Below are 144,179 nucleotides of genomic sequence, written 5' to 3'. Positions count from 1 at the left end.
CCACCTCGGCCCCGAGATTAACCATTTGACGACTGTTTTGAAGAGGAATGGTTATTCTGCCGGTGAAATTAAATCAGTATTGTCCAAGAAAGTAAGACACGATGCGGGCCATATACAAGAAGAGGACCAACACATAGCGCGGCTTCCTTTTTGCAGTGCTACAACAAGCAAGATAGGCAGAGTCCTAAAAAGGCAAGGAATAAAACCAGTTTTCCGACCACCTAGGAAAATTAAGGAAATGTTGAGACCAGTCAAAGATAGTCTCGGCTTAAGAGTGCCGGGAATCTATACTATTCCTTGCGAATGCGGCAAGAATTACGTGGGCCAGTCTCTAAGAACCATTGCCGACCGCTGCATCGAGCACCAGCGCTACCTGAAATACAGGTATTTGGAAAAATCTGCGGTGGCTGAACATAGCCTGCTTAACAAGCATAAGATTTTATTTGAAGAAACCAGAGTAATAGCGCATGCATCGAATTACTGGGACTCTGTGATCCGGGAAGCAGTCGAAATTAGACTTAACGATAGTAACTTTAACAGAGACAATGGCTATGCACTTAGCAATACTTGGAAGAGTGCACTGGATAAAGAAAAATCACAGAGAAAAACTTCCCGCACTTTACCTCCTGATTCAAGGGATGGCGGTGCAAGCAACACGGGATAGAAACTACATCTATGGAAGTAGAGGGCACAACTTCACTACAGGCCATATCGCTGTTGCTATGACATATTCCAGCCAGTCAGAAGCCATCCTTTGCATATAAAAGTGGGAGCCTCACTAGCTCACGACAGTCAGTTTTAGCCCTGACGACGACCATGGAGGTAGTGGTCGAAAGCTTGGAGTTTTATCCTGAATTGACGCGGCATGTACACAGAGAGATTTTTATTCAATGTAAGATGGTTTTCTGAAAGTTTCTTATTACTACATTTACAAAAGTAGTAGCTTGTCAGGCATGAGGTTGTAATTAAAAATAAATTGTAATGTTCCTGACCTTCCCTGTGCCTTATATGATGACTTCCTATAGCTCAGTTGATGAATAAGTAGATAGCTGTAAGAAATCAAGTAATGTAACACTGTCTGTATTTATATTGCAGTCAATGTAGGTTTATTTCCAGGCATCAACTCACAATCTCCAGTTCATTACTCATATGGACTCAAAGAGTCGAGCCTAATTACGAATAACAGTTTATAACAATTACTGTAACACTATTTTGAAAATTTGGCAACATTTGAGATTAAATGCTTAGTGATCACTATTGTTGGTCAAATGCAACATAAGTTTCAATAACAATTGACTGGCTTTACTATCACTTAACAGTGACTCACCTTGGAACTGTCCATGTATCTAAAGACTCACCAAGAAAACTTACTACAAACTTTTAATATAAAAAAACAAGTTACACATTAATACCAACATAAAGACAGATTGTAAACAATACCTACACACATTTGGTAATGAATTTATTTTATTCACTGCTGGCTGTATATTCTTTATTTGGTTTAAACATTGGGTTATTTTATGACTGGATTCTTAAGCACCCAAATTTCCCCCAAGCATTCTAATAAACACTGCCACAATTATTGTGGCAATCAAAATTTTATATCTGAGATATTTCACTTCATATCCGTAGTTGGATCCCAGATAAAATAACTGGCTAACTAATTCAGTACAGTGAAAGGGCTGTGCTTTTTGTCACAGGGCCACCTCCACTCTTGGACCTATGAGATGCTACCTTCCCAAATTGCAGATTGGTCCCTCTGCCAAGTGTTTGGGAGGTGTGAACAATCACCTAAGACAGGTGTGCCCCCTTGTGAAGGCTGTCCCCAGTTGGATGCTGGGGGATTTTTATGCAATGAGCCACTCATCTTCACAATCAACGTCTACGAAACGTAAACAGAATGAGGCTAACGATTCAAAAACACTTCCAGCTGCACCACGCTTCCTCGTGTTTCACATACTGAAGACGATCAGTCCTTCCCAATGGTAAATCTGCTCATTATTCAGAAAGGTGTTCATGCAGATGCCGGCCCTGTGAGTTCCTGCTCTCGTTTGTGGAATGGCATTTTGCTTTTGGAGACTACTTGTGATTCTCAAACACAACAACTGCTTGCCGCTTTTCTTCTCCATGGCTACCCTGTTCATGTCAAGGTCCATAGAACTCTGATCTCTCTTTGTGGTGTTATTTACACTAGGCTGCGTGAAGGTCTGATCGAGGCCGAAATCCAATCATACCTCTATGATCAGGGTGTCATTGCCATCCCATCGGGTGATGAAAAAGGCAGATTCCTCCTTAGTGCCCACATGCACTCTGTTTCTCACCTTTGATAGGGTGGTGCTTCCGTCCAAGATCAAATAAGGCTATGAAATTATCACAGTCTGACCATTCATTCCGACCCCGATGCCTTGCTACCAATGTCATCGTTTTAACCACACTTGAATGTCATGTCGACACGCAGTCAAATGTGTAACTTGTGGTAGGGATGCACACGAGGGCGATTGTCTGCCTCCTCCTACACACTGTACCAACTGCAATGGTTGCAAAGCTGCCTTGTCTCGAGATTGTCCCATGTATCTCAATGAGCAAGTTGTCCAGGAGATCTGGGCCAAAGAAAAAGTTTCCTACCTGGTTGCTTGCAAGTTATTGGCTAGTCGCAAACCCTATGTTCTACTGCTGGGTACTTAAAAGTATTGTTCTTGATACATCTCGCTCCTTGAAAGACATGGCTATGCAGATATGCGACCTCTAATTCAGCTCTGAGGTTGTGTAATTGCCCAGTGTCAAGATAGAATTACCGTCCCCTCACCCAGCTGTGCAACAATCATCAAACTCTCCCTCAAGGGGCGAAGTCACCATCTACAAAACTGGTAGACTGGAAAGGACAGAAGTACTCCCATGAGGAGTGCCTATGGCCCTCCAGCCAACCAACATCTGAGTCTTCCTCTGCTAACCGGAAAGGCTCGAAGAAGTCCAACAAAAGCAAATAATCTCCTCCGTTGCTGAATCAAAGATCCTCTTTGATGGCCATGTGATACCTTCACCCGGTTGGCCTCCATGTTGCCGTTGATAGGGTGGTGCTTCCATCCAAGATCAAAGCAGGCTATGAAATTATCACAGTCTGACCGTTCATTCCGACCCCGATGCCTTGCTACCAGTGTCATCGTTTTAACCACACTCGAATGTCATGTCGACATGCAGTCAAATGTGTAACTTGTGGTAGGGATGCACACGAGGGCGATTGTCTGCCTCCTCCTACACACTGTACCAACTGCAATGGTTGCAAAGCTGCCTTGTCTCGAGATTGTCCCATGTATCTCAATGAGCAAGTTGTCCAGGAGATCTGGGCCAAAGAAAAAGTTTCCTACCTGGTTGCTTGCAAGTTATTGGCTAGTCACAAACCCTATGTTCTACTGTTGGGTACTTAAAGTATTGTTCTTGATACATCTCGCTCCTTGAAAGACATGGCTATGCAGATATGCGACCTCTAATTCAGCTCTGAGGTTGTGTAATTACCCAGTGTCAAGATAGAATTACCGTCCCCTCACCCAGCTGTGCAACAATCATCAAACTCTCCCTCAAGGGGCGAAGTCACCATCTACAAAACTGGTAGACTGGAAAGGACAGAAGGAGTACTCCCATGAGGAGTGCCTATGGCCCTCCAGCCAACCAACATCTGAGTCTTCCTCTGCTAACCGGAAAGGCTCGAAGAAGTCCAACAAAAGCAAATAATCTCCTCCGTTGCTGAATCAAAGATCCTCTTTGATGGCCATGTGATACCTTCGCCCGGTTGGCCTCCATGTTGCCGTTGATAGGGTGGTGCTTCCGTCCTAGATCAAAGCAGGCTATGAAATTATCACAGTCTGACCGTTCATTCTGACCCCGATGCCTTGCTACCAGTGTCACCGTTTTTCTGCATTCGACTCCGCAGACCAACAGCACAAGAAAGCCGATGCTTCTGTGGACCTCATGGAATAGGATCCTCCTGCCTCTGTGCCCTGTAGTAACGAGGCTTTGCAGGCTGGCACTCGGCCGCTGCCCAGGTGGCACCACTCATCATGACTCTCCTCCAATGGAACGTTTGCGGCCTTCAATCCAACAAAGAGGATTTACGGCTGCTTTCAGAATCACAGTGTCCCCTTGTACTTTGCCTTCAGGAAACAAATCTGCGTTCTAATGACCGCTTTGAGTTTTCACATTTCTTCCTGGTCCGTTTTGGCCTTCCCCCTGAGATCGTCATTCCATCTCATGGGGTAGTCATGCTGCGCTTATGGGATGACATTCATAGTCAACCCATTTCCCTGACTACCTGTCTTTAAGCTGTTGCTGTTCACCTTTTATTCCTCACCTGACATTTTCCCTTTGTACCATTTTTATCCGTCTGCCATTTCACGTCACCAGGACATACTTCCTCCAGCTTATTGGACAGCTACCTCACCCATTTCTGCTGCTTGATGACTTTAATGTGCATCATCCCCTTTGGAGTTCTCCCAGAACCTGCCAGAGAGGTGCCCTCTTGGCTGACCTTCTTAATTAACTTAACCTCTTCTGCCTTAACACAGGAGCACCTACATTCCTTTCCAACTCCTCTCACACCTATTCCCATTAGGACCTTCCTTCTGCACTGCTGAGTTTGGCTATTGTCTTGAGTGGTCCGTTCTTTCCGACACATACTTGAGCAGCCATTTCCCGAGTGCTACCCGTTTGCTGACTCCTAGCCCACCTGCATGCACACCGGAATGGCAGCTTACTAAGGCTGACTGGTGGCTTCACTCCTCTCTGGCGACCTTCGAAGAACAGGATTTCCCCAGTTGTGATGCCCAGTCGGAATATCTTATGAACGTCATCCTTACAGCTGCAGTATGTTCCATTCCTTGCATTTCCTCTTTACCATGCTGTCTTAGTCCGTTGGTGGAGTGAGGAATGCTGCGACAATTCGTGTGCACAGATGTGCTCTCCGCATTTTTAACCATCATCTGATGATGGCAAACTGCATTCTTTGCTAACAGATGCGTGCACAGTGTCATTGCATTCTTCAAGATAGCAAAAAAGCTAGCTGGATTTCTTTCAGTAGTTCTTTTAACAATTTCACCCCCTCCTCTGTCTTCTGGGCTGACTTCCAATGGCTCTCTGGAACCAAGATCCATTCCCCAGTTTTCGGCCTGACAGTAGCAGATGATGTCATTGTGGACCCTATTGCTATCTCCAACATCTTGGTCAGCCATTTTGTGGAAATTTCTAGCTCTTCCTACTATCACTCTGCCTTCCTCCATCGGAAATGAGTGCACGAGGCTCGGACAATACCCTTCCGTTCTCGGAATCATGAATGCTACAATGTCACCTTTACTATAAGGAAGCCAGCTCGTGCTCTCAGTTCATCCCAATCCTGTGCCCCCAGAGCAAGATGCTGCTCACATTCAGATGTTGCAGCATCTTTTTCTTGAGGGCAAGCACTTTCTGCTTAATACGCACAACCACTCTTGGCAGAGGGCACTTTTCCCAGATGTTGGTGTGAAGCAACTGTCATATCCATACCTAAGCCTGACAAGGACAAACACCTTCCTTATAGCTATTGCCGCAATTCCCTCACCAGCTGTTTCTGCATGGTGATGGAATGTACGATTCATGCCCGGCTGGTATGATGGCTAGATTCTCGCAGTTTACTAACCACTGCACTGTATGAATTTAGAGTGCCCGCTGTTCCTCGGGCGCAAATCAAAACACCCTCATCCGTTCAAAACTAGACTATGGGTGCTTTGTTTGTGCACCTGCACGTGCGTACCTCTTACACTGTCTCAACGTTATCCATCATTGTGGCATCCGTTTGGCCACTGCAGCTTTTTACTCTAGCCCAGGTGAGAGTCCATATGCCAAAGATGCTGAACTACCACTGTCCTACCGCTGTGACTTTCTCCTCAGCAAGTATGCATGCTATTTGTCTGCCATGTGTGGCCACCCATCCTATGCCTCCTCCTTCGATGACTCCTTTGACCACCAGTATGGGGCACGTCCCTCTTCTCTGTTAGCTCCTGGAGTCCACTTTCGGTTTTTACTCCAACAGTTTAACTGCACATTATCTGCAACTTTCCCAGTGGGTGTGAACCCTTCACTACCATGGCTTCATGTGGCCCGTGTTCACCTTGGCCTTCATTCACTTCGTAAGGACACTACTCCAGCCTCACTCTATCCCCTTCAATTTCATGACCTCCGAATGGAACTTTGCGATAGTACTTTTATCTACACTGATGGCTCTCGGATTGACCATGTGTCGGGTGTACATTCATCATTGGCACTGATGTTTTTCAGTATCGGCTTCCAGCACACTGCTCAATATTTACAGCAGAACTCTTCACCCTGTAATAGGCCACGGAGTACATCTGGCAACACAGGCTTTTTAATTGTGTTCTCTGCTCAGACTCTTTCAGTGCCCTTCAAAGTATCTGTATGCTGTAAACCGCCCATCCCTTAGAGTAATGGGCCCAGGAAAACTGTCACTTGCTCACTCTTCATGGAGCCACTGTGCTGTGATGTTTATGTGGGTTCTTGATCATGTCGGTCTGCCAGGAAACAAAGCTGCTGACAAGGCTCCAGTCCTCGTACCCAAGCCCACTTGTTTCTATATTCTCTCTGATGATCTCTGTGTTATCGTCTATCAGGAGGTGCTGTCACTTTGGCATCATCATTGGCGCTCCCTTCATTGGAATAAGCTCCAGATTATTAAGCCTCTCCCAGCGACTTGGAAGACCACCTCTTGGCCGTCCTGCCGGCAGGTGGTCATTTTAACTAGGTTGTGTATTGAGCACTGCCTTTTTAGCCATCACCATTTGTAAAATGGTGCTGCCCATCACTGTGTGCACATTCGCCCAAGTTTTAACTGTCCACCATTTCTTGACAGAATGCCCATTTTTTAACCGTTTACATTCCCGCTTGGGTTTGCTGTCTGAGTTAGCGAATGACGTGCAGGCTGTCGGCCGCCTTTTACCGTTTAACCATTGTTTTTGAGCTGTAAAACAAAACACAGCACTTGATCTCTTAACAGAATTTCAATAGATTATTCATCCAGCAGGTGTACTTGATCCCCTCTTCAAGCCATTCAACATTGCACCTTATATGGACTATATGGATATCCTCTTTTTCAGTCATGTGGTGATTACAGAACACTAAAAGAACAGATAATTTTGTGCATCATCTTTCTAGATGTAATGTTTTTTTCACTGCTGGACTTTCTCAAGGCCTACAAGCAGCTCCCACTGGCCACATAGGCTATAGCAGTACACAAAATGACTACTAGAACTCTGAATTTCTCAACATGTTGCACAGAGTTTCCAAAAATTTGCTGATGAGGTGTTAAGTATTCTATCTTACCAACACTGAAAATGTGCTGTCGGCACCATCTTCGCCAGAAAGACACAAATGTCATCTTTGAGAAGTTTTCCAAAGCTTTGTAGTGTTGTGATCTGGCGTATTCAGAATAGATGAAAGAAAATGGTGTAGGAGAGAGCCTACTCATGTCAGGGTGCACAGTGAAACAGTGGTAGCATTGCAAACTGTTTATTCCAGCAGCAGTGTACAGTGCAACGGGCATCCTCTAGGACCCTCAGCATGCATGCCATTGCAGCTGGTTGTGGAATATGCTGATGTCCTAATGGAGCCCAAGTGGCTTCTAATGTGACACCATGTGGGCTGCAAACTGGTGAAGAAATGGGCATGGCTCACTAAGGACCTCCAGAGATTTGTGAGCTACACACCCACATGCTTACTTGTAGTCACCCCATGTCATGAGCTTTAGTGTAATAGCCAATGTTCAATGCCAAGCAGTGATGGCCCTGGTCACCCACTGGTGTTTGACAAGGTGGCCGATGATGTCTAGATGACAAGGAGGCCATGAAGGCGAGCCTCCCCCAAGTGGACTGTAGATAGCCATAGAGCTCTCCATTGGCCGAGGTCCCTCAGAGGCCAAGGCTGGCCGCTCACCAGCATTTCACATCAGGAAGTTTCCAAGTACAGAGCTGCTACGTCACGGATGTGGTGCACCTTGGGCTGGCATTTAACAACCTGATCAGTGGGCAGTCAGCTGGCAGATCTCCATCACCGAAGTGTTAGTCGTGGTTTCTCTGAAACTCAGCAGACCATCACACTATCCAGTTTAGAATGCAAACAGGATGGCAGTACACTGAATGGTCTGAGCTTCTAGGCTCGGTTATTTATACACTTACTGCTACACTTCTGAAGTAATCTTACTGGTGGGAAAAATGGATCTGTTCCACATTGCTCATCCCATCAGCTTTTCCTAGCTTGCTCCAGGGCTCCACTTTGAGCACAGATGGCTAGGCACTGTCATATTTGCAATGCATGAGTTTCCAGCAGAATTCAGATGCCTCGAGTTACTCTTGGTCACACTGTGTTGCGGCATTATCTATTCTACGCGCTTCGCCTGTGGCCAGTGTAATGAACCCATCCGGCCAGAGTGTTTGAAGTAATGTCAACATTACTGCCCAATGGCCTCCCTGATTAGTTCGTTGGGCCAGGGTAGCCTCTATTGCCTAGAAGCAGCTGGAATAAAGATTTAAAAAATTTTACAACTGGCACGCTGAAGTTTTTTGGGGCGCAGTAAACCTTCCCCCTTTTGAAAGGTTCATCCTGAATCTTCCAGGACGAATCAACTGTTACAATTACTCTTAACCATAATACATTGTACTGTGTTGATGGTAACACACCCACCTTTGACAATGAGCTGTCCCACATGGGTTCCTCCCTTACTATGAGCTTACTCTTAAAAGTGTGGTTTCCAGAACTGTATTACAATGCAATCCTTTAACTAGTGCTTATATTACTTAAAACCCAGTGGTTTTGCTTCCATTAATCCCCCCTCAGCCTCCCGGCATATGACCGCTAACCACTCGACTGGCAACTGATGCATCAGTGGATCTGTAGACTGTGCATGTCTGCGGTTTTTTTAATTGAGATTTTCCTCTATATAAACGTTTTTTTCCAATGTAACAAATACCCAGAAATTATTACTTCTGTTACGTAAGATCTTAATTTCTCTCTTTAGGGTGTCCTTAACAACATAATCATTTGAGCTTCTTTATCGTCTGACATCGACAATACCTTGTGTGTCCTCATATGTATACATTTCTCAATTACCCTCATTTCAACAGATATGGGTGAATGGCATAACACTGAAATTTTACACAAACCCTTGCTATATGTAAGTGAGCCGCTATATATACACTTCCTCCATCTGTTCTTACTCTTATCCTAGCCATATGGAAAAAACCTCTAAATTACTTTCCGTCAGTTCTGCTATATGTCTTAATTCTGCTAGGAGCTGGTTCTCTGTGAGGCCTATTCCTATTATGAATTACTGTGGTGGAATCAACACCAGATTGAGCCATCTGTTTACTGCACGATACACTACTTCCTGCAATAACGTCAACTCATTCCTTGTGTCACCAAGCCAATCTGCCAATGCACACAATAATCTTGTGTGGCTAATTTGTTATCTAGTATCTTCTCTAGATCGCTATTCATACCTTCTGCATATCGTTGGTATATTGCGTTAGCTCCACCATTAATTCTAGTACCAACCTCCTATTATTCAGTACTCCCTGCTGCAAACTAAGACAGTCGTGTTGGCTGCTATTCAACGAAACTTTCCTCAGAGGTTGCCATTTGCTGGAACAGACCAAGTGTATGATTTAATTTCTGAGCATTCTCCTCATCTGTTGTCCCGAACACAATTTTTAGTAATTTTCCTCACACACTCAACCAACCTCTTTTCCTCTGAATTACAGTCTGTGGTACAATATCCACCACTGGTGACAACTGTACCCTTAACTTACCATACATAAACTGTAACCCATGGTACTCCCCTTGCATTTCCCTTTGCCTCTTCACATAATTCCGAAAAAAAAAAATAAAAATAAAAAACAACTTCCAATCTCCAAATTTCATTTCTAATTTCCAAATCTCTGCTGATTTTAACGTCCACCGAAAGCTCAAACTGCTCAGAGAACCACACACGTTACTCCAGCGGCTGAACGACAGTTAAGTGTTCTCTTGATGAAGCCTGGCCAAACCAAGACCATCACCACCACCCAGGATCTCCCTACAAACATGAACTTGCCACCTGAGGAAAGAAACTGTCCATTGTCCTCTTCCTCCTTGAGTACCAAGTAACTATCAACAAGTAGAAAACAAACACCATCAAAAAAACCTGACAATAAACTTACAATAATAAAAGCAGAATACACATGGCAATGATATACCCATAACAATACAACATAAAATCCATCTGAATACAACACAATATAAAACATGTCCATAAACAGCAAATATCAAGAGTAAATCTAACACCTCACAAAGCACTGCAAAGAATTTAACAATATAATTAGTTATGTGACCTTAAAGCATATCATGTATGCCTTGCACTAACTCTTGCACCTTTGTGTATTGGATCAGTTGCCATTAACTGTGGTACCATATCCATCTAACTGACATGAATGATAGATTTTCTGATGGGAAATTGTACTTTTACATTAACTGGTGAGGTCATCTTCATGAACTGAAACTGATATGGTTGTTTGTTCGAGAACTACTTCGTCTTTCCTTTCGGAGTACAGTGATTAGTGACCAGTACGCACTGCTTTATATGATATTGTGGTAGTTTGCCCAAGGGCCTCTTTAGCTGTTCCTGGCTTTCCTGAGCCTTCGTGTTCGCTTTTTGCACTTATTTCATATTCCCATATTGTTCTCGCAAACTTCTTTACCAATTCACAATCCAGACCCAACTTGGGTCTTAAAACATCAAAGGGGACACCATCTTTCTCCCATACACCACCTCAAATGGTGACATGCCTATTCCTGTATGAGCTTTTTAGATGAATGGGCAAACCGCATATAGAAGATATGTCTATCAGTCATCGCATCTAGCATTCACACAGAAGCTTGGCATTTTCAAAACAGTCTTATGGATATGCTTCGTTCTTCTGTTGGTCTGAAGATGGAACAGGCTCATTCATAACTTCCAAATATGTAACACGCAGCACAGCATTTTGTGCATGGAATGAAGTTTGACCCTGATCTGTAACTAATATATCAGATATTCCAAACTTCATTATCTGACTTAACTGATGCCTGTCACAGTATTGGCCTGTTGGTCTGGAACTGCTACAAACTGTGAAAAATGGTCAGTGATAATAAACACATACCTATTCCTCAAAGATGTTTCGTTGAATGGTCCGAGGATGTCAAGTCCATGCATGAGAAATGGCTGTGGTAATTTCTGCAAAGGGATTTTCTGATGTGAAATATCTGCTCTCTGTGTGCATGGTAAACACTCCTTGACATACTGCTCCATGTCTATTTCTACACCAAAACCATTCCGCAGTACGTCTATCTGTTGTTCGTTGGCACCACGACCTAACATGACATGGTCATGAGCTTGGCATAACACTTCCTTTTGAAAAGCTGCTGGGACCACAACACATGGTCCTCATCTTGTGGCTCTGCACAACAAACGTCATGTAATCAACAGGGCTACTTTTCGACTCAATGCTGGGGTGTAACAGTGCCATTCTAATACTGTTCTGAGCCCAGAAGACTGGTTACCTTCCAAACAATCTGTCATCCTGATGCTACCAATGGTACTTTTTACCTTAACTTAATTCTTGAATGGTTGCCTTCCAAGAATCCTCTTGATGCAGTGGACCTGCTATGCAGTGTCACCAACTTCTCCATCTGCAGAGAGCTGGAAGAGAGTTTTGTAATATTCAAGCTACGAAATGACATAACTGTTTTATAAAGAACTCTTGCGTATTTTGCAACAATAACAACATTAGGTGAACAGATTTATTATTACTCACAATACCTCAGAACTGACTCTCAGAATAGAAAGGCATTTCTCTTCATCTTCTTTCAACTGTTTCTGAGCACTGCCATTGTAGGGTTGGGGTTGGGTTGTTTTGCGGGAAGAGACCAGACAGCGAGGTCATCGATCTCATCGGTTTAGGGAAGGACGGGGAAGTAAGTCGGCCATGCCCTTTCAAAGGAACCATCCTGGCATTTGCCTGGAGTGATTTAGACATTGTAGGCAGCACCTCATTCTCTGCCTTCCTAAACAACAACCAGCCATGACGCCAAAGCATAAGTGACCCCTTCACAACTGTAGACACATCCAATCGCTGTCACACCTTGTTGACATTCTGTACTCGCCCAACTCCCTCTGACTCTACATTCATCAAACCAGTATATGCACAGTGGAAAGTTCTCTCCATGATAATTACATAAACAATGGCAACAAAGAGGTGAGAACATCATGTTACACCACAATGTGTTTGCATTAATGTTTTTCCTATCTGGCTTAGGTATGATATCATCACATTCAGTGAGCTTGACAGTCCAGTGTGTTAAGTGACTAGGTGGGCCTTTCTGCATCACCTCGGTTCTGCGAGTTCCCGGACCTGTACAGGAAATTGAAACAGAGATCAACATAAACTTCATTTCTGTCCTTTTTATTCCTCATGAAAACCACATGTTGCATGTTGTACCACCATACAGCAAGACCTTCAGAGGTGGTGGTCCAGATATTCATCGTGGCATACTATCCACAACTTCATCAAGGCACTGTTGGTCCAGATTGTCCCACTACTCAATGGCGATTAGGCGTAGATCAAGTGGTTTGGTGGGTCACATCGTCCATAAGCAGCCGTTTTCCGTCTATGCCAGGCATGTTCGATAGGGTTCATGTCTAGAGAACATGCTGGCCACTCTAGTCAAGTGATGTCATTATCCTGAAGGAAGTCATTCACAAGGTGTGCACGATGGGGGCGCGAATTGTCGTCAATAAGGCGAATGCCTTGCCCATATGCTGCCAATATGGTTGCACTATTGGTCAGAGGATGGCATTCACATACCTTACAGTCATACAGTGCCTTCCATGACCACCAGTGGCATTTGTCGGCCCCACATAATGCCACCCCAAAATATAAGGGAACCTCCACCTTGCTGCATTCACTGGACAGTGCGTTCTGCACAACCAGGTTGCCTCCAAACACGTCTCCGATGACTGTCTAGTTGAAGGTATATGCGACACTCATCGGTGAAGAGAACGTGATGCAAATCCTGAGCAGTTCATTTGGCATGTTGTTGGCCCAACTGTACCGCGCTGCATGGTGTCATGGTTGCAAAGATGGACCTTGCCATAGATGTCGGGAGTGAAGTTGCACATCATGGAGCCTACTGCACACAGTTTGAGTCGTAACATGACATCCTAAGGCTGCACAAAAAGCATTATTCAACATGGTGGCATTTCCGTCAGGGTTCCTCCGAGCCTTTGTCCATACGTAGTGGTCATCCACTGCAGTAGTAGCCCTTGGGCAGCCTGAGAAAGGCGTGTCATCAACAGTTCCTGTCTCTCTGTATCTCCCCCATGTCTGAACAACATCGCTTTGGTTCACTCAGAGACGTCTGGACACTTCCCTTGTTGAGAGCCCTTCCTGGCACAAAGTAACAATGCAGATGCGATCAAATCGCGGTATTGACCGTCTAGGCATGATTGAACTACAGACAACACAAGCCGTGTACCTCCTTCCTGGTGGAATGACCGGAAATAATCAGCTGTCGGACCCTCTCCGTCTAATAGACGCTGCTCATGCATGGTTTTTTACGTCTTTGGGCAGGTTCAGTGGCACCTCTGAACAGTCAAAGGGACTGTGTCTGTGATACAATATCCACAGTCAACGTCTTATCTTCAGGAGTTCTGCGAACCGGGGTGCTGCACAACTTTTTTGATATGTGTATGTAATACCATACGTGACTGCTAACACCTCCTTTGCTGTTGTTGAGTAGTTAAGCTCCTTATTTAATTATCTTGAAGCATACAATATTAGATGCTCCTGTCCATTAACTGCATAACCCAAAATACATCTGACTGCTTCATTAGAAGCATTTCATTAGAGGATGACCTATCTATCAGAATTGGGGAAAACCAATACCAGATCCAAAATCAATGCCTCCATCAATTTTTCAAATGCTAGTTGACATTCCTGTGTTCACTGAAACTTCACACTTTTTTCCAAATGTTTAACTATTTTTGCGCAATCCTTGACAAATTTATGGTAGTAGTAACACAATGAATGACTGTATCTGTTGTTTGTGGTGTTGGAAAATTTTGAACTGCTTCTGAAAGACAAGGACTGGTCTGCACACCATGTTCACTAATTATGTGTCCCGGATAGTTAACTCTAGTTTGGACAAAATGGCACTTGTTCCTGCTCAGCACCAAACATACTGACTGTGATTTACTAAAAATATCCTCCCATTGTCTGGTAAGTCCTTTGAAAAACTGTCATTTAAATAAACCAAAAAGGTTTTTGGCTTTAACCCCCCTAAAACTCAATCAAATAACAGCTGAAAAGTAGTTGTATATTTTTTAAACTGCTTATACTGAGAATGTCCACATGATACTGTAAATGCTGTCTTTGGTCCATCCACATGTGCTACATCTGACTGAAGATTCACTGTTGTAAAGCAATGAGACTGACCCAAATTATCCAATGTTTCCATAATGTTAGGGATTTATTCAGATACCTATAATCACAGCAAAACTTATATTTCCTCATTACATCTAATGATTTCCGAGGCACAATAACTATATTTGTGCTCCAGGAGCTGTCACTAGGTTCTATGATCCCATCTCTTAGCTGCTATCCAATGAACTCCTCCATTAAGGGCTGTAAATGTCTCGCTATGTGATCTGGTTTCCTATAAATCGGTGTGCTACCCACCTATCTGTACAAAACATGTCACTAAACTTCAGCAATATTTCCACCACAGCTGTGTGATCACTGCCTGTCAAGTGACCCACTTTCTCACATAATGCTGCTGCACTGACTGTTTGTTTATGGTGAATATAGAGATTGGATCTTCTTCCTCCAATACTTCCAGAGTGGCTATCACCATACCCTTTGACAGTCTAACTTCACCTCTGCCAACTGGAACCATACAATCTCCATTATATTACTTCTGCACACGAAACAATGTGAATCATCCAACTCTTCATTGCTTGAGTGGCTCAACCACATACAAAGACCCACAAGGCAAATCTGTACCCATTGAACCACGCAACTTCTCCCATACCTTCCGGTATTTTATCCTGTTGATAAGTCAATAACAAACTCATCTGTAGTTCAACTGGCATCAGCTTCGTGACGTGTGAACATTACAATACTGCTTCAGTTGCAACTGTATCCCCCAACTAAAACGAAGTTTCACTGAGATCAATCAAGTGCTGCCAAAGATCAATCCTAGCACTAAGTTTGTTGAGAAAATCTAGCCTGAGAATCGCTGAATATCCTTCACCCATATGTGGCAAAACTTCCATATGTCCAGTAAACTTAGTTTCACAAATAGTGAAATGAAGTGCCATTGTACCCAATGACCTAACACTGTATGTGTTTGATCTGCATTACTCATCCTGTCTGCCTTTCCTGGCTTGCTGCAGGATCCCACATCAGGCACAGGTTGCTACGTGCTGTCATATTTGCAACATGTGGGTTTTCAGCAGTATGCAACTGTTCAGAGTTATAAGATGTTACTTCAAACCTGATCACATTGTGTGTCAGCGTTAGCTGTTCTATGCACTTTGATCATGGTCAGTGTTGCAAACCTGTCCAGCCACAGAGTGTTGTAATGTTAGCAATAGTGGCCAGTGGCCTACTTGATTAGTGCATCGGGTAAGCTGGTCTCTTTTGCCTGGCGGTGGTCAGAATAAAACTTTAACCCTTTATAGGGCATGGTACAATAATGTACCACCTTTCTTAAAAAAATTATGTTTCCCAAACGTCTGCAGTACAACAGTGTACCGCTTATTCAGTGCCTTCTACACACAATATAGTATCGATTTGACAACATTAAGTGCTCTTGGAAACGATATTATAGGTAGCGCAATGATAATGTCTTTGATCAGCTGTTACTTCCGCTGCTCCTTTTTAACTGTTGTGAATTTTCCGGCAAAAACAAGAAGAGTGATTGCAGTTCAGCATCTGTAAGTACAATATAATAATGTGACAGTAAAATAAGTTGGCTTATGACCTTAATTTTCGACTATTTGATAGTTTTTCAAGAAAAATAAGTTTGTATCACAATGAGGTATATGAAAGTGGGGGTTTTTACTTGCATTTTTCACCAATTCCACTTTTTGTTTGAATGAAATTTCACATTTGCCGAGAGCTATAGTGTCTTGGCTTTGTACTTTGATAATGTGTTTCCCGAAAGATAATACTGAATTAGTTTTAATAACACTACGAAAATTTCGCACCATGAAGAATGTGTCCACTAGAATTTTTACTTTATTTTTATTTCATCTTTTCAATTATCTTTCAAACCATTTATTTCAGGTTATACAGTTTGATAGACAATTACAACAAAGAGTTTGACGCTTGATAATATTTGGTATTATCAACAATAGAGCATAGTAACAAGTAGCTTTACAATCCTTTCAGATAATGAAGGGACTTTTGGATAAAGAAGTGGAAGATCTCAATTCTTTTACCGACTATCAAGTTTACAACTCAAAAGAGGGAGGTGACGATGACGCCGAAGATTTACTGCCAGTGGCAATGCATGAATCACCATGCAAGACCTGCACATAAGCATCTCCATCCACAGCAGCTGGGCATTCACAGCAACACGGAACATCTGCATGTCTATCGCACTTCACAGAAATTGTAAATGAAAGTGATGACGATATCTCGCCAGACCATTCAGTTACTGATCCCAATTATTTTTCACGAGATGAGTTAGTAAGAAATTTGAGGTTTTCAGAATAATTTTCCCAGTTCTGATTCAGACTCTGATTAAAATACTAACTGTTCTCTTGGTCCAAGCATATGTCTTTACCCACTAAATTTAGTACTATACAATTTCACGAACCCTATGGTCCAAAAATAAACATAGATAATAAAACACCAGGTGAAGTATCATTGTCTCTCTCTCTCTCTTTTTTTTTTTTTTTTTTTTTTTGGCATTCTTGTAATAATGGGCTTTCATAAGTTACCAAGCATGATGCTCTATTGGTCAAATGATTCCAATTTTCATGTGGAAAGAGTTGCCAGTGTGACACCAGTGAAACATTTTTTGAAACTTATTCGATATATTCATCTAAACGATAATTCGAAAGCTCTAGCTTGTAACACACCATAATATGATAAATTGTTCAAAATAAGGCCCCTAATAAGCTGTTTACATAAATCATTCCCAGGTTCATTCTATCCATCTAGACACATTTCTATAGATGAAAGCATGATCAGGATCAAAGGAAGAAGTACCCTAAATCAATACATGCATATGAAACCTATAAAGAGGGGCTTCAAAGTGTGGGTTGCTGCATGTACAGTTTCAGGTTATATGATGGGATTTTCAGTATATAATGGTAAATTGTACTCTGGGGAAATTACTGTTGGCTTAGGTGAAAGAGTAGTTCTTGATCTAGCAGAGCCATTTCAAAATTTGGGATATTGTATATACTTCGATAATTTTTTTACATCTATTCCTCTTCTAAAACACCTATTGGCGAAGAGCCTTTTCTCCTGTGGGACAATTAGGTAGAGTAGAAAATATTTTCAAAAATCACTGCTGAATGAAGACCATTTACTCAAACAATCCGAAAGTGATTTTACCCAGTCAGGTAATATATCAGTATGCACAATCCCTCTGACGAGACAACTGTGCAGCGTACCAATCATCATGGTGTGAAACGAAGTTTTGTGTCCCGTCGTGTCATAATATGTATATGGGTCGTATTGATAAATTCAACCAATATATGGCCGTATACAGTGTGGGCTGGAAGTCACGAAGGTGGTTGATGAGAATATTTTATAACCTGTTTGATGCTACTATTGTTAACAGCTACATTATTTATCGGAAGAATGTAGACTGCAGGATAAGAAATTGTGGATGACTCAACTAGAATTTTGTTCACAGTTGCCAAATGAGCTATTTGCAGATTTTACGTCCAGAAATGTGGGTATTCACCAGGAAATTCATCCGTCTCCCAAAGAAACTTCCTACTGGCAGGGAGACTTGTGAATGCTGTTCGTTTTGCTAATATTGGCATCCATTTGCTTGAAGTTGGTAGCAGACGACGGTGTGCTTAGTAAAAATTCTAAAACTTAATACACTGTGCTGCAATACTTGCAAAGTAGCACGCTGTAAAGGGTATTTTGCACCTTCTCATAAAACAGTGCAAAAATAATTCAAGTTTATTGTTATAGTTTCGGCAAATTATTGTTTGTAAGAACATGCACATATATGAATAAAACTATGTTTTTTGAAACCTGTTTTGTAGCTTACTCCTACTGGAACATATATGTACCAATGCCCATTTACAGATTGTAGTCGTCGTCATAGGGCAATGATACACACATGTACCACGATATTAGTCAATCTAAAAATATGGAAAAAAAAATACCTTTTTGGTTAGTGGGGACCAAAAATACCTGTTAGAAGTTTAAATAGAGAAAAAATACATTTTCATTTATTGCCCTATAAACGGTTAAAAAATTGTACAGTTTGAGTATTAAACTTTTTGGATGCAGCAATTGACTACTGAATCTTGTCAAATGCGTTGTCAGTGCTACAAAAGTTTGATAAGTGATTTACATGTCAGTTTTCTTCTGATCACTGCATTGTATTACAACAGTGTTAATTAATTTAATGCTCCCTGCTACAAATAAATACTGCATTTGAAGACTACCAACTCTATAACTCACATTCACGAATCCGTATTACTTCCATGTCAAAATTTATACAAAAGCAGCTGATCAGACCGAGTTGCACATGACCATGAGTTGTCAGGAGCGGCAGACAATGAAACATTCACACTCTTCACATCTAACTTCACAGTGGCCCGCTACTTACCCCTCTGCTCCTGAGTTGAGCGGCCAACTTAGATCACGGTTGTGCTAACCAACATCAATTAAAATTAAGTACGTCTTAAAGTATTACTGACTCAGTAAGTTTTCGTTGTTTTTGTTACTGAGCAGAACTACTACACTCTTACAAAGCACTTAACGTTAGCTGCCATTTCTGGATTCAGGTGTTGGTTGCTAGATGCATATTATTTTAAAATTTGGTTGAGAACCGCCGGCCACATGAATACTTCATTTGGGCTGCATGCAGCCCTCAGGCCAGTTTGATAACCACTGTATAACATAATCTGCTGTTTGGCTATATCTTTTATTTGTGTGCAAGTATCACGAGATGGATAGATGCAGCGTATCTGCACGCTGGGATGACTAACATCATACCACCTTCACAGTACCCGCTGGTGTGGCAGTTTATTGTGTTGTTGGTTCCTGACTTGGTGGCATGGTGCGCACTATAGAGGAAGAGTGGACATGACAATACACGGGGATAAGGCAAAAGTTGTTATATAGATACATTCAACTGACAGCTGAGAATTTTTTACTTAGTTTTGGCATAATGCACCAACTTCGTAATGCACAGTTACTATGAACTAGAGTGCAATATACGAGAAATTGTTAATGAGAAGTCTTGCACTTATTTTGAGTGTCTGATTTATACTCTTAACTTCCAGCAGCAACTGCAGCACTTTGAGAAAAAAAGTATGATCAAAAGAGGTTGGCGAGTGTTCTGATAAGATGAACAAATAACAGGAAGTGTTGGCTCCTGATCAGACTTTACTTCGCCACCTGGTATCACCATAAAGAACCAGTGGAACATCACAGGCGAAAAAATATTTCAGGTTTATGATTAAAGATCACAATATTTCATGTTTATGACCAAAGATCACATCTTAATCACATACACCAAATGTTGATCGCTGATGTTCGAAATTTCACAGCCCTTGAACAATAGCCCTCCAGTCGAGGTAGTGACATTTGGCACACTACTGGTAATGAAAAAATGGTTGCTGACACTGTCTAAACTCGGTACCACATCTCAATCAACAGATTTCAACAACACAAAACAATAACACAGGACTGAAGGACCTGCTGCGAGTAACATTAGAGAAGCCACAGGCCAGCAGCAGTCACACACATCCACATCATTGCAACACCATGAAATCGAGACCTTGCACGGGCTAAGCTAATCAGACATATGCACCATGCTGTACCAGATGTCGAAGAGAAGAGGGTGCATCTGTTACAACACAATATGGATGACACGTGTGATTGCCTTGGGCCCCAAGGAAAATTTCATGAACTTTATCATTATTGGTTTTTCTGCATGGAAGAAGAGTGATGTGGCATTTTCAGCCACTTCTATGCAGGGAACAGGCAACACTCAGGCAGGAATTTATGCAGAACAAATGGTTGTAAGAACACCAGCTTACATCTAGCCAGTGACCCAACCAGACAACTGTAGGCACTACTCTACATACAGTTATGCAAATAAAACACTGTGCTACCATATGCATGGAGTTGATTAAAAGAAAGTATTCCACATTTTGAAAGGTGACTTGTATGGACTGAAAAATAGCAAAAATGTCCAGTAAACATGGACTGCAAAATGTATACTTACGAGCTATGAGCACTATACTTAAGAGCTATGAGCACTTTTTTATCTTCATTACTATGAAACACTTCATCTCCGACAAGCTCTTTGCTAATACAAACAACCCACAGAATGCAGTAAACAAATGAGAACACATGCCTGTTATTATCCATGGATTCAGCAAACATCTGTTAGCACTGATCCAGTAAACTGTATTCATAGTTCAGGGTTAAGTGCAGCATATACACTCCCATTCTAATCGAATCAGTCTGTGTTGCAATAATTTTGTGAAATGTTTTACATTGTAGTTAAATCTTTGCACATACCAGCATAGTAAGAACCAATTCTGCATGGGAAATGGTAGACATGATGATCTGTTATGGTTGACAAATGGAAGCAAGCAGTGTGCCTTTGTCCTGTATACTGAAAAATATCCAGAAACCAATCTGACAATTATTCAGCCGTCTTCTCCAGTGACTAGCAGACTCTGAAGATCCAACAACAGTGGAGTGTGGCAAATATTGCACCATTTGTACTCCTGGTGTGGAAGAACAACTGTTGCAATGAATGGAAGAAGATCTTGGATCACCCAGCACCTATTAAGGTTAGCCATCCTCAAACCTGGGAGATCCTCTATGAATAGATGTTACACACATATCATACACAGTGTGTCCAAGCCTTACTACCATAAGATCACCCTGCCAGAACACAGTTCTGCCAATGACTTATGCAAAGATATAGTGCTTCACTTTTCACAAAAAAGATACTGTTCACAGATGAGGCTGATTTGATGCAAGATGGGTTTGTAAGTTTTTATAACCACCACATGTGGGATGATGCATGGGCAGGAACAGACTAGATAGGCCTTACATATTGCCAAACTGGTTGAGTGGTGCAAGGTATCATCCGTTCCTGTCAAATGGCTTGTGTATTCTGTTAGAGGTGGTATCATTTCAACGACAGCTGGAGTTGTAGATCAAGCATGATGGACCGCCAGCCCATTTTCTCCTAAAATTCTGAGAATACCTCAAGCAGACAAGTGATGGGTAATTGATTGGTCAGAGAGGGCCAGTATAGAGGCCAGCTTGTTCCACTGATCTTAATCCCTTAGATTTTCAGTTGTGGGGATGCTCGAAATCTGTGGTGTATGCAAGCCACATTAACGATGTACAAACACCATGGGAACATTTCATCAACACCTACCAACTCATTTGTGACCATCTGGAGTTTTCCAGAGTGTGCATGATTTCCTTAAGACAGGGCCAGTCATGGTGTGCCAAACTTCAAGCAAACAGCAAGTGTGGGCCAAGGCCCGGCCTGTCATTCGGCTTTGGTCGGCCCTTCTTGGAAGTACATGGAACAGTGCAAAATTTCATTCAGCACTGTGATGCAGAATTTTTTGGTTGGTACAACTTTCTGTGTTAGCAGAATTGTGGCATCATTGCTGATTAACCTTCGCTATTTGTTCACAGGTCCAGTAGCTGTTTGCACAAAAAGAGGCAGTCTAGTGATATCCTGAATGGATTGCTGACTTCGCATTTTAAGAGACTTGACTGCACACTGCCCATATTAAGACATTGCAAAGTAACTTCTTCCTGATTTTGCATTGTAGAAGGGATACATTTGAACAAAACAGTCCAGTTCTCTAAGCTCTCTAATGTTAAAGAAAACATGAGGTTTTAAGAATTCATTCTGGCCTTGAAAGAATTATGAGGATAGTTTTATAATGATTTTGGGAACCATTTTCAATCTTACATCTTTTTCTGAGCTGATTTCGAGACTGTTTGGCATTTCAGTTGAAAGTGTCCCTGTGAATGTGCAATTGTAACTGTTTGACCTGCAAGATACTTCCAGTTTGCTTGCGACTGTCCGTATGCCAACAGTTTGTACCAGACAGAAATTATACTGTCTTAAGTGCATCAAAAATAATTAAGTAACACTGAAAATTTGTTTTGTTTGTGACCTATGTTGTCGATTAATGTGAAATATAAAACCACTGCACTGCCATTTAAATATGGTGCATGCACAGTTTTCCCCTTGTGCTTAGACAGCGTAGCGTGGTGGTGGAAGAAATGAGAAGTGAGGCTGTGCACTTTGGTACTCACACCTGGGCATGACCTACGAGTCACAATCTTGGCCACCCCACCTTGAGACATTGAACAGAAGCATGCCCTATTATTAATGGACACCATAATGAATATCTCCTTTAGCAATGTCTCAACTGCATGTAGCATACAATAACAAGCTAATTAAATACCCGGTATACTTCCAGTCAAAGCATATTTGCACCCCATACATTCATTGTAGTTCTCATGGTGACAGCTTTTCTCATAGGAGTCAGTAGATTAAAAAACTAATTTAACAAGTAGCAGATCACAATCCCCTGTATCTGCAAAAAATATGAATTTCCAACCAATTAACTTCAGAAATTCAACTACACAGTTGCAACAGCTGTGTAAGTATTTTTTAAAATTTCTCTCCATGGCTCTCATAAAGGTACCAATATCAGTATCCTCACTAAAGATCCACATTAGCAGCTCTTTTTCCAGTGACTGTGATATCGTGATGTTCTGTAAGGTTCTAGAAGTCAGTTACACACCAGCTGATAGGGAATGCCAGGTACACTGTGTACACTTTCAAGATACTGGAGTGAGTCCATCAGTGGATTACAGTGAAGATTGGGGCTGAGCCCAGAAGTACAGACAAAAGTTAATTTCAAAGTATAATGAGCTTAAAAGTGATAAGTAGAAGTGTTTAAGTCATGTTCATGATTGATTGAGTATTCATGGGAAATAATTTTACGAAGCAGAAGTGTGTAGAATTGTTAGTTTTGGGCGGTTTGATGATGGCAGAATGATACGTCTATGGTTAAAGGCCATTAACAGCACATGGCAAATTTCTTAGGCAACAGTTGTTTATAGAAGTTGAATACAGGAAGTAATCTTAAAGACTTCCATATGAAATAGCTAAGTAATTGAAATATTCGTACTGTGAAAAGTTAAGGAAACTGACTTATATGGCTACGCAGGCTGAGTGAAGCTGGATTGAGAGAGAGAGGTAGATAAACTTGCCACAAAAATGAACTGTGGTAAAGTTGAGTAACTTTTTATCATGAAAATAGTTCCCTACATACAGGATACAACGTGCATTTTGGTTTATGCATGCAGTTCAATTATATCCACCTGCTTGTCTGATAGAAAGAATACCTTTCACTCAACAGATTACCATAAAACTTGAGCGAACACTTCAATTATTAATAACCATAGGTGGGAGAGGCGCTTCAAACTTTTCATGCTGTACCAAAGATGCACTACTCTAGTGCTTAAACAATCTTTCAATCACTAATGTTGGTTATCTCTCAACTTGTTACAGGCAAGCTATCTTTGCTTCAGCTTTTCTACTTACAGTGTATGTCTGCTGCACCTGTCATGGGTTTCATGCCAGTCAATGGTTTTTTCTGCTGGGATATGAACAGTAGTTTGTGATTCACAAACACATAAAAACCATAACTTGGTAACAATTGTTCAGTGGAATTTAATGTAACTTGGGTTAAAACTACACAAGGTCAAATAAAAAGTGTAGTAACTTATGAAACAAATCACACATAGGAGCACGAGTTGTACTCAGAAAATAACTAGAACTTTCAAATTTCATATGGTGAACTATTCCAATTTGCTAGAGATTTTTGTTCTGTTGATAACTATGTCTGAAAGGTACCTGTACAGTATCAACCATATTGGATATTAAGACTGCTGTCAAGCTGTCAAAAAGGTTACACAAGTGTTAGCAGCTCCGGCTATTATTTACTCTTTATAAAAATAGATCACAGAATTTGTGTTAAATTTTGATATAAGAAGAGAAAGGGTGTTATCGGTTTATAATCTGTAGCATGTCTTGGTTCCTTGGCTACAGTAACACTGCTCATACACTACTGCTTGGATAGCGCTGGTAGGATCGTGTGGTGATAGGATGCTCCAGAATCAGGTGAAATTAAATGGTTCTTCATGCAAAAGTGTAAAAAAACATGTAGTCAAAGGAATTCAGTGCATTAAGTGCACTTTTGGTTACACGAGAAGTGCGCAAACATGTGTCTGAAATTTATGAATGATGATATTCAGTGGACATCCTTCGACTGTGTAGGTGACGAAGATGCATGACTAACATCCGCACTAACAATAAGTTCTAAAGACAGAATTATTCGTGTTCCTCAAAGTGACATTGATGCTCTGACAGCAGAACTGACATTGCTAAAGCAGGAAAATATTGCATTGAAACGTGAAAAACATTATGTATGTGAAAAAACTCCAGTATTAGATGGACCTACATCGGCAAATATGCGGAGTGATACAACTGACAAATCATGAAAAAATACAGCCACCATTATGAAAGGAAAAGAAACTGAAGATACAGAAGAACCAAACAAATATAAGTGAACCAGCATAACACACAAAAAAGACAGAAAGAAGCATTATAAGGCAGAAAGTGAATTTTTTATTAGAGGTGACTCATTGTTGAAAAACAGTCATTCCGAACACCGAAATCAACGTTCGACCAGGAATCAGGACGCATCAATTGCATACACACCTAACCAACATCTTAAACAAAAGAGAAAATGCAGAAGATAAGCATAACAGAAATCCAAAAGGTGTTTTTATTCATGTGGGAACAAATTCGCTTTGAAACAACAGCAAGGAAGAAATTTTAAACCACACAAGGAACCTCATCTGAATGGCCAGAAGACTCTACTCAAATTCCAGAATAATCATAAGTGGCATTGTGTACAGGAGATTGTTGGGTGATAGCTATGTGCAGAGAATAAATGGCAATATTAAAATACAGTGCAATAAATTAGGAATCATTTTCACTGATTCCACCAAATTTCTGAGTGCAAAGTATCTTGCCAAAGATGGTCTACATCTGAATAACTTGGGCTCAAAAATATTCAGTAAGATGTTCACAGATCAGGGTGTATAAGCGAACAAGGAAAAAATAATCCCGGAATTCCCAGTTAAAAATGCACATTTCCCGTGCTAACACACATTTTCTGTGTTAAGTAAATGTCGTGTGACTAGGGCCTCCCACTGGCTAGACCATTTGCCGGGTGAAAGTCTTTTGATTTGACACCACTTCGGCAACTTGTGCGTCGATGGGGACGAAACAATGATGATTATGACAACGCAACACCCAGGCCCTGAGCACAGAAAATCTCTGACCCAGCCAGGAATTGAACCCGGGCCCTTAGAATTGACATTCTGTTGCACTGACCACTCAGCTACCGGGGGCGGACCTGTGTTAAGTGACAATGTACTTTCCCCTGGAATTATAAAACTTATCAATCCTATCAATGGTTAAGGTTGTATACTCCGGTGCAGAGCTTCCCGGCACTTTAGAAAACAATACTTCCCCCCCCCCCCCCCCTCCCGCAAAAAAAAAAAGCATTTTGGAAAGCTCTTTGGTGTGCAGCAACATGTACGCTGCATATTTTCGTATTACATTATGCCTCATATCTTCGAATTACCGAAGTATAAAGTCGAATCCCACCAAACTCTTCAGAAGCATTGAAATCGAGACTGCGATGCGTTTTCTAAGTCAATCACAGCTCATGTCATGTGATCCCACCAGCCAGACACAGGATGTAGTCAGCCGATAGCAACACCACTGGTAAGTAGCGGGAACACACAAACAGGAAAAATTAATGGTTTAAATTAATATACATACTGTAGCTACAAGAAAAGCTAAGCTTTCACATACAATTTTTTTGCGCATGTTACACTTTAAGATACATCACACAAACGTTCAAGTAAAATTTTAAATAATGACAGAAATGACTTGTCTTTTGGGCACAAAGTTCTTGTAAGTGGCTGGCCCTCAAAGTGTTATGTTTTAAATGAGAGTCAAACATTCTGTGATTCAAGGACTCGATCGCACATTCACACACTTAACATAATTCATCTTGCGTAGAAGGAAATTCACTGTGAAAGTAATGCTTTTCAAACCATCATTCGCAGTATTTTCCAGCGACCTGTTAGAAACAGTTTTCTCTCAGGCAGGAAACAGGCGTTACTGTGCGAGCACAACTACAATAATGCAGGAAGTCTGTATTTTTGTAGCAATATAACATTAAGAGATCTTACATTACATCAAAAAAGAAGCAGGACATTGAAGGATACTCCAAGAGCATCAGAATTTTGAACAATACACTAAAATGCATAATTTAGCTTAAAATGCAAATTTGTATGTGCAGGTTCATAGAGATTACTTTTAAGGAAGTCAGCATGTACCAACAATTTCCTTCTACTATCCCAATATTAATTTCTAGCTCACTGGTTGTCATACAAAAATGGCAAAAAATATAAATTTTATTATAAAATTAAGAGAAAACAAAAAATCAAACGAAGGTAAGTCTTTATGGTAAATTCGCGTAGTTACAGTAAATCACATTTACCTAAAATTTTAATACAAAATATGCAGAAAATATAAGAAAAATGAGTATGTTTGTTTTCTTAAGTTCCCTTTTTCAGAAAAAAAAATCAAGTTTGAAGAAAAAAGGTAAACAAAGATAGATAAAACAGCAAAAAAAATTTTTCATGTCTACTTAAAATTTTTCTTTTAATAAAGTTTCAAAAGAGTGCAAAACAAGTCCCCCCCCCACACAACATTTGTTTCTTTTGGACTCTTCTGACTGTATGTACATGGCACTATGCAGAGGCTAACTTCTGAATTATCAGAAGTGCTCCATTTATTCAGGTTGTTATTAAGTAATGAGCGAGTGTGTAGTTTGTTTTAGCCAAATGGAAGCCCCAACCTGATATTAGGCTTGTCATGGCGGTTTTCGGCATGCAAATTTTCTTGGTGTACCAGTATTGTATTGTCTAATGTGTGGTCCTTTATTGTGGCATAATGCCCTATGTGCCAGAAGATGAGAACATGCACTTGAAATTCAGCTAACAGTTAAAACTAGCCAAGAGTATGGAGTGAAACATTTCGTTAAAATAATTTGACTGTCTCTGCAGGAAAGATTAAAAGGGGTCAAATTTCTTTAGCAAACTGACAAAAATAACTTCGTTGTTCTCCAAGGCTATTAATGCTTGCCTGCCAGAAATGTGGAAATAGAATAAAATCAGAAAACTACAACTAATACCATATTTTAGCTTTCCATAACTATGTGAATGTATTTTTATTCACTTGATAGCTCCTGGCCACAAAAATCCATTTTATTTTTGTCTGATGTGAGAGCTCTAAACAAAGAAGAAATGGCAAATCACGAAACGTAAACGTGGGTCATGTGGTGAAGCTTGTGAGCACAAGAAATTTTTTCCTGGGTAGCATCTGTTCGCTTGTTCCTACTGCTGCTACAGCTAACAGTCCCACTTCAAGGAGCAAGAAGCAGGAGAAGGTATTACTCATACATGACTCAACTGTTCATGCGGATGAGCCCAACCTAATGTAAACAGTTGTTATGTCATGCTCATCAGAAGCAGTGTGTTGTTAGGAAGTGCTGTATAGTCTTCACCCTAAAGCCTTTGACACATTCTGCTGTTCGCAGATGCTTGTGTATGCAGTGTTTTTTTGTTGTAAATGGCACATTTCCATTGCAACTTACATTTATTTTTGATTTTTCTCTTGTTCATGTTCTACTCCTGCAGTATTATATTGCAGTAATGGAAAATTACAATAATTTAACTGAAAACCAAATTCTAAAAAATTCACGTGCTTTTCTTTGAATTTACCAGAGACAATGGGCAATCAGCAACCTGTATTGACCATGTTCTAACTAATTATGTATATGAAGATGTGCATAAATTTTGTCTAGATTTAGGTATTTCAGATCATTGTGCATTGTTCATTGAGCTGCCACACGCAGACAGGAACAAGTATGAGAACCCATATGAGCAGGAACTTTAGTGAAGAAAACTTGCTAACATTTAGTGAGAAGCTAAAAGAGAAAACATGGCCTTTTGATCATTGTAACTCAAGTGATGAAAACTTTGAGAAATTCCTAAATAGTTTTCTTGGTGTCTTTAATGAAACATTTCTACCTAGACTCTGCAGCAATAAAATAACAAATAAATTAAAGTGGATTACCAGTGCATTAAAATTTCCAGTGTGAGGTAAAGGCAGCTGCACATAGAACTAAAATATAATAAAGATATTTCATTATATATATTAGATTCTATAGAACCATATTTAAAAGTTTTCAAGACAGCAAAATAACTGGCAAATAACAGGCTAATTTTAAATCATAGAAATAAGACACAAAGGCTGTGTGGTCAGTAATTAAACCTGAGTTAGGTGTTAAAACATGTAACCAAGAAATTTCAAAAATTGACATTTAAGGAAATACTATTGTTAAGTCCAACTCAAATACCAGAATACTTTATTGAATCCTTTACAAATGTAGCAAAGTCTGATGTAGATGTAACAGATTATCACAACGAAGTAAATCCCTTTGGCTTTGGTAGAAACTCTGATAACTTCACAACATTCTTTAAAGCTTCTGTGGTGGATGTAGAAAATGCTATTCTAACACTATCTGCAGGTTGGGATGGAATACCCACCAAAGTTATTCATGTGGCACACAATAAAATTGCAAACCCACTAGCTCAAATTATAAATCAATGTTTTGAAGAGGGCTGTTTCCCAGAGGTACTGCAATATGCTGACTTCAAACCACTCTTCAAGAGGGGATCAAGAGAGATCATGGGAAATTATCATCCTATCTTGATTCTCCCAGTCACATCTAAAATATCTAAAAAACTTACCGTTATACAAATTCAAAACTTCATTGCAAAATACTATGTTATTCTAAACAATCAATTTGGTTTTCAGCAGGGAAAACACACCAAAGATGCAGTGAACAGTTTCATTGAGAAACTAAGTACATCATTAGAAAAGAGAAATAATATGGCAGGAACTTTCTGCGACCTCACAGAGGTGTTTGATTCTGTAAACCATGCATTGCTCATTTACAAACTTGAGAAGTATGGCATTAGCGGCCGGCAGTGCCCTACAATGACTTAAAACCTACTTATCAAACAGAACGCATAGCATCTTTTGTAATGGTGCATATTATTTTTCTGACAGGGAAAAAAATCTCTCATGGTGTTCCACAAGGCTCCATATTAGCCCCAGTCCTATTTCTCTTCTCTGTTAATGACTTACCATTAAATATCAGCTCCCCATCAGTTCTGTTCACAGATAATAATTCTGTATTAGTTGAAGATCAGGAATCGGAAAAAAATGCCAAATCTGTGATCAGCACCCTTAATACCTTAGCAACTTAGTTTCAGTTAAATGAGTTGAATCTGAACATATCTAAGACTCACATGATGCAGTTCAAAAACAAATAGCCAAAATGTGAGCAGATTGAGACTGTAGAACAACAAAAACAACAACAACAACAACAACAGACATGACTCATTTGAGGGAAACCATTTTATCCATTCACATCATACTAGAAACAAAGAAAATTTGATGCTCCCCACCCACTGCCGCAGACTGTATGCCCAGGGACCTAAATACATGGGAATGAAAATTTATAATAAATTAAAAGGGAACACGTTGATGCAGATGAATTTAGGTCAACTTAAAAGAAAGCTATATGAGGTACTGACACTGAAGGGTTACAACTCAGTAGATGAATCCATGCACAACAAACTGGAAATTTTGAGCGGGATACAATGTGTTACATATTCCAAGACATATCCTTACAGTGTTATTATTTATTGTAGTGCTATTATTTATTAATGTAAAAGTCACTATAACTGTATTATAAATTTTTGACATGTCTCCTGTATGCAAACCAAATGGATTGCAAATATACGTCATGAGATGAATAAAACAAAATTCACAATTCCGATAGGGACACAGTCGGTAGCATTTGTGGCGCTTCTCTGAACCTGGCTGGGGGCCAGCAAGTAACAGAAGCAGGAGTCTTGGGCTGACCAGCACTCAAGTTGAAGCCTTGGACTGACAAGCATGGAAGGTGAACACAGCAGTCGGGCCTTGGACTACAAGCAGTGGCGTACAGTGTACTTTATTCCAGTTGCAGCAAGGGACAACCATCTGTTGTCTTGTGGACAGCTTAGGCATTCCTGATGCTATAATCAGGGCTATCCATGCAGTCCAGTGGTTGCCTGTGTAGCAACCGGAGGCAGTCAGCTGGTGGAGAGAAATAACAAGAAGACTTTTCCAAGCTGGTACACCAGGAAGCTGCCAATGGGATCTCACTAATGGTCAGTGCAGAGCACGGCCACTATGTGGACATAAACAAACCAGTGGGTTGGTTGGTACCTTCTCCTGGGCAAGAGGAAGGTATTCCAGTTGAAAAGCAGCCAGGGACTCTCAGAACAGAAGAGGAGCACTACCTGAGTGCTTTAGTGGCCAACAGCAGTATTTTGGTTGGTCAAGTGGTGCGTCATAGTGTACACTGAAGAGTAGAGGTTGTGATTTGAGTGTATAAGATGATCAGTAAAATAACACATGGTAGGTCCTTGCATACAATATAGTGTGTTGTGGATGTTGTGCCTGGGCACACTGGGTGCGTGAATGTTTTCACTAAAAGTGAGAGCCATCTTGATTTTGTTATTTATATGCCATAAGTGTGCGAGAGTTTGCATGTGCCATTATACAGATCATCATATTATTATGCTATGAGCTTGAATGATTTTGTTGATGCCATCGTATCATAAGTCATCTTGTTATTTTACCTAGTAGAGTGATCTGTTTTGTATGTCATTTTGCACAGAAAATTGCATGATTGATAGTGACTAGTTTGTAATTGGAGTTGTCACAGATCTGTACTTAGTCGAGTACTAATGTAAGTAGCCCTAATAAAATCAGAAAGTTGTCTTCTAGTTGGTTAACCTCCAGTTAATTGCAGAAGTTAATTTATTGTCATTTTTCTGCCTGCATACAGACTGTATACTATTAATAGCTCAATTCTATGTTGGGGGTGAATTCTACTTAATTTTTTCATAATGTGGGGCCACAGTCATAATATATTTCTTTAAAGTCAGTACCGCTATTAGACTGTTTTATTTGCAGTGTTACATGATCATGATTTTGGCTTTGAAGTGCCATTATCAAGTGTTTTAATGTTACACAGTGCCTAATATGGCATACTGATGTATTTAAAATACACTATTAGACACATTGTCTAAGGCTCAATGTTTCTGACTCAAGATGGTATACTCAGTGATAAAACAAAGGAGTAGGCTTTTACTAGAAATACTGACCCTTAGACAGTGTGTCTAATAGGGTATTTTAAATACAACAGTATGCCATCTTACGCACTGTATAACATTAAAACACTTGATAATGGCACTTTAAACCCAAAATCATGATTGTGTAAATGTAACACTGCAAATAAAAAAAACAGTCTAATGGCACTACTGACTTTAAAGAAATTCTACTTGAATTTTGTATTCATTATGCTAAAGACATTTTACTTTGTTATTTGCTTGTTTAGCCCAGCCTCCAAGAACTGTATTGGGCTGTAAATTTCGTTATTTCTGTACCGTCAAGATGAATATTTTTTGTTAATAAATTCATTGTCAAATTGAGCCCACACCACCACAACCCCACTCCACACAAAGCCTAGGCCACTAGTGCAGCAAACTTTTAGAAAACGTTAAATACTACTTTTCATGAGTCTATTATGACAGAAACAAGGGTTTACTAATGGTGTAAGTGCTCCAAAGAAGTTGTGAAAATGTTGATGATAATCATTCTGGATGCCCCAGCACATTGTCAGTCAAAGAAATGATTATGAATAATCGCCAAATCCCAATTGGAGAAGTTGCTGATGACACTGGAATATCAATAGCTTCACACCATGACTTTTCTGGATGTTTTGGGCATGAAATGTGCAACATCAAAATTTATTGGTTGGCGACTCCATAGTGTCCTGTGCACTACGACCAGATAATGGGTATATTTGGAAGGAGAGACAGCATTGGTCGTATATTTTTGTTTATCATCGCAAAATCTATGAGTCTATGTGATCGCCATAAGCTTATTGACACCAGTGCTTACTAATTTAAGTTATATATTAAAGCACTGAAGATGGTCACTAAGTGACCGAAAATCGATTTTGCGATAATAAACAAAAATATACGACCAATGCTGTCTCTCCTTCAAAATATATCAAAATTTATTTTAGCCTTGTTAAATTTCGAAGAAAAACAGATGAAAGCACGTTGCTCAGGAGTCGCTAGATGACATCAATACCTATAGCAGAGCTACTGAAACATGTCACGTAGGTGATGAAATATGGGTTTATGGTTATGATGTCAAAATTAAGTCTCAGTCATCACAGAGGAAGCAAGACAGAAAAAAAGCTCAATTAGTGCAATCAAATGTGAAGGTTATTTTTTTTATTTTAGTGGCAATATGCACTATGAGGTATTGGTTGAAGGTGTAATGACAGGTAAGAAAACTACTTACAAGCTCATTGACTGCGCAAAGCATCTGAGGGATTTTTTCTTTTCTTTAAGGGAGGGAGGGAGGGAGGAAGGGTGGGGAGAGTGCTGAGATGGGGTTTCAATTTTTGGCAAAACAATTCATTGTTTTTGCACCTCAATAATGCACCTGCTCAAACTTTGTTGCTTTTCGTGAATTTTTTCCAACAACAATACCCCAATGATGTCCCAACCTCTGTACTTGCCATAAATGGTATCATGTTTCTTTATTATGTTGTCAAAAATAAATAAAACCTTACAGGACCATTGTTGTATAAGCATAGATGAGATTAAAAATGAATCTTTGAGAGAGCTAATAGGTATTCCAAAGATAGAGTTCCAAAAGTTTTATAGAGAATAGCTTCAAGGGGATAACATTTATCTATTATACACACAAATAAAATTCTCTCCCATTATTTTTTTAACATGCCTTGTACATATACAGTGCAGAGTTGGCAACTGATAAAGGCTTCTGCTCTCTGATAGCAGTCCTCTCCCTCTGCAGCACTATGACATCCTTATATATTCCACCACCTCATGGTATACAAATTGTTCTCTACTACACACAGTTGTTAGCTGAGTGATACGGTGACTTAGCCCATGGTACTTCCATGTTTTTCTAATGATCTGTAACTGTAAAACTGTATATGAATAACATTAAAAATAATAATTAGTAAAATTTCTAAAAAAGGTAGCACACACTTAAGCCACACAGTACCACACTACATCTGCAGTTCAGTACCACACGTCTTCTCACATTATTGGAAAAGATTATTTTGTTTGTTAATAGGTAACCAGTGTACTGTGTTAAATGCTGCTGCTATCAGGCTGGTTTTGAATTTTCTTGAACACAATTGTTCAAGTTTTGGAGTCTCAAGAAACACCTATGTCTGTAGCTAGATGCAGTGAAAAATAAATTTCCTGGTATTGCTAGAAATTTCACAGAGGGAGGGAGAATATGAGTGTGGTGAGATTGAGGAAAGCTACCCGACAAGTGGGGAGAGAACAGGCCTCTGCCCAGCCTTTTAAACAAAAAATGGATGTCAGTTTCATATGGCTAATGGAACAAATATAAAACAGGGTAATGTCACACAGTTTTGTGTGTGGTCATCCACAATTAAGAGAAGGAAAAACTATTTACTACCAAATCTCTGTATTTCAATATCAGGAGTTTAAATAAATTAACATCAAAAATCCATTTTGTACACTTCATACATATATGCAATTTACAAAATATCTCAAAATTACCAACATTTTACTTCCTAAGCCTCACAGCATAAAGTGCTTTAAGGGAAAATGTACTGCTGCTGCATCATGTACTGGAAGTATTCTACATACTGCAAATACTGCCTATATATCTGTTCTCTCCATTTCTTGTGCCAGTCTGCATTATCAAAAGGAATACCTTTACTAGTGTTGCCCAATCTCTTGTTGGCAACAGTATTGTTTTCAAGATAATAATGCCAATTAGTGTTATCAGGTTTTCTTATCCCTGAGTAAGTGTTGTGAGAGTTCACACCTTGGTTTTGGGTGATACTCTGTTTGTTTCTTGTAATATATTTAGAACATTTATCCCACTTCACTTCAGGAATTTCAGGACTACAGTACACATCTCCATTAGGATATCCTTTAGCTTGAGCCTCCCGATGCAATTTACTTAATTTTGGGTTCACACCACTAACTTTAACTTTTCTGCCAGAAGCACGACATGGAAATGGAAAATTATTTGCTTCATTACTCATTACATTTTGTCCATTCACGATCATCAATTTTGTAGCCATTTCATCTTCTCTGACTTCCTCCCTAAGAATTAATGTATCATTGCATGGAGTTTTAGGTATGTGACATGGATAAGACATTTCCTTATTGACTGTCTTTTTATTGTTTTGACTAGAGTAATTCTGACTTTTCCCCACTGAAATTGCTTTGTTTCTACAGATATCTTCCTGAAGGACAAATGTACCACTTTTATACAAATCATTAAGTAGCTCTTCAGTTTTAAGATTTCTACAATTTTCGAAGGCTTCACTGAATGTTACTTGTGCCTTTTGTTCAATCACTGACAATAATGCTTCAAGATCTTTAGTCATTTCTACCAGATTCGAAGAACAATTTGTTTTTAGTGATATTTCAACAACTTCACTGTTTCCCATCTGTACAAGTTCATTGTATGGCTCAAGTGTTGTTAACCAATCACTACTGTTTAGATCATGAAGCATGTTTTTAGCAATTCTGTCAATTTTATTATTTGTACTCTCTTCTTCAGAAATGTTTAGATTATTCGCATCCATGCAAACATGGGCATCAGAAATCCATTCATCCAGATTCTCGCATTTAGCCAGCATTACTGACTCCTCTTTGTTGCATCCTCCTGCATCTGCATTACACTGATTTTTGACAACAGTTCTGGCATTTCCAGTGAGGGAGTTGTGTACTGTAGCTCTTGTTTCCTTGTCATTTTCATCATTAACAACAATTCCTTGAATTTTTTCAAATTCATCCATCTTGTAAGCCCACAAGTCTAATACTAAATGATCCAAAGTAAACTTATAAACATATGCACTTTCCCCGCCATATGAACCTAACATCTTCTGGAAGTCCTCAAGCTCTTTACCATCAGCTATAATAGAAATCACAATTCCATGAGACCCATATCTACCTGCCCTACCAATTCTATGTAAATATGTGAGACTATCATATGGTAAATCTAAATTTATCACCAGATTAACATTTTCTAGGTCTATGCCACGTGCTGTCAGGTCTGTAGAGATCAAAATACGGTTCCGGAACTCGCGCAATGTAGCTATTGCCTCGAGGCGAGCCTCCTGTGATTTGCTGCTACTTATCCATGTGGCTGGCCAACCATGACCATTCAGCATATTGCAAATACTTTCAGCCCTGCAACAAGATATTTTTGAATTTTTGAAAATAATTATTTAGAATGGCAACAGCATGGTGTATATTTTATGTGCATATCATTTTCAGACAAAACATGCATCCATCTCGTGTTAACTATATACTAAAAAGAATTACATAAACAAAATATAGTTTCTGTAGTCTTCTGGATTCAAAAATAGGGAAAGCATTAGAAATAAAAGGTCACAGAAAAAAAATGGTCCAAAAGCCTATGAAAGAGTCAAAGAGTTCAATAAAATCATTTAAAATACACCTACACTTCGCCTTATGGCCTAGATGCATTCTGTGGAAGTCGGCCGTAAAGCGAAAAGCTTTATAACAACTCAACAATTTTGAAAAGAAACCACACAAATTTAACTGGATCTGTTTCATATTTTGCAAAGAAATATAGTCTTTACTTCACAAAGCATTTTACTATTTTTATTTCATAAAAATGCTTGCTTAAAAATGAAAATACAAAACAATGCAATAATAAACAAATAAACATAAACGTAAAAAATCGTAAGCACAAATTCATAAGTACCTACAATAAAAAAGTTTACAAATGTTTTAATCTAGTGACAAACATTAACATAAAGAATCACTACGCTAGTATGTTCCGTCACCCTCACTTCTCACTTTTTTTTGATTGAATCAATTTACAATACTGTTTCAACGTTGTCTGCTTCACTTTGCTTTCTGTCTCTTTTAGCAATGTTTTGTAACAGGCAATGGTTGAGTTTGCTCTCAGAGACACTTTAGCACTGCCTTCTTCACTGGGAGCATTTTGAAAAAAGATTTTCACTCCCAGTTGAAAATAAGAAAGTGCATTTCACAAGTTTTTTTGCAGTTACCTACTGGCACACAGCAGGTTCAGGTTCTGGCTCTGGCTCTTTATCACATGCTCATTCTAACTGAAATAGTTCCTAGTTTGAAAGAGATTCTCTGTCAGCATCTAGAATGCCAAATCCTTAAAATTAAAAGATAGTTTCCTTAGTTCAGTATGTCTTCTCAAATTTCTTAATGAGAATCACCTTCATGAGTTTTTATGCGTTCTTGCCAAATTTGTTTCCAAACCTGGTTCAATGTGGTCGATTTCAATTCCTACCTGATTTGCTAATGTTGGTTATGGCATCTCTGATGTTGTACATTGGCAAAATTGTTTTACTGAACTCCCGTATAAATAATAAGACTTAAAAGTGGCAATTACACCCTGATCCATCGGCTGGAACAGAGCTGTTGTATTTTTGGGAAGATATGCTATCTCCACATCATCAGGTAATTCGAATAAATTAACCACGTGTCCTGGAGCATTATCCAAAACAAGCAATGTGTTGTTGCTTAATTTGTTGTCCTTCAAACACTTTTTTGCTTTTGGGAAAAAAAGTCAGTTTTTAACCAGTCTTCAAACGGAATATAGGTCACTCAATCTTTCTTGTTTTATCTCCAAACTGTTTCTTGTTCAGCCCTTTATACTAAAAGTGGTTTCAGCTTAATGTCACCTGCAGCATTAGCAACAAAGGAGCAAAGTTGATAAGTCTTTTAGCACCTTATGCAGACTTTTTACACTTGGAAGTGAATGCCTTAAAGAACCTAAACTTCAAATACAGTTTAAAGAGTAAACCACTATTTGACTGAGTATTGCTTTGTGTATTTATCTTTTGTCTTACTTAGATTTTGGCTTTTATGCCACTCTAGAGCATTTTTATGTCATATCTATTAATGCAGTCCAAAGACTTCTAGATACTTTGACAGTTACATCTTAAAGACATGTTAGTCTTGTTTACCTGCTTTGGACTGCCTTAAGGATACAGGGTACTTATAAATGGTAAAAAAAAAAATCGAAATTTTTTAAATTATTTTATTAAATTCTATAGTCTTTCCTGATTACATTGATGTATACATTATAGGGTTTCAAATGAAAAATGACCCATATATACCAAATTTTAAAGTTACGGTCATGTATGCCACCACGCCTCCTTTATTTCTGTTACAGAAACCAGAATTATTTCGAAAAGAACTGTGAACTTTCTGTTTCCAGCAATTACACGTATCATACATTTTATATGTTGGCAACAGTGCAGGTTTCTAGTGTCTGTAAGTGATTATCTTTGCTAGTATTTACTTTTGTTTCACTGAAGCAGTTTGTTCACATGTTACTGAATGTTTGTTGCCCAAATGCTACATGTATTTGTGGAAGTACATATCCTTTAGTGTGCAATAAATATGAACTATGCTTGCATCAAGAAATTCAATAAAAGGGATCTCCGTGGTAACCAGTTCACAAACAAACCAAGCCACACTGTTGAAAGTAACCGCCGTGTCATCCTCGGTGGAGGATCCGGATAGGAGGGGCGTGGTGTCAGCACACCGCTCTCCCGGTTGTAAGATGGTATTCTTGACCGAAGGCGCTACTATTCGGTCAAGTAGCTCCTCAATTAGCATCACGAGGCTGAGTGCACCCTGAAAAATGGCAACAGCGCATTGCGGCCTGGATGGTCACCCATCCAAGTGCCAACCACGCCCGACAGTGCTTAACTTTGGTGATCTCAGGGGAATCGATGTATCCACTGCGGCAAGGCTGACACGCTTCCTGGTGATTCAAATTTTTGTGTTGACGATGACACTGTTTGTAGTGGATTAGTCGTTCTTGATGTGGGCATCTTATCTGCTTTGATAAAGGAAGTGGCAAAATGTAAACAATGTGATGGTGTAGGCTGTCTGGAAATAACTGAACAACAAAAAAGCAGGAAGGGTTGAAAGTCAAAAATTAGTTGTTCCGTGAAGATCCTGCAATAAATCTACCTAAAACATGACGTCGAACATTGTGCATAATTTGTATGATGTGAATTTGAAGTTAGTGCATGCAATGCATGCAATAGGAGAAGGAAAAAAAGGCTGCTGAAACGTTTTGTGGTTTGATGGACCTTCCTGCTCCTCCCAGTAGGTTCAGCAAGTACATAAAAATACTTTTAGATGCCTTGACGGTTGTGTCTAAAGCATCTGTGAAACGTGCAGTAGAAGAAACTTTAAATATTAGTGGAACCGGGGACATTGCTGTTGCACTTGATGGGACAAGGCAACATCGAGGACATCATTCCTTGAATGGTGACATAAGTGCTACTTCTCTGGAGAATGGAAAAGTTGTTGATGTTGAGTGCTTATCTAAGTACTGCCACACCTACCATGGTAACACTGAAGGACATATTTAACATCGGTGTTCTAAGAATTAAGCTGGTTACAGTGGAATTATGCTGGTTACAGTGGAGGTATGGAGTGTGCTGGAGCTCTAAAAATATTTCAGAGGTCGGTGCCCATTTATAATATTAGATATATGAAGTACCTGGGTGATGGAGACTCTAAAGCTTTCAATAAAATTAATGAGTTCAATGTTTATTGTGATAACTTGGTAACAAAAGTGGAGTGTTGTGGAGATGTGAAAAACAGGATGGTTGCTAGATTGAGGAAGCTATGAAGAGAAATGAAAGGAAAGTTGCTATCTGATGGAAACTCTCTGACTGGCACAGGCTGATTGGCAGAAACTGAAATAGACCTTCTTCAGAGTTATTATGGACTGTCTATTACACAAACTGCACCTCAATGTTGTTATAGCAATGAGAAAAGCTGTGTGGGCCACCTACTTTCATAAGTTGTCCACTGATGACCACCCTGCTCACGGACTTTGCTCTAAAGGAGCAGATTCTTGGTGTGGCTACCAAAAAGAAAAAGAAAGTGGTAAAATATACCATCATAAGCATTCTCTTCCTGAGCCTGTTATGAATGAAATAAAATCAATTTTTAGAGACCTGAGTGACGCTGTTTTGCTTAGTACATGTCTTCAGGGGGCACTCAGAATACAAATGAAAGTTTCAACCATTGCATATGGGGAAGATTACCCAAGACTCTTTTTGTAGAACTAAATACATTAATAGTTGGTGTACTAGATGCAGTGATATGTTTCAGTGATGGAGTGATAGGAAGGTTGGAAGTCTTGAGAAATTTAGGTGTAAAATGTGGCTCTAATATGGAAGATCAATTGCTTGCATGTGACAGACAATGGATGCATGATGCTGAAAGATTTGCTCTTCAAGTTACAAAGAAGCAAGAAGTGCTAAAAGGAATGCGAAGAGGAAGCTTGAAGATAAAGAAATGCTGCAGGATGAAGACTATGCTTCAGGAATGTTCCGAAGTACAGTTAAATTGGACTCATCTCTTCGTTCACAATTTCCCGCAAGCTGTATTTTTCAGCATTGAGGTACAAATATTTCCTAAAGTTCATGAAGCATTGCTCTGATTTTTTTCTGTAACTTGCAATAGTCCATACTTATGTAGTAGACCTAAGCTTTATCTCAGAATCCACTAAATTATACAAAAAATAACATTTTATTAGAAAAAAATTATAAAAATTAAAATGTAAGATTTTTATCCTTGTAATGTACATAATGGGTGGAATTAAATACGTGTAGTACCTCTGGCATCATGTCATGCGTATCTGGTAAAAATTTGGTCTCCTTCAAATGTATAACATTAGATTAAATAGTACCTCAATTTGAGAAAGCATTTTGGAAAAAATTGCATCAATTTCTTTGTAATTTTTTTAATAACCCTAAGCAGGTTCAAAAATTTTCAAAATACTTCTAATTTGTTTAGAAAGTGTGCCGCATTATCTGAGATCAACAAAAAATCTGTAAAACAAATACATTATAAACAGAGCCTGAAAGAAATAGGTATTGATTTTTACATAACATTGAGACTGAAAAGTACCCTGCATCCTTAATAGATATGACATAATGGTCTAACAGCTTTTAGCATTGTACTTGCGAATGGTATAAAACCTGAAATCTTGATAGTACAAAAGATAAATATAGTAATACATAGTCAAATGGCGGTTTACTCTTTTAAACAGTATTGCATGACTGTGGCTCAACTTATTTGGGCCAGCATCCACCTCTCGGTTACACCACCATCTGCACTAACTCTCTCACTTTAATTTTTAAGTTGTGCAAATCATGCCAATTTTTGAATTTATCTAAAAACAAAGATGATGTGACTTACCAAATGAAAGTGCTGGGGTATTAAATACACTTACAATTAAGCAATTAATTAAAAAACAAACAAAACAGGAATCAACATGTCAAACTAGAGTCATTGGAAAACATTCGAGTGACAGCACAGTAAATAAAGATATGACAGAGGCAAAATATAGCAGAACCACCTGAAGGAGGAGGTTGAAACTAAAGTATTGGCCATGTAACAAACTAAACAGTGTTGCTATTGGCCATGTAACAAAATGTTATGGACCGTGAAATGAAAATGCATCATAAATTGTAAAGGCCATTTATAATGCAAAGCCATATAAAGTGTGCTCTAATCAGCTTGATTATATCATTATCAGACAGAGGCAAACTAACTTATCGAAGAGATATTTTGTTTGTTGCCCATTTCACGGACAGATTGCATAATGATGCAGTATGATATAGCCCATGTCAATAACAACACTTTTAAATAACTTCATAAAATATTTGACAAAATAATAAAACTAAAAAGACTTGCAGAACACTTGTTTTAGTCTTCGGTCTGAAGATTAATTCAATGCAGTTCTCCATGCTAATCTATCCTGTGCAAGCCTCTTCATCTTTGAGTAACTACTGCAACCCACAGCCATTGAACCTGTCTACTGTATTCATGCCTGGGTCTTTCTCTAAAATTTTTAAACACCCACTCCCCCTTCCCTTCCCCCAACACTTCCCTCCATTACCAGATTCACTACACCTTAATGCCTCAGAATACGTCCTATCAACACCCCTTCTTTTAGTCAAGATAAGCCACAAATTTCTTTTCTCCCCAATTCTATCCAGTACTTCCTAATTATGCAGCACTTCCTCCTTTTACACGTATGGTAGTACCCACGTGTATGATTACTATGATACATTTTTCTATTGAGTGTTTTTATGTTCATGTACTTTTATCTATTTTATGATTAGAGTTTCTAAAAAAATAATTATAAAGCCTTTCCATGCATTGATGTGTACACTCACAGGGTAGTTTGGTTAAATTTGTTCCTTTTACAATGTTAAAGCAGTTGTGATCTCATTTTTATATTCAACTAGATTATTAGACACAGGCATTGTAACTACATAAATTGTTTTCTGATAAAAAGAACCCGAAGATCATGCAAATGTAGCATTGAAACTAATCATCTGAATAATAAGTACTTTGACAATATGGCTGTGGTGTTCCATTTCCATTACTTATACTGTCAACCGCTGTCCCACTTTCACAAGAATAATGGTCTTTCATAAGGTGATACTTCTTTAATGACATATTTCCTCATCTAATTCCCTCAAGCATTGCCTGATTCAATTCAATTGTTTTCATTACCCTTATTTTACTTTTTTTCTTGTAATCTCTTTTCAATATGCTATTCATTCCATTCAACTGCTATTTTGGAGTCCTTCAAATCTTAGACAAAATTACAATGATATAAGTAAACCTCAACGATCTTATTTTCTTAATTCCCTTTCGAAATTTCTCCCTGGTTTCTTTTACTGCCTGCTTAACGTACAGACTGAATAACATGGGGGATAGGCTACAACCTTGTTTCATTCCCTTCTGAACTACTGTTTCTCTTTCAAATCCTTAGACACTTATGACTGCAATCTACTTTCTGTACAAGTAGTAGATAATCTTTCACTTCCTGTATTTTGTCCTTGCTGTCTTCAAAAGTTAAAAGAGTGGAATCCAGTCACCACTGTCAAAACCTCTCTCTAAACCTACAAAGGTTATAAATATAATTTTATGAATGATTTGAGAAAATAAGCCAACCACCTGCAGACAAAGATTTATTAAAACACTAGACCATTCTTTCAACAACTGTAAAACTGACTCCCTCAGAAGTAAGTTTTACAATTGTTGAAATAATGGTGAACGGCTGTTGATAAACCTTTGTACCTGCAACTGGCTGGCTGATTTCCTCAAATCAATCATTTAATTCACTGCTGCTGAACAGCAGTTATGTTCAGAATTTAAAATGTAAGTTTGCTTTGCTTCAACCTAAATTCTAAGCTATATCAAAGAATAAGTATTAACAGTACGAGAGAAGGAAAGTTGCTACTCACTATATAACGGAGATGCCGAGCCGCGATAGACACAATAAAAAGATTCACACAATCGTAGCTTTCGGCGATTAAGGCCTTTGTCAGCAACACACACACACACACACACACACACACACACACACACACACACACACACAATCTGCAGTCTCAGAGAGCTGAAACTACACTGCAAGCAGCAGCACCAGTGCATGATGGGAGTGGCGAATGGGTGGGGGTAAGGAGGAGGCTGGGGTGGGGAGGTGGAGGGATAGTATGGTGGGAGTGGCAGACAGTGAAGTGATGCAGTTTAGACAGAGGGTAGGAGAGAAGGTGAGGAGGGGGAATGGGAACAGGGAGGAGGCTGGATGGGTGAGGACAGTGACTAACGGAGGTTGAGGCCAGGAGGGTTACGGGAACGCAGGATGTATTGCAGGGAAAGTTCCCACCTGTGCAACTCAGAAAAGCTGATGCTGGTGGGAAGGCTCCATATGACACAGGCTGTGAAGCAGTCATTGAGATGAGGGGTATCATGTTTGGCAGTATGTTCAGCTACAGTGTGGTCCACTTTTCACAGGGCTACCTGTGAAACCAGTCATGTGATCTACAAGATAAGCTGCAACCACTGTGCTGCATTCTATGTAGGCATGACAACCAACAAGCTGTCTGTCGGCATGAACAGCCACCGACAAACTGTGGCCAAAAAACCAAGTGGACCACCCTGTAGCTGAACACGCTGCCAAACATGATACCCCTCATCTCAATGACTGCTTCACAGCCTGTGCCATATGGATGCTTCCCACCAACACCAAAATGGGTCAAATGGCTCTGAGCACTATGGGACTTGACTTCTGAGGTCATTAGTCCCCTAGAACTTAGAACTACTTAAACCTAACTAACCTAAGGACATCACACACAACCATGCCCGAGGCAGGATTCGAACCCGCCACCGTAGCAGTCGCGCGGTTCCAGACTGTAGCGCCTAGACCCGCTTGGCCACTCTGGCCAGCCCACCAACAGGCTTTTCTGAATTGCGCAGGTGGGAACTTTCCCTGCAATACGTCCTACGTTCCCATAACCCTCCTGGCTTCAACCTTCGTTAGTCACTGTCCTCACACATCCGGTCTCCTCCCTGTTTCCAATCCAGCACTACACAGCCGTCATTTCACCGCCACACCCAGTCTTTTAATTTTTCTTTTTTTTTTTTTTTTTTTAATTTTAGTTTTTATTTCTCTCCTTTCTGCTACTTACCCCCCCTCCCTCCCCCTCCGCACCTTCTCTTCTACCCTCCGTCTAAACTGCAACACTTCACTGTCTGCCACTCCCACCATAATATCCCTCCCCCTCCCCACCACCGCCACCCAGTCGCCACACCCATCATGTACTGGTGCTGCTGCTCGCAGTGTAGTTTCAGCTCTCTGAGACTGCAGATGTGTGCGCAAGTTGTGCTTGCATGAGTACACGTGTGTGTGTGTGTGTGTGTGTGTGTGTGTGTGTGTGTGTGTGTGTCTGTCTCTAATGCTGACAAAGGCCTTAATGGCCGAAAGCTATGATTGTGTGAATCTTTTTATTGTGCCTATCATGGCTCTGCATCTCCGCTACATGGTGAGTAGCAACTTTCCTTCTCTCATATTGTTACGTTCCATCCTGGATATTCCATTGTTTGAAAGAATAAATATTGCCTCACATGTTCCAGGAACCACAACTGATCTTTCCTTAGTTCAGCTTTTACCAGTTTTTCCCTCCATCTGTAAATAATTCACATCAATATTTAGCAACCATGACTTGTTAAACTGACGGTTTGGTAGCATTCACACCTGACAGCACCTGTCTTTTTTGGAAGTAAAATTATTACATTTTTCTTGAAGTCTATAAGTATTTGTCCAATCTCATTTATTTGGCACACCAGGTGGAATAGTTTTTTCAAGGCTGGCCATCCCAAGAATTCCAATAATTCTGAGGAAATGTTGTCTACCCCACAGACCTGGTTTCCATTAGGTCTTAAGTTAAATTTTTCTTGGAATATTTTATCTTCCATACCATCTTCATCCGATTCCTTTCCTTCTTCCATAATATTGTCCTCAAGTTTATTTCCCTCTATATAGAGCCTCAAAATATTCCTCCTACCTTTCAGCTTTCCTTTCTTTGCTTAATACTCGCTTACCACCTGAGCTCTTTATATTCATAGAGCTGCTTCTCTTACCTCCTACAGGTAGCATCCATTTTTTCCTTGGCATGCATATTTCTACAGTCTTACATTTGTCCTCTAGCCATTATTGCTAAGCCACTTCACATTTCCTGTCAATATCAGTTTTGAGACATCTGTATTCCCTTTTGGCTGCTTCATTCAGTACATTTTTATATTTTCACCTTTCACCAAATTCAACATCTCCCATGTTATCCAAGGATTTCACCAAGGCTTTGTCTTTTAACCTACTTGATGCTCTGCTGCCTTCACAATTTCATCACTCACAGTAAGCCATTTGCCTCCTTCTGTATTTCTTTTCCCTGCTTCAGTCTAATGTTGCCTAATGCTCCCTCTCAAATTCTCACAACCACTGGTTCTTTCAGTTAATCCAGATCCTATCTCCATATGTTCCTACCTTCTCGCAATTTCTTCAGTTTTAATCTGAAGTTCATAACCAACTGCTCATGGTTAAGAGTCCACATCTGCCCCCGGAAATGTCAAAAGTTTAAAATCTGGTTTCGAAATATTTTTCTTACTGTAGTGTAGCATGTAATAGTATGCTTTAAAATTCATTTTAAATAGGTTACGAATGCACTCTTGGCATGGCCTCGGTTGGCTACCATTCAGGGAAACCATATTACTTATCAATGTAGGGATTCTGTGCTACTATCGGCATCCACTCAGTGATTCATTTTGTATTATGAAATGGACAGTAATATGGCCCACGGCCCCACTCCTCATTCTTCATCTCATGTCAATGATGATTACTGCTTGCTTTTTTTGTCTTTTTTCTCTTTGACTATTCAGACTTAAACCTTGACGTAAATTCAGAACTTCAGATCACACTATGTAACACAGAGAAGTTGATTAAAGAGCCTTGAGCTCTATAACTGCCAAATTAACCAACCCTATCGTGCTACAGAAGAATGCTGAAGATTAGATGGGTAGATCATGTAACTAATGAGGAGGTACTGATATAAATGGGGAGAAAGAAATTTGCAACACAACCTGACTAGAAGATGGTATCAGATGGTAGACCACTCTGAGACATTAAGGGATCACCAATTTAGTTCTGGAGAGAAGCGAGGGGGGTAAAAATTGTAAACGGAGGTCAAGAGATGAGTACAGAAAGCAAATTCAGAAGGATTTAGGTTGCAGTAGTTACTTGGAGATGAGCCGTGCACAGGGTAGAGTAGCATGGAAAGCTGCATGAAACCAGTCTTTGAACTAAAGACAACAACAACGGTATCTTATTACGTGATTGTTTTCACGACACCAGTTACAACCTGCATTTCACTTACAAAGTCCGATAGCCCGGTTTGTTAACATTATTACACGAATTAATTTTTTTTTAACATATTACCACCAGATAGGATGAGCATGCTTTAAATATAGCACCTGTTTGAGGATGCTTAAAAAATATTTCATTAAATATCTGTATACTAACATTAGTTTCATGCACTTGATGTAACTATTTTTGGGTTGAGAAATATTAACAAGAAATTTTCAAAACACGCAAAGAACTGCTGCTGTCCAGCATCAATGCAGCAGACGTTATGCAAGTACATGTATACCGTCTCACATCAAGTAATGATGTCTCTCACAGTTCAGTGTACTGTAATCAACTTTGCAACACTGAGGAGTGACAGTTAACAGACTGAATTTTGGCGTGTGTTATAAAGCTACACTAGACAAGGGCTTAGAGATTGTTTTTGTAAACTAAACAGTGTGACATTGTTACTGCTTGATACTATTATTAGTATTTCCAATATTATCACTAACATATTATGGAAAGGATAGACTGCTCACCATATAGTGGAGATACTGATTCACAGACAGGCATAACAAAAAGACTGCTGGACAAAAAGACTGCTGGACAAAAAGACTGCTGGACAAAAAGACTGCTGGACAAAAAGACTGCTGGACAAAAAGACTGCTGGACAAAAAGACTGCTGGAGAAAAAGACTGCTGGAGAAAAAGACTGCTGGAGAAAAAGACTGCTGGAGAAAAAGACTGCTGGAGAAAAAGACTGCTGGAGAAAAAGACTGCTGGAGAAAAAGACTGCTGGAGAAAAAGACTGCTGGAGAAAAAGACTGCTGGAGAAAAAGACTGCTGGAGAAAAAGACTGCTGGAGAAAAAGACTGCTGGAGAAAAAGACTGCTGGAGAAAAAGACTGCTGGAGAAAAAGACTGCTGGAGAAAAAGACTGCTGGAGAAAAAGGACTGCTGGAGAAAAAGGACTGCTGGAGAAAAAGGACTGCTGGAGAAAAAGACTGCTGGACAAGTAAGCTTTCCGCCCCAAGGCCTTAATTCGACAGGAGATCTTTACTTGTTTAGCAGTATTTTGTTGTGCCCATCTACGACTCAGGATTTTCAGTATATGGAGAGCAGCAGTCTATTCTTTTCATAATTATTGTCATTATTCCAGCCTGGATTTTCCATTGTTCAATATTCTTAGTATTATTACTTACTCGTTGGCTAATGCATCACTGAATGTAACGTGCGGTGCAGGGACAATACCGTATTTTGCTAACATGTTGCTAGAAGAAAATGTTTAGGCCTGTCAGCACCAGGCCTTTATTCAGAATAAAAAAAATTGTCCACCCAATTGTGTTCATAACAGCATTTCAAGGAACTTTACCATGCTCATGGAGAGACATACAGCAGATTGCGTTTGTGACAGGCTTTATCCAAGTAAAAGAGCCTTATGGGCAGCAGATGTTGCTGAATAATATAGAAGCTATGGTTATTTCGAATGTGCATTTATACCCAAATATTTATCAGCAGCCATGCTTGAAAGACTACATAAGGAAGTTTTTAATCCCAAGCCTTTCCTAGTACAACACGGAGATCTGAGGAAATATTTTTAAAAATACCTGAATAAAATTTGATACTGGGATACACCTATTTAGCAATAAGATATACGAATTTTAAACACTAAACTGCCCATTTATATTAGAGGAATGTTAATTTATCTAGTGTCAAGGAATTCATGTTGGCATTAGATTCCATTGACGTGATTAATGAGGATGCAAGGCATATTATCAAAATGGAGAAAACAATGCTACTAATTCATATGATAATCCATGTATCACGTTTCGAACACTGCCTTTGGCCCTGTTTAGCCCTGAAAAATGGGAAGGGGGCAAATAGGAAGAGGTTAATTTAGTAAGATGTGACAATGGTTGTGATATCCAGGAAGAATTTATTGCTGATAACAGAAACTATCAGACTCAATTACAAACTACATCACAGTCGACTATACATGCCATAGTGGGAGACATACCTATCACGATAGCTATACATATAGCTTGCTTAGTCTCCGTAGGCTTGTTTGAAAGATTGCGTCAAACAATTTAGCTGCTCACTTTGCCAATCAATGGTCATATGATAATAGGAGAAATACACACGATATCAGATTGTTAAAAGCCCATGTTCCATAAACTGTAGGAAAAATAACAACGTGAAAGTGTTAAGCACAGATTGTGCAACAGGTACTGATTTCTTGCCTGAGAAGATGACTACAGTAGAACTCTCCACAAGAAAATGTGTATTTTAGTTAGTGAATGCTAAGGGATGATCGATCTTGTCAAGACCAATCTAGGCCATGGCACATACTGACTGGAAATCAAATTATAGTTCACGAGTAAGGAGAATGCAAAACCATTATATTAGCATTCTGAAATAGTCAGCGAGTTCAGTATTGAACAGTAAATTGAATCTCGGTATCTGTGTAAAATTCAAAGAACATATTTGATCAGTGTTTTATTGCAACATGTTTAACTATATGAAGAAAATCCCAATGACATGAAAGGTTATTCTTATCATCTGAACATTCTACCTCAAAAAATGTTCTGCATACCCTCCTACCCCATTCTTTGGTCAAAATGGGCAGTTGTTGCAAGAGAGATCTGAATGATGATAGACTTGAATGTGACTACCATTTTCAAGCCAATACGGCAAAATAGGGGAGCAAAATAACTGATGATGGTCGAAGTAGGAAGGATATAAAATGTAGATTGGCAATGGCAAGGAAAGCATTTCTGAAGAAGAAAAAGTTGTTAACATCGAGTATAGATTTAAGTGTCAGGAAGTCGTTTCTGAAAGTATTTGTATGGAGTGTAGCCATGTATGGAAGTGAAACGTGGACGATAAATAGTTTGGACAAGAAGAGAATAGAAGCTTTCGAAATGTGGTGCTACACAAGAATGCTGAAGATAAGATGGATAATTCACATAACTAATGTGGAGGTATTGAATAGAATTGGGGAGAAGAGGAGCTTGTGGCACAACTTGACTAGAAGAAGGAATCGGTTGGTAGGACATATTCTGAGACATCAAGGGATCACCAATTTAGTATTGGAGGGCAGCGTGGAGGGTAAAAATCGAAGAGGGAGACCAAGAGATAAATACACTAAGCAGGTTCAGAAGGATGTAGGCTGCAGTAGGTACTGGGAGATGAACAAGCTTGCACAGGATAGAGTAGCATGGAGAGCTGCATCAAACCAGTCTCAGGACTGAAGACCACAACAACAACAACAACAACAACAACAACAACAACAACGGCAACCCTTTGTTGGGCATAGCTACATTTGGGGGAATATTAGGTAAGAGAGCAATAAATAAGGTAATAATTCCTGTGAGAACCCTACCAGAAAATTCTGAATAACAAATACAGAAGTTACAAGCGGATCAAGTATTCAAATTCCATAAACTTGCGAGGGTCATAGTGGCAAATTCTTTTAAATGAACTCTCAAGGTAGTATACTTATTTTATTTTTGCTGGTCATAGCTATAACTTCAGAGTAATGCCAGCTTGGTCTGAACATGATCAGTTTTGTCTTTATTGCAGCACTGGACTACATATTAGGTCCTAAATAAGCCTCCACGGATTCGATAATGTCTTATTTGGGTACTAGTTTTGGTGCGATTTCACAGTTCATCCTTTTACCCAGAATTTGTGGACTGCATTGCTCAAGGTGCGGCTGGTCAGGTTCACCACTCTTCGTCGCATGTCAAGAATCGGTCCTTCGATTGTCATTTGTTGGAAGGTTAACCTGTCGACCTTCTCCCAGTCATCTTCATCCAGTTTTCAACTTGGAAAAAGTTGCAGTTCACACAGTTTTAAGTTGTTCATGTCTAGACTACCTCGAATGTGGCAGATCCTTTCCCGCAACAAAGCTTTGCTGGCTTGTATAAAGATATTCCTGGCCTTGTTTGACTTTATGTGGGGCAGCAGCCATAAAATCAAGAACTAGAAGAGTTAAAGGAACAGAGTGAAATAAGAAAGTTCTATCTTGCTATAGGCAAAATAAAGAGAATAAGGGAGGAAGAAGAGAGGGTAGATGGGCAGGGTGTTTGAAAGATACACTAAATACGAGTCTAGAAGATGATGAGACAGCTGCACAGGAAGAAAAAGTAGAGCTGAAAATAGACAGTAATGTCATTGAGGCAAGAAAGCCAAAACTACAAGAGATCTCACACGCTGTGCACAAAACAAAAAACAATCAAGCCCCTGGGGAAGACAGCATAATCCCTAAATTAGTAAAATCTGGCAGAGAGGCTGTAATAAAGGAACTGCACACATTAATATCAGATATATGGGAAACGAGAACTATGCCAGATAACTGGAAAACTGAATAATAATCCCCTTTTATAAGAAAGGGGATAGAACAACATGTGAAAACTATAGCGATATAACACTCCTAAGTGCAGCTTGTAAGATCTTCAGAAATAAATTAAATGAAAGGATACAGTAGTGCGCAGAAGACATACTAGGAGAATATCAGTGTGGCTTTCAACCAGACGGGGCAGCAACTGATCAAATTTTTATTTGTGATAAGACAAATGATGGAAAAGTTCTATGAATATGATATCGATCTGCAGTTCCCATTCATCGACTTCAAGCAAACCTTGACAGTATAAACCAGTACGAACTACAAAGAGTACTGCAAGAAGCTGTCCTATGTGCTAAACTAATAAGATAAATCAGAATGACAATGGCGAGGACAGAGACAAGAGCAAAAGTAAAGATCTTTTGCATAACAAGTGAAAGCTTTGACTTTAATAAAGGTGTGGAGCAAGATGACAGTTTCTCCGCTGTCCTATTCAATATAGCCCCGCACAATGTAGAAAATAAAACCAACAGAAGAGGCACCATATTTATGAAAACTAGCCAGATATGTGCAATCACTGATGACATTACTATAGCAGAAAGAAATATCAGTACCAAGAAACATACTGGGCAATGGAAGCAGAAACATTAAAAATTGGCCTCACAGTAAATGAAAACAAAACAAAATATATGGTTACGTTATAATCTGAGGTCAGAAGAACCACTAAAGATCTAAACATCAATGGGAAATGCTTCAAAGGAGTGTTCTCTTTTAACTACTTGGGAGCCCTAATAACAAATGATAACAGTATTGGAAAGGCTATAAGGGAAAGAAAACAGAGCCTACTTTGCAAATATACAAACTTTCAGAAATAACGTCCTTACAAGTAAAACAAAACTACCAATACATAACTCCCTAGTCCATTCAGGTATCACATATGGGTCAGAGGTATGGATGTTAACAGAACATGACAAAAATGCACTAAGAACTTTGAGCGGAAAATACTATGCAAAATCTATGGTTCAATATGGGAGGAAGAGACCTGGAGAATACACTACAGTGCCATGGATCACTCATGGGAAAATTCCTGTACTAGTTGGTGTTAGAGCTGCACCTTTTTTAGATTGAAGTCAGCTGATAGGTCTACCACCTGCTTAAACGAAGTCCATCTAACTAAGGGCTTACCTTCAGAGGATGTAATGTTTCCAAGTAGAGAAGGAATTAGCATATTTGAATTAGCATATTTCATCAAAATATAAGAGGTATTAGAGATAAAGTTAGTGAACTGCTTATAGATGTTGCCTCTGAAATTGTTATATCAGAACACCACTTAAGTAACTTTACAATTCAGAGGCTTCCTTTACCAGGATACAGATTAGCTAGCTGCTTTTCAAGGAGTTCCTTGCTTGGTGGGGGAGTGGCTGTGTACGTAAAAAACAGTATTACATTTGAGTCCACAGACACATCACGGCACTGCACTGAATAGATATTTGAATGTTGTGAAGGGACAGTTGAATTTAATGAAACTAAACTTCTAATTTTTGTTGTTTATAGGTCCCCAACTCTGACTTCAGACCATTTCTACTCAAGCTAGAGAGGGTTCTTGATTCACTTTGTAGGAAGTACTAGAAATTATTGTTCATGTCATGTAAGAAGGTGGCCCAATTTTCAGCCGTTCTGTGCATCCCCCTCCACTAGCCACAGGCAGCCAGTAATATTCATTCTCTTTCTGAGCGGCTAGCAGAGAGTTACAGCTAGAGTGTGAGAATCTCTCTCCTAAATGCTGCAATGTTGCTGCACTTCACAACAACTGAATTATTCATTCAGCTACCAATCTTTTTGTTTCCTTTTTTTCCTTGCAGCAGTATAGCTGTGAATGTGTATCTTGTAAATGTTTAAGTGCGATTAAAAAAAAAAAAAAAGTCAAGTGATGGCAATAAACGTTAAGTGCTTCACAAGCAGGCGAGGCGGATTATTTTTCGCATTTATAACTTCTTCAAACGTGAATTTAAAAGCAGGTCTCCTACTGCTGACATTGGAGAACACAAGAACAGACTCCAGAACCATGTGGTGTCGGCAAGAGAACTGTAAAGAGAATTGTAAAGCTAAAGTGTCAGAGATGTAGGAACTGTAGAAACAGTTCGGTGTGTGTCGCCTGGAAAGCATCGAAATCGCAAGGAACCTGTAACATAAATGGTTAGTTTCAACAACGATGTTTTACGGTGCTCCATGTGAATGATGAATTCCCGACATAACAAAAATGTGTTACAGTTATGCAGGCCTCAACGGCAAGCATTTCGTCAAGTTAAAGAATTTTAAAAGCTGTTGGTTCCAGATTTGTTAAGAAGATAGTTTTCAGTTCAAATAAGTGACCTAGGTGCAGCACGAAATATAACCCATATAAAGATTCATGATACAAGAGAAGGAGGTAGCTCAACAGTGCATTATTACCTTGATGAAACATGGGTCAATCAGAATCATTCCAAGAAGATCTGCTGGAAAATAAGTGATGGTACTGGCAGTTTTAAAGTTCTCATAGGGATAGGTTTTCGGATAATTATTCTGCATGCTGCCTCTTCTTCTGGTTTTATTTCTTAGAATCAACAAAGGAATAATATTTCTTAGTTTTAAAAACTCGTGGTTTAAAAAATGTGTGTGTCAGCATATCGGTTGCATACATAATAATGAAAACTTCCTAGCCTTTTTTATTAGAACTTTGTATCCTTTTAATTATGCAGACTATAACGTTCAACATATTGCCCAAGCAGAAGTTAAGCTTCTCCTACCATGTTCTAAACCTCTGTCATTTTCAAGGCACAAACTGGATAAGGCCCTAAAATGACAGTAAGTGTTACTTGTCAAAATATCAGTGGTTTTCGATGTTTTTGGTCAGATTCGCAGATGATGGTTAACTGTTTGTTTGTTCAATGGATTTAAAAATTCTATTGAGCAGAAGCAGTTGTCAAGCAAATATTGATTTCCGTTTGTGCTTGAAGTTAAATTTGTTGTGTATTAAATTTTTACTTATAACGCAGTTCAAATCGCAATAAACAGTAATTATTGCAAGCAGCCTCAATGTCACTTCGAGAAAATTTGTACTTCATGTCTTGACAAAGGTGTGTCAGCTGTTGATTGCCTCTTGACTTCACACAGAGTAAATCTGTGGAGCAGTGGACGCAATGTCATCACGACTTGAATTAATATTTCTCTTGTGACAATTGATCGAAATTGGTTTTAATTTTTATTATTCCCCTCATAGATTTGAACTTATAATAAAATGTACTGTAAGCAAACGAGCCAGGCTGTTGTCCGCACCAATGCAGTTCGGCTCTCTGCTGACGCACAGGCACATTTCTCATTCCCTCCATGCTTCCCTTCCACTCCACCTCTGTGCACGGAAGCGCTGTCCTAGGTGACACGGGCTTTAGTTAAATGTTGCGACTTCTATATAAATTTTGTATATTTGATAGTGCAAGAAAAGGGATGTTGGTAGATCTCCTAAATTCATATGATCTGATGCAGTATGTGGTTTTTTCAATTAGGATGCAGGGGAACAGTGGCACAGCCATTGACATTATTATTCTTCATTACTAGACGGGCATTCTGCTAGTAAAAGGGTGAATGGCCTTTCAGACCATGATGCACAAATTTTAGCACTAAAAGGCTTTTGTACTCAAAAGTCACATATAATAACAAACAACATAATAAAGTTAATCCAACAGCAATAGAGAGTTTTTTAAACCCTGTCAAGAAACAAGAGTGGCAGGATGTTTATAGTGCCGATAACTTAGATGATAAATATAATGCTTTTCTTAACACATTTCTCCCACTCTCCGAAAGTTGTTCCCATTAGAACATTCTAAACAGGGTACTAGCAGTAATAGGCAGCCCGCATGGCTGACCAGTGGGATAAGGATATCACGTAGAACTAAGTGAGAATTATATCAAAATGTTAGAAATAGTCACAATGAAGCTACAGTAGCCTATTACAAACAGGATTGTAAGGTGATTGAAAATGTTATTAGGAAGGCAAAGAGATGTGCTATGCAAACAGAATAGCAAATTCACAGGATAAAATTAAAACCATATAGTCAGTTGTTAAGGAAGTGTCTGGTCAGCAGCACAAGGTCGATGATATGAAGTCAGTTTGTAGTAAAAATATTTCTATAACTGATAAATCAGATATATGTCCAGTGTTTAACAATCATTTTCTGAGCATTGCTGGTGAATTAAATAAAAATTTAGTTTCTACAGGGAATCATGTAACTTCCTTGGCAAATGCCTTTCCCAGATTGTCTGAAATACTTATCTGTGATAAAGACAAGGGAGAAATAATAATAATAATAATAATAATAATAATAATAATAATAATAAATCCCGTGGAGGCCCGGGAAAAGAATAGGCCTCCGGTATGTTCTGCCAGTCGTAAAAGGCGATGAAAAGAACAAACCACTAATAGGGCTAACCCCCCTTTTAGTGTGATTAGTTGGTTCAGGACAGAACTAATGAAGCCTCGGACAAGCGCCGTCATGGTCGGGGACGACGCTTGAACCCTATGCCCGCCCACAATGGTAACGACACTGCTAGCTAACTGGAAAATGATTCAAATCCAAATAGAGGTGTTTTGCAGGATATGCTTCCTGCAACCACCCTAGAAGGAAAACAAAGACAGAGGATGAGATGGTCAGATGAAGTTAATCGACACCTCATGTTCTGTTATTACCAAGCAACAAACCTAGGAACCAACACAACTGGATACAGATCACAAGTATACACAACATTTATTACCAGATACCCAGAATTAAAATTTTTAACAGAACAACGACTAGCTGATCAGATCCGTGTAATAATAAAAAATAACAGGATACCCCAGTCAGAATTAGAAAACATCAAACAACAAGTACAACAAATACTGGAACAAAATAATGTGCAATCAGAAGAAGAAAATACAGTAATGGACTCAAACATCCCAGAGCAAACAAACAAAGAACAACACGCATCAATTAAACAGTCAGAGGAAAAAGAAATTTTAAGACAGCCACCAGAACAAGCACAAATAGAACACAAAGTGACACACATGTTAGATATAGAAGAAAAATTTCAGCTGACATATATACAATACAAAGACACAAATACAGACATTAGACCATTCTTGCATAGACCACCAAATAACCCACAAGTCGAAACAACAATAAAAACTATCAACACAATCATACACAACAAAATAAATGAAAACACAACTATGGAAGAGTTACAACTACTGGTTTATATAGGAGCACTCACTACACTGAATATACACAATACGCAGAAATTAGAACCAACCAACACACAGAAGAAACCCACAAAACCAGCATGGCAACACAGGCTATAGATCAGAATAGAAAAACTGAGAAAAGACATCGGACAGCTAACACAATTTATAAGAAATGAAATCTCGGAAAAAAAACGAAAAAGGTTAGGTAAAATCTCACAACAAGAAGCGACAGAGCAATTAGACGAAAAGAAGCAGAAATTACAAGCATTCGCCAAACGACTTAGAAGATACAAAAAAAGTGAAAATAGAAGGAAACAAAACCAAACATTCAACACAAACCAAAAGAAATTTTACCAGACAATAGATAACACACACATTGAAATAAACAATCCACCAAACATAACAGACATGGAACACTTCTGGAGCAACATATGGTCAAACCCGGTACAACATAACAGGCATGCACGGTGGATACAAGCAGAAACAGAAACATACAAGATGATACCACAAATGCCTGAAGTGACAATTTTGCAACATGAAGTCACCCAAGCAATTAATTCTACTCACAATTGGAAAGCCCCTGGAAATGATAAAATAGCAAATTTCTGGTTAAAGAAGTTCACCTCAACACATTCACATCTAACTAAATTATTTAACAGTTACATTGCAGACCCATACACATTCCCTGATACACTTACACATGGAATAACTTATCTGAAACCTAAAGATCAAGCAGACACAGTGAACCCAGCTAAATATCGCCCCATAACATGCCTACCAACAATATACAAAATATTAACTTCAGTCATTAAACAGAAACTAGTGACACATACAACACAGAACAAAATTATAAATGAAGAACAAAAAGGCTGTTGCAAAGGAGCACGAGGATGTAAAGAGCAACAGATAATAGATGCATAGGTGACATATCAAGCTAAAACTAAACAAAGGTCACTACACTACGCATACATCGATTACCAAAAAGCTTTTGATAGTGTACCCCACTCATGGTTACTACAAATATTGGAAATATACAAAGTAGATCCTAAATTGATACAGTTCCTAAACATAGTAATGAAAAACTGGAAAACCACACTTAATATCCAAACAAATTCAAATAATATCACATCACAGCCAATACAGATTAAGCGTGGAATATACCAAGGAGACTCATTAAGTCCTTTCTGGTTCTGCCTTGCTCTGAACCCACTATCCAACATGCTAAATAATACAAATTATGGTTACAATATTACTGGAACATACCCACACAAAATCACACATTTGCTATACATGGATGATCTAAAACTACTGGCAGCAACAAATCAACAACTCAACCAATTACTAAAGATAACAGAAGTATTCAGCAATGATATAAGTATGGCTTTTGGAACAGACAAATGTAAGAAAAATAGCATAGTCAAGGGAAAACATACTAAACAAGAAGATTACATATTGGATAACCACAGCGACTGCATAGAAGCGATGGAAAAAACGGATACCTATAAATATCTAGGATACAGGCAAAAAATGGGAATAGATAATACAAATATCAAAGAAGAACTAAAAGAAAAATATAGACAAAGACTAACAAAAATACTGAAAACAGAATTGACAGCAAGAAACAAGACAAAAGCTATAAATACCTATGCCATACCAATATTGACCTACTCATTTGGAGTAGTGAAATGGAGTAACACAGACCTAGAAGCACTCAATACACTTACACTATCACAATGCCACAAATATAGAATACATCACATACATTCAGCAACAGAAAGATTCACATTAAGCAGAAAGGAAGGAGGAAGGGGATTTATCGACATAAAAAACCTACATTATGGACAGGTAGACAATTTATGAAAATTCTTTATAGAACGAGCAGAAACTAGCAAAATACACAAGGCAATCACTCATATAAATACATCAGCTACACCACTGCAATTCCATAACCACTTCTACAACCCTTTAGATCACATAACATCAACAGACATGAAGAAAGTAAATTGGAAAATGAAAACACTACATGGCAAGCACCCGTATCATCTAACACAGCCACACATCGATCAAGACGCATCCAACACATGGCTAAGAAAAGGCAATATATACAGTGAGACAGAAGGATTCATGATTGCAATACAGGATCAAACAATAAACACCAGGTATTACAGCAAGCATATTATTAAAGATCCCAATACCACAACAGATAAATGCAGACTTTGTAAACAACAAATAGGAACAGTAGATCACATCACAAGCGGATGTACAATACTAGCAAATACAGAATACCCCAGAAGACATGACAATGTCGCAAAAATAATACATCAACAGCTTGCCTTACAACAAACTTTTAAAACAACACATTCCTACATACAAGTATACACCACAAAATGTACTGGAGAATGATGAATACAAATTATACTGGAACAGAACCATTATAACAGATAAAACAACGCCACATAACAAACCTGACATCATACTCACCAATAAAAAGGAGAAATTAACACAACTAATCGAAATATCCATACCCAATACAACAAATATACAAAAGAAAACAGGAGAAAAAATTGAAAAATACATCCAACTGGCTGAGGAAGTCAAAGACATGTGGCATCAGGATAAAGTTGACATCATACCAATTATACTATCAACTACAGGAGTCATACCACACAATATCCACCAGTACATCAATGCAATAGAGCTACATCCAAACATATATATACAGCTACAGAAATCCGTAATTATTGATACATGTTCAATTACCCGAAAGTTCCTAAATGCAATATAACACATACCGTACAGTTAAAAGTAAGTGACGCTTGATCAAGGTCCGCGTCACTCCATTTTTAACCGGACTTAACGTCTGAGAAAGTGAAGGAAATAATAATAATAAACCTGTGGAGACCCGGGAAAAGAATAGGCCTCCGCTATGTTCTGCCAGTCGTAAAAGGCAATGAAAAGAACAAACCACTAATAGGGCTAACCCCCCTTTAAGTGTGATTAGTTGGTTCAGGACAGAACTAAAGAAGCCTCGGACAAGCGCCGTCATGGTCGGGGACGACGTTTGAACCCTATACCCGCCCACAATGGTAATGACACTGCTAGCCAACTGGAAAATGATTCAAATCCAAATAGAGGTGTTTTGCAGGATATGCTTTGTGCAACCACCCTAGAAGGAAAACAAAGACAGAGGATGAGATGGTCAGATGAAGTTAATCGACACCTCATGTTCTGTTATTACCAAGCAACAAACCTAGGAACCAACACACAGATCACAAGTATACACAACATTTATTACCAGATACCCAGAATTAAAATTTTTAACAGAACAACGACTAGCTGATCAGATCCGTGTAATAATAAAAAATAACAGGATACCCCAAGTCAGAATTAGAAAACATCAAACAACAAGTACAACAAATACTGGAACAAAATAATGTGCAATCAGAAGAAGAAAATACAGTAATGGACTCAAACATCCCAGAGCAAACAAACAAAGAACAACACGCATCAATTAAACAGTCAGAGGAAAAAGAAATTTTAAGACAGCCACCAGAACAAGCACAAATAGAACACAAAGTGACACACATGTTAGATATAGAAGAAAAATTTCAGCTGACATATATACAATACAAAGACACAAATACAGACATTAGACCATTCTTGCATAGACCACCAAATAACCCACAAGTCGAAACAACAATAAAAACTATCAACACAATCATACACAACAAAATAAATGAAAACACAACTATGGAAGAGTTACAACTACTGGTTTATATAGGAGCACTCACTACACTGAATATACACAATACGCAGAAATTAGAACCAACCAACACACAGAAGAAACCCACAAAACCAGCATGGCAACACAGGCTATAGATCAGAATAGAAAAACTGAGAAAAGACATCGGACAGCTAACACAATTTATAAGAAATGAAATATCAGACAAAAAACGAAAAAGGTTAGGTAAAATCTCACAACAAGAAGCAATAGAGCAATTAGATGAAAAGAAGCAGAAATTACAACCATTGGCCAAACAACTTAGAAGATACAAAAAAAGTTAAAATAGAAGGAAACAAAACCAAACATTCAACACAAACCAAAAGAAATTTTACCAGACAATAGATAATACACACATTAAAATAGACAAGCCACCAAACATAACAGACATGGAACACTTCTGGAGCAACATATGGTCAAACCCGGTACAACAGAACAGGCATGCACGGTGTATACAAGCAGAAACAGATACATACAAGATGACACCACAAATGCCTGAAGTGATAATTTTGCAACATGAAGTCACCCAAGCAATTAATTCTACTCACAATTGGAAAGCCCCTGGAAAAGATAAAATAGCAAATTTCTGGCTAAAGAAGTTCACCTCAACACATTCACAACTAATTAAATTATTTAATAGTTACATTGCAGACCCATACACATTCCCTGATACACTTACACATGGAACAACTTATCTGAAACCTAAAGATCAAGCAGACACAGCAAACCCAGCTAAATATCGCCCCATAACATGCCTACCAACAATATACAAAATATTAACTTCAGTCATTACACAGAAATTAATGACACATACAACACAGAACAAAATTATAAATGAAGAACAAAAAGGCTGTTGCAAAGGAGCACGAGGATATAAAGAGCAACTGATAATAGATGCAGAGGTGACATATCAAGCTAAAACTAAACAAAGGTCGCTACATTATGCATACATTGATTACCAAAAAGCTTTTGACAGTGTACTCCACTCATGGTTACTACAAATATTGGAAATATACAAAGTAGATCCTAAATTGATACAGTTCCTAAACATAGTAATGAAAAATTGGAAAACCACACTTAATATCCAAACAAATTCAAATAATATCACATCACAGCCGATACAGATTAAGCGTTGAATATACCAAGGAGACTCATTAAGTCCTTTCTGGTTCTGCCTTGCTCTGAACCCACTATCCAACATGCTAAATAATACAAATTATGGATACAATATTACTGGAACATACCCACACAAAATCACACATTTGCTATACATGGATGATCTAAAACTACTGGCAGCAACAAATCAACAACTCAACCAATTACTAAAGATAACAGAAGTATTCAGCAATGATATAAATATGGCTTTTGGAACAGACAAATGTAAGAAAAATAGCATAGTCAAGGGAAAACACACTAAACAGGACGATTACATATTGGATAACCACAGCGACTGCATAGAAGCGATGGAAAAAACGGATACCTATAAATATCTAGGATACAGACAAAAAATAGGAATAGATAATACAAATATTAAAGAAGAACTAAAAGAAAAATATAGACAAAGACTAACAAAAATACTGAAAACAGAATTGACAGCAAGAAACAAGACAAAAGCTATAAATATTTATGCTATACCAATATTGACCTACTCATTTGGAGTAGAGAAATGGAGTAACACAGAACTAGAAACACTCAATACACTTACACGATCACAATGCCACAAATATAGAATACATCACATACATTCAGCAACAGAAAGATTCACATTAAGCAGAAAGGAAGGAGGAAGGGGATTTATCGACATAAAAAACCTACATTATGGACAGGTAGACAATTTAAGAAAGTTCTTTATAGAACGAGCAGAAACTAGCAAAATACACAAAGCAATCACTCATATAAATACATCGGCTACACCACTGCAATTTCATAACCACTTCTACAACCCTTTAGATCACGTAACATCAACAGATAAGAAGAAAGTAAATTGCAAAAAGAGAACACTACATGGCAAGCACCTGTATCATCTAAAACAGCCACACATCGATCAAGACGCATCCAACACATGGCTACGAAAAGGCAATATATACAGTGAGACGGAAGGATTCATGATTGCAATACAGGATCAAACAATAAACACCAGATATTACAGCAAGCATATTATTAAAGATCCCAATACCACAACAGATAAATGCAGACTTTGCAAACAACAAATAGAAACAGTAGATCACATCACAAGCGGATGTACAATACTAGCAAATACAGAATACCCCAGAAGACATGACAATGTAGCAAAAATAATACATCAACAGCTTGCCTTACAACATAAACTTATAAAACAACATGTTCCCACATACAAGTATGCACCACAAAATGTACTGGAGAACGATGAATACAAATTATACTGGAACAGAACCATTACAACAGATAAAACAACACCACATAACAAACCCGACATCATACTCACCAATAAAAAGAAGAAATTAACACAACTAATCGAAATATCCATACCAAATACAACAAATATACAAAAGAAAACAGGAGAAAAAATTGAAAAATACATCCAACTGGCTGAGGAAGTCAAGGACATGTGGCGTCAGGATAAAGTTGACATTATACCAATTATACTATCAACTACAGGAGTCATACCACACAATATCCACCAGTACATCAATGCAATACAGCTACGTCCAAACTTATATATACAACTACAGAAATCTGTAATTATTGACACTTGTTCAATTACCCTAAAGTTCCTAAATGCAATGTAACATATACCGTACGGTTAAAAGGAAGTGACGCTTGATCAAGGTCCGCGTCACTTTCCATTTTTAACCAGACATAACGTCTGAGACAAGAAAGAAATAATAATAATAAACATCATCATCATCATCATCATCATCTAAGACTGATTATGCCTTTCATTGTTCAATCTGGAGCATAGTCCCCCTTATAAAATTCCTCCATGATCCCCTATTCAGTGCTAACATTGGTGCCTCTTCTGATGTTAAGCCTGTTACTTCAAAATCATTCTTAACCGAATCCAGGTACCTTTTCCTTGGTCTACTCCGACTCCTCCTACCCTCTACTGCTGAATCCATGAGTCTCTTGGGTAACCTTGCTTCTCCCATGCGTGTAACATGACCCCACCATCTAAGCCTGTTCGCCCTGACTGCTGCATCTATAGAGTTCATTCCCAATTTTTCTTTTGATTTCCTCATTGTGGACACCCACCTGCCATTGTTCCCATCTACTAGTACCTGCAATCATCCTAGCTACTTTCATATCCGTAACCTCAACCTTATTGATAAGGTAACCTGAATCCACCCAGCTTTCGCTCCCATACAACAAAGTTGATCGAAAGATTGAATGGTGCACAAATAACTTAGTCTCGGTACTGATTTCCTTCTTGCAGAAGAGAGAATATCGTAGCTGAGAGCTCACTGCATTAGCTTTGCTACACCTCGCTTCCAGTTCTTTCACTATGTTGCCATCCTGTGAGAATATGCATCCTAAGTACTTGAAACCGTCCACACGTTCTAACTTTGTTCCTCCTATTTGGCACTCAATCCGTTTGTCTCTCTTTCCCACTGACATTATTTTCATTTTGGAGACGCTAATCTTCATACCATAGTCCTTACATTTCTGATCTAGCTCTGAAATATTACTTTGCAAACTATCAATAGAATCTGCCATCACAACTAGGTCATCCGCATATGTGAGACTGCTTTTTTGTGTTCACATATCTTAATCTCACCCAGCCAGTCTATTGTTTTCAACATATGTTCCATAAATAATATGAACAACAGTGGCGACAGGTTGCAGTCTTGTCTTACCCCTGAAACTACTCTGAACCATGAACTCATTTTACCGTCAACTCTAACTGCTGCCTGACTATCTATGTAAAGACCTTTAATTGCTTGCAAAAGTTTGCCTCATATTCCATAATCTCGTAGAACAGACAATAACTTCCTCCTAGGAATCCGGTCATATGCCTTTTCTAGATCTATAAAGCATAGATACGATTCCCTGTTCCACTCTTAACACTTCTCCATTATTTGCCGTAAGCTAAAGATCTGGTCCTGGCAACCTCTATGAGGCCTAAACCCACACTGATTTTCATCCAATTTGTCCACAACTAATACTCGCACTTTCCTTTCAACAATACCTAAGAAGATTTTACCCACAATGCTGATTAAAGAGATACCTCTTTAGTTGTTACAATCTTTTCTGTTTCCATGTTTAAAGATTGGTGTGATTACCGTTTTCATCCAGTCTGATGGAACCTGTCCCGACTCCCATGTCATTTCAATTATCCTGTGTAGCCATTTAAGACCTGACATTCCACTGTATATGATGAGTTCTGACTTAATTTCATCCACCCCAGCCGCTTTACTGCACTGCTATCTACTGACCATTTTCTCCACTTCTTCAAATGTGATCCTATTTCCATCATCATTCCTATCCCATTGTACAATGAAATCTGAAACATAACTGATCGTATTTTCACCTACATTGAGCAACTCTTCAAAATATTCCCTTCATCTGCCCACGGCATCAACAGGATTCACCAGCAGTTTTCCTGACCTGTCCAAAATACTGGTCATTTCCTTCTTACCTCCCTTTCGGAGACTGCTAATTACACTCCAGAATGGTTTTCCAGCAGCTTGCCCCAAAGTCTCCAACCTGTTTCCAAAGTCTTCCCAAGATTTCTTCTTGGATGCTGCAATTATCTGTTTGGTTTTGTTTCTTTCTTCAACATAACTTTCTCTGTCTACCTGAGTTCTAGTATGTAGCCATTTTTGATACACCTTTTTTCTTTTACAGGCTGCCTTTACTGTGTCATTCCACCAAGCTATTTGCTTCATCCTACCTTACACACTACTGTTCCATCTACATCTACATCTACATTTATACTCCGCAAACCACCCAACGGTGTGGACAAACCTCCCTTTCCTGTTCCAGTCGTGTATGGTTCGCGGGAAGAACGACTGTCTGAAAGCCTCCGTGCGCGCTCTAATCTCTCTAATTTTACATTCGTGATCTCCTCGGGAGGTATAAGTAGAGGGAAGCAATATATTCGATACCTCATCCAGAAACGCACCCTCTCGAAACCTGGCAAGCAAGCTACACTGCGATGCAGAGCGCCTCTCTTGCAGAGTCTGCCACTTGAGTTTGCTAAACATCTCCATAACGCTATAACGCTTACCAAATAACCCTGTGACGAAATGCGCCGCTCTTCTTTGGATCTTCTCTATCTCCTCTGTCAATCCGACCTGGTACGGATCCCACACTGATGAGCAATACTAAAGTATAGGTCAAACGAGTGTTTTGTAAGCCACCTCCTTTGTTGATGGACTACAGTTTCTAAAGACTGTCCCAATGAATCTCAACCTGGTACCCGACTTACCAACAATTAATTTTATATGATCATTCCACTTCAAATCATTCCGCACGCATACTGCCAGATATTTTACAGAAGTAACTGCTATCAGTGTTTGTTCCGCTATCATATAATCTTACAATAAAGGATCCTTCTTTCTATGTATTCGCAATACATTACATTTGTCTATGTTAAGGGACAGTTGCCACTCCCTGCACCAAGTGCCTATCCACTGCAGATCTTCCTGCATTTCGCTACAATTTTCTAATGCTGCAACTTCTCTGTATACTACAGCATCATCTGCGAAAAGCTGCATGGAACTTCCGACACTATCTACTAGGTAATTTATATATATTGTGAAAAGTAATGGTCCCATAACACTCCCCTGTGGCACGCCAGAGGTTACTTTAACGTCTGTAGACGTCTCTCCATTGATAACAACATGCTGTGTTCTGTTTGCTAAAAACTCTTCAATCCAGCCACACAGCTGGTCTGCTATTCCGTAGGCTCTTACTTTGTTTATCAGGCGACAGTGCGGAACTGTATCGAATGCCTTCCGGAAGTCAAGATAAATAGCATCTACCTGGGAGCCTGTATCTAATATTTTCTGTGTCTCATGAACAAATAAAGCGAGTTGGGTCTCACACGATCGCTGTTTCCGGAATCCATGTTGATTCCTACATAGTAGATTCTGGGTTTCCAAAAACGACATGATACTCGAGCAAAAAACATGTTCTAAAATTCTACAACAGATCAACGTCAGAGATATAGGTCTATAGTTTTGCGCATCTGCTCGGCGACCCTTCTTGAAGACTGGGACTACCTGTGCTCTTTTCCAATCATTTGGAACCCTCCGTTCCTCTAGAGACTTGCGGTACACGGCTGTTAGAAGGGGGTCAAGTTCTTTCACGTACTCTGTGTAGAATCGAATTGGTATCCCGTCAGGTCCAGTGGACTTTCCTCTGTTGAGTGATTCCAGTTGCTTTTCTATTCCTTGGACATTATTTCGATGTCAGCCATTTTTCATTTGTGCGAGGATTTAGAGAAGGAACTGCAGTGTGGTCTTCCTCTGCGAAACAGCTTTGGAAAAAGGTGTTTAGTATTTCAGCTTTACGCGTGTCATCCTCTGTTTCAATGCCATCATCATCCCGGAGTGTCTGGATATGCTGTTTCGAGCCACTTACTGATTTAACGTAAGACCAGAACTTCCTAGGATTTTCTGTCAAGTCGGTACATAGAATTTTACTTTCGAATTCACTGAACGCTTCACGCATAGCCCTCCTTACGCTAACTTTGACATTGTTTAGCTTCTGTTTGTCAGAGGTTTTGGCTGCGTTTAAACTTGAAGTGAAGCTCTCTTTGCTTTCGCAGTAGTTTCCTAACTTTGTTGTTGTACCACGGTGGGTTTTTCCCGTCCCTCACAGTTTTACTCGGCACGTACCTGTTAAAACGCATTTTACGATTCCCTTGAACTTTTTCCATAAACACTCAACATTGTCAGTGTCGGAACAGAAATTTTTGTTTTGATCTGTTAGGTAGTCTGAAATCTGCCTTCTATTACTCTTGCTAAACAGATAAACCTTCCTCCCTTTTTTTATATTTCTATTAACTTCCATATTCAGGGATGCTGCAACGGCCTTATGATCACTGATTCCCTGTTCTGCACATACAGAGTCGAAAAGTTCGGGTCTGTTTGTTATCAGTAGGTCCAAGATGCTATCTCCACGAGTCGGTTCTCTGTTTAATTGCTCGAGGTAATTTTCGGATAGTGCACTCAGTATAATGTCACTCGATGCTTTTTTTTTTTTTGGGCGCAAAACTTCTATGGTCATTAGCGCCCAGCCCGTGACGTAGGAAACAGGAAAAAAAAACGAAATTTAAAATCAGCAGCAAGGGGAACAAAGTCATAAAATTTGAGAAACTAAAGGCAGAAGGAATGCTTAAAAATCCACTATAGAAAGGGGTTGGTTCTCCCCAAAAAAAAAATCAAATGACTGACGTCATTTCACTGTCACTAATAAACTGTAGAACGCGGTCAGCTGAGCGCGTGTCATCTGCTAAAATCAACGGCAGATCAGGCGATAGCTGTAGACGGGAGCGTAACGGATTAAAATAGGGGCATTCAATTAAAAGGTGTCTGACCGTCCACAGCTGAGAGCAGTGGGGACAGAGTGGGGGAGGATCACCGCTTAAAAGATGTTGATGGCTAAAAAGACAGTGCCCTATCCGGAGTCTAGCTAAAATTACCTCCTCCCGACAACGCGTTCGGGAGGAAGAGGTCCAAGCGCAAGGAAGGGCTTTCACTTCCCGCAATTTATTATGGGGAAGTGTTGACCAATGCGCATGCCATAAATGAGCAACTTGGCGACATAAACCGCTCCGTAGATCGGTAAACGGAAGAGACTGAATAGCTGGCCGAGGAAGAGAGACTGCAGCCTTGGCCGCTATATCGGCCGCCTCATTCCCACAGATACCAGCGTGTCCTGGGAGCCAGAGGAACGCCACTGAGACGCCCCCCAGGTGGAGCAAGCGCAGACAGTCCTGGATCCGGTGGACCAGAGGGTGCACAGGGTAAAGAGCTTGGAGACTTAGGAGAGAGCTGAGAGAATCTGAGCAGATTACGTACTGTATCCGCTGATGGCGGCGGATGTAGTGGACAGCCTGGAGAACAGCGTAAAGCTCCGCAGTATAAACCGAACACTGGTCGGGAAGCCGAAAGGGATTTGGGGTGTCGCCAACAATATAGGCACTCCCTACACCTAACGATGTTTTCGAGCCGTCGGTATAAATAAATGTGGCTTCCGTCATTTTTGCACATAGAGCAGCAAATGCCCGACGGTAGACAAGTGTAGGGGTACCATCCTTGGGAAATTGACATAGGTCTCTGAGCAAGTCGATCCGGGGACGGAGCCAAGGCAGTGCTGTACCCCAAGTTGTCAAGAAGGTTTTAGGAAAGCCGAAGGAGAGAGAATGGAGCAGTTGACGGAAGCGGACTCCCGGGGGTAGTAGGGAGGAGGAGCGGCCCGCATACCCGACATCAAAGGAGGTGTCGAAAAAAAGGTCATGGGCTGGATTAGCAGGCATGGAAGACAGATGGCTAGCATAACGACTCAGAAGGACTGCCCGCCGATTGGACAGCGGAGGTTCAGCAGTCTCAGCATAAAGGCTTTCCACAGGGCTGGTGTAAAAAGCTCCAGACACTAAACGTAATCCACGGTGGTAGATAGAGTCGAGACGCCGAAGAATAGATGACCGAGCAGAGGAGTAGACTATGCTTCCATAATCCAATTTCGAGTGCACTAAGGCGCGATAGAGGCGGAGAAGGACCACTCGGTCCGCTCCCCAGGAGGTACCATTCAGGACACGGAGGGTGTTAAGGGAACGCAGACAGCGAGCCGAAAGATAGGAAACGTGGGAGAACCAGCACAGTTTTCTGTCAAACATAAGACCCAAGAATTTAGCGACGTCGGAAAACGGAAGGTTGACAGGACCTAGATGTAAGGAGGGCGGAAGAAACTCCTTACGTCGCCAAAAATTAACACAAACGGTCTTACTGGGTGAGAAACGGAAGCCGGTTTTGATGCTCCACGAGTGGAGGCGATCGAGACATCCTTGAAGACGTCTTTCAAGCAGGCTGGTCCGTTGAGAGCTGTAGTAGATCGCAAAATCGTCCACAAAGAGGGAGTCCAAGACATCAGGAAGGAGACAATCCATAATTGGATTAATGGCGATGGCAAACAGTACAACACTCTGCACGGAGCCCTGGGGTACCCCGTTTTCTTGGGAGAAAGTACGGGAGAGAGTAGTGTTCACCCGCACCCTAAATGTGCGCTCTGCCATAAATTCGCGAAGAAAAAAGGACAGCCGGCCTCGAAAGCCCCAATAGAACAGTGTGCGGAGGATGCCTGTCCTCCAACAGGTATCGTATGCTCTCTCCAGATCAAAAAATATTGCTACCGTTTGGCGTTTCCGGAGAAAATTGTTCATGATATAAGTGGAGAGAGCAACAAGATGGTCAACGGCAGAACGATGCTTTCGGAATCCGCATTGGGCTGGTGTTAAAAGACTGCGGGATTCCAGCCACCAAGCTAAACGGTAATTCACCATACGCTCCAAAACCTTACAGACACTACTCGTGAGAGAAATGGGACGATAGCTAGAGGGGAGATGTTTGTCCTTTCCAGGTTTCGGAACGGGAACGACAATAGCTTCCCGCCATCGTCTGGGAAAGGTACTGTCGGTCCAAATTCGATTGTAAAGGCGAAGGAGGTAACGCAGGCTATGGGTTGATAAATGCAGCAACATTTGGACATGGATACCATCCGGTCCTGGGGCGGAGGAGCGAGAAGAAGAGAGGGCATGTTGGAGTTCCCGCATGGAGAAAACAGTATTGTAGCTTTCGTGATTTTGCGAGGAGAAAGCAAGATGTCGCACTTCCGCTGCACGTTTCTTCGGGAGAAACGCTGGCGGGTAATTTGAAGAGCTCGAAATCTCAGCAAAGTGCTGACCCAATGAGTTAGAAATTGCGACGGGGTCCACTAAGGTATCATGCGCGGCAGTGAGCCCAGAGACCGGGGAGAAACTAGGCGTGCCTGAGAACCGTCGAAGCCGACTCCAAACTTCCGAGGAGGGAGTGAAGGTGTTAAATGAGCTAATAAAGAATTTCCAGCTTGCCTTCTTGCTATCGCGGATGACGCGACGGCATCGCGCACGGAGCTGCTTATATCGGATACAGTTTGCCAAAGTTGGATGGTGACGGAAAATGCGAAGAGCACGTCGCCGCTCACGTATTGCGTCACGGCATGCCTCGTTCCACCAAGGAACTGGGGGGCGCCGGGGCAATTCGGAGGTGCGTGGTATTGAACGTTCCGCAGCTGTAAGAATAACGTCGGTAATATGTGTGACCTCATCGTCGACGCTGGGAAAGCGACGGTCATCGAATGTCGCTAGAGACGAAAAAAGTGTCCAATCGGCTTGGGCAAACTTCCAGCGTCGCAAGCGCATATATGGCAGTTGAGGCTGCAGTCTAAGAACACATGGAAAGTGGTCACTCGAGTGTGTATCATCAAGGACGAACCATTCGAAGCGCCGAGCTAGCGGAACAGTACCGACCGCAAGGTCCAAATGAGATAAATTTGTCGTGGAGGCAGACAAAAATGTGGGGACCCCAGTGTTGAGGCAGACTAGATCCGCTTGGTGGAAGACATCTAGCAATAGTGAGCCACGTGGACAAGGATGTGGAGATCCACAAAGCGGGTGGTGGGCATTGAAGTCCCCAACCAGCAAATAGGGGGGTGGAAGCTGACCAAGAAGATGAAGGAGATCAGCTCGTGCCATTGGTGTGGACGATGGAATGTATACCGTACAAAGAGAGAACGTGTATCCAGAAAGGGAAAGACGGACGGCGACAGCTTGGAAGGAACTGTTTAGGGGGATTTGGTGATAATGGAGAGTATCGAGGAGCAGAATCATTAGTCCTCCATGGGCTGGAGTGCCTTCAACAGAGGGGAGGTCATATCGGACGGACTGAAAATGAGGGAGAACAAAGCGGTCATGGGGACGCAGCTTTGTTTCCTGAAGACAGAAGATGACCGGCGAGTAGGATCGTAAGAGGATCGACAATTCATCCCGATTGGCTCGAATGCCGCGGATATTCCAGTGGATAATGGACATAGGGTGAACAGAAAATGGAGGAACATGACCAAGGGTGCTGTCAACTCAACGACTGCTCAGAGCTTGCGACCGACAGCATGGAATGGCATTCAGTCGAAGGCAGAAGATCCTGATCCATAGGTTGGTCAGGAGCAGCTCCAGCCACCAACGATCGGCCAGTTGACCGGCCACCAGCAGTGCGCCTCGGCAACACAGAAGACGGCCGAGGGCGATTTCCGCCAGGTGGTGCTGTAGACGGGACACACCTTGGCGGAGAAGGAGAGGAACTGTGTTTCTTCGTAGCCTTCTTGGAAGTATGATGTTCAGATGAAGGAGGAACCGATGGTTGTGAAGTTGCGGTACGTAAAAACTCTTCACGAGAATGCTCTTTTTTCGAAGACTTGGCGTCTGACTTTTGGGCTCGAGATTTAGCAGAACCCAACGAAGGGTGAGCCATAGAGTGGGCAGGCGAAAGTGGTGAGGTTGAACGGGCGATCTTTGCGCTGGCCGATCTGACGACCGTGGTACTAAAGGTGAGGTCGCAAGTCTGCGTGGCCGCCTCCTTTGTTGGCCGAGGAGAAGCAAGGACAGTGCTGTATTTTCCTTTCTGAGGCACAGTGGGCTGTTGACTAGCGAGTAACTTTCGAGCAGCAAAGGTCGACACCTTTTCCTTCACTCTTATTTCCTGGATGAGTTTTTCGTCCTTAAAAACGGGGCAATCTCGAGAGGAAGCAGCGTGGTCACCCATACAGTTGATGCAGCGAGGGGATGGAGGTGGACAAGCACCCTCATGGGCATCCTTGCCACACGTAACACATTTGTCCGGATTGGAACAGGACTGGCTGGTGTGATTGAACCGCTGACATCGATAGCAACGCGTAGGGTTTGGGACATAAGGGCGAACAGAAATTATCTCATAGCCTGCTTTGATTTTTGATGGGAGTTGAACTTTGTCAAATGTCAAGAAGACAGTGCGGGTTGGAATGATGTTCGAGTCAACCCTTTTCATAACCCGATGAACAGCTGTGACGCCCTGGTCAGACAGGTAGTGCTGAATTTCTTCGTCAGACAATCCATCGAGGGAGCGTGTATAAACGACTCCACGCGAGGAATTTAAGGTACGGTGCGGTTCCACCCGGACAGGGAAGGTGTGGAGTAGAGAAGTACGCAGCAATTTTTGAGCCTGGAGGGCACTGTGTGTTTCCAACAACAGGGTGCCATTCCGTAATCTGGAACAAGACTTTACAGGACCCGCAATTGCGTCGACACCTTTCTGAATAATGAAAGGGTTGACCGTGGAAAAGTCGTGAACTTCGTCAGACCGAGAAACAACAAGGAACTGTGGCAACGATGGAAGAACTGTCTGTGGCTGAGACTCAGTGAACTTACGTTTGTGAGCAGACATAGTGGAAGGTGAGGAAACCATTGCGGAAGAATCCCCCATGATTACCGGCGTCTCCGATGGCGCGCTCCTCCCTTGTGGGGGCCCTCACCGAGGGCACACCCGCCTTAGGTGATTGTTCACACCTCAGGTCACACCTCCCGACAAACGGACGGAGGGACCAATCGGCACTTTCGGAAGGTATCAGCTCGGGTAATCACCCTTCCCTGGGCCTGGCCGTTACCAGGGGGTACGTACGTGTCCTACCTGTCTACCCGGGGCGGGGAATTACGCGTTACCCCGTCACCGGCTACGCATGGAAGTACGTGGGTCGGCCTTCAGACACGCACAGGGAGGAAGAAAGAGACAGGGAAAGGAAAGAAGAGAGGTCTCAAACGCCACAGCGGAGAAAAGGGTAAAGAGAAGAGGTAAAGAGAAGAGGTAAAGAGAAGAGGTAAAGAGAAGAGGTAAAGAGAAGAGGTAAAGAGAAGAGGTAAAGAGAAGAGGTAAGGAAAAGAGAAGGACGAAGAAAGATGAAGACATACATGCAAGGAAGGCGAAGAGTGCGGTACATTTACAAGCGTCCGTCTCCGGACATAGGCACAAACCATACTCCCAGAGGGGGAGAAAGGGAAGGAAAGAGCCAGAGGTGAGGGGGGGGGGGCAAAGATGGGGGATGGGGAAGGATACGGAAAGGGAAGGTATGCAGCCCGGAAAGGAAGGAAGGCCACATTAGCTCGGGGTCCCGTGCTCGCTACACACGTATCCACAAAAGAGTTGTGGATCCCCTGGGGCGACTCGATGCTCTGTCCCTACCACGCATCCTAAACATCTGAGTGTCCCAGTCTATATCTGGTAAATTGAAATCTCCACCTAAGACTATAACATACTGAGAAAATTTATGTGAAATGTATTCCAGATTTTCTCTAAGTTGTTCTGCCACTAATGCTGCTGAGTCGGGAGTTCGGTAAAAGGAGCCAATTATTAACCTAGCTCGGTTGTTGAGTGTAACCTCCACCCATAATAATTCACAGGAACTATCCACTTCTACTTCACTACAGGATAAACTACTACTAACAGCGACGAACACTCAACCACCGGTTGCATGCAATCTATCCTTTCTAAACACAGTCTGTACCTTTGTAAAAATTTCGGCAGAATTTATCTCTGGCTTCAGCCAGCTTTCTGTACCTATAACGATTTCAGCTTCAGTGCTTTCTATCAGCGCTTGAAGTTCCGGTACTTTACCAACGCAGCTTCGACAGTTGACAATTACAATACCGATTGCTGCTTGGTCCCCGCATGTCCTGACTTTGCCCCGCACCCGTTGAGGCTGTTGCCCTTTCTGTACTTGCCCAAGGCCATCTAACCTAAAATACCGCCCAGCCCACACCACACAACCCCTGCTACCCGTGTAGCCGCTTGTTGCGTGTAGTGCACTCCTGACCTATCCAGCGGAACCCGAAACCCCACCACCCTATGGCGCAAGTCGAGGAATCTGCAGCCCACATGGTCACAGAACCGTCTCAGCCTGTGATACAGACCCTCCACTCGGCTCTGTACCAAAGGTCCGCAGTCAGTCCTGTCGATGATGATGCAGATGGTGAGCTCTGCTTTCATCCCACTAGCAAGACTGGCAGTCTTCACCAAATCAGATAGCCGCCGGAAGCCAGAGAGGATTTCCTCCGATCAATAGCGACACACATCATTGGTGCCGACATGAGCGACCACCTGCAGATGGGAGCACCCTGTACCCTTCATGGCATCCGGAAGGACCCTTCCCACATCTGGAATGATTCCCCCCAGTATGCACACTGAGTGCACATTCCAAGACATTCTGTAGCCACTTCTAGTACTGTGTCCCTGTACCTTGTCCATTCCTTTTCCAATGACTGTAATTGACTACATCCAACTAAATTGTACCTTTCTGAGATCAGTGTTATGTACTTGTGCCCGCTTTCTTTATCCTGAAGTTTCTCCACTCTTATCCTCCAACATATGGACCTGAACTCCTGCACTTTCGGCCTTACAATACCAATTTCACTGCAGATAAAATGGTGATTAGTGCCACCAAAGAATCCCCTGAATACACGTGTGTCTCTCACAGCCTTCCTGAATTCCTGATCTGTTATTATATAGTCAATGACAGATCTGGTTCCCCTGCCTTCCCAAGTATACCGGTGAATGTTCTTATGTTTAAAAAAGGAGTTTGTGATTACTAAGCCCATACTGGCACAGAAATCCAAGAGTTGTTTCCCGTTCCTGTTGGCCTCCATATCCTCTCCAAATTTAACCATAACCTTTTCATACCCTTCTGTTCGATTTCCAATCCTGGCATTAAAATCACCCATGAGCAGAACACCGTCCTTGTCCTTTAACAACCATATCACTGAGTGCATCATAAAAACTATCCGTCTTACCTTGATCTGTCCCTTCACAATGCGAATATACTGACACAATCCTAATTTTCTTGCCAGGCACTGTCAAATCTATCCACATCAGTCATTCGTTTACATACCTTATTGCAACTACACTGGGTTCCATTTCTTTCCTTATGTAAAGCCCTACACCCCATTTTGCTATTCCTGCTTTGACTCCTCACAGGTAGACCTTGTATTCTCCAACTTCCTCTTCTTTCTCACCCCTTACCTGAATGTCACTAACAGCTAAAACGTCCAGCCCCATCTTACTTGCCGCCTCAGCCAGCTCTACCTTCTTCCCAGAGTAGCCCCCATTGATATTAATAGCACCCCATCTAATTACCGTTTGTTTGCCAAGTCGTATCTTAGGAGTCCCTGGTTTGTCAGTTAGAGGTGGGACTCCGTCACCTCCAAAGGTCCGAGGCATTTTGCTCTGATTGTTGCCAGCATCATATTTAAAGTACCAGGAAAGCAGGTTGCTAGCCTTACTTGCATCGGGTCCCATTGAGTTTTACCCTTAACGGTTGAGGGACTAACCGGTGGATTTGGTAGTCTTTGCCGTCTGAGCACAAAGGTGACCACGACTCAGAATATGTTCGAGATACCTAGCCTTATTCCAAAGTAACTGGTATCCCGACTGCCAGGACCACTTACTTGGCCACTCATACGTTGCCCGTGGTTCATGAACTAGGACATAACAACAGGAACCCACACCATGAACTACACAAGGGGGAAACTGAGTTAATAATTAAATCACTGAAGACTAAGGGCTCACGGATATGATGGAGTGCCTAGCAGAATGTTAATGTACTGTGCTGCACATGTTAGCCCTGCATTTAGCCATACTTGTAATTTTTCCTTTAGTGATCGTCAGTTTTCTGAAAATTAAAGTACTCAGATGTGAAGCCACTTTATAAAAAGGGAGAAAGGGATAATGTAGACAATTTTAGACCCATTTCTATGCCATCAGTGTTTGCTAAAGTTATTAAAAAGGCTGTGTATGTAAGGATGATTGATCATTTTATATCGCACGATTTGCTATCAAATGTACAGTTCAGCTTTAGAAGTTGTTTAACAACTGAAAATACTATGTTCTCTTTTCTCTGCGAGGTACTGGATGGGTTAAACAAAAGGTTTCGAATGCTAGGCATATTTTTTGATTTAACTAAGACATCTGACTGTGTTGATCACAAAATATTGCTCCACAAGTTGGACCATTACGGGATATGGGGTGTAGCTCACAATTGGTTCACTTCTTAGTTTAGCAACAGACAACAAAACGTCATTATTCACAATGTTGAGAATGGCTGTGATGTGGGGGTCTTAGTGGGGTATGGTCAAGGGGAGGGGGGGGCCGTTGCCCCAGGGATCAGTGTTGGGGCCACTCCTGTTCTTTATTTATATAAATGATAAGGCCTCTAGTATTATGGTTAACTCTAAAATATTTCTGTTTGCTGATGACACTAGCTTGGTAGTAAAGGATGTTGTGTGCGACATTGGCTCGGTTTCAAATAGTGCAGTTCATGACAAGTTCACGGCTTGTAGAAATTAAAGTAAGGCGTAATGCTAAATCTCAGTAAGACTAAGTTTTTGCAGTTTGTAACACAATTCAACAAAACCTGACATTTTAATTTTACATAATGGGCATATGATTAGTGAGACTGAACAGTTCAAATTTCTAGATGTTCAGATAGATAGTAAACTGTAATGGAAAGCCCGCGTTCAGTATCATGTTCAGACTTAATGCTGCCATTTTTACTATTCGAAAAGTATCTGAAGTGAGTGATCGTTTGACACAAAAATTAGTCTACTTTGCTTATTTTCATTCGCTTATGTTGTATGGTGTTATATTTTGGGGTAACTCTTTCCATTCTAAAAGGATATTTTTGGCTCAGAAACAGGCGGTCCGGGCAGTAAGTGGTCTGAGTTCACAAACCTCTTGTCGACCCCTGTTCACGAGCCTCGGTATTTTGACAATGGCCTCTCAATATATATATTCCTTACTGTCATTTCTTGTTAACAATATTAGTTTATTCCAAGAATAAACAACTTTCACTCAGTTAACACTTGGCAGAAATCAAACCTGCATTTGGATCGGACTTCTTAACTCTTTTGCGGAAAGATGTGCAGTACACTGCTGCATCCATTTTCAATAAGCTACCACTCGAATTCAAAAATCTTAGCAGTAACCCACTTGCTTTCAAATCTAAACTGAAGGGTTTCCTCATGGGTCACTCCTATTCTGTCGAGGAGTTCCTTGAAAAATTACGCTGATTCTTGTTGTATTGTTGATTGCGTTTACTTAAACTTAGAGACTGACTTTTTAAGGGTTCATGAACATTGTACTTTTATCTGTTATTACTTTCATGTCGTAATTTCATGTACTGACGTATCCCATGACCTTGGAGATTTGCTTCTCAATTTGGTCCTATGGAACTTGATGTGTAAATTAATATTATTGCAAGGAAATTTGGTAGAAAATCCGAAGAAATTCTGGTCGTATGTTAAGTACACAAGCGGCAAGACGCAGTCAATACCTTCGCTGCGTAGTGCCGATGGTACTGTTACTGATGACTGTGCCGCTAAAGCGGAATTATTGAACGAGGTCTTCCGAAATTCCTTCACCAGGGAAGACTAATGGAATATTCCAGAATTTGAAACACGAACAGCTGCTAGCAAGAATTTCTTACAAGTAGATACCTTACGGGTTGCAAAGCAACTCAAATCGCTTGATATGGGCAATTCTTCAGGTCCAGATTGTATAACGATTAGGTTCCTTTCAGATTACGCTGATACAATGGCTCCCTACTTAGCAATCATATACAACCGCTCGCTCACCAATAGATCTGTACCTACAGACTGGAAAATTGCACAGGTCGCACCAGTGTTTAAGAAGGGTAGTAAGAGTAATCCATCGAACTACTGACCTGTATCATTGACGTCGGTTTGCAGTAGGGTTTTGGAGCATATACTGTATTGATACGTAATCAGCATGGTTTCAGAAAACATCGTTCTTGTGCAATGCAGCTAGCTCTTTATTCGCACGAAGTAATGGCCGCTATCGACAGGGGATCTCAGGTTGATTCCGTATTTCTGGATTTCTGGAAAGCTTTTGACACTGTTCCTCACAAGCGACTTCTAATCAAGCTGCGGGCCTATGGGCTATCGTCTCAGTTGTGTGACTGGATTCGTGATTTCCTGTCAGGAAGGTCGCAGTTCGTAGTAATAGACGGCAAATCATCGAGTAAAACAAGTGATATCAGTGTTCCCCAGGGAAGCGTCCTGGGACCTCTGCTATTCCTGATCTATGTAAATGACCTGGGTGACAATCTGAGCAGTTCTCTTAGGTTGTTCGCAGATAATTCTGTAATTTACCGTCTAGTAAGGTCATCTGAAGACCAGTATAGATTGCAAAGCGATTTAGAAAAGATTGCTGTATGGCGTGGCAGGTGGCAGTTGACGCTAAATAACGAAAAGTGTGAGGTGATCCACATGAGTTCCAAAAGAAATCCGTTGGAATTCGATTACTCGATAAATAGTACAGTTCTCAAGGCTGTCAATTCAACTAAGTACCTGGGTGTTAAAATCACGAACAACTTCAGTTGGAAAGACCACATAGAGAATATTGCTACGCGGTGTGGGATCCTTACCAGGTGGGACTGACGGAGTACATCCAAAGGGTGCAAAAAAGGGCAGCTCGTTTTGTATTATCACGTAATAGGGGAGAGAGTGCGGCAGATATGATATGCGAGTTGGGGTGGAAGTCATCAAAGCAAAGACGTTTTTCGTCGCGGCGAGTTCTATTTACGAAATTTCAGTCACCAACTTTCTCTTCCGAATGTGAAAATTATTGGTTGAGCCCAACCTACATAGGTAGGAATGATCATCAAAATAAAATAGGAGAAATCAGAGCTCGAACAGAAAGGTTTAGGTGTTTGTTTTTCCCGCGCGCTGTTTGGGAGTGGAATGGTAGAGAGATAGTATGATTGTGGTTCGATGAACCCTCTGCCAAACACTTGAATGTGAATTGCAGAGTAGTCATGTAGATGTAAGAACATTGTAAATCCCAGTGAATACGATGGCTAGGACATGTGCAGACAATGGCAGAGGATAGAATTCCAAAGAAAGTGACGAAAGGTGTGATCCACTCAGCTAGGTGAAAAGGGATACCTAGAAGAATATTAATTGATGATGTAATAGTTGGTCTTATCATCAATGAGAGTCCGGTGGTGGAAAAGAGCAGCAAACAACTGATAAATGGAGGAAAGTCATTGAAGAAGCCATGGCTCACCAAGGGCTATAGTGCTATCGTAGAAGAAGAAGAAGACAATGGCTATAGAAGAAGAAGACAATGGCTATAGTGCTATCGTAGAAGAAGAAGAAGAAGAAGAAGAACAAGAAGAAGCTACCAACCTGGTTAATATGGTATATGCTAAATAATTTTTACTTCAATTTGTTTAGTTTCCCAATTGGTAAAGCATTTCTGTAGAGAACTGCATTGTCCTGATGGTGGAAAACAAACTTTCCATTCTCTAAACCCAAAAACTTCTTACACATTTTCAACTTCGTAGACCATAATACTTTTGTAGTACTTATCACTTATTGTTTTACCCTTTGCAAGATTATCAGCAAGATGGATCCTTTTTACATTAAACGAAACTGACTGTCTATAACCTCTTGATTAGAGAAATCTACTTCACCTTTCTTGAGTGCAAGGCCATCAGCTACCACAAACTGATTTGACTCCTGTTTTAAATTCTGGTTTTAATTTGTGGACAGCTAATAATACACAAAATCAGTTAGATACTTTTCAGAGTCATTTAAATAATGGGCATTCCTTCTCCACTTCCATTTGTGATGAACCATCCAAAAAATAATAAATAAGAATATGTCTGTGGCAACAATGTATTCTAGTTTACCGTGATGAAACACACACAAAACAACTACTTTAAAAAGTTGTATGGGAAAAACTACTCTACAGATGAAACAACACTACACTTCTGTATGTACCAACAGAATTAAAATAAATTTTCATTTCTATGAAAGTTTTCTGTGTTATACTAGGTAATTTTCTCATTGTTCTATGATTATATTTAAAGCAAGCAAATGTTTACAGAAAATCTGAAATTTCTTACCTGCTCTGATAATTTGAGAATATAAGGCACTGCTGAAAGGAAACATGTGAAAGAACATGTACAAGACATTCAAGCTTTATCTGAACTTGTGCTGCAGGATTAGGGTGTGCTCGAACCAGTGTGACAAATGGCCGAAGTCCCAATAAAGTCAATGCTGTTTCATCAGGACTCACATGCAATGGATTATGCATATAACGAGACAAGAAGTTCTGCAATTCTTGAGGAAATGTAGCAGTCAAAGCCAACAACTGTTTCCTTGTTGGCAGCCTAGAAAATATATAACTGCAAGAAATAAACAAATTAGAATCCACTGAAGACATGAATATAAAGTGGAAAACATCAAACATACAGAGCGATACATGTTATCTTTTTACATTACATTTTTTCAGACATTTTGCATGTGTTATTTTGAGTAAACAATAACTACTTAGAAAGTTTGGTTTTCTAAGGCAAACTGGTTTACAAATACATTTAGCAGCCTGTTAACACCGCACAAAAGTAACATTCTACCAAGAGAGTATGTAAATACAGAGACATTTCACTTACTTTATATCTTTCTGGAAAGATGGTTCCAACAACTTATCAGCTTCATCAAGAACAAATAGACGTATACAATTTGTTTTCATGTATCCTTTCTCTATCAGGTGTTTCACTCTACCTGGAGCTCCAATAGCAATGTGAGTTCTTTTGAGCTTTCTTACATCTTCCTCAAAAGGCAAGCCTCCGATAAATGTGTCTACTCTCAGACCTTGCAAAGAAACAATGAAATCATTTAGTAAATAAGCTTCCAATAAGAGACAAATATTTGAAGATTTTAATGGGGAAGATACGAAGCTGCTTCTAGATGTTTTTCAAATGCTCTCCATTTAAAGCCCACTCAGCTGTCTCATATCACCGTATTACTTTATCAAAAGCCACAGTTGTATGTTGACAATTACATTATATTATTCTAAAGGCATCACAGGAAACACTTTAAAAATATTTCTTCGGTGAAGAAGGTTTCATAAATAAATGTGTGTCAAAAGAAATAACTAGTTTTCCTGAAGCTCTGCAATACACATTCAAGGGAAGTTGGGCATACCAACAAAATTAATGTTACTCAATCAAATAATGAGTTCACCAGACAATACAAGAGATGCTAAACAAAATGTACAAAAATTGAGCAGTTCTGCATAAACAAACTGATCATTCAATTCTGTATAATGTCAGGTTTAAATTTCTTTACTAGTCAGGATACAATTTGACCAATAATAATAGCATGCAAAAAAGATCAAAAGCAGCAGCTTTTGTGTGTGTGTGTGTGTGTGTGTGTGTGTGTGTGTGTGTGTGTGTGATAAGTTAGTTTAAGTTAAATTAAATAGTGCGTAAGCTTAGGGACTGATGACCTCTCAATTTTGTCCCATAAGACCTTACCACAAATTTCCAATTTTTTTTACCTTATTGTGATGGTGAGGGTTTGCATGCTCGAATATGAAACTGGGAGTTATGATGGTAGTATTTTAAGGCCCTGACCAAAGAAACAGAGATGGTTTGCCAGCTACAGTGAAGGGGGTTCCTTTAGAAGTAGAAAACCCTGAAACAAAGTCCCTGGTCTCCAGGGTTGGAGATTTTGTGGTTGATTTGCACCTAAACAGAATCCCAGATTGGAATAGCCAGATGGATACAATTATGACAATACAGCAAGAAAAAAGGAAAAATATTTGAATAAATGGATGAATGACATGTTTAACTTGGAATTAGGAGCAGAAGCAGAAGGTAAGGGAATTAGGCCTCGAACCTGCCAAAATGAAAACTGCCATGGCCACGATTACAGATACATAAAACAAAACTGATCCAAGGAAATGCTCTTCATCTATCATATTTGACAATCATGTAGCCCATGCTTTATCTGGAGTAGCCAGTTTACTTGACAATAAATACAGACACAGAGTAGACTGATCAGTGGAACCATCCATTTCAAGGCACAAACATCAAAAACACTATAACTGAGAATGAGAAGAGAGCTATGAACCCAACAACTTTCCATGGACTAATGGACAAGCTTGGTCTCATGGTTCAAGACACTAGGATTTACTGAAGTTACGATATTCCCAATGACCCATTTGCAGTAATATCAAAAACATATTTACCAACAAAATGGAGAACCTTTGAAAGAAAAGTGCCCAACTACTGTCATCAACAGACATTCAAGATGCACCTCCTGCAAAAGGAGAGTATATGGAGACTATGCTGTCAGCGACTAGATACATGCACAAACTGCAGGCCTTGTTGAAAGTGAGTGTAAAGATTTTAAAACTTTGTGCAGCAAAGTTGCACAAGAAGTTTTAGGTTCTTTGTACATAATGAAGAGGAGGAAAGGCTTAAAATTTTGAATAAGTTAATTGCCTTGTTGATAAACTGTGCAAATCTCCCTTTTTTATGAACAAACACTGATACAGATAACACAGAATACAGAAGGAAATGTATGGCTGTTAAGAGAGAGACTGAAAATTACTGTAACGCTTAGTACCTTTAGCTCTGGACAAAAGGGTTCCAAGTTAAGCTATTCACTATCAGTAGGTGGGACTATACTAGGCAAGGCCTTCAATTACACAAGAAAGGGAAGAGAAGGGAAGGGAATGGAAAAGTGTCTCGTCTAATAGCGAATAACTTAAGGGGGTTGGGGTGGGGGTGGAGGGGGAGGGGGTGGGGGTGGAGGGGGTGGGGGAGGACTATCACAAGTGGTAAAGTACCAGTGGCTACTAGTGACAAAGCAGCAATCTTTTTGGGGTAGGGAGGGCAGAAACAAAAGATGTTCAGAGCCAGGGTAAAAATGACATTCACAATGATAAAACAGGCAGTCAGAAGACAAATTTTAATGTAGAAAATTCATGCGTGTGCGCGAGTGTATACCCGTCCTTTTTTCCCCCTAAGTTAAGTCTTTCCGCTCCCGGGATTGGAGTGGCTCCTTACCCTCTCCCTTAAAACCCACATCCTTTCGTCTTTCCCTCTCCTTCCCTCTTTCCTGACGAAGCAACCGTTGGTTGCGAAAGCTCGAATTTTGTGTGTATGTTTGTGTTTGTTTGTGTGTCTATCGACCTGCCAGCGCTTTTGTTTGGTAAGTCTCATCATCTTTGTTTTTAGATATATTTTTCCCACATGGAATGTTTCCCTCTATTATATTCAATTACTGAGTCATATATGTTTAGTCAAACAGCCATGAGAGAGTTGTATAAATAACTTATATTCAAATAAATAAATGTGATTATTATGGCAGGTAGACTGGAACAGGCCCAGATATTGCGGGGGGGGGGGGGGGGGGGGGGGGGGGGGGGGGGGGGGGTAGGGGTAGCAAACCGGGGTATCTGTCCCACACAGCAATTTCAAGGGGCGCAACATTCATATCCTTGAAGAAAAAAACCTTGTTTCGCAAAGCACCTAGCACCCAGCGCACTTTGGTTTATCTATTGTTCAAATGATTTTGAAACTTTCCTGTTGGTTACCAAACACGCTTTAAGTTGATTTCCGAACGAATCATAAGTTGATTTTTGAATGTGTGCAAAGTGTACATGTTGTCTCTGCCAGGGGAATCCCTGCTGCTTCTAGAACTAAAAAGCTTTCCTGAAGAAAAAAAGAGGACGAGCTATACATGGTGAGCCGAAAAAAACCCAAACGGGTAAATGATGCCAATCGCTGTTTGCTTATGTGGTTGATTTGGTGTGCGAATTATAAGCGCTGTTATAATTATTAGCACAATCCACAGATTCAGACTACCAAAGGGGCAATAAACGACTAACAGGAATAACGAACGGGTAAGAAAGATTACGTATTATCTTCTCAGTGCATCCAAGAAAATGAAATTTTGACATAACATTTTTGCCGGATCACTACACTACTAATGGCCAATTGTACAGTTTATGGTCGGAGACGCATACATTCTATTCTCGGAATAGCACAGAAAATGCTTTGTACAAACACACAATAACGCTTAACCGGATAATAAACGCTGCATACCTAACCCGGTGATTCTGGCAGGGTTAGTGAAGTTAAATACAGAATAAGTTTTGACAGTAGCAGCAATAGTTACAGAATTAGTGATGACACGATTGAAACTTCCAGCAGATTAAAACTGCATGCCGAACCGAGACTCCGAACTTGGGAACTTTGCCTCTCGCGGCCAAGTGCTCTACCAATGAAATGCAAAGATCCCAAACTCGAGTCTCAGTCTGGTGTGCAGTTTCAATATGACAAAGTTTCATATCAGTGCACACTCCACTCAGAGTGAAAGTTTCATTCTGATGACAAGATTGTAAGAACAAGGAAGGATAAGAAACAGAGATGCCTCACTGATTATACGGAAGAATATGACAATTCCAAATTTATACAAAAATTTCATACTACTAGTTTTTGATCTCATGCTTGAAAAACTGGAGCAAATGAATGAAATGTCCTAATAGGCATTTGATATTGGTACTTCGTGAATTATATTCTGTCGCGTTATTTATGTAAATGAGACAGTCTCACTTACACAATGTGTGTTACCACTGCTGCAATATTAGAAAGGCTTATTTCGTTTTATCTAGCAGAGAGTGACAAAACAGATGTAATCAAATTGAGAAACCACACCAGTCTTAGGAACTACTCATATTAACAGCTTTTTCAGTATTAGACAACGATATTTTGATTTTTCGTGTCGCAAAATGTATGACGAGCTTTGATGAGGTAAAAAGATTGTTTTACAGGAAGAAAAGCATGCTGTGTAAAGCTGTAGCAAGATTAAAAAGAAAAAAATTCTGGGGCCTAAGGATTGTACTGTCTTGCTTGTCTCTCGTCTTTACTAGTTCTATGTTTCCTATATTTAATTTTATGTCACACTAAAGAGAGAGTTATTAAGGCAACAAAGAATGCAAATTTTCTGAAGCGTTTTTATTCTAGTGGTTACAAACGATCCCACCCACCCAGTATTAATTGTAAGTTTTTTAAGGGCGGGGAGGGGATGGGGGGGGGGGGGGGGGGGGGGGGGAATGTCAAACTGGCTAACTTTGAGCAGGAGATGTACTAACAGGACATTTTAATTTCCACTGCCATGAATATAGGTTTGATGGCTTCCATTACAAAATTACATTTGAATTCCAAAGTGAAAAATATAGTGAATGTGATTGAAGAATACTTGTGAAGAGGCGTGGCATTCAACCTTGGCACATTACACTTCCTCAAACATATCTGTTTTCTATATTAAACTCTTCAGAAAGATGTGAGCTATAAAATGAACATATTTAAAAAAAAATTTTTTTTTTTAATTTTGACAACCTATCACTAACACTCAAAAGGGAGGGGGTGCCACTATAGAGTTTTTGACCCGGTTCGGAAATATTGTAGATCTGGTGTTGGATTTCAGTGAAGAGTTGATTCAGGTGGAATGGGCAAGGAGAGGAAAGAGGCAAGGAGCAGAAGGGAGGGTTGGGGACAGGTGGCTGACAGCTGAGAGAGATGCGGCAGTTGCACAGGATATGAATGCAACACACAGGCTTTGGAATGGCTGAATTTGTGCAGCACACAATCACGACAATGTGAGGGAATGGATTGGTAGGTGGTGACAGAATAAAGGAAGAAGAGACTGTGGAGGAAATGGTGTGGGTGCAAGGGGTTAGTAGGGATTGAGACCAAATGGACGACAGGAGTGAAGGGTGTGTTGCAAGATAAATTCCCATCTGTGAAGTTCAGAAAAAACTGGTGCAGAAGGAAAGGATTCAGATGGCACCAGTTGTGAAGCAGCCATCAAAACTGAGCTTGTGATACTCAGCACTGTGTTCCACCACTAGGTGGTCAACTCTGCTCTTGGTCACAGTGTGGAAGTGGCTATTCAGTCAGGAGAACAGTTGGTTGATGGCCTTGCCCACACTAACTGTTGTGTAGACACTGCATCACAGCTGGTATATGGTTGGTTGGTTGGATTAAAAGAGTGGGGAAGGGACCAAACTACGAGGTCATCAGTTCCTTGTTCTGAATAAAACAATGCCATAAGTGTGAGAATAAAGCAAACGAGACTGACAACACAAAACGGGGGCGGGGAGGGGGGGGGGGGGGGGGGGGGGAAGCACAAGAATGATGAAAAGCAACAAACGTGTAAATGGACAAAAAGGGGACAAGAAAACCACAGAAATGCAAGAAAGGGGATGAAGAGAGTAAAACAACAAAGCAGATGACCATGTCTGGTTGACCACGAGAATAAAAAGGAGAAGCCAGCCACTCTGCAACACATTAAAACCCCCACCCTAAAAGCACTAGCGCAGAGGACACACAGGGACAAAGGACATACGCTAAAACTTAGTTCAAATGATAAAACCCACCCTCACAAATAAAACTTAAAACTATATCAGCCAATGAGGCGTTGTCAGATGAAATTTGCAGCAACGAGTCCGGTAAACAAGATTTCGTTGCTGGGCAGTCAAAGTGGGACAGTGCACCAGAAGATGGCCCACTGTCAACCAGGTGCCGCACTGCCACTGAGGTGGGTCTTCACAGCGCCGAAGGTAACCATGGGTCACCCAAGCGTGGCCAATGCGGAGCCGGCAGAGGACAACCAATTCCCTGCAAGAAGCCAGCATGGAAGACTTCCACACATTCGTAGTCTCCTTAATGACACACAGTTTGTTGTGCATACTGTTATGACATTCCATCTCCCAAAGCCGAAAAACTCTGCAGCGGAAGTCAGAATTCAGGTCAGGTTCAGAGATGCCCATCTCCGCAAGGGGTTTCCGTGTAGCCTGTTTGGCCAGCCTGTCGGCAAGTTCGTTGCTTGGGATTCCGACGTGACCTGGGGTCCAGACAAACACCCCTGAACGACTGGACTGTTCCAGGGCACAGATGGACTCCTGGATGGTCGCTACCAAAAGATGACGAGGGTAGCACTGGTCGATAGCTTGTTGGCTGCTCAATGAATAAGTACACAGGAGAAATGACTCGCCTGGCCATTAGCAGATGTGCTCAAGAGCATGAAATACGGCCGTCAGCTCTGCAGTGAAAACACTGCAGCCATCGGGCAAGGAGTGCTGTTCTATACGTCCATATGAACATATGGAAAGCCAACGTGACCATCGGCCATCTAGCCATCAGTGTAAACCACTTCATGGCCCCAGTACATGTCAAGAATTGAGAGGAAGTGACAGCAGAGAGTCACAGGTTTAACTGAGTTCTTAGGGCCATGTGAAAGGTCCAGGCGAAGCCGCAGCCTAGGTGTACACTATGGAGGTGTACGTGAATGGACCTCAAGTATAGGTGGTAAAGGGAAGGACTCCAGTTCAGACAGAAGAGATAGCACGCAAACTGCAATAATTATCCCTGACCTGAGCCACCGGTGCTTTTTGGATTTCTCTCGCTGGTGCTTGGGTTTTTCTGGCTGGGAGGACTTCACTGGCTCAGTCTCCAGGACTGAGGATAATCGTGAAGCCCTACGACCAGCTACTTTTAGGCACTTCAGTCACTGGCGGGAGTCATCTTTCCCATTAGCAGAAACATGGGGAGGGAGTGACCTAAAGGACCCCTTCCAAGCGAAAGGTGCTGAAGACTTACGCTTCTCCAGCTGAGAAACAGGGATTGGTGCCCTGATGCTTGGGGAGGGGGGGGGGGGGGGGGGCTGCTCCCGAGGTAGGTGGTGTGGGAGCAACAGCAAGGTAAGTGCCCCCACCATCAAGGGGGCAGGTGTAATCTTCCGGCTCAGAGAGCCAACCAGAATTTGCAGAACGGATGGGGCTACAACTGTTATAGCAGCGGCGTAAGTGGTGGTCATAGCCACAGGATGTAGACGCTCAAATTTCCTCTTATCTCAGTGTAGGTCATTCGGTCTAGGGTCTTGTATTCCATGATTTGCCTTTCATGCTGTAAAACTTGACACAGATGGGAGGCGGGGCACATAGAGTATTGGGATGTGATGGACATCCACAATCTCTACATGTGATGCTGGAAGTACAGTGGGAAGACATATGGCTGAACTTCCAGCACTTAAAGCACCGCATAGGGGGTGGTATATATATGGCTTTACATCATAGCAGTAGACCATCACCTTGATCTTCTCAGGCAATGTGACTCTGGTGGCAGCCTGATTATCCCTCGGATCTTGATGGATGTGCCAGACAAAATGAATGCCTCGTCGCTCTAAGTTGGCATGCAGCTCGTCGTCAGACTGCAAGAGAAGGTCCCTGTGGATTATAATACCCTGGACCATATTTAAGCTCTTATGAGGCTTGATGGTAACTGAAACATCCACCAGCTTGTCACAAGCGAGTAATGCCTGTGACTGGGCAGAGGATGCTGTTCTTATCAAGACTGACTCTTACCGCATTTTGGACAAGCCCTCCACCTCCCCAAACTTGTCCTCTAAATGGTCTACAAAAAACTGTGGCTTCATCTAAACAAAGGAGTCTCCACCAGTTCTCGTACATACAAGGTACTGCGGTGAATAAGGTTCACTGCCATCCTTAGCCTGGCATTCCTCCCATGGTGTGGCCAAGGAGGGGAATGATTTAGGGTTGTACTTCCTTGCATTGTACTGAGACGTAGAACACTTAGAGACTGCTGGTATTCGATCACCAGCAAGTGATGACATGGTATGTTTCATCGCGCATCATCTGCCCTGATGCCACCCACACCAACCATGGGCCCTCCCCACGGGTGTCATCCAGCCACAGCAAAGGCCATCTGGCAGGATGGCCATTGTCGGGCGTCCCGATGCCCCAGGGTGACAGGCATCTACTCCTTGGCATACGTGGGAAGTTAATGGTGTAGGCATCAGCAGAGCAATCCGTGTTCTCAGGGGATTACAACCAACAGGGTACATGGCAGCCCCACTGCAACGGACTGGCTATCATGCTGGATATCAGGTGCAAACAAGTCCATGGTCACTGTCTGCACGAAAGGCGACACTGCATAGTGCATGGTGGAAAACACATCCAGGAAGGTGTCCTTGCCCAAGAGATGGAGAATGAGTGGGACAGCAATGCGACGACGAGAAAGCTGGCTACAGATCTCAAGGCACGATGCATCATGTAATGCGCCCATCCCCAAATGGCTTGCTCTTCGGAAAAATTTTGGAGAATGGAGGTCAAACCCTACAGGGAACCATCACATACAGGCCAAAACATCTGAGACTCCTTTTAGTCGCCTCTTACGACAGACAGGAATACCTCAGGCACAGTCTTACCCCCGGACCCACAGGGTGGGGGTGGGGTGGAAGGGGGATCAGTTAGTGGTTATCAGAAGTACCCTCTGCCACACACTGTTAAGTGGCTTGTGGAACTTGATGTAGATTTAGTTCTGTTGTTGATGAAAGAGAGAGGGAAGTCGGGTGCCCCCACATATTCTAGCATTAAAGTGGAAGCTTAATATAATTAATTTAATCTAGTCAATATATCACTATCAACAGTGACACGTGCCAAAAGTCCAAGAGAGATTATGGAGAAGTTTGGAATTTACCTCTTGGCACTGGCTCAAAGTATGGTGGTCAGGAACTGTTCACTATCACTTCTCAACCCCTCCTGCCAGTCAAATACTGGTGATCAAAATTACTTCCTCCATGAAGATTCAAACACAACATACCTCAGTCAAGTTTCACCATACATATAAGCATTAATAACCATGGTTGGCCAGTACAAATTGGGACAAGATGCATAGACCAATAGTATAGTCAAAGTGCACTGCATTTACACAAATGCTTTCCTGTTCTCCGCCAGAAGAAAATCAACATTCCACACACTTAAAAATTTTGTTGACAGACAACAACTTCCAAGCACTGGTGACTACTTGAATTATATGCATGTAAGTAATAAGCCCTTCTTGAAGGGCCAATATTTGTGTAATTAAGCTATGCTTGGTTTCTGTAAGTTCCTCTAAAGCTGCTACTTAACTGCAGCAAAAGCATCAATACCTTAAAGAAATGAGTAATAAATATTTACTTTAGAATGAAACTTAAACTGTGCAGCAGCATGTCATCATTTTGAAATTCCCTGACAAACTAAAACCAGTCTGCTGGACTGTCTTCAACCCAGAACCTTACCAACTGTGCAATCCAGACTAGATTCATAACCCCTCTGCTGTGTTATGGTAACAATGAGGAGGAGATAACACATTTTCCAACACATGGGGTATCAGAAGTGATTCAATATTTTAGTAACCAGCCCCTGAAAAATCAGTGACACAGAAACACTGTTATTGGAGTTATAATCATGCAACTCATGCCACTGACATACAGGAAACGTTCGTGGAATTTTGTATATGGGCAAAATACTATAAATTTCTTGGTCTGTTTTCTGAGGACGATCTTGATGGGTAAAACAAAATTCATTTTATATTCAGGAAAATAAGTAACGTATTGTAGTTGCTTAGACAGCTGTCCAAACTAGTATGTAATAAAATGGTGAAAACCATATACTACAGGGCAGTTTTCACATTTATAAATTATGGGATAAATCTGTGGTGGTGTGCTGGTGGTATGCACCTAAACAAAATACTGGTGCTACAAAAGAGATAAGTTAGGCTGATACATGGTCTGGTCCGCTTGATGCTCTTATCCAAAGTACCTCAATGTAATACTCCTTGTATATATAGACTTCTTATTTTCTTGTAAACCATCTGAATGCCACACCCTATTGATATGAGCTACATAACAGATAGATTATATAATGGTAAGACAGAGATTTAGGAACCAGGTATTAAATTGTAAGACTTTTCCAGGGGCAGATGTGGACTGTGACCACAATCTATTGGTCATGAACTGTAGATGAAAACTGAAGAAACTGCAAAAAGGTGGGAATTTAAGGAGATGGGACCTGGACAAACTAATTAAACCAGAGGTTGTAGAGAGTTTCAGGGAGAGCATTAGGGAACAACTGACAAGAATGGAGGAAAGAAATACAGTAAAAGAAGAATGGGTAGCTTTGAGAGATGAAATAGTGAAGGCAGCAGAGGATCAAGTAGGTAAAAAGACGAGGGCTAATAGAAATCCTTGGGTAACAGAAGAGATATTGAATTTAATTGATGAAAGGAGAAAATATAAAAATGCAGTAAATGAAGCAGGCAAAAAGGAATACAAACGTCTCAAAAATGAGATCGTCAGGAAGTGCAAAATGGCTAAGCGGGGATGGCTAGAGGACAAATGTTACGTATGTAGAGGCGCATATCACTAGGGGTAAGATAGATACTGCCTACAGGAAAATTAAAGAGACCTTTGGACAAAAGAGAACCACTTGTATGAATATCAAGAGCTCAGATGCAAATCCAGTTCTACGCAAAGAAGGGATAGCAGAAAGGTGGAAGGAGTATACAGAGGGTCTATACAAGGGCAATGTACTTGACGACAATATTATGGAAATGGAAGAGGATGGAGATGAAGATGAAATGGGAGATATGATACTGCATGAAGAGTTTGACAGAGCACTGAAAGACCTAAGTCGAAACAAGGCCACCAGGAGTAGACAACATTCCATTAGAACTACTGACAGCCTTGGGAGAGCCAGTCCTAACAAAACTCTGCCATCTGGTGAGCAAGATGTATGAGACAGACTAAATACCCTCACGCTTCAAGAATATAATAATTCCAATCCCAAAGAAAGCAGGTGTTGGCAGATGTGAAAATTAACCGAACTATCAGTTTAATAAGCCATGGCTGCAAAATACAAACATGAATTCTTTACAGATGAATGGAAAAACTGGTAGAAGCCGACCTCGGGCAAGATCAGTTTGGATTCCGTAGAAATATTGGAACACGTAAGGCAATACTGACGCTACGACTTATCTTAGAAAATAGATTAAGGAAAGGCAAACCTACGTTTCTAACATTTGTAGACTTAGAGAAAGCTTTTGACAATGTTGACTGGAATACTCTCTTTCAAATTCTGAATGTGGCAGGAGTAAAATACAGGGAGCGAAAGGCTATTTACAATTTGTACAGAAACCAGATTGCAGTTATAAGAGTTGAGGGACATGAAAGGGAAGCAGCGGTTGGGAAGGAAGTGAGACTGGGTTGTAGCCTATACCCGATGTTATTCAATCTGTATATTGAGCAAGCAGTAAAGGAAACAAAAGAAAAATTCGGAGTAGGTATTGAAATCCATGGAGAAGAAATAAAAACGTTGAGGTTCGCCGATGACAATGTAATTCTGTCAGAGACAGCGAAGGACTTGGAAGAGCAGTTGAACGGAATGGACAGTGTCTTGAAGGGAGGGTATAAGATGAACATCAACAAAAGCAAAACGAGGATAATGGAATGTACTCAAATTAATTCGGGTGATGCTGAGGGAATTAGATTAGGAAATGAGACACTTAAAGTAGTAAAGGAGTTTTGCTATTTGGGGAGCAAAATAACTGATGATGGTCGAAGTAGAGAGGATATAAAATGTAGACTGGCAATGGCAAGGAAAGTGTTTCTGAAGAAGAAAAATTTGTTAACATCAAGTATAGATTTAAGTGTCAGGAAGTCGTTTCTGAAAGTGTCTGTATGGAGTGTAGCCACGTATGGAAGTGAAATGTGGACGATAAATAGTTTGGACAAGAAGAGAATAGAAGCTTTCAAAATGTGGTGCTACAGAAGAATGCTGAAGATTAGGTGGGTAGATCACATAAATAATGAGGAGGTATTGAATAGAATTGGGGAGAAGAGGAGTTTGTGGCACAACTTGACAAGAAGAAGGGACCAGTTGGTAGGACATGTTCTGAGGCATCAAGGGATCACAAATTTAGCATTGGAGGGCAGTGTGGAGGGTAAAAATCGTAGAGGGAGACCACGAGATGAATACACTAAGCAGATTCAGAAGAATGTAGGTTGCAGTAAGTACTGGGAGATGACGAAGCTCGCACAGGATAGAGTAGCATGGAGAGCTGCATCAAACCAGTCTGAGGACTGAACACCACAACCACAACAAAAAAATAAATAAATTAAAAATAACAAACCGCAATCCGTATATCAGTGGCTCAATGTGGCAAAACAGATTGTCAGAATCCATATAAGCACATACTGGAAATGCATTTAAAACAAAATTAAAATCTTTTCTTGTTCTTAAATGTCAGTATTCACCGAAATACTTTTCGGTAACACATTTTATGTATTAAACTTTGCAGATAAATATGTTTTAAACCTGTACACTATGTGACATTTGGAAAAGTCCTCATTTGATGACTACAAGCAAAAAGAAAAGTAAGTAAATGGAAGAAAGGTCACAGCTTCAATTCTGCCTTACCTCCATCCTACTCACAAAAGTGGACTAGTGAGACAAATAATATCACAAATAAGTGGCTTGCCATTGCATGGGACTTGTTTCCAGGATGGAACTTCCACTACACAGTAGGGTAGAGTGCACTTTGTTCTGAAAATTTCTGGAGAGGTAAACCTCTGTGTTCACATGGGAGAGAGATATTGATAGAACTGAAGCCATAAGGACAGGTCATGAGTTTTGCGTAATTCGGACGATAACAGCACTGCTCACAAAAATTACTTGTCCAGCACACACTATCAATGTTAATTAGTTTCAATACTTACCGGCTGACTACATAAACAATTCTACTTTATTTCCATCGATCTCCACTAAGCACACATTACAAAGGGGCCACGGTACGTACATAATGATTCCATTTCTTTTAATTTTCCAAGATCTCACAAGAATAAAACATTACTGTCTTCACATGTCAGAAGTAGTGTGCAATTTTGTGCCTCTGGCATACAGAAAGCCGTAAGCTTTCTCCACTTACTGTACAGCTCACTTTAATTTTAACAAGAAAGCATATACATCACCAGTACCGTACAACATTACTCACTGATTCTGTAGTCAGCTGTTATAATCAATAATTTATGCATTTCCAGGTTATTTCTCCCATGAAAGGTTAGTAAAGTGAGCCTCTTTTGTAGATGATTCCTACTTGTCTATACACAAAACAACATTCGCGTCCTAGCACAGGTGTCAATTTATTAGTTATGGCTAACCCTCATAACGAAACACCTTCCATAATTACCACAACAATGAGATCATTTTATGGCAGATAACTCACATGGCTGAATGTGGCAGGGTGAAAGTAAGGTCTTCAAAAGTGTCATAACATATTTCTGCTGTATAGCATATGTCAACTAGTAAGTTGATCAAACATTATTTTCCTAAAAAAAAGTAGGCTAAGATCTTCGGTCTTCAAACCTGTTGACGATGATGTGCATGAACTATCGCTAACAATGGACTTGATTTTAGAGGTTGTTCTCTTTCACTGAGGTAACACTTCTAATTGTGACCCGCTCAGATAAACTAAAATATGTAATGGTTTAAATCTAGTGAAGGCATAAACAGCACTTCCTGCTAATCCCCTATCCTAAATGTTAGTGCTATAGATTCCTCCAAGCCCTGCTATCATAGTAAATGCCAATCTACATTACAGTACAACGTAGTTATTTAAATACCTTTCACGGAACAACCAACGCTGGATATCACCTGCATTATTTGTACAGCAACTTCTCGTGTTGGTGCCAAAACTAAAGCTTGCAGTGACATACTTTCTACGTCAACCATTTCTAGGGCAATTATTGTAAAGACGCATGTCTTTCCTGTGCCACTTTTTGCTTGCACCAGCAAATCTGAAATGAACAACAGATTTATTTTTCTGTTAACGTACGTGTGGATCATGTATAATATTAAGTGGTTACACACCGAACCCGCAGCGACCCAAGGGCACAGCTTTCAGCTGAATGGGCGAAGGTCTCTTGAAACCACATTTTCTTAACCCATCAAGAACTTTCTGTGATAGCAATAGTCCATTAAAACTGACATCTTCACTAATGTATATGTCTTTCGTTCGCTCTTTAGCTTCAACGTCGTGGGCTACTTGCTTAACCATTATCACAACAACTACAGTGAAGTATACTTCAATAAATTCACTTCGCAATAAGCATTAGTATTCCATGTGTAACTGTTCGTGGTGTAATTTTTTTTTTAATTCCATTACTTACGTTACATACTACAAACGCGTAAGATGGCACTGAGTTGGAAATGACAATTATATCAGTCATGATTTTTCCAATTCTTTATTTCGAATGTTTTTAACTTACGTAAACCGATGCTTATTGCCCTACAACAAATGCCTATCAAATAAGTAATACAATCACAATTAAAGGTCTGTCAAATCTCCCACGTTTGAAACACATTCCGGCTATACCAAAGTGCTTCTTGATCGTTACTAATTTGTTCACTTCAAAGTAAGCACAGATGCTTACACCATTTACACAAGCATTGAAAACTTGCACATACACCCCCCCCCCCCCCCCCAAAAAAAAAAAACCGTATCCATTACAGCTCAGGCAAACCACTTACGAGTAGCACATAAGGAAAAACCAAAGAGGAACATAACAAACCGTTTTTTAATTTAATCCACACTTTGTAGCTATGAACGTGACTTTATTTGTATACTACATGTGTGACGATCAGATAAAATGACTACGGTACAACTGGCGATCGGCTCAAATCGATCGATGAAGTAAGGCGCGAACGTAAACATTTCTCTATGTTGAAGTTTATGTACATTAACGCTGCTAAATGATTGGTAACAACTGTTTAAGGGACAAAACAAACTTATGCTTCATTCGCACAAGACATTAATACATTTGACTACCAAATTACATTACGTTGCCCCATCAACAAACACGGAACATGTATATTCCAGAGAGTCTAATGCACTCTGCACATCATATCTTGTGCGCCACTATGCAAGCTGGAAAATGTTTGTTCACAAATCGCCAACACTCCCCCTTGAACGTATATTTTTCGGATACTCAGCACTATACACCCGAGGTTAAACCAAAATGTTTCACCAGCTTCTGAAATTTGTCCTTACTGAGAGGCTTGGTTAGGAGATCAGATAACAATTCTTCTTTGCATAGATAACTCAGGATTATGTGTCCCTCTTCCACATGATGTCTTATAAAGTGATGCCTTATGTCAATATGTTTGGATCTTACATTGGTAACATTATTTTTGGCAAGTTTAATAACCCCCATATTGTCTCAAAATACAACAGTTGGCTTCGATGTTGGGGAGATTCTATTTCACTCATCAGTGTATGGATCCAAAGAGCTTCTTGGATAGTGGAGGACAAGGCCATATATTCAGCTTCTACAGTACTTAAAGCAACTTTTCTTTGTCTCTTACATGACCGTGATATCAATCCTCCCATTAGTCTAAAACATCTTCCAGTGATGGAGTGTCTGCTTTCCAGCTGATTTCCCCAGTCTGTATCACTGTATACTTCCAAATTTACATTTCCAGTTTTAGAATATTTTAACTTATAATCAGCAGTTCCATTTAAATATCTGAATATTTTCTTGGCGGCCAACCAGTGCTTTTTCTCGGATCACTGCAAAACTTGCTCACAGCATTTGTGGCAAATGCAATGTTTGGTCTTGAAGTAGTTGCTAAGTACAGTAGACGTCCTAAAGCTTCCAAATAGGGTACACTTTCCTTACATTTCTTGTCATCATCAGTTATTAGTAGTTTTGCATTGTTTTCCATAGGAGTAGAAATAGGTTTACAGTTTTCCATATTGAACTTTTCTAAGATCTTCCTTGCGTACAGAGACTGATCAATCCATAATTCTTCTCTGTTGGCATTTCTTGGAATCTTCATGCCTAAGTATTGATTAATTTCCGCTAAATCATGCATATTAAATGCTGACCGTAACTGTTCTTTAAAAAAGTCCACCTGGCTGTCACTATTGGTTAAAATAAAAAAAAATCATCTACCCATATGGCCATGATTGCAATTTCTTTATTGCTCCTTTTATGATATATACTGGGATCTGCCTTTGACTGTAACATGTCTAGTTTTATCAAACTTTTATGTAAACGTTTATTCCAGCAATGGCCACTTTGCTTTAATCCATACATGCCTTTCTTCAAAAGTCAAATTCTCCTTTTCCCTTGATAAGGTCGCTTAACTTCATCAGGTGGAATCACATGAATTTCCTCTTCCAGTCTTCCATTCAGGTAGGCTATTTTCACATCCATTTGATGAATTAATAAGACTTCCTTTACTGCAAGAGCTAAACGGTATCTTGATGATGAATACTTCACCACTGGTGAGAAAGTTTCATTGTAATCTATTCCTCCTTTCTGGGAATATCCTTTAACTACCAATCTGGCTTTGAATTTTGGTATTGCACTTTCAAAATTTTTAATACTTAACACCCATCTTGTTGTTAGTGGCTTTTTATTTCCAGGCATGTCAACCCATACATATGTATCATTATCCACAAAAGATTGCAGCTCCTTTTCAATAGCCTTTTTCCAATCTTGAGGATTTGAACTTACTAAAGCTTCATCAACTGTGATTGGTTCATTGTTGATTGTTTGGGCAGCATACATTTCATAATATGGATGTTCTTTTGGTTTTGCTATACGTGAAGACAGCTTAAACTGACTTTCTCTGTTGAATCTTCTTGCTCAATTTGATTCTTGGGTAGCACATCAGCTTCCTCTTCATACTCATCTTCCTCTGTTTCAGTTTCCATCTCTGTTTCAGCACTACCACACATTATTCTTGGTTGAATTACTGTATCATTTTGATTACTTGTCTTTATTTTAGGTCTATAATCCTCCAAAAATACTACATCTCTACTACTTATTATCTTCTTATTCACAGGATTATAAAATATGTAGCCCTTTGAATCCTCACAGTAGCCAACAAAAATATATTCTTGAGATTTTGCATCCCACTTTCCTCTTAATGGTTTTGGAATCTGAACCATGGCTTCACATGCAAAGACTTTTAAGTGCTTTAGATCCGGTTTCTTCCCAGTTCATACTTCATAAGGTGTCTTGTGTCTTTGGTAAGTGATCTGTTAATTAAATACACTGCTGTTGACACAGCCTCTGCCCAAAAACACTTAGGTAGCTCTGCATCACTTAACATACTTCTTGCCTTTTCTACAATGGTTCTGTTGGCTCGTTTTGCAGCTCCATTCTGAGAAGCACTGTAGCGGATGGTAATCTAATGCCTAATACTCATTCCATTCAACTGTTCCTTAAACTGTCTGTTTACATATTCTGATCTAATAATTTTAATTTTCTTCTCAGTCTGTCTTTCGACCATTTTGCAATAAACAACAAGTACATCATTTACTTGGTACTTGTTACTTATAAAATAAACATGCATATATCTAGAAAAATTATCTATTAATGCCAGGAAATAGAAGCTACCTCCTAAGGATTTATTTTCCATAGGTCCACAGAGATCTGAGTGTATGAGTTGCAAGACTTCGGTAGATCTGCTCTGACTCGATTGAAATGGCTGTCTAGCCTGCTTCCCTTGAAAATACACATTGAACATTATTCATTCCACAATTTTCCATCCCAGTTGCCATATTCTTCAGTAAAGTCATACTTTTCCAATTCAAATGTCCAAGTCTCCTATGCCACAAGAAACCTTTTGTAGCATAAACAGAGTGATTTCCTGTTTCAGCAGTATTTTGAACTGTATTCACTTTGTAAATACCTCTTACATTACTTGCAGTAGCTACAATATCACAAGAAGAGTCTATCACTTTGGCTCCCTCTATATCGAAGATAACTTTTATTACCCTTCTTTAATATTTCGCTTACTGACAACAAATTGGTTGCAATATTCTTTATATAATGTACATCATGAGCAGTAACAATTTCCTTTTCCCCATTCACAAGCAAATTAAGATCCACTTTTCCCACAAGTTCACACCTTAACTTAGATCCATCAACACTGAAAATTCCAATGTCAGTCCTTGACTGAACATCATTCAAACCTGACAGAGCTTTGGTAATGTGCACAGTTGCTCGTGAATCTAGGAACCATTCGGCATGATCGTCACTCGCTTAGTTAAAAGAGTAAAAAACAGAATATGCCTCACCTTTATCAGTAGTCTTTCTCTCAGGACTACTAGAATTATCACGCTTCTTTTCCTTTACACTTTACTTTTCGTTACACTTTAACGCAATATGTCCAATTTTCTGGCATCTGAAACATATTATTGGCTTCTTCTTCTTGTACTTAGAGTATAAAGCCGATGCTGTTTCTTTTTCTGAAGCATTAGAATTGGGTTCATTCTTCATGTCCCATAGAATCTTTATTTAACACTGTCTGCTGTAATGGGTATTCCCGAACATTCCAAACCCATAATCGTTGGCGAATATTTCTCTGATAATCCAGCTAACAATAAAGTTCCAATCCATTCATCCACAATTTCAAAACCCATATTCCTCGGACGATTGGAGATTGAAATTATTTTATTCACATATTATTCATCCACGCTTTTACACTTATTCAATCTTGTGGTTATCAGCTCACTAAGTAATCTTACTTTTCTGGTTAAACCACCATCTTAAAATGCGTTTTTCAGTTTGTCCCATACTTTCTTTGCTGACGTAGCCTTTCCTATGTGAATGTAATTCACTGGATAAATAAAAAGGACTAGTTTTAATTTCGCCTTCCGATCCTTAGTAGCAAAACTTGATTCTGTAAGTGCCAACTTACCGTTTACGACGTCCCATAAGTTATCCAAGAGCAAATACGCCTTTTCAGGTAGGCAAAGAGGTTTGCTCCCCTTGTGTGAAAGTTGTCGGTGTTAGGTTGGTGGAGGAAGCCTCTTCTCTGGATTTTCCTGGCCACAGGGTCACGTGAGAGATGTTGGAGGGTGTGAGACAGTCAATCTGCTTCCAGCTCGCTGAGGGTCTGCAGCCAAAGTCTCTTCGAAGAAGGGTGAGTCGACGTAACTGCGTGGCACATTGTCTCATAGCAAGAGGGCAGCTTTTGGCTTTTGGTCCCGCATTTCATCTTATAAAGATTGATTTCCTGGGTCGCAGCAAGGAATACAGGGCTTTTGCAGACTTTCAGTTTGATTCCTAATGCGAACTGTGATCCTTAAGAAGAACATAGCACAATAGCGTTGTATATGTTGAAGTGCCCTCGGTTCAGTGTGAATGTTTGTGTGCCTGCAACTGCGTCTGTATACATTCTAATCTTTTCCTAACCTAGATAATTTTTGCCTCTTTTCTTGTCATATTACTTTATGTCCATTGGAAACCATCCACGTGGGTTAATATCAGAGCATTATCATTTGTCTATTCAAATGTGTCCTCTGTAAAATGTTAATTGTTCACAACTGCGTGGTTTGATGTTACTAAAATTTGGCCACAATATGTAGAAATTGTGTCCCCATGAACCACGTGGAAACATGAGTCTGTTGCGAAATGTATAGCGTTTCACAAGCAACTGTACTCAGTTACCAGGCAACAGCAGTTCTATAGATGCAGTACATCAATGTTTTAAGGAATAAATAATTTTGCCTCCAATCTTATCCAGTGTACTGATGTTACGTCTCCGTTACCTAAGCCATTTACCATGTAGTTTTCCTTGTTAGCCCATCCATAGAGTTTCCACGCACACAGGTCCAATAATTAGTGTTCCTTTTTATTTTAAACAAATTCTTTAGAACAGAACTTGTTTTCAGGAATGTCACTACAAGCTGCTCTTATGCAAAGTGTCCACGCACTCTTTGCTTTATTATAATATTTGATTCACGTGAACAATGCCAGGATCGTATTAATAATTACATCCCATTCTTCATGAGTGAATTTATAATGAATGTTCTTTGACGGGTTTTTCTTATGAATAAATTAAGTAATTTTCCGACTCAGCCCAACCTCTTATTTGTCATGTGGCTAGAGTTGGTGGCGACCCAATCTTTCATGTACTTCATACACCTTACACATAGCGACCCTTTACTCATGCTACTTACGACGGGGGGGGGGGGGGGGGGTGAGAATTAGAAGTGCCATGGAGAATTACATTAAGCCAATAAGCAAGGAGGTGGTATTAGATGTAACTATTGGTGGACAACTGTTTATTCATGCATTTCTGGTGGTCCTAAATTTGAGTAAAAATATGATATTTGGGACTGATTTTTTGAGTAAATCTGAGGCATACATAGAGTGTAAGGAACATTTGTTGAAACTTAATATTGTTGGAGGGAGGAAAAGGGTAGACTTTAAAAGTGCACTCAATGATGATTTAGTAACTATTTTGCATATGGTACTACGCTTAATGGATTAAATGGAGGTTGAGGAGGAGGTAAGGAATCAAGTAAATAATACAAAACGGATTTCTGAAATTGAGAAGGCAGCCAGCCTGTTAGCTACGACAGTGAGCTCCCCTCCAGGTATACATACATCTTAACAGGTTGGTAGGTTGGTTGATTTGGGGGAGGGGACCAAACAGCGAGGTCATCAGTCCCATCGGATTAGGGAAGTATGGGGAAGGAAGTAGGCTGTACCCTTTCAGAGGAACCATCTCAGCATTTGCATACAGCAATTTAGGGAACTCATGGAAAACCTAAGTCAGGACAGCCAAACAGGGGTCTGAACCATTGTCTTCACAAATACGAGTCACATGTGCTGCACCAGGAGTGGCAGAAATTAATTGTAGAACAAGTGGCAATTAGGGCATTATGATAGAAACACAGCCATGACTGTAGGTGTATGGCATCAAACTACAAGGCTGGTGATCTGGTGCTAGTAAAAAGGAAATAGATTGTGAGATCAAAAAACTTTCTGAACTCTACCATGGCCTGTTTGCTGTAGTAAGCTGTTCCCACCCAAATGACTACCCAAAGTTACAGACACAGTGGGATTCAAGAATGTGAATGAGCTCTGGCTGTACAGACTACCAATGTAATGAGTGGTACAAAATTTTGGTGTTAAATAATAGATACATAGTATTTAGCTTAATATTTTGGGGGCTATTTTGTCATGTGTATGTTAGTTTAATTTTTTTCTGGTGGTCACTGTAGTGTATATATGTGTGCTTAGCTTAACAGTTTTGGAAAGGTAATTTTTGATGAGGGAATTTTTTTGTTTATTTGAGAGGTAATATTTACTGCATAATCTAGATTTAAGAATTTTGTAGGGGATAGATATATTGGGGGATGAGAATGGTTGAGTAACAGATGTGAGATACAGCTAGTGGAGAGGTTAAGACTGGTGTGCTACCAGTTACAGCAGTTGTGGTTGCTGTGCAGCATGTCAACATTATAGGTTATAGAAAAAGCTTGCAGTACTTTGTGCATGAAATTTTACATACTGTTATTTTGGAATGTGATAAATACAGATCCTTTCTTGTATAAATGGTTATTTTGGTCACACACCAAGCTTCTTTTTGGTGTGTGGGAGTGAAGTTTGTAGTTCAGATAGAATTGACTAGTCAGAATGAAGTAGTGTACAATAAGTTATATGAAATGATGAAAATATTTTTTGTGGTATATAATTTTCTATTTTTTGTTCATGGGTTACTTTATTCAGTGAGGTCAGAATGAGATTCCATACTGTGTTGTGTAATGGGATATTTATCAATTTTTACTTTTATTCATTTGCATAACATTTAAGTCAAGTAGTAATGAACAGCAGTTAACGTAATGTTTGCAAAAGAAGTCGCCAAGGCTGTTGCGGATGACTAGTATAAAATCAATCATGTGTCTAGATATTTCACTTTGGTTGGACAAACTTTTGTGTCTGTGTTGGACAGTTGCAATGATTTGGGCTTTCCTTTCTTTGAATAGAACAAGTTGTTGCTATCGAAATGAAAAATCTGTACCTAGCATCCATTCCTTGCACGTGTGATCCTTTGTTTGTCTGTTTTAGTTTTCATGATGAAATTTAGTTTGATTGTGTCAAGTATGGATGGCAAATGGGATGTGTTTTTAATGCAACTGATCCTTGGTACTTAGACACTTCTAATCCTCGGAAATTGTGGGTGAGTTCCAAAAGAAATCCGTTGGAATTCGATTACTCGATAAATAGTACAATTCTCAAGGCTGTCAATTCAACTAAGTACCTGAGTGTTAAAATTACGAACAACTTCAGTTGGAATGACCACATAGAAAATATTGTGGGGAAGGCGAGCCAAAGGTTGCGTTTCATTGGCAGGACACTTAGAAGATACAACAAGTCCACTAAAGAGACAGCTTACACTACACTCGTTCGTTTAAATGCCATTCGAAATAATTCCTATAACCTCTCCACCGTTTAAAATAAGGAGGAGGGTCTAACAACTCTAAAGTTAAGTGTTGTTGTTTTCCTCTTGACGAATAATTTTTTTAAACTGCTTAACAAAATCATCCCAGTCCGTAAATTCAGTTCTATGCAGTACTGCCCATTCCGCAGCTTCTGCTTCTAAATGTCCTATTACAAATTGAATCCGTTTTTCATTACTCCATTTATGAGATAATGAAGTTTCAAAAGCTTTTATAAAGATTATAGGGTGAAGTTCGCCTACTGGTTTGAATACAGGAAATCGACTTGCTACATTTGAATTTGTCGTTATATCATCCCAACATTCTGCAAGAGACATAGTTGGATTTTGTTTAGATTGCAGAGACGGAGTTGCATCAGATTGGCTTGCCGTGATTTCTTTATTTGTATGGTTGTCATCCGAGCTAGCAAACACGATGCGACTGTTGTCTCTGATTATGTTATTACTTCTACTACTTGAAATGTTTTCATTATTATCTAATTCCGATAACCGTTTAGTAATTTCCTGTATTCGCATTTCTGTATTGGATACGTGGTTAGCTAACATCGATTCTTCACTGTGTTCATGATGTGAACGCTATGTACCTTCGTCAATGTTATTATCTTTGGAAGTCTCAAGGGTACTGCATATTTCGGTAATTAAAAATTTCATGTTTTTTATTTCAGTATGATCTTTTTCTACTCGATGAGTTAATGTCTCTAATTCTACATTATCTATTGAAGAAATCTCCACAGGTTTGGTAGAAACCTCTTTAATAGATTCTAGTAATTCTCTATGAACAGTTCCTGTTTGCATAGAAAATTCATCTCGTAACTTATCGTCATTTTTCTCAATTTCATTTACAACTAAGACATCGACATTATCTAGTCTCTTGGTTAAGTCAGTAATATCATTTCGCATGCGAGCTTTTTCCTCACGCAATTCCTGGATATGTTCTTCTAACCTTTTACAATTATCAGCAATCTTATTACTAAGTCCTACTAGTTTTTCCTGCATTTCAACTTTAGAAGCCTCTATTTTATCGCTTAATTCTCGACTGGTTACATTAAGATGTTCCTGTAACCTGTCTGTAGATTTTGTTAGCTCCCCTTTTAATCTAGCATTAGACTGTTTTAATTCCTCTTTCAATCTAGCAGTAAATTCTTCATTAGATTGTTTTAATTCCTCTTTTAATCTAGCAGTAGATTCTTTGTTAGACTGTTTTAATTCCTCTTTTAATCTAGCAATGGATTCTTCGTTAGATTGTTTTAGTTTAGCGATCGCCCTAAAAAAGGATCTCATGCTTCTATCGGACATAGATTGCTCTTTGTCTGACATTTCACTTCCCGACATTATTGTAAGATATTAACTAGTTACACACACAGACTTGTAATCAACAATCCTATTAAAAGCACACTCCCTATGTACAACACTCCACTTTCAACTTGAAACAGACTCACCAGACACTAATATTGTAGTTTGTAGTTCTCGGTGATCAGTGTGCTGCTATGGGCTGCAGAAGTAACAGCTGTCGATGCAGCTGCTGAGATGCTGCGACCCCACTTCCGCAACTGGCTGGACGCTGAGTCGAACACCGGAGATGTCACTGGCTGCAACCACTCCCGGCCCACCGTTGACAGGAGAAGCCCTCAGCAACACCTCTAATATCAGCCGGAGGAACGCCCCCCAGCTGACATACTGGGCCTGTTAGTTTAGGAGAAAAAGGTTGTTGGGGTTTGCAGCGTTCAGCTGCTGCCCAACAGATGCGCCTTCTCTTAGAATAACTGCATGACCGTACTGCTTGGCTGCACTCCGTCAGCTGCCCACACCTGCGAAGCCGCCGCTGGCTGGTAAAGGCTCCACAAAGACTCTCATTGACTTCCGAAGGACTCTTGATGTTTTAATTGTTTCATACCTGTGTGTCTTAGTTGCACACAAGTCCTGTCACGGTCGCCACAGTGTAGTGTAACGACGTAAGTTCTTTATAAATCATTTTCTTTTGACATATGACCATGTGTAGACTTCATCACCTACATCAGTTACAGCACACTTCAAAATTATTTATATTCTTTTTAAATTGTCTCAGAATGGTTCTTGAATGAAACTGTAAAACATCATTTGAGTCGTATGCGCAGAATTACGTCACTCACTCCAATTGGTTTGCGCAAACTTTTTCAATTTAGATGTCGTTTGTTTCACCTCAGAAATTATATTAATGCACGTTATCTGATTTAATAAATATTAGAACCACATTGAATAACTTTCGAGATTCAGACTCGCGATGAACGTTGTCAAAAATTAATAATCTTGTCCAATATTATTCATTCACATAATTCTTCATAAATAAATTCTTGGAACACATATTTCAACTCTAGTAGCATCCACTAATTTATTATCTTACTACATATAGACGTGAACCTGAGCCTTGACAAGACAGACCTGAACATTTTCAACATGATTAACTTTCTATGACGTCATTGCTGTACAAACGTAACAAATTCTTATTTTTTTCCATTTTATAGAAGCACGACGCAATAGCTCGGTTTCAGGATCTTCTGTTGCTCTTTGGCTGTCGACCCGCGACGTATAGTGGCCAGCAGTTTTCTCTCTGGTCCCGGCAGTGAAGATGCTGTCTCCGTTTGTTGCGCTGCCCTCTCCGTACATGAAACATAAAAAATAAATACAAAAACTTTAGACAATTCACAACCATTGCAAATATTACAAAAATATACAAACAAAAACTAAATTAAACTTATATTCACCTGTAAACTGGGCTGACACTGGTGGATGGGTGACGCTTCAATTTCGCATCCCACTACACCGTCCCCTTTTACACATGTCCGCAACACTCCAGTTTTGTTACCAACGTATCACCATAAACATTGAACTCATTAATTTTATTGAAAGCTTTAGAGTCCCCATCGCCTAGGTACTTTGTATGTCTAACGTTAAAAACGGGCACCAACCTGTGAAATATTTTTAGAGCTCCATCACACTCTATACCTCTACTGTAACCATCATAATTCTTAGAACACTGATGTTCAACTTGTCCTTCAGTGTTACCATGGCAGTTGTGGCAATGCTTAGATAAGCATTCAACATCAACAACTTTTCCATTCTCCAAAGATGTAGCATTTACCACACCATTCAAGGAATGATGTCCTCGATGTTGCCATGTCCCATCAAGTGCTACAGCAATATACCTGATTCCACTCATATTTACAGTTTCTTCTACTGCACATTTCATAGATGCTCTATACACAACCGTCAAGGAATGTGAAAGTATTTTTATGTGCTTGCTGAACCTACTGGGAGGAGGAGGAAGGTCCACCAAACCACAAAATGTTTGAGCAGTCTTTTTTCCTTTTCCTATGGCATGTATTGCATACACTAACTTCAAATTCACATCATATGAATTATGCAGAATGTTCGAAGTCATTTTCGAGGTATATTTATTGCCGGATCTACACAGAACAACTAATTTTGACGCTAAACCATTCCTGCTACTTTGTTTTTCAGTTATTTCCAGACATCCTACACCATCACATTGTTTACATTTCGTCACTTCCGTTAACAGGGAAGATAAGATGCCTACATCAACAATAACAAATGCACTACAAACAGCATCATTGTTAACAGAAAAATTTGAATTACCAGGAGGTGTGCCATATGGGAGTTCCTTCCCTGAAGTCTGTAGTAGATAAGTGTGGCTGGCTGTGGAGGTCCTATGCGCAGATCTAAGCACAATAGATGAATACTTCAAAAAGAGGAGACTGATACCAAATCCAATGAAGACAGAAGTCAGCTGTTTTCACCTTAACAACAGTATGGCCAATTCGAAGTTGAATGTCACCTTTAATGGTCAGGTCCTTGACTACCAAAACTCTCCAAAATATCTAGGGGTGACTCTTGATAGAACCCTCTCTTACAGGAAGCAGATAGAAAACAATGCAGGAAAGCTGAGATCACGCAATAACATCATACAGGAGCTGAGTGATTCCACATGGGGCGCAAGAGCTGTGACACTGCGATGCGCTGCCTTAGGGCTGGTCTATTCTGTTGCCGAATGCTGTGCCTCAGTGTGGCTCAATAGCACACTTGCGAGAAAAACTGATGTGGAGCTAAATGCAGAAATGAGGACAATAACAGGCTGCATCAGAACTACTCCTCTATACTGGTTACCACCTCTAAGCAACATTGCCCCACCAGACCTCCAAAGACAGAACTCCCTCCTCGAGGAATACCAAAAATTATTTAAAATCCCCAAGCTTCCAATGCACTCTGACGTTCCTGCACTCCGAATGAACTGATTAAAATCTAGGCAGCCATGTGTCCTACCTGCAGAATCGCTACAGGCAGCTACTTTCAGTATCAACAGAAAGTGGACAGAAATGTGGAACATTATTGCCCATAAGACCCTCGAAAGACCTGACACAAGACCAGCCGGTGCGGAACTAATGCAACATGCCTGGAAAAAAAATTAATCAGATCCGCACAGGCTATGGCATCTGTGCTGAAAACCTCAACCAATGGGGAAGGGCTTCATCTTCTTTGTGTGACTGTGGAAATGAACACCAGATGATCCATCACACTGTAAGAAACTGTAGCAGAAGTGCGTAACATAGGCACTTGGAAGATTTCTTTGAAGTGACAGAGGCAGCCATTGAATGGGTCAACAAATTAGATATTAATTAATAGACTTATTTTTTAAATTATAAATTATGAAGTTAATATACTTTTGTAAACTATGTAATCCACAATTGATAGTAGCTGTTGATATGTAATGCCATACGCTAAATAAATATAAATATGTACATCTGTGACATCATTATCACATTCATTGTGATTTGTGTTCTTCGTTTAGTGTTTTGATCTTTATTTGTGCGTGTCTTGTATCTATTTATTAAAGGCAACACAGCAGCATATATACTCGTAAATGGTCGACTGGGCTTGACACGCAAGGGCACAACTGAATACGTCATATTCCCACAATATCCCAAATCAAGTAGTGAAGTATTAGTGTTACTATTAAGGTTTTTGTTTTCTTTTTGAAGTGTGTGTGCGATGGGCCAAGTGAACATAGATGGATCAGCTTGCCATGACTTTCAGCCTTCGGTATCAGGAGCTTAATAGTTATGACAAGGAACTGTGTGATACCTCCAGCTGTGGCCACTTTCGCCAGCGGCCGAGGAGGACAGAGCTGGACACGCTGCAGTGAGCGCCCGAGGAGAGGACACTGCAGCCATTCTGCAAGCACACAGTGGGAAGCCAAGTGGATGCCCTCGCCTTGCTCAAGAAGGGACATGTTGCGAAGAGCCTGGCAGACAATGAGAAGCGTGCAGAGAACTGATGGACACCTGCAGCTATTAAGACAGAATGTCAAGAATATACACGTGAAAGCATGTGAGCACTTCTGTCCTGGCAGCAGTCATTTTATCTGTCTTAGAAAGCAGGAAAGTACTGACAATTCCGGAACTTCACGAGCATAGGGAAGAGTGTACACAAATCACGGAGAATTCACGCAGGGACGTGTGTGGAAGAAATCTCTCAACTGTGGAGAGATCTGGCGATCTTTATGGCGAAGGTAGGGCTTGGTAGGCATGAAGAGAAGCTGTAGAAACGTATGCTGTTTGTGGGCAGACCTTATCCTCCTGAAATGTAAGTCAAGGATGGCTTACCAGAAAGGGGACAAAACAGGCCATAACATATCGTAGATGTGATGCTACACTATGAGGGTGCCATGGATGACAACCAAAGGGGTCCTGCAATGAAAAGAAATGCCATCTCAGACCATCACATGATTGGTCACTGGAGCTCAGTTCGAAGAGGAACTCATCACTGAAGACAATCATACTCCAGTCAATGAGATTCCAGGCAAAAGACTGGTTTGGAGATGCCCCAGACACTGGTGGGATACCAACCTGAATGTTTTCCACCATATTGCCTGACAACCAGTAGTGACGGTCTGGGGTGTCGTTTCTTTTCACAGCAGGATCCTTTTGGTTGTCATTATAGCACTCTTGCGGTACAGCAGTATGTCGACGCTATTCTGTGCACTGTTTTGTTGCCTTCAGGCTCACGGAGTTCTACACGAGGGAGCCTTAAGTCATTGCAGCTCTATGTTGTGCACTCATACAGTCGAGCCACACAGAACTACTGAATCACCCAGGGGATATACTGTGACTGTCCCAGAGCAGTACATCCTGGGCTTACATATCAGCAACATTATTCCATCCCACATGCAGTGAGTTTCCACTGCTTATCTTCATGCTTGTCAGACCCTCCTTTGGCTAGGAAGGTCGCTAAATCTCGCCCCAATGAGAAGGTATGGAGCATTACGTGCAGGGCCCTCCAATCATCTCGAGATTTTAATGATAAGATATGTGTATTTTTTCAAGGGATTATTATGTCATTCTTCGTACAATATAGTAGCAATGCAGGTAACGATGGTGTAGGTAGGTTGGGATCACACAACCTTCTGTTCAAAGTAGATCGAAAACGCTCAATATTATTGGTGGTCTGGGGAGATATTAAAATTCGTCTGTGTGCTCAAAAATCCAGACCTGGACGACAGGAGCTGTGCAAACAGGGCCTCTGTTGGAACATAGCGTCACCATCAGGGAACAAATATTATACCATGGTATGGCCCTCATCAACCAAAATAGTCACATAACCCTTGGCAATAAAGTTATTTGGCAGAATAGCCATGGGGCCCATAGGATACAACGATGTCGTCGCTCAAATTGGTACCCAACCCCCACTATGCTTCGCTCTTGGAACGTAAACTCAGCCAGAAGTTGGAAACAATGTGAAACAAGACTCATACGATCAAATGACTTTCTTCCATTGCTCCATAGTCCAAGTTTTACAGCTTTTCACAATATTTTCTGTTATGGGTATTTATATCACTGATGATTGGTTTTGGAATTACAGCTCGCTTTGCAGTTCCCTGTTCATGGAGCTCCATTCATTCAGTTGTGATTCTGACAGGATTCGCGAGTGCAAAATTCAGTTGTGCTGCGACTTTTGCAGCTGTCGTCCTTTCATTTTTCGTCATAATATTCTTAATAACCATCTGTCATGATCACTCCAGACACAATTTTGTCTGTATTGCGGCTTAGCCCTTTCAGACCCCCACCCAAACTTGTAATGAAAAATTTGAAATAAATGCATTTTTGTAACTAAAAAAATTTAGAATCGTGGACCAATTGCTTAGAAAATTTTATTTTTTAATTTTGATACAAATTTTGAACCCACACGATTGTGTGGGTCGGGATTATCTTACATATTTATGTCATTTCTTGCAGTGATATTCACGAAAGCAATTACTGTCTTTTCACAAACACAAATAAACATTACACTTCAGACATCTTGTTCTCGTCCTCTTCTTGCAATTTTTTTGCCTGCAGCAACGAGCTGAAGGCAAATCATCAACAGTTGGCCAGTGATGATATCCATCTAGCCGCTTCTCATCACATGGTGTGTTTGCTGGTTTGTACATTTTATTTGGTGGCTCTTCATCGGATTCACTTTCATGTTCCTGTCCTGAAGAAGAAGAAATTAGTGCTTCCCCAATCACTTGTCGGAATCCAAGAAGATATAAAGTGTTTTTATTTGGTGGCTCTTCATCGGATTCACTTTCATGTTCCTGTCCTGAAGAAGAAGAAATTAGTGCTTCCCCAATCACTTGTCGGAATCCAAGAAGATATAAAGTGTTTTTCTTTTGTACTTTATTGCTTTATTGGCTTCGCATTCAACTTATTGTAAGCAGGAATTGAAACAAGCCAAATCAAGTAAATGAATCAAAACTTTTAAAGTCCACTTTTCTGTCTTCAAGAAAGTCGTGTAGGTCTTCATCATTTGATCGCAGAGGTCCACTCCTTCCATATACAGGTTGTACTTCATTACGACTGCAGGACATGGCACTAAGATGTACTTCTTTTCTGGTTTACTCCATCTCTCAACATTGCTTACAGGATGACATCCTGTACAAGTAGAGGCAAGGGTCATAGCTTTTGAATCTTTCCACTGGACAATGACTATTTTATCATCGTCCCTGCAGAATTCTTTCATATCTCCTCTCTTCAGTCTTTTTTCTTCAGTCAGGTGAACTGGTTTCAGTCTGTTTTTCATTTGGTTCCTGTTCATTCCAGCCCTAGATCAAGTAACTGCTGCAATAATGGCAAAGCTGTAAAATATCTGTCAAAATATAGTCTTGCATCTTGAGGTAATGTTTGAGCAAGGCGAAGTATTACAGATGGCCCAAGACCAAGGCCAACATCTGGCAGAGGATTTGATTTACCTTGATAAAATTCAGAATCAAGTACTAAACCTTTCTTTGTTGCCAAAACAAAGTTTTTAATTCCCAAAGGGCGCGGTTTGTTTGGAACATACTGAGACAATGTGCAGTGTCCAGTAAATGGTACCATTTGCTCATCAATGAACTAATCATTTTCAGAGGGCTTAGAAGTCTCAAACAAGCACTGCGTACAACATTAATTGCAGGTTGTACTTTCCACAATCTATTAGTTTCTGATTCATGTGGAATGTTGTTAGTGTCCACAACATGCAGTGCTGTTCTGAGAGTGAATAACCTGTCTCTAGGCATACAATCTGCAATAGTTGGCATATGCAATGACTTCTGCCAGTACATACATGTATGAGGATATCTAACACATCCCATAAGTACATGCATGCCATACAGCTTTTCTATCTCTAGAGGATTTGTATGAAGCAACTTCCCTTTCTTCGAAAAGTAGTAACTGTTAGTGCAGTCAGATTCTAACTGAAAAAAATCTTCTGGGTAGTACTCGCTGAAATAGCTCATTGGAGGTTTAATTTCCTGTCCTACCTCACTCTTTGAGTGTGCAAAAATTTTGGAGGTGATTGTTATTTTTCTCCCAGTGGACAAACGACGATGTGTTTCCACGGCTTTTTAGAATTCCTTCTACTGTGTTGACTGGAAAAATTGTCCTGAACTTCTGGAGCAACTGGTAGTATTGTTGCAGAAGCATTGTTACAATTTTCCTCCTCGTCAGAAGATTCAGAGCTTTCTCCAAGTCTAGGCTTGATTGTTGGAAGAGTCCAAGTTGTATCTAACAATTCGTCATCACTACTGAAGACTTCCATTTCAGAGTCATCTAATATGGCTAGAATTTCCTCACCAGTAAGCCCTAAAACGAAACAAACAAACGAACTGTCAAAATAATGCGTAAATACAATAGTAATATGACTTATCTATTCCGTAATCTGTTCCGAATCGCAACCACAAACATCAACCGAAAACGACCACATGTAAGTAAAATAGTCCCAACACGCACAATTGTGCGTGTAGATGTTACAGATATTGTAGCTATGAAAGTATTCAAATAATTGTGGCGGACATATTTTTATTTACTTCTGTACACCTTTCGGAATCTCAAACACATTTTTCCAGTGTCAAAACGCAATAAATAAAGCTCAATAAACATTTACCTCGACAGACATGCTTCCGACCCGCCATCTTGAAAATTACCAAAGATTAAGACACAATATCTCGCGTCTGTAACGAGATATCAATATAAATCGAGTTGTATACGAAACAGCGATTCCTGCACACTCGTGTGACTTGGGACTCAACTGCATAGCGGAATAATATGACGCTCAAACTCAAATAAACCGCACCCACACAATTGTGCGTATCGGATCTGAAAGGGCTAAAGGATGTTGTTTCCTGTTTTCTGTACATGCGGAACAAATCGATACAGTGTCTTTTGAGACACCAAACATTTCGTCTTCCTTGGTTACAGAAGCATCCACCATATTAACACAACAATTTGGTCACATTCGAATTCACGTATCTTTGACATAATGCACTCAAAACTACACAGAACACTGTTCTGACCGCGACTGACATTTGCGACGTATTGCAGACACTGCACAGATGTTGTTCTTGGTCAAATACAACAGCTCAGCCCGCAGGCCAGGCTAACATCAGCATTTATGTTCAAACATGCTTTTCTCCCGGTGTTTCCATATTTCTGTCCATCCCTTATATGTGTTATTGTCGTTCTCTTTTGATCTTATGTGCTATCTGATACTTCAAGCAAATTCTGAATCAGTAAGATACTTTATGTGATGTTCGAGTGATTCAAGGGCTACAACTGTCTATTTGTGAATAATACACCTTGCAGTATGAACTAAGTAGAAAGGCTTATAAAAGAACAGACTGTGATACAGGCAGTTATCAACTACGTTTATACAGTGTGAACATATTAACCCTACAACTTCCTTGTTCCTTGCAAAATACATTTCCTTGTGTTCCTATTTGTCAGTAAATAACTTTATTTAAGACGGTCTGCAAGTCCTAGTAACAGTTTGTGCAACTGTAGCATGACAGTTTTAAATGTTTCAAAAGTAATAATTTGAAGAGTCTTAGAGTTCGTGATTACAATTTTAATCTCTTGAAATTTGCCAAAGGAACAATCTGATTAACATAGGTGAAAATGACCCTCTGAGAGTAGTTTCCGCGTACGTTTGGGGCGATATAATGTCTCACTATTTTGCCAACCCCAGTGTAGGAAAAGTAGAAACTGATATAGTTACAAATATTTTTATTATTCTCCAGATGCTCAACAGTCTTTTTCTTTACAGGGACGAAGTCTATGTTGCAGAGATTAGTTCTGTTTTGTCCTTGTAGTTAACAAGACATAATAACCATTTGTTATGGCATTACATATAACTGATGCCACTGCAGTTTGGCAGTTTGCATATATTTAAAGAAATGCGTAATCAGTATAGTGTTGTATAAAGAACTGAAAAAAATACTAAAGATAAAGGACATTGTATAGGCCTATTTATCATGCCTTCTGTGTGATTAACCAATAAGATCTTTTATGCTCTAGAGCAAAATTCTGTGACACTACCAAGACTGGTGACAGAGATTAATACAAAATGTACTTATACTGGTAAGTGATAGTAAAACTTGTCTGAATTTGTTAGTTAAATTTTGGTAATTATTTAAGTACAAGATGTAAGTTTTGTAATTTTGGTTATTCTGAAAATGTTATACAAAAATTATTGTGATAAAACTCAATTAACACAAATAAAACTTGAGTATAATGACAGTCACAGTTTTATGTCTAATAACAGTTAATACTTTCTATTAGCTCTAGAAAAAATGTAATTCTCAGCAGTTTCATTTATCAAACTTGTTTGCAGGTTAGAACTATATACCAGACTGGAACTTGAATGCAGGATCTCTAGCTGTACTGGCTAGTGCTTTATCTGTACGAGATGGATGAGCACAGCGAAATTTAGCACCTTTTATTTACTGACGCATGTCGTTAACGGCAGAATTATACTAGTCAGAAGTGCCTGCAATTGTTTGGAACACTCGAAATGTCTGTCTATTAATGATCTTTGTGTGCACGAAGCATGGCTTGTTTCACTCACAGTAATTTCATATGTTCTTTTAGGTTTCTGCCTAACCACACACTCGGATATCGGTGTATATTCGGAAACAAACAGACAAATATTTATTAATTCTTCGTTTTCTAGTCAGACAGAAGTCACAAAATCGAAGAACTTCACTCCCCAGAGAACTCGTATTTATACGCAAACAACATTGAATACTGCAGAACTTACTTGTATTAAGTTCATAAGGAAATCCTAGAATGTGCTGAAAATGCTAAGATGAAAAATAAAAATTAGCACATAACAGTATCCTTCGACTCTGTAATCAGTATCTGTATCCACTATCAGCACCAAAGACACATGATTTTCGTATTTTGTGTCGCTTATCAAAGAATCTCTTGAAGGCTTATATCTTTGATGCGTCAGTAACTGACATTTAATTACAAAGGTAACATGTTTCTGATAAATTTCAAATACATCATTGCCTTCAAACAGCATATTGAAGCTCTAATGCCGGCCATGGTGTCCGTGCAGTTCAAGGCGCTTCAGTCCGGAACCGCAGGACTGCTACGGTCGCAGGTTCGAATCCTGCCTCAGGCATGGATGTGTGTGATGTCCTTAGGTTAGTTAGGTTTAAGTAGTTCTAAGTTCTAGGGGACTGATGACCTCAGCTGTTAAGTCCCATAGTGCTCAGAGCCATTTGAACCATTTTGAAGCTCTAATACAAAACAGCTAAATGCACCAAAATCAATATGGCGTCTGTTGCATCGAGAGACATGTCATTTTGGCATCGCTTCAGAATGAATAATAGTCTCTGCCCCTAAACGGAAGTGGTATTCTTCTGCTCTTAACGTATATGCTTGTGTTTATCAGTCACCAAAGCAGTGATAATGCAACAGCTGCACTGGAGACTACATTATCTCTAGCAGGTACCCAGAAGTCTATGATATGGTATATAAGCTCTAAGGATTTGTTCTCTAAGCAACATTCCCAAAATCCACCTCTGTTCCTATTCTCCACACACAAAAACAACAGAAAGTGGACATCTGCAGTAGATCCTTCATCTGCAATACACAGCACATAGGTTGTGATTCAGTAAAGCAAAAGTGGAAGGAACAGGGAAAGAAGAAGGTACCACTCTACTTGATCCATTAATTTGTTTTATATATTTATAAATAAATCCTCATTTGCTTAATATGTATTGCCAAACCATCTGTATTATGTAAGATATGGTACAGTACATGTAATAATATACTTGGATCATGTAAGTACTATGGCCAAGGGTGTTCATCAAATTCATGTACAAATTAATTAAATTGTGACAGCTGTTTGATTTATGACCTCAATGTACTGTTCTGGCTAAGTGGTTTATGAATTCCTTGGAGTTTATTTATGACTCCCTGGGGATAATCCATCATTCTGAGAAGTCCTACCTCCCCCTTCCTTCTCCCCCACCCCTCTGGGAAATTCCCAGTGCTCCCTCTCTCACTGACATGAGCACACTTATGATATCAAATTAAATGACTAATTAATTAAATTTGTCAGTTAATTAACCATTCTCCTACTAGGAAATCCCCTAGTCCCCTTCTCCCTTCCCCCACTTCCTCTTCCCTACCCTCTCTCCCTCCTCTCCTCAATGTGGAAACTGATGAGGTCTGTGTTGAGCTGCTGGAGAGGGAGGACATGGCGTAGTTTATTTTCTGACCTCTCCCACAAAAAATTGGCCGAAGAAAGATCTAGTCTGCCCTGGAGAGGAAGGATCTCACGACATGCAATTCAAATCATTTTCCGTAATATATTGGTGCATATTCTTTATTTAATCAGTTTGCATGAGACAAGGTTCCCCCACTTCAGTAAACCTCACATCGGCACCCTATAGGTCCACTTCCCACTACATAATAAGTGTAAGCACCAATGAATGGAATGAAATGCAGTAGAGCAGCCCCATTTAGGGTCGTTCCTTTGATCACATTGCCCTGAGCAAAGCATAGGTGGTGGTAATCTGCTGATCAAGAAATTCCAGACTCACTTCCTGTCTCTGTCTCTTCCAAGTGGCTACTTCCTGTTTGTATGTGAACCAACGTCTCCAGTCGCAGAGATGTAGGAGTTCATCTCTTTGCGGAATACTGTGTTCCTATTGGTTAATACTGGGGACAAAGGGAGAGTTGATGCAATTTCGATATGAAAAGTAGAGGGAAATGGCCCATATGCACTATTCTATCAAATTAATTGTTTAACAATTTATATGAGTCAAACAGATCGCTTAAAACACTCACCACCACCTTATGATGCTCCTTCTTCATAACAAAACAAATTTTCAATGTTTGAGTATCACACACAAACATTATACAAATCAAATAATTAAATTTCCTACACAAATAGATCGTAGTGCTAAATATATCTGAGATCTTGTGTGCTCTGACGTTTGAGAACACAAGCATCCTCCTCCACTGTAGCATTTTCAGTACTCATATCTGACGAAAGAAGGTTCCAATCACGATCACGAAGCTCGCGCCATCTGCTGTACGCTGAGCCACACCACATGCCGTCTACTGCCGTGCTCGTGACCCCATGGCACCAAATTGTGGAGAAACATCTGTGCTGCCCATGTTGACTGCAGCGACACTTAAGCACCAATCTCCTGCTGTTCACACGCCTGTTGTACCAGACAGTCAACTGGGTAGGTCACTATTCAGTTATCCAGAGAATGTGACAATTGCCATCACAGGGGCTTGTTCCTGTGGCTGCAGGCAAGAGCCAACGAGCTGGTAGCAGGAGTCTTTTCTTTGCACCTGCTGGTCATATGGGGTTAAGCTGCTACTTTTTGTTGGGCTTTGCAGACATTGCGAGACAAGCAGCAGCACCTTTGATGTACACAGTACTTCTAAACAATCCCATCCCGACAGAGACCCCCCCCCCCCCCCCCAGTTTAAGAAATCCACTTTTCAGATTCTAGACAGGGATGTTGTTGACCATACATCTCGAGTTTCTCACGCAACATGTAGTTTATCAGTTTTACGCATGTTATTTTCGAACACAGAAGAAATCGAGACATACACGCGTTTTTAAGTCGCTAAATTATTGTTTCTTCTTGTGAGAATCGTGTAACAGCATGGCATAGGCTATATTTCCTCTATGTACGAGGCGTGTTTTTAAGATAAGTCCGGTTTGTTGTAGACACTAGTAGTTCCCGCGCATACCGCAACGAGCGTGTGCGTCGTGTACCTAGCATGCCTCGGGGAACAACTTTGTTCGGTTTCAGTTCTGTAGCTAACCTGTACGGTTCTGTTCTGTGCTTTCTAAATGTTTGAGACTATCAACTCGCCCGCTGCGTGTGCGGTTCGCTCAGTGATACGGTTTTTGTCAGTAATGAACCTGTCTGCTGCAGAAATTCATCGACAGATTTGCGAAGTGTATGGTGATACTGCTATGAGTGGGTACGAGAATTCAAAGATGGCCGTGACAACGTCAATAATGAGGACAGCTCCGGTCGCCCTTCTTTGATTTGTTGGCTTCAGTTGAAGCAAGGATTCCTGAGAACAGGTGCTTCACAATAACAGGTCTCTCAAACGAATTTCCTGACGTGTCGAGATTAGTGCTTTACAACATTGTTGCTAACACCTACAGTTTAGGAAACTGTACTCCCGTTGGGTCCCGAAACTCCTAACAGAGGGACACAAAAATCAAAGATTTGAGTGTGCGATGAAGTTCTTGACTCGTTATCATGAAGAAGGTGGCGGCTTCTTGAGTCAGATGGTAACTGGAGACGAAACATGGGTTTCGCATATCACGACCGAATCGAAGCAACAGAGCGTGGAATGGAGACACACACACTCGCCTGTAAAGGTGAAGGCCGAACAGACTCTGTCCCAGCGCAAAATCATGGCGTTGGTGTTTTGGGAAAGACTTGTTGGTAGACTTCATGCAATGAGGAACCACTATCAATGCAGAAGTATACTGCCAAACCTTGAGAAAGCTGCGCAGAGCGATTCAAATAAAAAGATGCGGCATGCTGACAAACGGAATCGTCAATGACACTGCAGGTCAGACCCGCGATTTATTGGACAGTTTTGCCTGGGAAGTCTTAGAGCACCCACCCTACAGTCCTGATCCTGCGCCAAGCGATTACCATCTGTTCCTCCACCTTAAACAACACCTCAGAGGCAACCGTTACGATGATGACGACGACGTGAAAACGGCAGTGAACTCGTGGTTATCGGAGCAGGTGGCAAGTTTTTATGAAGAGGGTATTTTAAAATTATGTCGAAAAATAGAGTGAAGTATGTACTTTCTGAAAATAAACTTACTTTTTTGAAATAACCTTTCTTTGTGTACTTATGTTCAAACGAACCTTACTTAAACAAGGCGCCTCGTATTCACTCATCAGGTAAAAAAATCTGTTTAATCAGCTCAACATCCGTTATGTTCTGCATTACAGGACTCATTTTTGGTTCACCAAGGACTGCTAAGAGCATCTTCCAACTCTGTCACAGAATACTTTCGAACTCTCTCAAAGCAACCAAATGCTATGTTACATAGGGTAAATATCAGGTTTATACTACGTATCACGTTATAAATTCGGTAATATAGCTAATTTTATTAAGATGGTCACCTCTCCCTGTGTACGTGGGAGACTGAAATTTTATTAGAAGATGTCACCACAACAAAAAACATCTGATTGCCTCTCCAACTCCGGAAATATATCTGGGGTACTCAAGCTCCTGCTTCCACCCGCCTGGAGGCACGTCATTGATATAAAATTGATAGGCTAATTAATTAAACTGATCGTGAGAGTCACTTGGCATGGTGAGTAATTTTTTCCAGCTGTCGGATTACATTCACCAGGTTGCTCAAATGGGTATCTCTGAAGGGAAGACCGTGTTCTTTTTTTGAGGAACACTATTGAAAACAGGCATTTGAATGTGACAGCACAAGGATTCTACCACCGTTGACATATTTTGCATAAGGACCACTAAGATAAAATACGATAAATTTAGCACTCGTGAGGAGGCATATAGGCTGTCTTTTTCCCTCGATCTATTTGTGAGTGGAAAGGAAAGGGACACACACATTATGATGGCTTGTGAAGTAAGCGTATTGACGTAAATGTAAATTTAGTCTACCTATTAAAATATCACTCCATCCATTCATAGGCACACAAACCTCCCAAAAGAATGTTCTCTTATTGTCGACAAAACAAAAGAAAGTACTTCTGCTGCTGACTATCTGTCGGTAAAAGTATTCATATTAGCTCCTAATTTTCTCCTCGCAGTTGCTTTGCGAGAAGTATGTGAGAGGTTATACGAGGGTCACTCCAAAAGAAATGTACACTTTTATTAAAAATCCGTCTTTTATTCTACATGTTTGAAAGTTTTACAGTGTGTAGATACATCCTTTACGAACAATATTTTCATTTTTCCACATAATTTCCATCCCTCTCAACTGCCTTACGCCATCTTGGAACCAGCGCCTGTATACCCGCACAGTAAAATTCTGGACCAACCAGTTGGAGCCAGTGTTTGGCAGCGTGCACAAGGGAGCCATCATCATCAAATCTTGTTCCACTTAGCATGATGTCCACAAGCAATAGTCCTTTGGAATCGAAAAACAGCGCAGCCATAACTTTGCCAGCAGAAGGTGTGGTTTGGAATTTTTTTTTCTTGGGTTAATTTGCATGATGCCACTCCATTGGTTGCCTCTTCGTCTCTGGTGAAAAATGATGGAGTCATGTTTCATCACATGTCACAATTCTTCCAAGAAATTCATCTCCACCATTCTTGTAATATGTTTCTGCACAACACTTAGAAGAAGCAATATAGATCTCATCTCTCGACTCCCCTTCCGTCAGAGCATCGCTTACCTGCCGTATTCTCACGAATCTTACAGCCTTCGATACATAGCATTTGACTCCTCATGATTTTCACGAGTAAGAGATGTCCCCCACCAAGTCACAGACCCATCAGGTTCCGACTGCACTTTCCCATTAGCTAGAATGCTGTCTAATACTCCACCCATCAGTGGTCTTCTGCTTGGTGCGTGTCTGTGTGTGCCTTAGAGCACTGTTTACGTGCGATAGTTAACCGCAAACGTCTCCATACCACAGTCATCAGAGGGCTTCCAACGCACGTGTGATGATGAAACATATCCGTCAATGAAAAACCTGTTTCCGCGCCCTCGTCTAGACGAACGAAGATGCAAGCGATGTACTCCATTTCTCTGTCACATCTTGGACATAAATCGAGTCTTCAGTTCCATATAGGTACGAAACGGCTGTTACTATACTTTTTATGTTCGTCCTATCCAAAATGCATTCAAGTAGATCATTGGGGAGGAGGCAGGACTTTTTAGTAGTTTGGTATATAACATGCGCAAATATTTTCGTAGAAAATCAAACAGCACATGGGTATTTCACCAATATGTCCATATATATATGGAACACTGTGGAAAAATATGGATAATGGCATAAAATCGGTAAAATTCAAGGAAAACCTGGTATAATCACGAAAAATTCATGTGAGATACGTAAAAGTTGAAGGAATAGCATGAAATATGTAAAATAGCGAAAACCAAGTAAAATTATGGAAAATGGCTGAGAAAACATAAAACTGGAGACCAATACCATGAAAAGAGTACTGAGCAAAATCAATAACCATGCGTGTTCGGAGGAGGAGAGTAGACTGCTGTTACATATACACAGCTTAGTTGTGGAGAGAGACATGCGTCAAGGCGAAACGGCAGTATTATCCTGCACATGCGCAATACAACCTAACATCGGGCCATAACTTCTATGTGCAAGAGGAAGGTTACCAGGGGCGGTCGTAAACTGTTGTAAGACTGTTACATCTCCTCTGGATACTGATAATGGTGTTTATTTTTTCGTATGCATTTTCGATTGCAGACGATCATTTTAAAGGGTTGTTGTGAGCGTATCATAATTTCCGAACCGTAATCGGGCTTGAACTTCATAAACGGCAGGCGTCATACGCGTCTGGAAACCTATGAAGTTTTTTTTATTATTATTATTACAAAGAATCGGTGTTTTCTTTGTCGTGCAAGGTAGTAGCTTTATACTTTACAGTTTGTCACCATAGTTTATCGTAGAGAAACTTGCATGGAGGAAGTACGTCATGCACTGGGAACATATTTTTTACACCATAATATTAACAACATAATATTCCACTCGACTAATAGATCGGAAGCCGCGCTGCTCTAGCAATACAGAGTGCTTTAAGTGCAGAACGGTGTAGTCTTAGGACTGTATGTATTTATGTTCCATTATCATTTCTCTCTTGCCAACACTTTCTTGGTACTGATCACACACACAGGAACAAAGCTTCAGAATTGATAGCGCAGTTGACTTAAGTAAAATGCTTCAAACTCCGTCCGTCTGTAGCTCCATCATCCATAAACCACACGTTTTTTCTTCATAATCGTTTGTTATATCGTCACAACACTCTCATATCTGCTATACATCGATAAGGGATGTAAATCTCCTCCACATTCGCGCATCTGGAGAGATTTTGTACAATTGGATGACGCTGTGGGTAAGCTTAGTGAAGAACAGTGTTCGCTGAAAAGCAATTACGGACTCCGTTTGCTCTGTTGTATAGCGTGCTTATAGTAGCCTCCTACTTATAGTCAGTTTCAAATGAAATCGGTGACAGAGTTTCAGGGACGGTTGGTCAAAGACAATGTTTGGAGATCTCTCAATCTACAATTTTATCCTAAGAATCCGAGAAGGCTCTGTAACACCCAGCCAAGCAGGAAAAGATATATATATTCGAGAATTAACAATGAATTGACGTAGTGCATAGGCATCTAACTACATTCGCAATCTTGTATATGGTACTCGCAAAGTAGTGGAGGGGTGGTTTAGTGAGGATACAGAAACTGGGAAGCACATTGCCGCCTCATTGGTCAGTGTTGAAATTACAGGAAAACTTGTGAAATTGCTACAAATGTTCGCACTATCAACTGTGGGGCTTATTACAGTAAATAGACAGCGTCTTTTCCATCCCACCCGTCACTGGTACGCTGTTTGCTGTTGATTACTTCATGACGATAGACAGATATCACTTGTTTGAGATGGAGAGAGAGTCTTAGTGTCATTAACACTCTTTGAGGGGGCCTGCACCGAAACAGTGATGGCATTCATAACTGCAGTATGACGGATCAATTGAAACAGGACACCTAGACATCTGTTACCATGCCACTGTGAAAGATTACTTTAAATGTAGAAGTCATCAGTCACCCTTGGACAGCGGTTTGGAAACACCCACAATGCTGCAAAACTCTACTAGTTTTTATACATCGCGATGTCTTCTGCATTTCTTTGTCAGTAAGAAAGACCGCCTTTGTCTTTTATTTCAATCATCCTGTGTGTATTGTGGAATAAACAGCTGTATAATTTACACCACCCGATGGCCTGTTTGCTGTGAGAGCCAATGGATCAAGATGTGTTAATGTCAGCTTACCACGTGAAGCAGACCTCAAAGTCATGGGGGGCGGGGGACAAAATGATGGCACTGCAGGCCAGCCGGAGTGGCCGAGCGGTTCTAGGCGCTTCAGTCTGGAACCGGGCGACTGCTACGGTCGCAGGTTCGAATCCTGCTTCGGGCATGGATGTGTGTGATGTCCTTAGGTTAGTTAGGTTTAAGTAGTTCTAAGTTCTAGGGGACTGATGACCTCAGATGTTAAGTCCCATAGTGCTCAGAGCCATTTGAACCATGGCATTGCATGTAACTGCATTCATGCACTGGCTGGATGTGTCACAGCAGAAAAAAAATGCTGTATCAAAAAACAACACAGCAACCCTCTCTTCCAATTGATAGTCTGTAGGATATGGTCCTTCTACAGTAAAGGTGACGAAACTTTACACTGGTCTGTGGAAGCGACTTCGATCACGAGCCACCTGCTACAGTGAACCCAAATACCTGTATATTTTATAGGAGCGCCACATACTGTCAATGATGGGATGCGGACTGTATTTGTCTTCTATATATCAGAAGACAGGAACACAGTAATATCTTATCAAGTTCTCTAACGGATGATGTTAGCGGAGATTTTATAGTTTATAGGTTTTCTCTGTTGGATGGTACAAACTACCGAGATGGGAGAGAATATTTCAGTGACAGACATGAATGCACCCTAGAGATGCAGATCTCCTTCATACTGCAGCACCTGTATGTAGTTTGGTGATGTATCGCAATGCAGCAGCAAAATCCTCTCACTTCTTCCATGTCCTGTATGATGTGGAGTCTTCCTAATTTTCCCAACACCGTAACTGCTCTTACGTCTTTTCTACTACCTCATGTTGCAGTGGGAAAGGTTTATTTGGAGCTGGCCTTACTCATTGTACATGGCTGGCGGAGCTACGACAACATGTTCCCATTTCCACAGAGTGGTCAAAACGCAGTCCTGTTACATTAACTCAGTTCTTCCTGTTTCTCCATGGAATGCAGAAGGTCTTAGATATAGCACTCCCTGACTTCTGTTCAGGAACGACCTTAATTTGGACCATCACATGGACGAAGCTGAAGGGATGGCGGAGCAGAGACTCAGGAGCAGTTACAAGATTCACAGGCACTGTCCAAAAAATAGCAGATAGGGTCGAAAAAGGTGACTTGTTTCGAGATATGAGAGTGGCATGAATGGGTGAATGGATAGATTTAATTCCAAATCGCAGACGGTATTTCTACCAGGAATTGTAATGCTATCAGCGAGCCGTGTGTGCCTGTAGACTCAAGACCAATTTTTATACAGGGTGACGGTAACACAGTCGTTATGATCGTGGTTTTAATTGCGCGGTCCTTGTGTAAAATGTATGTTGTTGACTGTAGAATCCCTCCGTGGTCAGCTTCAAACTTCAGTTCCTAATAGTGTTCCTCGAAAAGAACATCGTTTTCCCTCCTTGGATTCCCATTTGATCTACCAGTTGGTGTAATCCTAAAACTGAGAAAAAAAATTCGTCTTGCAAAGTGACTCTCGTGATCAATTTAATTAATTAGCCTATCAATTTGGTATCAACGAGGTGCCGCCATTCGGATGGAAGAAATGGTTCAGGCACCACGAAATGTTTCTTGACAGTCGTTCCTTTTTTCTTATTATTGCGGTGATATCTTTTAACGAAATTTCAGTCTCCCACCTACGCAGGGCGAGACAGGCTCTTACGATTTGTTTCTTAAAGAACGCTAGTATGATATAGAGTTGCAGTGGTAAAATGCGACCTGCCATAGTGTACAAAACCGCTACGTTTTGTTGAATTATAGCTTATTGTTGTCGAACGTAAAACATTGTGTTTTTTCCGACAAGTGAGCCAATGGCACGAAAGATTGTTTTCTCTAACGTTATTTCACCTGTCTAAAATATTTGTAATACACACGTGCATAACAATTCATCTACAGACACTGATTTGAACGCATGAGACGCTCCCGGGTCGTGTAATTTGTCCATCAAGCTGAAAGAAATTGCTTAACATAGATTTTTTTTTCTTACAGCTTTAAATTCTCACTTTATCTTTACTCCAATGACAGTTTTGAAATAAAAATGACATGCTGCGGTGAACGGCATTTTTTGCATCAAAACGGTGGAAGTTTTTTTCCCAATTTCACACAGAGTGGACATGTCTCTGCTGATAATCTGCAATCGGCGGCGGTGCGCTTAAAAAAAAAAAGGTTCAAATGGCTCTAAGCACTGTGAGACTTAAAATATGAGGTCATCAGTCCCCTAGGCTTAGAAGTACTTAAACCTAACTTACCTAAGGACACCACACACATCCATGCCTGAGGCAGGATTCGAACCTGCGACCGGAGCATTTAATGAACGGTGGACAAAGCCCGAGTAACAGATATTACATGCATTGACCAAAAAATGATAATGCATTGAGAATGGCTAGTTACTAGCTGAAATCCAGATCTGCCAATAAAAATTCCAAAGGACGACTGATAGCTGAAATCTATTATTTACAAATAAAAAACATGCCGAATTTGATCATTAAACTAAAATAAAATGGACTGTGCCTATTTTCGTGGAAATACAAATATACAGTCCAGTGCTCAGAATGGTGTGGTGGTCGAGTTCCATAAGACGACATGGCTGTCCCTTTAGACAAGCAACCCACTGTCAGGGTAGCCCTTATTTATCACAGTATTGTTCTGAGGGACTCCACTGTAAGTGTTGCTTCCATCGGCGTCGATAACGCCGACAGCCCAGCCCTCTGCTCAAATTGACGCATTTTACTGAGGACACTGCGGACCATCTGGACCGTTCTCTAAAATTTCCAGATTGGTCCAGTCTTTCAGAGAAATGCGTTTCAAAGATTGCAAGAATGAGCTGTGTTGACGTTAAATAAATGTATTTAACATTGCAGGACGACAGGCCTATGAGGTGTTGGTGGCCTCCCTAGTCTGTGTCAGTCGCCAGCACAAGTGCCCACCCTGATCATTAGAAGCGCCGGTGGGGGTGGGGGCTGTGTCGCTATACTTTAGATGAACAAGTCCACTTGGGACAGCCATTCTTTTGTCATCTATTGGTTAGTTAACTACACCTGCTTTTGTGTTGGTGAAGGACCATCGCCTCAAGGTAGGCGACGTCCAGCTGCCACAAAGCACCCAGCCATAGCAGTTGACCATTTGAAAAAGCCTGTGTCCTCCCTGTAGGTGGATGGATGGAGGGAGGGAGGCAGGGGAGGAATGATGGGAGCTAAGAGAGCCTCGATTTTCGGCAGTTTGTGGGAGCCTATGGAGAAGAATGCACGTTCAACTACTGGCCCCTCTACAGTCTTTTGGAACGATGATTTCCTCCAGTACATGTGTTGCATGAGTGCTGGTTTTTTTCACGACAGTTTCGAAGTGTAGTTAGAACAGTGATCCTTTTTTGTCCTTCTGTTGTGGTAGCTTATATTGGCTTCGATTACCTGGGCTGCGTAGTGATCTTTGAGCAGGTGTCGGTAGCGAACTCTGACATCAAACAACGATAGATACTGGCCTCAGCTGCATGCTTACAGGTAATCCACTTTTTAAACTCCTCTCTGTCCAACACCAGCATCTCGTCATTGAACATACTTCCTACCAAAAGAAAAAAGATAGTACCTTACACCCCAGCCTTTTCTCCTGCCAGCTTGTAGGTGAAGACTTGAGTTTGAGTGTGTCTGTCACTAGTTTCGAGTGGTATTGTAAAAAGCGCCATTTTTAATTTCCCAGTTATTGCAAGTGCCTCCGATGGTGTAATTGTGTAGGGGGTGCACTTGGGCTTTCCATCCAGAAGGACCAGGGTTCGAGCTTGTCTCCTAGTGCTGATGCTAATCTGCGCTGGATCCGCAGGTACATCTACATCTACATCTACATTTATACTCCGCAAGCCACCCAACGGTGTCTGGCGGAGGGCACTTTACGTGCCACTGTCATTACTTCCCTTTCCTGTTCCAATTGCGTATGGTTCGCGGGAAGAACGACTGCCTGAAAACCTCTGTGCGCGCTCGAATCTCTCTAATTTTACATTCATGATCTCCTCTGGAGGTATAAGCAGGGGGAAGCGATATATTCGATACCTCATCCAGAAAGACACCCTCTCAAAACCTGGACAGCAAGCTACACCGCGATGCAGAACGCCTCTCTTGCAGAGTCTGCCACTTCAGTTTGCTAAACATCTCTGTAACGCTATCACGCTTACCAAATAAAGGTGATGCATCAGCATACCAACCATGGTGATCAGGAAATCACTTTACCACTCTCTCCAGGCATGTGTCTCGCCTGTGTGACAGGCTGGGCCCGTGTCAGTGTGCCGCCCTGACGCAGCTGGTCATCATTACCCCTTGGACCTCTGTAGGGAACAGATCGCTGATACGTTGCAGTCGAATTTCTTACCAATAGTTTGAAAGCGTTTTTATATGCAGTAAGTGTTTGTGCACACATTATTTAGGTTGTTTAAGCGTTGTGAGCGTGTTGCAGAGCGCTTTACATGCATTATTTTGACAATTTACTAGTTGTTTGCGTATCTATACATCAAAGTATTGCATTTTTCGGTAATTTACGAGTAGTTTGCAGGTCTGTAGGCTATGTGACCCTGAGAACGTAAGGGCGAGTGTTTCGCATCAGCATATTAAATAAACTATGTGAAATTTACCCCCTAAATAAACTGTTGCAGTTCCCCAACTGAAAATAAATAAAGTACACTCCTTCTTCCTATCCTGCATGTGGGTCTGTAGGCTAACTACTGTGAACCCTGCATGTCAGGGCGAGTGTTTGGTATCAGCATAATAAATAAACTATGTGAAATTCATCCCTACATAAATTGTTTCAGCTTCCCAATGAAAATAAATAAAGTACACTCCTTTCTCTCTGGAGATGGATGGAGACTGGCTGTTTCTTACCAGTTTCAAGGAACAAGTGGTGGTTTGATGACAGGTTAGTGGAGGTAGCCCATCTGACCTATTTTCCCGCCATTTTTCAACGTCAAAATTTTCCCCCCCATTTTCTAAGGTTAGTGGAGGTAGCCCAACTGACCTATTTTCCCGCCAAAATTTTCCCGCCAGTTTGTTAGGTTAGTGGAATTAGCCCAGGTGACCTTTTTCCTGCCATTTTTCCCTCCATTTTTTCCCGCCAAAATTTTTCCGCCATTTTCTTAGGTTTGTGGACCGTTTTCTCCCAAAATTTGAGCTTCCCGCCATGAAGTCATTGTGACATTGCTACATCTATGGCCGCCATCTTGGATCCACCATCTTGAATAAATTTTACAACAGTGTAGAATGGGGTGGCGTCCATATTGCCCTATTGCTCATCACCTGGTGCAATTCGTGTCCAGACTGTTCTGTCGGCTGCAATCACTGCACTTTCAATTTCGAGGTGCTGAGATAGATGCGATTTTTTCCGTATTTTTTCCTTGACTGCGAGTAGGAATTTGTTGTGGCACTGGAATCGAACGTATAAGCACTGGGTTATTCGTATGTTGTTGTACAGGTTCTGAATATTCATCATCCAACTCTGATTATTCGCCTTGTTCTGTTTCTTGTGGCTGATATTCCATATCATCTTTATAATTTCTGCCATCTTTATCATCCAACTAATCACATCCAAAAATATCTTTTCCGTTAGAACCTTCTTCTGGTGAACGGTTCACATAATGCAGTAATACTTCACCTGAACGAAAACGCTGATGCACCATACCAATGAGAAGGAGCGCTAAACTTCTGCAGAGCATAACAGCATATTGATAGAGAACAGCAACTAAAGTATGTACACTCTTCCACTAAATAAAAAAAATATGTAAAGAGAGAGAAGGAACGAGATCTCAACAATGAAATAAAATAATTTAAGTGGATGAAAAAATCCATTGTTGTACCTTTACAGACATGAAAATATCAACATATCTCACCAGCCCGAATGATCGATTGTGGTCTTTTAAAGCAAAAATATTTATAATTCATTCAGCAATGAACATTTGTGTTTTATTGAAAATATAAACCAGCAATATTCATTATGAAAAATAAAGCCCATAAATTAAAACATATGCTACTTATTAGATGTTAAACAACTCTCATCAGTCATATTGATTGGTATGGTCCTTCCAGTGTTGCAATTTTCCCCTTTTCTCATGGAAGACTCATCTTTGTCATGCTCAAAGTAATTTTCTGTTTAGGGGTGGCAGAAGCTTTCATTGGCATTTTAAAAAACCGACTGACATTACTGCCATTATTGTATTTTATCGTGCTCTGCCATCCAACTGCAGTTGCACATGCAGTATGAAATGAATGAATTTAAATGAAATAGAACACCTAAAATGTCCCATATTCTATCCAGCAGGTTTTATTGTGGTATCACCAAGCTAAAATTTAGCAAGACAGACAGATGACGTATCTCGTCAATTCTATATGAAATTAATTACTAGCCAACTTTCAACGTTACTACCAAGGTTTATGTGACCATTTTGGCCGATCAGGACCATCCCATGGTACAATGTTTCTTCCCCAATTGTGATGCTTTTTTCCAGACCACAGGACCCCTGTTCACACAGCTGTCATCATCACAGACTGGTTTTGTGAGCACAAGGATCAACTGCCACATCTCCCATGGTCACTACAGTCCCCAGATCTCAATACTGTTGAGCTTTTCTGGTCTCGTTTGGTGGTGTAAGTAGGCTGTTTATGTTTTCTTTATGTAAGTAGGCTGTTTAGGTTCTTATGTAAGTAGGCTGTTTAGGATTTCTTATTGGTAACGCCACCTCTGTATGAAAATCACTGGCTGTGCTGTGTGCAGTCTGTGGCTGCTTTGCATTGTTGTAATACTCGCCATTGTAGTGTTAGGCAGCTGGCTGTGAACAGCGCGTAGCGTTGCGCAGTTGGAGGTGAGCCGCCAGCAGTGGTGGATGTGGGGAGAGAGATGGCGGAGTTTTGAAATTTGTGATGAACTGCTATATTTATACATGATGATATCAAGGTAAATACATTGTTTGTTCTCTATTAATATCTTTCATTTGCTAACTATCCCTATCAGTAGTTAGTGCCTTCCATAGTTTGAATCTTTTATTTAGCTGGCAGTAGTGGCGCTCGCTGTATTGCAGTAGCTTGAGCAGCGAAGATTTTTGTGAGGTAAGTGATTTGTGAAAGGTATAGTTTAATGTTAGTCAGGGCCATTCTTTTGTAGGGAATTTTGAAAGTCAGATTGCGTTGCGCTAACAAAATATTGTGTGTCAGTTTAAGCACAGTCTTGTATAATTGTTCAAAGGGGACGTTTCATATGGCGACCCTGCCAGAATACCTCACTGGAATCTTCTGATTTTTCTTGTAGTTTGTGTAATTAGTGTAGATTTTGTTTATTGCTAACGCGTAATTATAGAGAGAATTTCCTTTGTAGTTGCAGTCTTTCATTGTTGTATAGTAAAACAGTTGTGGCATGCATGTAGATTTGCACCAAGTATTTCGCAGCTGCGCTTGAATTAACTAGATATTATTTTCAGTGCTATGTTAATGTGTTCTCTTATTTTTGATCTTCAAATTGTGTTTTTCTGTGTTGTCGTGTGAAATACTGTGACAATAATGGCGTGTGAAAAACGTAATACTAGGCTCCAAAGTAAACTGAGAAATGACAGTGAAAATGAAAGCAGTGTGTTAGCGCCACCGAGTAATGAATTAACTGATGTTCAAAGTAGTAATTTGGTAATCGTGCATAGGGAAATGGAGCGGGCGGCAAACAATGGCACGGACAGTGAAACAATTAGTGAAGAGGGAAGCATTATCGATCGATCGGTCGGCAACAGCTCGCCTCAGGAATCCGAAATGACAGGACACAATTTTGCAAATACTGTAGATTCAGGTTTTGCGTCCTCACCGTTTTCTCAAATGAGTCAAGACACATTTTCCGCTTGTCAAAATGTGAATGTTGCCGGTGCAAATTCACTGCCGAAAAGCACTGAGGAACATGTTTCAGACACCAGTGCATTGTTATTACAGTTAATGCAACAAATGGGACAAAAGCTACAAAAGTTAGACACAACGCTCGAACAAAATCAGAAACAAATGGGACAAAATCTTCTAAAGTTAGACACAGTGGAACAAAATCTTAAAAAGTTAGACTCATTGGAACAAACTCTTGAACAAACATGCGAAGATTTAACTACTGAGTTACATAACATTGAATCGAAATGTCAAAAAGTCTGTAATGACGTAAAAACTCAAATTTGTGAGCATTTTCTACCTATTTTTTCGCGGCATGAAAATGCATTACGGAATCACGAAGCAGCCATAAAAGAACTGCAAACTATTGTTCATGAAAATCATGAGACCTTGAAAGCTAAATTTGACTCAGTTGCATCTACCGATTCGGTTACGCAACTTGCAAAAACTCAGGAAAACTTAAAGGACACAGTAGATACTCTGAAACTTGGTTCAGAAAAACACACTGAGGAAATAAGTACACTATCGGATAAAGTAGCCGAACTTTCAGATCAGTTCACTAACTTATCTACAAAGGTAGATGATGATCTGAATGACACAACACCTGTAGCCTTCACTGACACAGAAGAGTATGAACAAATTAGGAGATTCAAACAAAATCAGAATCAAATTAATACGCAACACCAAAGAGAAATCCGGGAAGTACAAGATCAGCTGACACAGGTAATACAAGAATTACGTATTTCAGAGGACACTCGCGCTCCAACACGGGAAGAGGGACTTAGAAATACGGAAAAGCAGCAAAATAATAACACAGGGCATTTCGGAAGTTATGAAAGAAATTGGCAATGTGCACCGAATTTTGAGATGGAACGGCCGACACGACCTAACAATGACCGATATGCGACTCGCCGACATGATGATTTTGACTATAAGCTGTTCATTACTACACGTAAATTCAAAACATTTAAGAATTCTGGCAACGACATTCATCCACAAGCATGGCTCCATCAATTCTCTCATTGTTTTCCTCCCAACTGGTCGTTGGAACACAGATTAGAATTTATGTGTGGCTACTTAGAGAATGAACCAGCTGTAAGAATGCGATCGGTAATTCACGATTGCCACAGTGAAGGAGAGTTTTACCATGCCATCCTCTCAGCATATTGGTCTCAAGCTACACAAGACCGTGTAAAACATAGCATCACGATGATGAAACACTTTGAACAATCTGAATTTTCCAGTCTTGTCAAATATTTTGAAGACATGTTGCATAAGAATCAATATCTTTCAAACCCATACAGCCCCTCAGAACTCATCCGCATTTGCTTACTCAAATTGCCTGAACATTTACGACATATTATTTTAGCAGGACGTTGCAAAGATGACATTGAAGCATTTCAGGGTCTGTTACAAGAATTGGAAATTGACACTGACAATCAGGGAACACGGAAACAGGAGCACAACAATTACAGGTCACATCTGTCACAATTCCACGATGAAAGAAATAATAACTGGACACGACAAGGCTATTCTCACAACACATATCGTGACCAAAACAGACACCACCCGTATGACAACCGTTGGCAGAGTAGTAATAATTACAGGGAAAGATCACCTCTATGTGGTAATGACTATCACAGAGACAATCAGAGAAACAGACAATATGGGAACCAAAACAATTATTATTAAGGGAGACAGAATAACTTTAGACGCAACGGTCCAGCGCGCAGTTACGATTCAGGGAGAAATTCTCCACCACTTAACCGACAAGAAAGAAACTACAGGAACTATCGACATGACGACAGACGATGTGATCGTAACGACAGACCTGAATTGCATCAGAACTGGCGGGATTTAAACAGGGCAGGGCCCTCTCGTCACGGTGAATTTGTAGAAGTTAGGTCTCCAAATCCCAATAACGACGCGCAGCAACAAAGAGACAGACAATGACTCGCACCGCACGTGCGCCGGCTGGCTCCGAGAAAAATAACATTATATCTGGTACTGCTAATGAGATTTTAATGCAACATTTTGGTTTACTTGAAAATACATTCTGGGTTTAAAGTGCTTTCTGTGAGATACCAGAGGACACAGTGGTTAGTTTATGTGACAGCTACACGATGTTATCACGACGCTACTAATGAGTGACAATTTACAATGTTGCTTTTGCAGTGTATCTGTTTTATATCTGCACAGTTTTCTGAATTCTTCTGGAAAGAAAAACATGTTTTAGTAGTAACTTTTGTGGTATAGCAACAATGAGACAGCCTTTTTCTTAGCACAACAATACTTTACAGTATAGTATTTTCTTGATCACAGTAATGTACATAATAATTATGATAGCTATACACAAAGCATTTCACTTTCGTTTCTGATGGGGTAAGTACATTGACTTCTGCAGAACTTAGCTTTCGGAGGACGATAATTACGACACTTCCACAGAGATTATCTTACAACAAGATGCACATTTAGCGCTACAGGACACGCATTTCAGTGATCAATTTTATACTTAAAACATTTATTTTTAAAGATTTTTGAATTACAAAGAAGGTTTTCAGTGATACATTTCATTTCATTGCTGTAATCTGTAACACCTGAGGGTATAATTACATTAATCCTCAGGGGGGTACACACTTACTTTGTGTACCATGTGTGTGGCAACCACAAGGAACCCTAGCTAATATGGTATTTGCTTATACAACTTTACACATCGGTACCATATTTCTCTAACACACAAATTACACAGCTATCTGATCATGTAACAGAGAAACAAACATCTTTTTACTACGTCAGTGACAGATGTTTACGCAATTACACAGTTGGCTAACTTCACACTTATGAAATTGTATTTTGTCTGTACTTTGTGAAATGCTCATATTTTTCGGAATCATTGTGATACTATGAGAGCTTTGAATGATGTATTTGGTATGAGATCATGATTTTTAAAGTACGTTTGAGGCAGCTGACACTTTTGACATGAGCAGAGAATTTTTTTAGGCTTAGAAATCATTGGAGGAAGTTACGACGATTTTGAGATTTGACTGAAGTGTTATGATGTTATTATTACGACGACGATGTGTATCATGTTGTTGAGGAATGTTTATTATGCTACGTATTTCTCATGATGAAATATTGAAGAAGTGTCGACGAATATGTATATGTATAATGAGGTAAGGAATAATGAGTAGTGTTTAGGGACTCTGATTTATGAAAAGGATGTTGGAAACCAAGAAACGTACTTTAAGAGTTATGAAATGTGTGTGTAAATGTGTGACTGTATCACAATGCTGACGAATTTTTTTTTGGACGCTGTTATATTTACAAGATTTTGTTTCTACACATTTGTTACGCAAATTTTCGACCTGTGAAATGTTTATATGAGACTGTCACTGTAGCGGAAACTGCTGTCGTAAATATTTCCGTACGAAAGTTAAGTGACCACCTGCACGTAATGTGTCGCGGGCACCCAGCTGTGTCAGACGCCTGGAGAAAAAGCCATTATTGCGAGCCCTTTTCAGCGGCACAGGTAGAACAAAAAAAAAAGGGGAGGCCATTATCCTTGGAAATATTCTTACATCTGCAAACCTGATAATGACAAGTGTCTTTCTACGAGAATTGAGAGCTACTGACTTACGAAATGCCACATAGCTATTGAATGATGTTTTTATGCTTTGGTTTGCGTAATTGCTTATTTCATTTGATATCTGGTTTCCAGCTGTGTTGCAGCATTGCTTTTATAAAATGAAATGCATTTGCTAATGTGAACACTTTCTGTCAACAGATCTATTAAATAATTATTTTATGATCCACATTCTTTAAAAAAGGAGCACTTGGAAAGGAAAGAACAATAAGAAGGAACTAGTAACAGTAACACATAATTTTCTTTTCAAGTACATGGTAATATTTCTTTTTACAATCAGTTGTTGTGGTGCACCACTTTAATTAGTTAGACATTAAGATGTGATTATACATTTCCCTTATCTGCATTGTTATTTTTAGTGTAATATTTTTTTTTGCTTGAGCTATGTCATGTTTTGATTAAGTTATTACATTTGCTGCTGCTAGCTTTGCCAATCTGTATTTTTTGTCATTGCTGCTTGTGTTAATTGTTTTGTGCTGCTGCATTGCCTCGTTCCTTAGTTAAGCATCTGAGCTCAGTAGATTTAAGTTAGCTTAAGAGGGGGTAGCCTCTAAGAGAATGAGTTGCGATGAATTGGAAGAAATGCATTGAGAAAACAGGTTTAGGTAAGATTTTCTTGGAAATAAATGTTGAGGTAAGAAATGTGTGAACATATAAATACAGGAAGCATGCTTAGATAGAATTTTTTTGGTGGAAACAAAGGATGAAATAAGAAGAAAGATATATGAAGTTTTGGGTTGGACTGCAGTACCAAATGTTACACTGAAAACAAACCCTGTCCTTTCCTATTGGCGTTATCCCACTATATGTGTGTGTACCCTTGAGTATTTGTTTTCTTCCTGTCTCTGTGTAGTTTCATAGAATTTTTTCTTCTTTTAATATTAAGCTACATTCACTATGATGAGGAATACTGTTATCCTCAAATATAATTTGCATGAATAATATGTTATTTACCTTGTAAATATGCTTAGACATTATTTATTCTGGTTTGTTGCTCACATGTGAAGGTGATGTTTCAAAAGTTCTTGTGATCTTTATGTATTTACTTATGTCATAATTCCTGTAACACTGACGTATATGTCTATTTCTATTCTTTTGTAACGCCTGTTTTACTACAAATGTTAACTGTATTGTTATGTTCTTTAATGATGTATTTTGTACCTTTGTAATTGTATTCTCATGTTATAATATTGTAATTGACACCAGTTCATCAAATTAAGTAACTTGTAAGCATTCCTTTCACTGCACACGTTTCTGTTGGTCATAGTATATGGACAATATGTGAGACGTAGGGACTGTTAGTGTTTGCACGTGTGTTACTAATTCAGCAAGGGACTGGATAACAGCATTGCTGGTTCTAAGGACATTTCAAACAAATTTTTTTGTGAGTGGACATGTGGTGGTTTATGGACTTGCCATATTCTCCACAAGACTCTTCGAGGGTGATTGTGCACCTGCACAGTCGCAACAGATGGCTGCTGGCCGTCTCTACAAGGACTACAGTGGGTCTGCACCTTCGATGGCCCACCAATACCGTAATCTCTACAAGGACTACAGTGGGTCTGCATCTTTGATGACCCACCATGCCATTATTTCTAAGAGGACTGCAGTGGGTCTGCACCTCTGGTGGCCCACCAATACCACAATCTCTACCAGGACTCCAGTGGGTCTGCTCTGTGATGACCTACCTACCAATATTCTTCAAAACTTCGAATGACTCTGCTGTGGGTTTGCTCTGTTGTGGCCCATTATCTGTCAGCATGTTGCTATTCTGCTGTTATGTACGATTAGGACTGTCTTTATGGACTGTGAGAAAATTTGAGCTTTTGACCAACGTTGTATCAATAAGTGTGTGCATTTTATATCTTTGTTACTGTAATTGTGAAAAATTTTTGTCAAATCTGTATTGGCCAGTGCCCAACACCATTTGTAAAAATTTTTTTGTGGGGAGCATGGGGGCTATGTAAGTAGGCTGTTTATGTTTTCTTTATGTAAGTAGGCTGTTTAGGTTCTTATGTAAGTAGGCTGTTTAGGATTTCTTATTGGTAACGCCACCTCTGTATGAAAATCACTGGCTGTGCTGTGTGCAGTCTGTGGCTGCTTTGCATTGTTGTAATACTCGCCATTGTAGTGTTAGGCAGCTGGCTGTGAACAGCGCGTAGCGTTGCGCAGTTGGAAGTGAGCCGCCAGCAGTGGTGGATGTGGGGAGAGAGATGGCGGAGTTTTGAAATTTGTGATGAACTGCTATATTTATACATGATGATATCAAGGTAAATACATTGTTTGTTCTCTATTAATATCTTTCATTTGCTAACTATCCCTATCAGTAGTTAGTGCCTTCCATAGTTTGAATCTTTTATTTAGCTGGCAGTAGTGGCGCTCGCTGTATTGCAGTAGCTTGAGCAGCGAAGATTTTTGTGAGGTAAGTGATTTGTGAAAGGTATAGTTTAATGTTAGTCAGGGCCATTCTTTTGTAGGGAATTTTGAAAGTCAGATTGCGTTGCGCTAACAAAATATTGTGTGTCAGTTTAAGCACAGTCTTGTATAATTGTTCAAAGGGGACGTTTCAGTGGAAAATGTGCTTCATTCCAATATACTTCACCACCATTACATGAACTAGCCACTATTTTGCAGGAAAAGTGGTATAAGATTCCTTTGAAAACCATATAGGACCCACGTTTATCCTTTGTAAGAAGACTAGAAGCTTTTTTGATAGCCAGTGGCTTTCTAAGCCTGTTAGGCACGATGGTGTAATGTGTTTTAGACGTTTCCCTATTTTTGTCCAAGTTATGGATATTTCACTAAAGTGACGATGATATTGTTTCTACTCACATGGAATGAAACAGCAGTAGTATAGAGTGAATCACCAGTTGCCAAATATCTGTAACAAAATTTAATATACATTAATAATAAATATGCCACATGCAACAAAGAAGTGCTTTAAATATGGTTTAGTCGACAGTCGATATCATAGAAGCAACTGAAAGAACTCATGTGAAGCCCGCAGCAAATGCCTTAAATTTATAAAAACGGATACAGGTTCAGCTGGGCATGGGCTTGTCACATGGAATGCCTTTGTGGCACACTATTACTATGGCCAACATGCATGCTTTTGAGCGACACACACTCCTGAGTGACATTTCCATTTTGAACACAAATTATTTTAAATATTCATTTGGCTCAATTGTTTAGAGAAGTGGAATTAGCAGCATTAAGAGATGGAATGCCACTGCTGCTGCAGTTAGCTGCATTCTTTGGATGAACCAGCTCATTGACCTCAGAATCAAGCATTGATATAGCATCACCAAATAAATTTTCTAATGATTTTTCTATGAGCAGGGATATGAAATTTTTATTTCAGTGTTGTAGATGCCTGTTGATCATGCGTCTGTTGGTATACAGGTCTGGCAGCATACTTTCAATTTCGTACCCTTTATAGTCTCATATTTTATGCTTGTTGCAAGTACCATGAAATATGTAACACTGTCATTTTCCTGATGTACCTATTTTTGAAAAATAAAATAAATCGTGTATTTCACGAATAATTTGCTTACCTCGAACAACACGCCATCTTATCTGTGAAAATATAGGCTTTCTTCAGTTTCTCGTTGTGCAACGTTATTGTGTAACGTTTTGAATTTCTCATGATATGCACAAAAATACTTGAAATTTTTGCAAATGTGGTAAAAATTTGGCGTAGCCTTCACGTCATGTACCCCACTTCCTTGTTTCCTTGAAGTGAGTGAAAATAAAAGCAAAAATTATTCATCACTGAAACTATGGCCTGTACCATTCCAAGGCCAGTGTCATGTCAGCTGTACCACAGTGGTTAGCATGCAGCCTACAAGGTGTTGCAATTTTTGTAACCAGTAGTCCACTTGGGATATCGTTCTGCTTTTATTCATGACCTTGAGGTGTTATCCCTTTGCTTGGAGCACAGATATTAAAAAATAAAAAAAGGTGACTCTAGTTTGACACATAACTATGCACAGTTACACACAAGCTAGAGAATTAATTGCTTTACTTTCAACAATTTTATTGCTGAATTAAATACATTAATCTGGTTTGAGTGAACTACAGAAATACTGTGTGCTGTATTCTTCTGCAGCTGTTTGGCAGTCTCTGCCTTTGTTTCAATAAGGCATCTGATACAAATGAAATTTCTGGCCTTGGTATACATTGTGGTGACCTACTGAAAGTACAGACTAATCACAAGTTTCTTCAGGTATATTATAATATTTGTGGCTCTACAGATACTATTGCCATGGAAAATTAAAACAGCACCTCTAATTGCTTGATTGCTTCAAACCATTCAGCTCAAGTAACGACTGAGACTGAACTTCTAGGATCTTTTTGACACGTCTATTACCTGGACACTAGGATATTCAAGTGGTTTGTTGAAGGAGGTGCTTCTAAAAGCAGTATACATCGCGATGTAACTAAGACCTTGTAGTGAACAGTTGGAAGTGTGTATCAAACATAACACATTTAAATTATTTACTGTGTCTTCATATACAAACCTAAAGCACTTGCTCACAGGTATCTTGTATTCATAATGTCAAAACTGAAGAATTTCGAAGTGCTTTTTCTGTAAGTGTTACAAAAGAAATAGCATCTGATAAAGTGTTGGAAAAAAGTTGCAAGCAAAGTGGATGCACAGCTAAACTCTTCTGGAGGTTGTCTGAAGGCTGAGCATTAAATGTAGACTACAGTTTGAGTGCTCCCCTATCTGTCATCAATGACTGCTTGTTTACTGTTTTGTTATTAATGTTAAAATGTAGGATCAGTCAGCTTTCACAGTGCAAGTCACTGTGAAAGGACTGACAAGCTTCAAAGGAGCAAATTCTAATCGTCAGAATTATTCTACAAGAATCATTTGACAGCAAAAAAGATAAAAATATGAATAAAAATGTTTTAAAAAGTTGTAATGCTGATGAAGAAGCCTTACACGACTGTCACACACTAGCACCCAGTGTGAAATGTCGTTTTGAGCAGCATTGTCTCCAGAGTGGCCCCCCCAAAGAACGTTTTTGGCAGCCAGTAAAGTCCCAGTAACTCTTTCCATCCTATTTCAGGTTTTGAAATATTTTTATAGTAACTGCTGCTTTGAAAGCTAATTACTCTCTCCAGAAGAGTTGTTAGAAACCAGGTCTCTTGACTTGTATGTCTTGAACTTAGGAACTAGTTTTTAAATTATACAAACAAATTGCAATGTTGTGGCTCATTGGATGAGTTTTTGGCAAATCTACAGTATTTTTTTAGGTGTGTAAGTCCAGAAGGGCGATGGACTCGCACCCCAGGGTGCTCAGGGTAATGGCTATTCCTGGTGGCATCCCTTTGGCGAAGTCATAGTCCACCTGCCAGTTCACAAAGAGCTATTGTGTCTATCCCCCAGGCAGGCTGGCATACACCCCCAGCATCTGCCCTCACATCATTTTTGAGCGCAAGCACTTCATTGGACATTTAAGTTGCTGTCTCCTTATATATGTGCTCCATTCCATTATAAAGTCTACAAGGGAGTGATTAAGAATTTATAAAATTTTTGTTTTTACTGCATTTGTAAGAGATTATTCTGATTAAGAAAGCAGCCTTTTTGGAAATGCATCAATTTTAATACTTTAACATTTTGAAAGGTGTTTCAACTACTTAAAAGAATCTCGTGTCTTGTCCATCATGAAAAAATCAAATTCTGATATTAATTTTTCGATACCTAAAGTAAAATCATCATCCAAAAATATAGTTTCATCATATGTGGTATATCAGGAAATATTCAGATGTCTTTCGTTTCCTAATTTGTCTGATGAAGCTTGCGTTTGTCTAATCAATATGAAATCCCTCCTATCACAATCCCATTTTACCCCCCCCCCTCCCAAATCAGCCACCCCCCTCCCAAATCAGATAGAGTATCAACTACACCAAATTTTGCTTTTGTGTTCTTCAGTGATCTCGATCAGCATATTCCAAGTCATTGTTATAGTACACAAGAAGCTTCCAGTTTTCACTTAAACCACATACTATAGCAACATGTAATTCACTATGTGGTCCTCATATGGTGTCAGGAGCTTGAGTGGTAGTTAACAATCATCATATCAAGTCATCAAAGCTTCTCTGCCTCAGATAAATTTGATGCTTACTTGCTCATTAGGTGGATCAAATCATGCAAAGGTCAATATGACATAGAAAAGAGTTATATACCTATTTTTTTAAATTTCAATTCCCTGTAATGAGATATGTGTTATGTTTCTTACATAAATATGACTTCTCCTGTACAAAGGGCTTTTTCACTAGTCTTCGTTTATATCTCCCCAATCCCAGCAGATACTCTTCTTGGATTTGACGATACACTTAATTCAGAGAGGTAGAGAATTTTAACCCTTTAACTTAAATCGTGTTTTTATAAGATCTGGTCCACATTTAGTTTGGAATTGTCATGAAACTAAAGGCTGCCCATGCTAGTTACTTAGTTAGTTTCATGTTCCATGGATCATTTGTATGACAAATCATAATTATGTGGAATGAGTCATTTTACATTCCATCAGAATTAATTTGTAAATATGGCTACATGCTGAACGTTTTTAACATTTATTATTTTTTCTTGAAATGTGAGTTAGTAATTCATACCCACCACCTTTTACATTATACTACATTACATTAATACTTGTTCCATAGTTCATGAATATGACATTTTGTAATGATATGTGTCAGTTTGACATAAATTCTCTTCACACAACATAATTAATAATATTTTTTACAGTTACTACTTCATATCTAAAAATTCATTTATTGAGTAGAAGTAGTTGTCATTCTGAAATTCCTTTAATTTGTTTTTAAATGTTGGTTGGGTATCTGTCAGACTTTTAATGCTATTTGGCAAATAACCAATGATTTGTGTGGTGACATCATTCACCCATTTCTGGCAAAGTCAGATTTAATCCAAAATAGTAAAGATCATCCTTCCATCTAGTGTTGTAGCTATGGACGGCACTATTGTTTTTGAATTGGTGTGGGTTATTAATAACAAATTTCATAAGTGAATCTATATATATTGCGAAGGTACTGTGAATATCTTGAGTTCCTTAAAGAAATGTCTGTAGGGTGATCTTGGGTGGGCTCCAGATATTATTCTGATTACACACTTTTGTGCAGTGAATACTTTTCCACTTAATGATCCATTACCACAAAGTATTATGCCACAGTAAATGAAAATAGGCTTAGTAGGCTGATTTACTGATGTGTTTATCACCAAAACTTGCAATAACCGTATATAGTATACATAGCTGAACCTAACCGTTTGAGCAACTAGTCAATGCACTTCTTCCAGTTCAATTTCTCATCACTGCACCCACCTCAAATGTTGAATATTCTGCCTCAGCTACAGACTTATGTTCACAGTTTACATTTACCAGTGGGTTATGCCATGTACTGTGCAGGACTTTATGTACTGTATTTGCTCAAAATTTAGTGAGAGTCCATTTACCGAGAATCACTTAATAATTTTCTAAAAGACATTATTTACAATGTCCTCAGCTGATTCTTGATTGTTGGGTGTGATTACTATATTTGTATAGTCAGCAAAAAATCTAGCTTTGCATTTTCATGAATAGAGAGTGGCAACCCATTAATATATACACTACTGGCCATTAAAATTGCTACACCAATAAGAAATGCAGATGATAAACGGGTATTGACTGGACAAATATATTATACTAGAACTGACATGTGATTACATTTTCACGCAGTTTGGGTGCATAAATCCTGAGAAATCAGTACCCAGAAAAACCACCTCTGGCCGTAATAACGGCCTTGATACAACTGGGCATTGAGTCAAGCAGAGCTTGGATGGTGTGTACAGGTACAGCTGCCCATGCAGCTTCAACACGATACCACAGTTCATCAACAGTAGTGACTGGTGTATTGTGATGAGCCAATTGCTCGGCCACCATTGACCAGACATTTTCAATTGGTGAGAGATCTGGAGAACGTGCTGGCCAGGGCAGCAGTCGAACATTTTCTGTATCCAGAAATGCCCGTACAGGACCTGCAACATGCGGTCGTGCATTATCCTGCTGAAATGTAGGGTTTCGCAGGGATCGAATGAAGGGTAGAGCCATGGGTTGTAACACATCTGAAATGTAACGCCCACTGTTCAAAGTGCTGTCAATGTGAACAAGAGGCGACTGAGACCTGTAACCAATGGCACCCTATACCATTGCGCTGGGTGATACACCAGTCGCGATGTCGCCAAATACGGATGTGACCATCATGATGCTGTAAACAGAACGTGAATTCATCCGGAAAAATGAGGTTTTGCCATTCGTGCTCCCAGGTTCGTCGTTGAGTACACCATCATAGGCGCTCCTGTTTGTGATGCAGCGTCAAGGGTAACCGCAGCCATGGCCTCCCAGCTGATAGTCCATGCTACTGTCGAACTGTTCGTGCAGATGGTTGTTGTCTTGCAAACGTCCCCATCTGTTGACTCACGGATCAACAAGTGGCTGCACGATCTGTTACAGCCATGCGGATAAGATGCCTGTCAGCTCAACTGCTAGTGATATGAGACCATTGGGATCCAGCACAGCGTTCCGTATTACCCTCTTGAACCCACTGATTCCATATTCTGCTAACAATCATTGGATCTCGACCTATGAGAGCACCAATATCGCGATACGATAAACCGCAATCGTGATAGGTTACAATCCGAACTTTATCAAAGTCGGAAACGTGATGGTACGCATTTCTCCTCCTTACATGAGGCATCACAACAACGTTTCACCAGGCAACGCCGGTCAACTGCTGTTTGTGTATGAGAAATAGGTTGGAAACTTTCCTCATGTCAGCACGTTGTAGGTGTCGCCACCGGCGCCAACCTTGTGTGAACGCTCTGAAAAGCTAATCATTTGCATATACAGTATCTTCTTCCTGCCGGTTAAAGTTCGCGTCTGGTATAGCAATTTTAATGGCCAGCAGTGTATTAAGAACAATAAGGGACCCAAGACTGAACGTTGTGGGACACCATTCTTGATACCTACCATGTTAGACTACTCTGCTGGTTTTTGCAGACTATCTATACTGTTAATTTCAACCTTCTGGATTCTTCCAGTTAAATATAAATTAAACAATTTATGCACTGTCCCACTCATACCACAATATTTAAGTTTATCTTGAAGAATTTCGTGATTCACAGAGTCAAAAGCCTTTGAGAGATCACAGAATATCAGAATGGGTGATGTTCAGCTCTTCAAAGCATTTAATATTCGTTCAGTGAAAGAGTATATAGCACTTTCTGTTGAAAAGCCATCCTGAAAACCGAACTGACATTTTGTTAGTACTTCGTTTTTACAAATATGTGATGCTACTTTCTCAATATTTTAGGATGAAGCTGTCAGAAGTGAGATTGGGCGGTAGTTTGTTAGCATCAGACTTATCCTCTTTTCTACACATCTGTTTAAGAACGTTGTATTTCAATCTGTCTGGAAAACTGCCCTGCTTCAGTGAGCTACCATGTATGTGGCTGAGAATCCTACTTATCTGTTGGGAACAAGCTTTTAGTACTCTGATGGAAATGCTATCAATTCCATGTGAGCTTTTACTTTTGAGCGAATTTATTATTTTCCTAATTTCAGTAGCAGAGGTGGGTTGAATTGCATTTTTATCAAATTGCGTAGGTATTGCCTGTTCTATACACTGCCTTGCATTTTTTTTTTTAATAGTTGGATTCTGTTTTCTCTGCAACACTTAAAAAATGATTATTAAAAATGTTTTTTGCTTCTGACATTTTATTAACAAACTTTTCGTTCAGTTTGATGGAAATATGGTCTTCTTGTGCTCTCATTTGCCCCATTTACTTTTAACAATGTTCAGAATTGTTTTAATTTAATTATCAGATGTGCTAATTTCAAACATAGTGCACGTAATTCTGGACTTTTTAATAACTTTTCTTAATACAATATA

At 40.1% G+C, this 144,179-nt stretch overlaps 2 protein-coding genes across 2 annotated transcripts; both read right to left on the bottom strand.

Moving 5' to 3' along the window:
• Positions 1-34,114: 34,114 nt before the first annotated feature.
• Positions 34,115-95,010, bottom strand: LOC126473999 (uncharacterized). Its single transcript, XM_050101389.1, has 5 exons — positions 94,429-95,010; positions 94,182-94,355; positions 80,318-80,519; positions 79,772-80,053; positions 34,115-35,876 (listed from the first exon to the last, which is right to left on the bottom strand). The coding sequence occupies exons 1-5, from the start codon at positions 94,613-94,615 to the stop codon at positions 34,265-34,267; spliced, it is 2,457 nt and encodes an 818-aa protein (XP_049957346.1). The 5' UTR covers positions 94,616-95,010; the 3' UTR covers positions 34,115-34,264.
• Positions 95,011-110,562: 15,552 nt separating this feature from the next.
• Positions 110,563-110,952, bottom strand: LOC126474413 (piggyBac transposable element-derived protein 3-like). The gene has a single exon (XM_050101881.1). It carries the CDS (start codon positions 110,950-110,952, stop codon positions 110,563-110,565), a length of 390 nt encoding a protein of 129 aa, XP_049957838.1.
• Positions 110,953-144,179: the final 33,227 nt, after the last annotated feature.

Source organism: Schistocerca serialis, chromosome 4 (assembly GCF_023864345.2).
Source record: "Schistocerca serialis cubense isolate TAMUIC-IGC-003099 chromosome 4, iqSchSeri2.2, whole genome shotgun sequence".
Lineage (NCBI taxonomy): Eukaryota > Metazoa > Arthropoda > Insecta > Orthoptera > Acrididae > Schistocerca > Schistocerca serialis.
Note: the sequence above shows the minus strand (reverse complement) of the source record. Positions and strands in the feature narration are given on the sequence as shown.

Bases quoted from the DNA above. Each gene is read 5' to 3' on its own strand.
- LOC126474413 (XM_050101881.1), bottom strand. From the start codon at position 110,952: ATGAACAGGAACCAAATGAAAAACAGACTGAAACCAGTTCACCTGACT.
- LOC126473999 (XM_050101389.1), bottom strand. From the start codon at position 94,615: ATGGTTAAGCAAGTAGCCCACGACGTTGAAGCTAAAGAGCGAACGAAA. The intron at 80,054-80,317 runs GTAAGTGAAATG...TATTTCTTGCAG, and splicing joins TCTTTCCAGAAAGATATAAA to TTATATATTTTCTAGGCTGC. The intron at 35,877-79,771 runs GTAAGAAATTTC...ATCTTGTTGCAG, and splicing joins TTCTCAAATTATCAGAGCAG to GGCTGAAAGTATTTGCAATA.